The sequence below is a fragment of the Telopea speciosissima genome, chromosome 10, assembly GCF_018873765.1.
Source record: "Telopea speciosissima isolate NSW1024214 ecotype Mountain lineage chromosome 10, Tspe_v1, whole genome shotgun sequence".
Classification (NCBI taxonomy): Eukaryota; Viridiplantae; Streptophyta; class Magnoliopsida; order Proteales; family Proteaceae; genus Telopea; species Telopea speciosissima.
In genome coordinates this window covers 29,542,591-29,686,769 of record NC_057925.1, presented here as the reverse complement: position 1 = coordinate 29,686,769, position 144,179 = coordinate 29,542,591, and positions in this window count along the sequence as shown.

The following is a 144,179-nucleotide window of genomic DNA, read 5'->3' as shown; positions in this document are numbered from 1 at the left end:
AATTCTACATATGTTTTGTTTTGGTCTGAAGTAGACATGGAGGGTTGTTTGGGCATATTGTGGCACATTTTTGTACTTTTTCGGGTTAGGGCTTTCTATAAAGTGTCCTTATATCTTAGGAGACGTGTTTATGAGATGTTGAAGGTCCAGACCTTCGAATCGATATGTATTTTGACATATGTTCAGTTCCTGTCCGAACATGACCTAGTGGGTCGTTTGGGCTTTTTGGGGGGCATTTCTGCCTTTTTTGTGTTAAGATTTTTCTAAAAAGTGTCCTTATCTCTTATGAGACGTGTGGATGAGATGATGAAGGTCGAGACCTTCGTATTGATACGTATTTTGACTTATGTTCAGTTTCGGTCCAAACCAGACTTGGTGGGTCGTTTGGGCTTTTTAGGGGGCATTTCTATACTTTTTTGGGTTAGGGCTTTTCTATACAGTGTCCTTATCTCTTATGAGAAGTGTGGATGAGATGTAAGACTTTAAAATCGATACATATTTTGACATATATTCAGTTCCGGTCCGAACCAGACCAGGTGGGTCACTTGGGGTTATTGGGGGGCATTTCTGTACTTTTTTTGGGTTAGAGCTTTATAAAGGTCCTTATCTCTTATGAGACGTGTGGATGAGATGTTGAGGCTCAAGACCTTCGAATCGATACGTATTTTGACATACGTTCAGTTCTTATCCGAATAAAAAAAGGTGGGTTGTTTGGGCTTATTGGGGGGCATTTCTACACTTTTTTGGGTTACGGCTTTTCTATAAAGTGTCCTTATCTCTTATGAGAGGTGTGGTTGAGATGGGGAGGGTTGAGACCTTAGAATCGATATGTAATACAACATATGTTCTGTGCCGGTTGGAACCAGACCGGGTGGTTCGTTTGGGGATATTGGGGAGTATTTCTGAACTTTTTTGGGTTTGGGCTTTTCTATAAATTGTTCTTATCTCTTATGAGAGGTGTGGATGAGATGTGGAGGGTCGAGACCTTCGAATGGATACGTAATTCAACATATGTTCAGTTTTGGTCCGAACCAGACCGGATGGGTCTTTTGGGGATATTGGGGGTATTTCTGAACTTTTTTGGGTTTGGGCTTTTCTAAAAGGTGTCCTTATCTCTTATGAGACGTGTGGATGAGATGTTGAGGGTCAAGAACTTCAAATCGATACATATTTTGACAAATGTTCCGATCCGAACCAAACCGTGTGGGACGTTTGGGCTTTTTGGGGGGCATTTTTGTACTATTTTGGGTTAGGGCTTTTCCATATAGTATCCTTATCCCTTATGAGACATGTGGATGAGATATTTTGACATATGTTCTATTCTGGTCCGAACCAGATCGAATGGGTAGTTTAGCCTAATTGGGGGGCATTTCTGTACTTTTTTAGGTTAGGGCTTTTTTTATAAAGTGTCCTTTTCTCTTATGAGATGTGTGGATGAGATATCGAGGGTCGAGATCTTCAAATCGATACGTATTTTGACATATGTTCATTTTTTGTCCGATCCAGACTAGGTGGGTTGTTTAGGATCATTGGGAGCATTTCTATACTTTTTTGGGTTAGGGATTTTCTATAAAGTATCCTTACCTCTTATGAGATGAGTGGATGAGATGTTGAGGGTAGCAACCTTCGTATCGATACGTATTTCGACATATGTTTTGTTCTAGTCTGAGCTAGACAGGGTGGGTTGTTTGTGGTTATTCGAGGGACATTTTGAACCTTTTTTTGGGTTAGGGATTTTCTATAAAGTGTCCTTATCTCTTATGAGCGGCGTGGATGAGATGTTAAGGGTCGAGACCTTCGAATCGATACGTATTTCAACATATGTTCAGTTCTGATCCGAACAGACGGGTGAGCCGTTTGGGCATATTAGTGGGCATTTCTATACTTTGATTGGTTAGGGCTTTTCTATAAAGTGTCCATATCACTAATGAGAGGTGTGGATGAGATGTTGAGGGTCGAGACCTTAGAATCGTTACGTAATTCAACATATACTCAGTTCCAGTCTGAACCAGACCGAGTGGGTCGTTTGGGGTTGTTGGGGAGTATTTCTATACTTTTTTGGTTTTAGGCTTTTCTAAAAAGTGTCCTTATCTCTTGTGAGGGTGTGGATGAGATGTTGAGGATCGAGACCCTAGAATCGAAATGTATTTTGACAAATGTTCAGTTTCGGTCCGAACTAGACCGGATGGGTCATTTGGGGTTGTTGGGGGAGTATTTCTAAACTTTTTTTGGTTTGGGCTTTTTGAAAAAGTGTCCTTACCTCTTATGAGACGTGTGGGTGTGATGTTGACGATCGAGACCTTTGTATCGACACATATTTTGACATATGTTCAGTTTTTGTCAGAACCAGACCGGGTGGGTCGTTCGGGCAATTTGGGGGGCATTTCTATACTTTATTGGGTTAGGGCTTTTCTATAAATTGTCCTTACCTCTTATGAGAGGTGTGGATGAGTTGTTGAGGGGCAAGACCTTCGAATCAATACGTATTTCGACATACGTTCAGTTTCGATCCGAACTAGACTGGGTGGGTCATTTGGGGTTATTAGCGGGAATTTCTGTACTTTTTACGGGTTTGGGCTTTTCTATAAAGTGTCCTTATCTGTTATGAGATGTGTGGATGAGATGTTGAGGGCCAAGACCTTCAAATCATTACGAATTTTGACATATGTTCAGTTCTGATCCAAACCAAACAGGGTGGGTTGTTTGGCTTATTGGGGGGCATTTTTTACTTTTTTGGGTTACTGCTTTTCTATGAAGTGTGTTTACCTCTTATGACAGGTGTGGATGAGATGTTGAGGATCGAAACCTTTGAATTGATATGTATTTTGACATATGTTCAGCTTTGGTGATCGGGTGGGTCGTTTGGGGTTACTAGGGAGCATTTCTGTACTTTTTTGGCTTAGGGCTTTTCGATAAAGTGTCCTTATCTCTTATGAGACGTGTGGAGGAGATGTTCAGGCTCAAGACTTTCGAATTGATACGTATTTTAACATATGTTTAGTTCTGATCCGAACTAGACAGGGTGGGTTGTTTGGGCTTATTGGGGGGGCATTTCCGCACTTTTTTGGGTTAGGGCTTTTCTATAAAGTTTCCTTATCTCTTATGAGATGTGTGGATGAGATGTTGAGGCTCTAGACCTTCGAATCGATACTTATTTTTACATATGTTCAGTTCTGATCCGAACCAGATAGGGTGGTTTCTTTTGGCTTATTTGGGGCATTTCTGCACTTTTTTGGGTTAGGGCTTTTCGATAAAGTGTCCTTATGTCTTATGAGAGGTGTGGATAAGATATGTAGGGTCAAGACCTTCGAATCGATACGTAATTCAACGTAGGTTCAATTCCAATTTGTACCAGTCCGGATAGGTCGTTTGGGGTTATTGCGGAGTATTTCTGAACTTTTTTAGGCTTGCGCTTTTCTAAAGAGTGTCTTTATCTCTTATGAGAAGTGTGGATGAGATGTTGAGGGTGGAGACGTTTGAATCAATACGTACTTTGACATTTGTTCAATTTCGGTTTGAACCAAATCGGCTGGGTCGTTTAGGCTTTTTTGGGGGCATTTCTATACTTTTTTGGGTTAGGGCTTTTCTATAAAGTGTCCGTATCTCTAATGAGACGTGTGGATGTGATGTTGAGGGTTGAGACCTTTGAATCGATACTTATTTCAACATATGTTCATTTCTGGTCCGAACTAGACTAGGTGAGTCATTTAAGGTTATTTGGGGGGCATTTCTATAATTTTTAGGGTTAGGGCTTTTCTATAAAGTTCCATTACCTCTTATGAGACGTGTGGATGAGATGTTGAGGGTCAAGACCTTTGTATCGATACGTATTTCGACCTATGTTCAGTTCCGTTCTGAACCAGAGCGGGTGGGTCACTTGGGGATATTGGGGGGTATTTCTGTACTTTTCTTGGGTTAGGGATTTTCTATAAATTGTCATTATCTCTTATAAGACGTGTGGATGAGATGTTGAGGGTCGAGACGTTCGAATCGATACGTATTTCGACATATGTTCAGTTTTGATCTGAAACAAACAAGGTGGGTTTTCTGAGCATATTTGGGGGTATTTCTGTACTTTTTTTGGTTAGGGGTTTTTTATAAAGTGTCCTTATCCCTTTTGAGAGGTGTGGATGAGATGTGGAGGGTCGAGACCTTAGAATCGATATGTAATTCAACATATGTTCAGTTCCGGTCCGAACTAGGCCGAGTGGGTCATTTAGGGTTGTTGGGGAGTATTTCTAAACTTTTTTGGGTTTGAGCTTTTCTAAAAAGTGTCCTTATCTCTTATGAAATGTGTGGATGAGATGTTGATGGTCGAGACCTTCGAATCAATACGTATTTCGACATATGTTCAATTCCGATCTGAACCAGATCGGGTGGGTCGTGAAGGGTTATTGGGTGGCATTTCTTTTTTTTTATTTTAGGTTTGGGCTTTTCTATAAAGTATCCTTATCTCTTATGAGATGTGTGGATTAGATGTTGAGGGTCGAGACCTTTGAATTGTTGTGTATTTCGACATATGTTCAGTTCTGATCCAAACCAGACAGGGTGGGTTGTTTGGGCTTATTGGGGGGCATTTTTGTACTTCGTTGGGTTATGATTTTTCTATAAAGTATCTTTACCTCTTATGAGAGGTGTGGATGAGATGGTGAGGGTACACCTTCGAATTGTTACGTATTTTGACATATTTTTTGTTTCGGTCCGAACTAGATTGGGTGGGTCGTTTGGGGTTATTGGGGGGGGGCATTTCTTTACTTTTTTTGGGTTAGAGCTTTTCTATATAATATCTTTATCTCTTATAGAGACATGTGGATGAGATGTTGAGGGTCGAGACGTTTGAATCATTTCGTATTTCGACATATGTTCAGTTCTGATCCGAATGAGATAGGGTGGGTTCTTTGGGCTTATTGGGGGGCATTTCTGTACTTTTTGGGGTTACAGCTTTTTTATAAAGTGTCTTTACCTCTTATGAGAGGTGTGGGTGAGATGTTGAGGGTCGAGACCTTCGAATCGATACATATTTTAACATATATTCAATTTCGGTCTCAACCAGACCGGGTTGGTCATTTGCGGTTATTGGGGGCATTTCTGTACTTTTTTTGGTTAGGGCTTCTCTATAAAGTGTCCTTATCTCTTATGAGAGGTGTGGATGAGATGTTGAGGGTCGAGACCTTAGAATCGATATGTATTTCAACATATGTTCAGTTTCGGTCTGAACTAGATCGGGTAGGTCGTTTTGATATTTTTGGGGGCGTTTTCTGTACTTTTTTGGGTTAGGACTTTTCTATGTGGTGTCCTTACCTCTTATGAGAGGTGTGGATGAGATGTTGAGGATCGAGACCGTCGAGTCAATACGTATTTTGACATATGTTCAGTTCTGATCCGAACCAGACCAGGTGAGTCGTTTGGGGTTAGTAGGGAGCATTTCTATACTTTTTTTGGCTTTAGGCTTTTCTATAAAGTATCTTTATCTCTTATAGAGACGTGTGGATGAGATGTTGAGGGTCGAGACCTTTGAATCATTACGTATTTTGACATATGTTCTGTTCTGATCTGAACCAGATAGAGTGGGTTGTTTGGGCTTATTGGGGGGCATTTCTGTACTTTTTTGGATTAAAACTTTTTTATAAAGTGTCTTTACCTCTTATGAGAGGTGGGGATGAGATGTTGAGGGTTGAGACCTTCGAATAGATACATATTTTGACATATGTTCAGTTTCGGTCTCAACCAGACCGGGTTGGTCGTTTGAGGTTATTGGGGGCATTTCTGTACTTTTTTGGTTAAGGCTTTTCTATAAAGTGTCCTTAGCTCTTATGAGAGGTGTGGATGAGATGTTGAGGGTCGAGACCTTAGAATCGATATGTATTTCAACATATGTTCAGTTCCGGTCCGAACCAGGCCGGGTAGGTCGTTTTGATATTCTGAGAGTGCATTTTCTATACTTTTTTGGGTTATGGCTTTTCTATAAAGTGTCCTTACCTCTTACGAGAGCTGTGGATGAGATGTTGAGGCTTGAGACCTTCGCATCAATACATATTTCAACATATGTTCAGTTCCGGTCCTAACCATACCGGGTGGGTCATTTGGGGTTATTAGGGGGCATTTCTGTACTTTTATTGGGTTTGGGCTTTTCTATAAAGTGTCCTTATCTCTTATGAGATGTGTGGATGGGTTGTTGAGAGTCGAGGCCTTTGAATCGTTACATATTTCGACATATGTTCAGTTCTGATCCGAACCAAACAAGGTGGGTTGTTTGTGCTTATTTGGGGGCATTTCAGTACTTTTTTGGGTTACGGCTTTTCTATAAGGTTTGTTCACCTCTTATGAGAGGTGTGGCTGAGATGTTGAGGGTCGAGACCTTCGAATCGATACGTATTTCGGCATATGTTCAGTTTCAGTCCGAACTAGGCCAGGGGGTCGTTTGGGGTTATTGGGGAGCATTTTTGTACTTTTTTTGGGTTACAGCTTTTCTATAAAGTGTCTTTATCTCTTATGAGATGTTTGGATGAGATGTTGGGGCTCGAGACCTTCGAATGGATACGTATTTTGACTTATGTTTAGTTCTGATCTGAACTAGACAGGGTGGGTTGTTTGGGCTTATTGGGGGGCATTTCTACACTTTTTTGGGTTACGGATTTTCTATAAAGTGTCTTTATCTCTTTATGAGATGTGTGGATGAGATGTTGATGCTCGAGACCTTCGAATCGATACGTATTCTTACATATATTCAGTTCTGATCCGAACTAGACAAGGTGAGTTGTTTGGGCTTATTAGGGGGCATTTCTGCACTCTTTGGGTTAGGGCTTTTCTATAAAGTGTCCTTATCTCTTATGAGAGGTGTGGATAAGATGTGGAGGGTAGAGAACTTTGAATCGATACGTAATTGAACGCATGTTCTGTTGCGGTCCGAACTAGACCGGATGGGTCGTTTTGGGCTATTGGGGGGTATTTCTGAACTTTTTTGGGTTTGGGCTTTTCTATAAAGTGCCATTACCTCTTATGTGTGGATGAGATGTTGAGGGTCGAGCCCTTCGAATCGATATCTATTTCGACATATGTTCTATTCTGGTTCGAACCAGAAAGGGTGGGTAGTTTGGGCTTATTGGGGGGCATTTCTATACTTTGTTGGGTTAGGACTTTTCTATAAATTGTCCTTTTCTCTTATGAGACGTGTGGAAGAGATGTTGAGGGTCGAGACCTTCGAATTGATATGTATTTCGACATCTGTTCATTTCCAATCCGAACCATACCAGGTGGGTCATTTGGGGTTATTGGGGGCATTTCTGTACTTTTTTGGGTTAGGGCTTTTGTATAAAGTGTCCTTACCTCTTATGAGGTGTGGATGAGATGTTGAGGGTCGAGACCTTCGTATCGATATGTTTTTTTTTCTTTTGATAAGTAAGATGATTGCATTAGAAAAGGAACAAAAGAAACAAAGAAAGGCATCCTATAAGAACCCAAGTAGGGGAAGAGGACCCGAGGCAAGATTGGACAGGCCCCATCAAAACAACACCAATACAAGCTGGAGGTTACATTCTATTATAGGTGGTAAAGTCCGAATCCCATTTTAGGACGTCATTCAACTTAGTAGGGAAATCCTCAGGATCCCAAATCACACCATGAGAATCACAAGGGAAGCCATAAAATCTGCTGGTTGATTTTGTTCTCTCCAAATGTGGACGAACTCCTTAGTTCTCAGCCCATTAGCTAAGGCTAGGATCCTGCTTTTGGTAGTTTGAATTTTCCAAGGACCCACAATCCTTCCATAAATAATGTCAATCGCTAACTTGGAGTTAGATCTGATAGACACATTTAGAATCTCCCTCTCAATACAAATAGAAATGCCTCTAAGGATAGCACTTAGTTCCATGGATAGGACACAAGGCTCTACCCGATTTGAAAATGCAGCTATAGGGTTACCAAGATCATTGCGGATAAGCCCCCCAAAAGCAGCTCTACCATCGGATAGGGAACCCTCACAATGAAGGGACCACATGTTATTAGGAGGAAGAAACCAAGAACAGGCTCGAGGGATCCTAGCAGTCCAGTGCACTTCAAGGTTCCAGCACGAAGCATTGTGGGCGTTAAAGGGATTAAGATCTCCAATCAACGTAGCAGAATTTACTAAAGCCCCAACATCACCTCTTATAGCTTCCAAAATTTGGACTTTAGATCTAGATTTCTGTCTGAAAATTTTGTTGTTTCTCTCAAACCAAACATGCTTAATAGTGGCACAAAAAGCAAGTTTTAGCACGAAACCTAGTCCTCTAGCTCTCCCCGCCGCATACCGGGTCCAAACAGTAGCATCAACCACATTTATGGGCACTTGCCCATGGAGAGAACATAGGCCGAAAACTCTCCTCCAAATGTCAACAGTGAATATAGTTCGATTGATATTGCTACAAATCAACCGTTGAACAGATCAGGCTTACGTGTTGTAAGTTGGTAGTAGGATGTTTTTAGCCTTTAACATGATCTACTGTAACACTTGACATTTTAATATTTCTAACCCAACTAGCTTGCTGTATTGCATTCCTAGCCTTTCACTCGCTCCTCAACTACTGGATTAAGTGAGGGTTCCATCAAGGTAAGATGTCAAGTGCGAAGGGATCTCAGATATGAGCTTTTTGGCCTGCTCTTTGCGATGGCTCTGCTCTCTTCTTCTTCTTCGTTGTGCATTTTGTCTTCCTACCCTGTTTCCTTTTAGTCTGTGTGCTGCCATTGCTTGATGTATCCCCTCCTTTCATTGGGCGATACTTCTTGTTTGGTGTCCTTTTTCACTATTATCTTGACTTGATCACCTAGACTGGATCTTGATCTCTTTCATTTCCTTTTTGTTTCTTGGATCTATTTTGTTGGATTTATTTGCTACTGCCCTATCGCTTGCCCAAGCTTGGTTTCTAACTTCTGAAATGTTGTAAGAGTAAAATATCATGGGCAGCAAGTATAAGACTAGAAACAATAAATAAATAGCAAATACAAGACTTATCTGATTGGTATGACAAATAGTATCGCACCGCATCAACAATACACGTCCTCTTGTGTAACCCGAACAACAAATGGTAGAGTTGAGTCGCATCAAACGATGCTCTCCTTAAGGTTTTTAGGTGCCCCAATTCTGCAATCTGGGTTGACCATGCATCTATACCCCCAAGATAAAGCAACTCTCTAATCACATAGGTTGCAGTTCCAAATGTGATTACAAAGGGCGTCCAAAGGCTATATTCACTAATTCATCGACACTGACCGACTACGATGGGAAAGAAAAATGTATTTCAAAAATAATTATTAGAGAATGAACAAGACCTCCTCTCTTTATATAGGAGAGGAAGAGACACCCCTAAGGGATGTCTCCAAGAGATATGTCCCAACTCATGTTTGTTCCCATAAGGCTTGTTTGTTAGCCACTCAAACAAGTCTTCCAATAGGCACTTATTGGCTATTTAGGTGTCTCTTAGGAAAGCACTCAACCTTCCAACAAAATTGTATTTTGAATCTTTAATTTTAAAACATTTAAAAATCCAACAATCCCCCACAGATTCAAAATAGTGATAAAACAAAATACTGAATTAGTGAATATATTAAACATAGTAGGACACATCGTTGCAGGTGTCTTTCGGACTTGAACCTACACTAGGTCTGATGAACTTCGCTATAGAGTACGGGTAAAGTCAGACTTCTTGAACCTTTCATCATTGGCGTAGCCGGGAAGCTCACCATCCATATCCTACCAGTCGACCTTACGTGACTTAACCCGATCATGACAAAAATTGGACATTTTTTAAAAAAAACCGGCCTTGTCCCCTATCTCGGTTTCATGGATGTTTAAAGAGTCTGCCTTTAAAACTCTCATCGGTAGGCGGCCTCACCTCCTACATCCACTAAGGTCAGCCAGTGTGCACCACAGTTAAAACACCCCCATATTTCGTAGGATTTGGCTTGATTAAGAGTATCTAACTCATCCTCATTTCATTGTGGTGGTACTACTTTCCCATGTAACCAGAATGAGTAAATTTTAATAGTACTAGTCAGGTCATCCGGTGACTTCATTTGTACCCTTTGAACCTAATTCATGAGTCAAACCTCTTCACATAGGTTGGGTGTCCATCACATGACCTATAACATAGGCTTTAAACTCATTCCTTAAATGTATACCACAAGAATGGTCAGAGACTATATAATAGTATTAGTCATTTTCTGTCCTAACTATACTGAGCTGATAATGCTACCTTCCTTAGCCTCACCAGTTATATGTAATCAAGACATATTAGTCTTTATTTCTTTACTGACCATGCCTTTTGTATTTTGTGACACAATATGGCTTTGGTCATCACTATATATCTATCATTTATATTCATAGCCTTATGGCTCCAGATTTGATTTTCTTACAAAGCCATAAAAATAAAACCATGGTGGAACCTATAACTTAGGCTTATATTACCGATTCCATAAATCACAACTTAGGCTTATATTACTGATTCCATGAATCACTCCCACCAACACATGTTTTTACATGCTATCTTTGAACCAAGAAAACCTTCCAAATATTTACATATCCGAATCTGAACATATCTATGAGATTCAATATCCAAGTAGAGATTATCTTTCTATTTGGCTTTATATATCTTTTAAAAAAGACTCAACATGTAAATATACACATTCTCATAATAAACCCCACATTTTGGATTTATCACTTTCAGAGATATAAGCCAAATTAATATGAGAATGTCCTTGTGAGAGAACTGTGACCCCCACACTTCCATACTAATTCAACCATGCAACTTTACTTGCATATCAAATTATAGCTTATCAATAAACAGTCATGAAATCATGCACTTATATATATACATAATTACATGCACAAATACTTGATAGAACAAGCATTCGACCAACATGTATCATATATTGTCACTTGTCTTAATAGACAAACAATTAAGGTAGTCAATCTAGTACATGGCTTTATTAGCCAATACATACATAGACTTACCATAATCCAATCTAATAATAATATGCATAAACCTAGCCAGTATCAAATATAAGAACCAAGCCTTCAACTTAAACATGCAATTACTGACAACATATGATGCAACATACTGAAGTACTAAATAAATCAATTTCCGACATATAACGCGTCCATTAGGTCCATAAGTGAAAGTATCACGATCCCTCTCAATAAATAAAAAAATTGCATCTTGTAACACAATAAGAGAGCAATACCAATTGCGTGTTCACAATATTATATGCATACACATACTTGCAAATATCCATAAATGAGACTTACGATCAACGAACAGTTAAATAACTTAATTACCAATTGGCATGAAAAGCCAACAAACCAAACCAATAGACGAATCCACATGGTTTGAACCACCAAAGATCGGTTAAACAAAAATTGGTCAGGTCTTATGGAATTTCTATCCCATAGAATATGCCCATACAACCAAGAAGAAAAACTCAAAAATTCCATGAAACAGTTTATCAATAACCATAATGCAACACATTGGAATTAAAAACAATCCAATCATTTAGTAAGACAAGAGACTGTGAACTTAATCCATTCTAGGAGACAGAATAGGAGTGAAATTGAAAACCAAACCTTCAGTGATTGCAGTTCTCATATGTGATTACAAAGGGCGTCCAAAGGCTATATTCACTAATTCATCGACACTAACCGACTTCCACAATCTTCTGATTACAGCGCTGCCCACAGGTAAAGCATACATGAACTACCAATCAGAGCGTAATCAACGTCTTCCCATATGGCTGTCCACACGAATACTGTGCCAAACACAAATCAGTAGGAGGGTCTGGTCGCTTCCCACATAAGTAAAGATATCAATCTCCTTTGCCGTGAGCACTGCACAAACTGGCAGCCAGGATAGCGCCAATTCCCTCCTTGACTCCTTTCCACAGACAAGTCTACAGAAGTCCTCCTTCGAATTTGAAGGCGGCACAGCGTATCTTCGTTGAACGAAGCCTCCTCTATGCCGATTCTAAAGAGGGTCAGAACTGTAATTTAGAGTTTCCATCATTTCCGTTGAGATTGGAATTGAAGCTTGAACGTGGAAGAACATAAGCTGGCACGCCTTCAATAATTCTAGTATACATCTCAGTCGCCCACATATCTTTACCCATTCTCTCTTAGACAAGAAACAATCAAGCACCCTCTTTCTTTTGAAAAACCACCACAAACCATTGATTTCAACCGTTTCACACATAGGCTTTTGGGTCAATGCCATTGATAGCATTTCATGTCCAATGAGAATGATACATGTGAAAAATCAAACTTCACAAATACTTGTGTTGTTTGCCTAGTCGGTCAGTGTCGATGAATTAGTGAATATAGCATTTGGATGCCCTTTGTAATCACATTTGGAACTGCAACCTATGTGATTAGAGAGTTTCTTTATCTTGGGGGTATAGATGCATGGTCAACCCAGATTGCAGAATTGGGGCATCTAAAAACCTTAAGGAGAGCATCGTTTGATACGACTCAACTCTACCATTTATTGTTCGGGTTACACAAGAGGACGTGTATTGTTGATGCGGTGTGATACTATTTGTCATTCCAATCAGATAAGTCTTGTATTTACTATTGATTTATTGTTTCTAGTCTTATACTTGCTGCCCATGATATTTTACTCTTACAAACGCTGCCATGGCTTGACATCTTCCTTGCCCCCTGCCTTTTTCCTTTCTTCATTTCTGTGGCCGTGCTGTGTTTGTGTTTTCTCAGGCTGCAATGGCTTCTCGCGGTGCTCCTCATAGATCGGCTGGGGGTGGGGCTCGACGTCATCAGCGTGGTCATTGGAGTTCAGGAGCTTCAAGCTCTTGTTCTTTCCATGGTCAACCTGCTGGCTTTGGTACTTCTTACCATACGCTTGAAGGTTTCAATGAGATTCCGGTGACTTCGGATTTGGGGTTGAAGGACAGAAATCTCAAGTCCTATTACAACTGCCCTAACCCAGTGTTGTTTGGATTTTCGGTTGGTGCTCCTATACCTGCTGAAGACACTTTGTGCAATCTTTTCACTTCTCTGTGGAAACCAGTGGGGTTGCTCTCTTTCACTTGGTTAGACGATGGAATGTTTGTGATTGAGCTGAAGTCGTTGGCAGCCCGTGATAGGTCACTTTCTTTATGCTCGTGGTGGTGCGACAGTGCATTGATCCATTTAGTTCCCCATGCATTTGACAATGTGTTATTTGTTGCTGAGAGAGAGGGAGGCGGTGCCTTTGTGGGTTCAGGTCAGCCCTGTTCTGGTGGAGGCTTTCTCGTTTGACACAATTAAACAAGTCGTATCATGTATCAGGAAAGTTCTTGAAATATATCTTAAATCTGATTTGGGATTGCCTTCCAATATTGCAAGAGTTAAAGTTCACTTTAAATGGCGGCATCCCATTTGTTTGCAACCCAAAATTTGCAATAGGGGGGATTTTTGCCTATCAGTTTCAAATATGAGGCCTTCAGGATCTGCGGGAAGTGTGGTAGAATGTGTCACAACATCACCACGTGCCCTTCCCTTTCTGGTACTTATGGTAGTTTGGGCTCTCAAAATTTTCCAAGCCCATTCGGGCAAGCCTTGACTTGCCCTCTCCGCATTCACTGGCCTCTCGGATGTGCCATACACTTCTGGTACGGACTTTTTGGGTTCTGAAATGAATGAGAGCTTCTTCAACCCTAACCCACCGGAGCCAATTATTACAAACATCACAGAGGAACCGAACACTGATACTGCTGAGATTGGTGGTAATGACATTTCTATGGACTGGGAATTATCTAAACTAGAAGGCCTGGATACAGGTATTGGTCTAAACACTGGTTGTTTTGTGGGCCAGCTGGAATTTCCCCTATTGTTAACTTCTTCGGAAGGAACTTCTTCCAACCCTCCAAAGTCTACACTTTCGGCAGATTGCATTGCTGACCTCTTAATTGAGTCACAGTTTGGAAGATTTTCAGGGGTTGAGTTGGCTAGACACTCAACTGCTCTGCTTGGCGACACTTTTGGAAATGTTGGTGTTAGATTGTGCACCCTCTCTCCTCTTGATCTTGATCCATCTTTTGGGGTGGTTACTCCTTGTGCTGATGCTGCTTTTTCCAACCCTGCTCTGAGTCTGGCCACCACCTAAGCCGTTATCTATAGGGAGGATCTCACTAGAGGGCTTGTGTTGAAGAAAAGGAAAGCTGTTTCATCCCCTGTTCCCCCTACCACTGCTTTTGAGTTTTCTTCTTTTCGCCTTGTTCTGGAACAGTTGGTGTCTTCTTCCTCGGACGCCAGCTCTTTCCTTGATCTCGTCAAAAATTGGGTTGCTGAGCTCCAGCTTGATTCGATTGCTAGGCCTGCTGCTTCTGTCTTTCATTCTGAGATTACCTGGCACTGAGACACTGGAACTGCGATGGGACCCCAATCACTTGATCCGGTACTTCTCTCTCCTCATATTCGATTTCTTTATAAACTGTATTTTATTTTTTTTATTACACTGCTTTGCATATCTTTTCGCATTTGGATCCTTCAACGCACTCTTCAAAGAAAATTTATTCCTCGACGTTTCTTTCGCTTTTGTATGTATATTGTTGCTTCCTTCCTACCAGAATGTTAATTCTTGCTTGGAATACTCGTGGTTTTAACAACAAATTTACTCAAAATTGTCTTGCTTTCCATGTTTTTAAATACAAACCTGATATTATTTTTCTCTATGAAACCAAGTGTGTAGATCATGCATGTTTAAGGCTTAAACAACCTTTATCTTCATACAATTTTGTGAGCTTTGTGAATAGTTTGGGATTAAAAGGGCAAAAAAGGTGGATTGTGGTTGTTAGCTACTCAATCCATTTCAATCTTAAGGCAGGAAAAGACTACCAATATGATCGCTATGCTCATTAGTACGAATGATAACTTCAAATACTGGTTGATTTGTATTTATGCTCCTCCGCACCTGGCTGATAGGATCTCTTTTTGGAAGGATTTGTTGGACTTCTTTGCTTCCCTCAATGATCTTTTTTGCTTATTCAGGAATTTTAATGAAATAATTGACGGCTCTGAAAAGATTGGTGGGACCCAATTCCACCCCTCTCTTGGCACTCTGTTACTCCGAGAGATTATTTCCTCCTCTCTTGATGACGTGAGTTTTAATGGACCCAGATTCTCTTGGACCAATAAACAAAAACCCCCCAAGCTTATCAAGGAATGCCTTGACCAAGGTCTAGCTTAACCTTCTTGGTTTTCCATGTTCCTCGAGGCCTCAATTACCAAACTGTCTGCTCTCGGCTCTGACCATAACCCACTCCTCCTCTCAACCTCAGGGTCTAGACCTTGTTATAGAAAAATCTTTCACTTCCAAGATGCTTGGACTTTTCATCCTGAATTCAAAAATTTCTGCGATAACATGTGGAACTTTTCCCACCAGGACCAAATTACTACCAAACTTGCTTCCTTGGCTAATTCCCTAAGAATTTGGAACAAAAACACTTTTGGTCACATTTCTAACCTTAAACCTCAACTCTTTAATCAATTCCATGCAAGCTTTGAAAAGTGTAACCCTAATTTTGAACTACTTTGTAAGATCCAGAAGCAGGCCGGGTGGATTTTTTTACGTTGCAGAAGCATTTGGATTAAAAAATCACGGCATCTCTATATCAAGGACGGAGATCGAAACACTAAATTTTATCATGCTATGGCAAAGACAAACCGCAGAAAAAGAAGAATCAATTTTATTTTTGATTCCTTGGGAAATAAGGTGGAGGACCCTAAAGCCATTGCTCATTCTTTTGCTTCCCACCTGAAGGATATATTCACCACCTCTAACCCCCTGGATGCCGATTTTATTGAATGCTTATTCCCCCAGGCTACCCCCTTGGCTGATTCTGATAGTCTTGGCTCACTTCCTTTAGTGGAGGAGATTAAGAATGTCGTTTTCTCCTTGGGGCCTTTGAAAGCACCCGGAATTGATGGTTTTCAGGCTTTTTTTTTTTCAAAAATGTTGGGATCTTGTAAGCCCTGATCTATTGAGATTGGTTCTTTTCTTTTTTAATGATGGTTCCGTCCCTCCAGGACTCAACCATACTCTCATCTGTTTGATCCCCAAGAAGGATACCACAACACTTTGTAATGTTTCATAGAAAATAATTTCTAAATTGATGGCTAATAGACTCAAGGGCCACCTAAACTCGATTATTTCACCCTTCCAAGCTACTTTTGTGCCTGGTAGACAAACTATTTTGACAATGTTGTTGTGGCACAGAAAATCTTTCACTTTCTTAATCACACCAAAGGTAAGAAGAACTTGCTGCTATTAAAATTGGCATGTCAAAGGCATACGATTGTATCGAGTGGAGTTTGATAACTTCCTTGTTTGAATTTGGGTTTTTGGTGAGAAATGGGTTTACTTGATTAACAATCTGATTACATCAACCAGCTTTTCTATTAAGCTAGATGGGAGTCCTTTGGACAACTTCAGAGCCTTCATGTCCTCTTAGTCCCCATTTATTTATTATTTCTATGGAAGCTCTTTCTAGATTACTCACCACTTATTGAGATCTTAACTTGTTCCAAGGAATCAAGATATCCAGGTTAGCGCCTAAAATATCCCATTTATTTTTTGCTGATGATATCTTCTTCTTTTGTCTTGCTGAGCAGGAAGACCTCTTGACTATCAAAGCCATATTGGATCTCTTTTCCGATCTTTCTGGTCAAGAAATTAATTTGAAGAAGAGTGCAATTCACTTCAGTAAAAATGTTTCTACCTTTGAGAGGTGTTCTCTCTGTTCTTGTCTTGGTATTTTGGAGATGACCAAGGACTCTACGTACCTGGGAACTAACCTGTTTCATTGTAGATCCAAAGTGAAAGATCTTAATGGGATAGTCCTCCGAATGCAACACAAATTGCCAACTTGGAAATTTGACTGTCTGTCTTTTGCAGGACGTTCAGTATTGATACAATCGGCATTAGCTGCAACCCCAACTTACCTCATGAATTGTTTTTTATTTCCTCTTAAAGTGTGTCGACAAATTGATTCAATTTGTCTAAATTTCTAGTTAGGTAGTTCTGATGGTAAGAAAAAGAACTCTTGTCGCATCTCCTGGGATAAATTGTACCTTCCCAAAGCTATTGGGGACCTGGGTTTTAGAAAAGCCGAACACCATAATAAAGCTCTCATCATGAAACTGGGTTGGAGGTTAGTTACGGATACCTCGTCTGTCTGGTCCAAAATTCTCAAAGAGAAATATTTCTCAAAAAAATCCTTTTTTGATCCCACTACTAGGAAAAGAAAGGGATCATGGGTCTGGAATAGTATTGCCCACATCATTCCGGAACTTGAAAAATCTGTTATTAGGAAAGTAGGTAATGGTAAAAACACTTTCTTCTAGACCGATAGATGGCTTCTTTCTATTCCAGGAAACCTTTCGGGTCTCTCCTTAATTTCCTTGAATAAGGACATGTGCTCCCACCCTATTGCAAAGTATAGGTTGGATGATAGCTGGAATGTCGATTCCTTGGATCAAGTTTTACCCCCACAAATCATTTCTCAATTATCTTTACTCAATTTTTCTAATGTTGAGGATGGTTGGTGGTATACGCATTCCAAAAAGGGCCTCTTTAACACTAAATTGGCTGCCATTGAGCTCAGTTCTAATAAAAGAATAATAATCTGATTAGCAATGCTTGGTGAAATTTTTTTTGGAAACTAAAAATTCATCCAAAATTTAAAATTTTCTTCTGGCGTGTTCAGAATGCAGGACTCCCTATCAAGGCTGCTCTCTCAAAATGGCTTCCAATCGACCCTTCCTGTGCTTTTTGTGGAAATTGTGTCGAATCATACTGGCGCTTACTCATATCTTGTGATTGGGTTAAGCATCTTTGGGTGGCGGGACCTCTGGGCCTGAAAACTGAATTTATGGCCATGGCCTCTCCAAATCTCCAAGAATTATGCCTTTCTATATTTTTCAATACCAGTTTCGATAAACAATCTGTAATTTGGTTTTTTAATGTCTTTAGTATCACTTGCTACTTTATATGGAACTCCCGAAACACTGCAGTGTTTGATACAGAAAGACCTAATCCGACCTGGGTTATAAAGTTAATTAGGCATTATTTATCTGACTTGAAGCTGTCCCCTCCCCATATTTCGTCCTCCAATATAAATAATGATCATGATATATTCTTGCCAATGGCAAAATTCTGTGGCTTACCAAAACTAGACTTTTATGTCTTAATCTGTGCAGGCTACTATACACCCGGATTGAGTACTGCGGGATGGTCTTACACTTTTTTGACAGGAGGAAGATTTAGCTTTTTCGTTGCAGGATTCTGGTTTGCTTCTTCAGAACTGGAGCCGATTTATATAGTATTCGGTCTGGGCTGGATCATGCATCAGTTTTGGGGTTGAAGATTCAAGAAGTATGGTGCTCCTAATCTATGATCATCGATGTTCTTCCATCTCAAACAAAATCCGCCTGGCCTTGGCAGCATATTAAAGACTTGCTATATATTTTGGACTTATACAGTAACGTTAAGTTTCTAAATCAGGGGGAACCTTTTTGTATAGATTTAGCGTCTAACTTGGCTCGTCACGCACAGGCCAAGAATACTGTGTATACTTCCTTATATTAACTTCATTTTTCCTTTTTTATCACCAAAAAACAAAGTCAATAATGAAAGGACACTCAAAGAAGATAAGATTCCTACTTTCACTACCAGCCCAACAAAATTCACAACTATGATGTACAATGATGCCCCTGTGAATAAGATTATCCCTAGTGGGGAGGGCATCGACCAAGCATCTCCAAAAGATAAAAGAGTGGGATTTGATGCTGCCTTCAAACCAAATTGCCTCACTCCAATCCACTAGATTGGATCTATTACGAATGGCATTCCAAGCTGATTTGGTGGAGAAAATACCTGTCGGGTTGCTAGTCCAAACTATAAAATCCGGGCTGTCACCATGAAGCTTATCAATAGATGGACGAGCTCTCCAAACATCAATAGAAGGTCTAAGAAACCAGTCTCCATCCCGAATTATCTCCTTGACAAGGGCATGATGAGCTGCTAGAGAGTAAGAACCTGCATCGTAACAAATCCTGCTGCCAAATCTATTTAAGAGAGCTCCCTTCGGATGCCACTTATCCAACCAAAGCTTAGTAGACTTGCCATCCCCAATAATGGTTTTGACAAAAGGTAGAGCCTTGTCCCTATACTTCATCACTTTCCGCCAAACCCAAGAACAATTACGCAACTCTTTGACTGTCCAAATCGACCCCTGCTTGAGATACATATGTTGGACCCAATGCACCCATAGTCGGTTCTGCTTAGAAGCAATTCACCATATTTGCTTCATAATACTAGCGGAATTCATCTCCTTGATCCGCTTGAGCCCCAAGCCTCCCTCAGTATTAGGCTTACTGATCGCATCCCAAGAAATGAAATGCATTTTCCTTTCAAAGGAAGGATCTGACCAAAGGAAATTAGAGAACAAGGACTCAAACTGTGCAGTGAGATTACCCGGCAGTCCAAAAATACTAGCCCAATAAATGTAACACCCTTGAAGCACAGAGGAGATGAGTTGAAGTTGACCAGCATATGATAAGAACCTGGATTTCCACCTCTCCAATTTCTGCCACACTATGTCCAAGGTAGGGTTGCACTCTTTCAAGGACAATCTACTAGAGACAAGAGGAACACCAAGGTACTTAATAGGTAACTTGGTCTCCGAGAAGCCCGTCAATTCCAGAAGTTCCATGCTACTAGTTTTGGTAAGGCCCCCTAAAATAATAGAGGACTTAGATCTATTGAGTTGGAGCCCTGAAAGGCCCGCAAACTCATCAAGACCCCCCAAACTAGCTAAGACAGATTCACGGTTACCCTTCACAAAGATCATTAGGTCATCCGCAAATATGAGGTGCAATAAGTGGAGAGCTTTACACCAGGGCAACAACTTGATTTGACCATCCACTTCCAGCCTTCGCATAATTCCCGAGAACGCCTCCATAGCAATAGTGAAAAGATAAGGAGAAAGGGGATCTCCTTGCCTAATACCTCTTCCTCCCCTAAAGTAGCCAATGGGACTGCCATTAATGAGAATAGAGAACATTGGGGTAGTCACACAAGCTTTCACCCATCCAAGAAATTTCCCAATAAATCCCATCCTTTCCATCACTTCAAATAAAAACTTCCTGCTCAAGGAGTCATAGGCTTTATGTAGATCAACCTTCAACATTGTTGTGGGATTAGTAGTTTTTTTATCAATGCCTCTCACAATATCATGGCAAACCAGAATATTATCTACTATTGATCTCCCCTTAATAAAAGCCGATTGATTGAAGCTGACCACATCACCAATGACCTTCTAGATTCTATTATAGATGATCTTAGTGATGATCTTATAGAGTAGGTTGCAAAGAGCAATAGGTCTAAACCCCACAAAGGAAGAAACATCTCCCGATTTAGGAATCAAGGAGATAAAGGTAGCATTCACAGAGTAAGGCATAAAAGAATTCTCAAAGAACCACTTGATAGCTTGAGTAAGATCTTCCTCAATAATCTCCCAAGAGCTTTTATAGAAACTAGCCCCGAAACCATCAGACCCTGGGGCTTTAGAATCTTTCATCCCAAAGACCACACCATTAATCTCCTCACCACTAACTTCCTTATCAAGTTCCATTTTCTGAATTTCAGAAATAGTCCTAGATAAATGGATAGAATTCAGATAGGCCCCCACATCAGTAGTGTTACGCCCCTATCCCGATGTAAGATATTTTGCCACATAGGGGTATGATTAGGATAATTACACATCATCCCAGCAGCTACCAGGATCACAGATACAGTGTCCCGAGCCACAGTCCACCCTGTCATCACATTATGACGACAAAAATGAATGTACCATAAGGAATCAATCATTCCAATCACAGAGTTAGCGGAAGCAAAATTTAATTAAAATATGTAAAATTATAGAGCATCGGTTCTCTAATGATAACACATAGTACAATAACAGTGTTCGTAACCATTCAACCTCTCCTAATAAGTAAACATACAGTTTATACATGGTTATGGAAGAAATACAGAAATTAAATAATAAATAATTACCCCAGGGGCACAAGCCCTTAGGTGTACATCTACATCCAAGCCACGGTTAGCAATTCCACTTGATTCGCAACCGACGGTGCTTGTCAAGAGGCTATCTGCATATAAACTAAAAAGTGGTTGTACAATGGGGTTAGCTACACTAGCTAGTGAGGGAGCAAAGGGGAATGCGCACACATCACACAATCAATATCAAACAGAATGATGCATGCTAATGTTAGATTCATTTTTCACTTAGCACACAATTCTCTCGATCAAGTATATGCTACTGTGATAACTCGGGGAACACTGAGGGTCATTTATCCTATTGCCCCAGTGAAACCTCAGTTATCACATAGGGACCTGCGCTAGCAGAAGCCATTATGGCCACCCAGTGGCAAACCCCGATAATCATCACTACCCCTATCCTGGCCTCTCCCACCTCCACAGACCACATGTGCTTAGACTATCCAACACATAAACCTCTGTTGGCAAGGGTCGTAGGGGAACAAGCATCCTAGCCGCAGATATACTATATGCAGGTCCTACAGTCTCGAGAAGTATTCTGGGTGCATCAACATCCCATTCCATCTAGTACCCAGTACCAGCACGGCACGGCACATGCTGATCAAGATGACATATAGAAGTTTTCATAATTCAAAGAAATTGGGGTTCCGATACCAGTACACCAGGCACTGTAGCCCGATACATCGGTGAGCATACTATCACATTCTCAATAGTTCACAATTGAATAAAATGCAATGCGCACCATGCTTATAAATATATCATAACATGCTTAATATTAACAATTATATAATATTCAAACCCAACAAAGTTACCCAGAACCCACTCACCTAACACGGGTGTCGCCCGGCGTGATTGGCATGAATCTCACCGAACATCGGGTGGCATCTGGCATGGTTCACATGAATCTCACCAGTGCACCAACCTAGACATACAAAAGAAGTCATTAAAACACGTATAGAGGGGTCTCATGCTAGGCCCCCAAGGTTAAAATCAAGTTTCAACCAAGACAGCACGAGTGGGCTCACGGGCGATCTCAGCAGAGCTGAATCTGGCCCTAACTTTGTTCAGGGCAAAAGGAAAAATTAGAGCGATCGGACCCACGAGCGGAACTTCTCAGTTGAATTTGATCGTTGATCCGTTCGACACTTGAGGCAATCTAAAAGGGAGCAGATCGACGGACGGATGTGCTTCTTGGGTCCGCCCCTGCATCCGTTCAATTTCTTGAGACAGACCCGAGAGCTACATACCCCAGGTGAAGTCAAACAGAGTGAATCCATGCCTTTGTCCGCTGTTTGAGTTAAAATAATACCGCAAGCATACGGGTCAATCGTAGCTACGGGTCGAACATGAGGAGATATATGCCACCCTATTTTACTCACTTTAAAGTAATGCAAAGTGAACCAAATTAAAGTGTTAAATTAAACTAATAAACTAACGAATCCTAACTCACAAGCATCTAACAAATTAAATTGGCATCCTAATACATATCCATCTAACCTATCAAACTAACACAGATTGGAAGGGATAAATTGCAGCCAAATACCACAACCACATAAAAAAAATAAAAGAAGAAGAAGGAGAATGAGAAGAAGAAGAGAGAATGAGATAGAAGAGAGGGAGAATGAGTTTAAGAGTTTAGAGAGTAAAAACCTAGATGTGCTTGAACACTTGAACAAAAACATTGCATGGCCTTCTCTTCTAAATCTCCAAGTCTTGTCATCAACTTAGGAACTTAGACTAGAAAGCTTGAAACTAAACTAGAATTATTACAACCATATTGAAGACATAAAATTAAAGCATGAATCAAAAGCAATACAACCATGGAATTGAAAATATGAAATCAAACTAGAATTTAGAAAGTCAAAAACTAGAAGAAAAGAAGAAGAAATTTCATTAATTAATTGAACTAAAAAATTGAATTAAAACTAAGCTAAAACTAACTAAAAAACTGAACTAGAACTAACTTAAAAATTAACTTAAAAAAAAAAAAATAACTTACAACCCAAAGGGCAAGGGGTATTTATAGGGGGAAGGGAGAAGAGAGAAGAGGAAAGTGGTAGGAGAAATATTCCCTAAGAAAAAAGAATATTCTCTTCTCCTTCCTCCTTTACATTGCCTTGAATCCCAAGAAAAAATAAAAAAAAATAGAAAGAGGGAGAGAAAAGAATCCTAGATACATAAACCTTCTATTTATTAAAAAATAACTTTTTAATTCTAACTTGTGCTTCCTTTTCTTTGTAGATATCTTCTCCTAGCAATGAGATCAAAGCATCTTTGACTTTTCAACCTTCCATAGGTGAGAGAATATCTTTCAAAAGAAATCTATCCCAAGTAGAATTCCAAAAGTGCCCTTGGAAAGTTGGAGGAGAGAGAGAGAGCAAGGGTGATGATTAGGATTCCACTCACAATTAATGAAATATCAAATCTGTCCTTTAAAAAACGTAGAGCATGGGATGTTTATATGGGCCTCACTGTTGTATTCCTTACGAAAAATCACCCAAAATAGATCCAAATTTCATCCAATTTGGAGTTCGGGAGCCCAAGATATCTCAAGTTGAAGTTGGACTGCTCCAAAGCCTTCCAAATGGAATCTTTCGGCTGACAGAAAGATAACTTCTGATAATTGTGCTAAGGGCCCTAGAATCCGAACTTCTGCTTTACTTTGTCCCCGGCCGACTGTCAATAATTATAAATAAACCTCTGTCCACAAAAACGGCCATAACTTCTTCGTTTCAACTGGAAATCAAGTGCCGTTTGAACCGTTACGAAGCTGACTCGACGGGCTATGCATCCATACTATTAACACCTCAAAATTATGCTAAGGGGCCCACTATAATCACATTCAAATTTGACTGATTGGCATGATTCTTTCAGTGCTCAATCCAAACTTGATTTTCTCGACTCCTGGGCGCTTCCGGCTATTCTTAGCATCTTTTGCTCCATTTTCACAAGAATTCACCTAAAACCTAAAAAGCACAAGAAAGCACCAAAGTAACACTTTCCAATGGGGCAAAATGTATGCTTTATGCCCTAAGATTTCACACATAAATGTGCTCATCAACTGCTCAGGCTAAGGTGCAAGGTTTGTACTGGGCGGACTGACAGGAGGTACCATGATAGATGGATCTGGTCGTTCGTTCGCAAGGAGTCTCTTCCGAGATTCTAAAGAGTTTCAGCTCCAGCTTGAAGCTTGGAGCTCCTTAGCACCTCATGGTCATAGAGGGGGTGTCTAAGCCTTCCTAGGGTTACTAGATCATAGGCTCACCTCATAGATCCAAGATCCTACAAGGTTTGGTCTCAATTGGGGTCCAAGGGTTGGGTTTCAAGTTCAAACCAGGGATTCAATAGCCATGGCTACAAATGCAGCACCGAGGGGTTCAAACCAGTCCTAGGTCAGTTCCATTAGAGCTCCAACTAGGGACCAAACTCCACCTTGAGTCCCAATGGAACTCTAGGTCAGTCCAAGCTCAAGGAATTATCAAAATAAAAAGGGAAAATGGGGGAGAGCTAGGTTTGGGGAGCTTACCTTGGTGAGATCCTCCAATGGAGGGGTGGAATCCAAGGCTAGGTGAGCCCCCTTGGCCTCCTCCCTTCCTTTCCATCTCTTCTCCTTCACCTTCTTCCTCCTTCTTTGTCCGGTCAGCAAGAGAAGGAGATGTGGGGCAACCAGCCATTTTGGCATAGCTCCCATCTTCTTCCCTTCCCCTCTCATTCCTCTTCCACTTCGACTTCTTCCCTCTTTCTTCCTCCTCCTTCTTCTCTTGTCTCTTCTCCTCCACGGTTTTTGGGAGGGGGAGAGATAAGGGAATAAAGGGATTCTCTTAGCTTTAAGGGGGTAGAAGGGTCCTTAGGGTGTGTTTGGCTTAGGGGGTCTTAGAATGTAGTCCTTAGGCTTAAAATGGGTCTTGGGTTAGGCATTAGGCCATGTTTGGTCCAAGTCATGGCCCTTAGGTCCATATAGTTGGTTAGGGTCTGCTTGGGGTTCACCCTAACCCCATTGGACTCAATTGTCCACTAGGATCTGTTTGATTTTAGTTAAGTTATTAAAACTCATTATTTACCTAAGTTAGGCTTTGTGGGCCCACTTGACCAATAAATGGTAGGGATAGGGATTCGTCTCCTCTACTTCCAAAGCTGGTACTTCCATCTTCATTCCGTGTGATACTAGGGCACCATATGGACTGGCAATGATCTAATGGTCCTAAATTAAAATTTCAAATTAAAGTAGCAAACCAAGTGGATTGGGACTGAACCACCTTAACCAAAAACAAAACCTGCCTAGCCGGTTCAAAAATACAAAAGCAAACCCATTGTACTCTCACTAGGTATAGTGTTTCAAATCGATTTGAAATCCCAAAATTCCCAAATCCAACCCCTTTCTTCATCCATCGCTCCCTTCTCCTCTTCTTCCAATCAATCTGCCAGAATCACACCGGAAAGAGCAGCGATCCAATAGAGATTTGTGGTCTACTCAGTCAAAATGGCAGTAAGTTACCCTCGGTAGGGTCTTTGGGAATCTTCTTTTCCAAAAGCTTGTACATCCTTCTGTGGCCATGATATCCCGAAAAAATTTTTATGAAATGATGGACCTCTTCTGCAAGAAACTCAAACGATGAACTGTCGAAGCTAATAATCCACCAAATGTTAGTGGCCCGCAGCATAATTTACCCTCAGTTTTATTAAAGAGACTCCAACTTCCCACAACATGACCTTCCTACAGTTTAACTCGAGGGACATATAGATCACAAAAGACATAAAAACCACCATTAAGATATCCTTGATGTTCCTCGAAACCAAGCACTTCAAGGAGAAAGGAAATTTTTGCATTTTGTCACTTTTTTATCTGGGTTTCAAATCCAACCAAATGTAGATGTTAGGTGTCTATATTTGAACGAATCAACTATAAGGAAGTCTCATCATGTCAACCAAGCCTTTCCAAAAGTTGGGACTTATTGGGAGTTTTTAAATCTTGATGATTACTCATATATAGACACAGGTATGTATGGTATGAAACTAAATGAGATTTAGGTCTGAGAAAAGATCTAGTAGTCAAAAATCATCGTCGTCCGATTTTCACAACTCGAATCTCTGAATGTTAGCGACTAAGATTGACAGAGGTTTCAAATCTGGATCACAGATTTGGTTCCTGCTTGAAAACGATAGTTGCAGAGCTTGAAGGAATAGTTTTTTTTAGGGAGAAGGAAGGAGAACTAGTTGCAGAGCTTGAAGGAATAATTTCAAAGAAGGGGTCAGATTTGGGAATTTTCGCTGCTCTTTCCAGTGTGATTCCGACAGATTGGCTGGAAGAAGAGGAGAAGGGAGCGAAGGATGAAGAAGGGGTTGGATTTGGGAATTTTGGGATTTCAAATCGATTTGAAACCCTATCCCTCAGGGAGAGTGTAATGAGTTTGGTTCTAAATTTTTGAACCGGTCGTGCAGATTTTGTTTTGGTTTAAGGTGGTTCAGTTCCAATCCACTTGGTTTGCTACTTTAATTTGAAATTTTAATTCAAGACCATTAGATCATTGTCAGTCCACATGGCACCCTAGTATCGCACAGAAGTAAGATGGAAGTACCGATTTTGAAAGTAGAGGAGTCGAATCCATAGGGGTAGGGGTCCACATGGTCCAAAGGTTCAATTACAATGTCCGGGACACAGGTTTGTGGGTCCCATAGGAAAACTAGCCAAAAAGACTGATGATAGCACGGGCAGATCCTCGAGCGGATTCAGTAAGAGTGAGTTCGTTCATGACTTCGGCGTTGCTGTCAGGGCCCAAACTTCGAAGAAAGTAGCAGGGCTTTGACCCACACTTCTAGGTCTTTGAGGGGGTTTTTATTATAAAATTTTCAGTTCAAGGTCATCAGTGTTGACCATGGCCATAAGGCATTACCCGTTGGGTAAGGTTTGGATTGCCCCAAGGTATAAGGGGATATTTGGGGTGCGGATGTAACATCCCCCCAACCTTATTAAAAATTTCATCCTCGAAATTTAAGGCAACCCAGGTCTCAAGGCAAAGGCTTGTTGAACAATAATACCTCCAAATACCCACTACTTGAACTAAGTCAAGGTCGGGTCAAGGTAAGGTAGTATCTAGTTGACACAACAGGTCAGGTTCTACACTTCACTTCCTTATATGGTTACATTACCATAGGGGCGTGGTTCACAATAACCCAGGCTCAATTTTAACTTTTAGAGCTGGGGGTCATAATATACCAGTAGGCCAAAAGGGTATTACTAGATCTGGAGAATCTAGGGAACTTTCTGTTCCAGGTGGCCTAGTCTAGTGTGTAGGGCACCATTCTGACCTTCACAATTCTGGTCACACTTGGGTTACAGGACTCAACCTGCCCAGTCTCCACTATAGGGTTCACACCCTGAATGCTTTCACTTCTGGTTATCTCATTACCTCACCCAACTTTAGAAGGACTTGGAATATTGATGGAATCTCTTATTGTTCACTCCCAATATGGAGGGAACGCATTTGGTGACCCATTACTCCATTCATATCTGTCGTTGGAGAAGGTCTTGTTACATCCTTCAGTTCCAGCTTTTAAGGTCTTTAAACCCAATTTACAGTGACTCCACAGGGAAAAGTCCTTTATGGTTCTCCTTCATGAGCCAAACAACCTCCTATGGTAGGTTCAAGTCAACTCATGCTAATTAATTTACCTAGTCATTAATGAATTCATTAATTACTAACTAGTGGTCAATATGTCTAAGGGTCTAGGCTCAACTAAGTGATCACAGTAAGGCCATGGTAAGGTTATACTTATAGCACCATAGAGTCACTCAAATCACACGAGTCCAAGGTGCTGAGGGTACATATCTATATATACATACATATATACATATACCACACAAATTCATAGGCAAAATTCAAGAATTACATTCATATCCCTGTGGACATGTCTGTCATCTATGTCAACTCACAAGAACAAAAGCTCTTGAGTGCGGTCTGCTAAGTCTTTTTGGAAGTAGGACTCCCTCTATAAGTCTAAACATGGTTTGGAGGAACCAAGTATAGTACAAATAGAGTCGTCCCTAACTTAAGGTGTCATGAATGGCCTCTAGTTATACATGGCCTTTGTGGCTCAATTCAAATGAACCAGTCCAAGCCAGCCCATTATTTTCCTTACCTACTATCGACCCACAGGGTTAGGTTTCCTATCCATAAGCCCTGAGTCCATCAATTCACGGGGTCTAAGGGTCTTCATCCCCAAGAGTAACTCTCCTCCCTTTTAGGTAAGAGGGGAGTCACAACGCACACTGTTGCTTGTCATTCCTTATTGGCTGGTCTGGTCGATGTAGGCCCAAGGATGTAGACATCATGGTTTGCATCTAAGGCAAACAATTAATTATGCACGGGCCAAGAAAATGGGTGTCCAACCTAGGGTATAGGCATTGAATCATCACTCAAGGGGTGGTCAAAAGGTCTCAAAAGTCTAGAGGCTAAATTCTAAAAGAACAGCGAGTGGACTCACAAGCGGTATCAGTGCTCTGGTTCTGTTCGTGTTTCCCTCGCAAGACAGGGAGAGCGGACTAACGGATGGATGCGGAATGTGAATCTGTTTGTTCATCTATTCTCAGAAGATCAAAAGTCTAAGAGAATATGAATCGATCGGATCTATGGGTGGACTCATGGTGGTGGATCCGTTCATTGATCCGGCCAATTATAAAATCACAAATTTTCAAATTTTATGCGGGGAGGATTGATGAGCGGAGTCACGATAACTGATTTTGTTTGTTCGTTCGAGGAATTTTAACCAAAAGCAGAACCATGAGTTTCAAAACTCATTTGGCTCCAAGAAAACACAACCGCAGGGAGAGGGAGAAAGGCTCTACAGATTTCCTTGAGGGGATTCCTTGCAAGTTCAAGCCTCAAAGATCATTTCTTATTTGATCAAGGTAAAATTTCTCTCCTCCATTTTCCTTTCAATCATCTATTCTTCTTATTAAGAGATTTTGCTTGTGTCTCTTCATCTTCTCCTTCATTTCTCCTTGGATTTGTGATAATTCATTCTAAGTATGGTCATATCTTGACTTTGTTTGCATTCTTATGGCCATATATTCCATGTTCATGCCAAAATCGATTTAGACTAAGGCCTTTGGGTTTGACTCAAGCTCTAACTATCAATGCCACTATAGGGACGGCTTCTTACTTTTTTCATTATATCCTTCAAGCATTTTAGAGATTGCTTAACTTGTTTAGTTAGTTATCTTGGATTTGTCCTAGGCCTTGATTGGATAACTCTTCCATTCCTTCATGTTTGAGGACCCTTTCAAGATCATATTTAATCCATTACATGCACCTAGACTTTACCAAATCATTTCATTGATATACCATCAAGTACATTCCTTATACATTGTATAACAGTAGATAAAATCCTTGGAGTCTATCTTCTTTTCTCGATAGTTCATCCTCTTAATGTATTCCCAAATGCATTCTATATTCTTGAGATTACTTGCACAATCCTTGGTATTCATTTTCTTTCCTCAACAAATTGTTCTTGCCTCAAGTGGGAATATCCCATTCCATATCTTTTTGTTTGACATATAATGGGGTGTAAGATAATCAACATATGCTCATTGCTTACATCAGTCCTATCCTTCACATCCACACATAAGGGGTTACACGTGGAGATTTTGTTTGCATAATAACCATGTCTCTTCTCCTTTCTCTAAACACATCTCCAATGATTTTCCACATTCCCATTATATATATTATCATTTTATATCACCTTTATATGCACTCCTCCTTGGATTTCCCTCTCATGTATAGTCTTCCCTTCCAATCATCTCCACATCAATTGGGCATTTTACTTCTCTAAACTTATTCGCCAATCACATACATCATTACGCCAATTTGACTTACCTTCTTGTTATTCTACCTGGTGTTGCCTCATGTGTGTAGATGACCTCATGGCTCCAAAAAGAAAGAGAGACACTGCTATTGTGCCTACCATTCCTACCACCTATAGTGTGCCTCAGTTTACCACTGAAGGGGCCAAGGGACATTCCCGAGGATGTCTTTTTAGCAGGAGGATCCTCGTGGAAAGGGACGTAACAGTGGAGGAATTGTTGGCGTACCAGGTGGAGACTAGATTTGAGAGGTTGGAGTGGTCCAACATGCTAATTCTGCCTGAGTTTTACTACCCTGCTTTAATCAGAGAGTTCTACTCAAACTTACTGCTGTCCGAGGGGGACGATGGAGACCTCAAACTGACTACTCTGGTAAAGGGAGTCGCCATCAGCTTTACCACCGAGGAGTTGGGAATAATCCTTGATGTTTCAATAGAAGGGAAAAATGTTTACTATTCTTCAGACAGCCACCCAGACTCAAGCCTGCACTTGGAAGAGAGTAAAGAGTTGTTCCAAGTTCTAATAAACAACAAATACAAGAAGAATAAAGACCTCTCCAAATTTCCTCCTTCTCAGCGGGTCATGATTTTCATTGCCAAAACAAATCTGGTTCCCTCTAAGGCACGCAGCACACACCCTTCTCTGATGTCTGCGGTATTAGCTCACTCCCTATATACTGGCCAACCTGTTTGCCTTTCTTATATAATCATGAAGCACATGGCCCGCGCTATTATGGATTCCACTCAAAGGCACACATTGCCCTACGGTCGATTACTCACTTGGGTTTTCCTATGTTTCGAGGTTGATCTGGACCAGGAAACTAAAAAGTCAAGCACTCAGGGGCCTATCGGGTTTGATGCGCTGCGAGAGATGAACCTATACCCTAGTTATGACAGTGCAGGGGAACATATTCAACATGGTAAGGGGAAAGGGATCAAAGATGATGAGGAAAATGACAGTGATGCCGATTCTGAGCTCAGGGGTCCCAAACCATTTGCAGCAGGTACCTCAAGGGTCATAGGGGGAGGTGATAACTTATTAATGGCCATCAAGCGGCTGGGCATGTAAGTGACAGATGGCTTCAACAGGATCGACAAACAACTCAATGCCCAAGCTTAGCGTATGGCGGATATAGAGCGATGGATAGACGACATCAATTTCTTGCTCGATCGCGGTGGTGATGACAGTGCGGACGACTAGCTCCGCTCTTCCTCCAAAAATTCTCATAAGTTATCTTATCAATTCTCGTAGTCTCTTGCCCTCGATGGGTACTTTGTGGAACTATTTTTATTTTACTTTCCTTTAGCTTCTTGCATTTCTTTTCTCTCTCTTTTTTTATTTTTTGACCAAATAGTTTGAAAACTCTTGAAACCTTCAAAATTAATAGATGTATATAATGATCTTGCGTAGCCACTATCAGGTGTTTTTGGGTCAGACAGGTAAATCTGGTATTTTAAGTTAGAGAGGGCACAGGTATCCCCACACAGGAAATGATACATTCATGGTTGGATTCAAAAATTCTGGGTTAAACATAATAGAATCACAGGTGTCAAATGGTGAAGAACACTAGTTGCCTCTAGGAAAATTGAATTCTTTGGAATAGTTGCATTTAGCGTCATATATATATATATATATATATATATATATTTTAATTCCCTCTTTTAGGTCGTTGTGGATTATGGTGGTTGGTTAAGTTTAATCTGTTATTGATCATAAATTATAACATATATATCCATCTAGTATCTGCTTAAGACTCAACCAAGCAGCTGCATAATTATATCCAATAGCCTATGTTTCGAGTTCTAGGTTCTAGGTTGTCCATTATCATCTAGATTCTTGTTTTCACTTCAATCAGTCTTCTCCCTAAGTCTGCACACAGTTGTTTATGTTCTTGAGATTTTTAGTTTAGAACCTATTTGGAAAGAATAAATCAGAAGGTTACGCCGAACTGGGGTAGGTGCAGAGCATCATTGCTCTGATACCACTCTGTCACGCCCCTATCCCGATGTAAGATATTTTGCCACATAAGGGTATGACTGGAACAATTACACATCATCCCAACACCTACCAGGATCACAGATACAGTGTCCTGAGCCACAGTCTACCCTGTCATCACATTATGATGATAGAAAGGAGCATACCATAAGGAATCAATCGTTCCAATGACAGAGTTAGTGAAAGCAAAATTTAATTAAAATATGTGAAATTATATAACATCGATTCTCTAATGATAACACATAGTACAATAACAGTGTTCATAACCATTCAATCTCTCTTAATAAGTAAACATATAATTTATACATGGTTGTGGAAGAAATACAGAAATTAAATAATAAATAATTACCCCAGGGGCACAAGCCCTTGGGTGTACATCCACATCCAAGCCACGGTCAGCAATTCCACTTTATTCGCAACCGACGATGCTCGTCAAGAGGCTATCTGCATATAAACTAAAAAGTGGTTGTACAACTGGGTTAGCTACACTAGCTAGTGAGGGAGCAAAGAATGATGCATGCTAATGTTAGATTCATTTTTCACCGAGCACATAATTCTATCGGTCAAGTATATGCTACTGTGACAACTCGAGAGACATTGAGGGTCACTTATCCTATCGCCCAAGTGAAACCTCAATTATCACGAAGGGACCTGCGCCAGTAGATGCCATCATGACCACCCAGTGGCAAACCCCGATAGTTATCACTACCCCTGTCCTGGCCTCTCCCACCTCCACAGACCATAGGTGCTCAGACTATCCAACACATAAACCCCTGTTGGCAAAGGTCGTAGCATAAGGGAACAAGCATCCTAGCTGCAGATATACTATATGCAGGTCCTATCGCCCCGAGAGGTATTCCTGGTGCATCAACGTTCCATTCCATCTAGTACTCGGGTACCAACACGACACGACACTTACAGATCAGGATGACATATAGCAGTTTTCATAATTTAAATAAATTGGGATTCCGGTACCGGCACACCCGGCACTGTAGCCCGATACATTGGTGAGCATACTATCACATTCTCCACATTTCACAATTAAATAAAATACAATGCGCACCATGCTTATAAATATATCATAGCATGCTTAATATTAGCAATTATATAATATTCAAACCCAACAAAGTCACCCAGAACCCACTCACCTAACACGGGTGTCGCTCGCCTTGATTGGCATGAATCTCACCGAACATCGGGTGGCATCCGACGTGGTTCACATGAATCTCACCGGTGCACCAACCTAGACATACAAAAGAAGTCATTAAAACAGGTATAGAGGGGTCTCATGCTAGGCCCCCAAGGTTAAAATCAAGTTTTAGCCAAGACAGCATGAGCAGACTCATAGGCGGTCTCAGCAGAGGTGAATCCGCCCCTGACTCCATTCAGGCCAAAAGGAAAAATCAGAGCGAGCGGACCCACGAGCGAAACTTCTTAGTTGAATCCGATCGTTGATCCATTCGACACCTAAGGCAATCATAAAAGGGAGCGGATCCACGGGCGGATGTGCTTCTTGGGTCTGCCCCTGCATCCGTTCGATTTCTTGAGACAGACCCGAGAGAAATAGGCCCTGGGCAGAGGCAAACAAAGTGAATCCGTGCCTTTGTCCGCTTAGGCTAAGGTGCAAGGTTTGTACTGGGCAGACTGACAGGCGGTACCACGATAGATGAATCCGGTCATTTTTCTGCCAGTAGTCTCTTTCGAGATTCCAAGGAGTTTCAGCTCCAGCTTGAAGCTTGGAGCTCCTTAGCACTTCAGGGTCATAGAGGGGGTGTCTAAGCCTTCCTAGGGTGACTAGATCCTAGGCTCACCTCATGGATCCAAGATCCTACAAGGTTTGGTCTCAATTGGGGTTCAAGGGTTGGGTTTCAAGTTCAAACCAGGGATTCAATAGCCATGGCTGCAAATGCAGCACCAAGGGGTTCAAACCAGTCCTAGGCCAGCTCCATTAGAGCTCCAACTAGGGATCAAACTCCACCTTGAGTCCCAATGGAGCTCTAGGTCAGTCCAAGCTCAAAGAATTACCAAAATAAAAAGGGAAGATGGGGGAGAGCTAGGTTTGGGGAGCTTACCTTGGTGAGATCCTCCAATGGAGGGGTGGAATCCAAGGCTAGGTGAGCCCCCTTGGCCGCTTCCCTTCCTTTCCATCTCTTCTCCTTCACCTTCTTCCTCCTTCTTTGTCCGGTAAGCAAGCGAAGGAGATGTGGGGCAGCCAGCCATTTTGGCATAGCTCCCATATTCTTCCCTTCCCCTCTCATTCCTCTTCCACTTCTACTTCTTCCCTCTTTCTTCCTCCTCCTTCTTCTTCTCTTGTCTCTTCTCCTCCTCGGTTTTTGGGAGGGGGAGAGATAAGGGAATAAAGGGATTCTCTTAGCTTTAAGGGGGTAGAAGGGTCCCTAGGGTGTGTTTGGCTTGGGTGTCTTAGAATGTAGTTAGGTCCTTAGGCTTAAAATGGATCTTGGGTTAGTCATTAGGCCATGTTTGGTCCAAGTCATGGCCCTTAGGTCCATATAGTTGGTTAGGGTCTGTTTGGGGTTCACCCTAAGCCCATTGGACTCAATTGTCCACTAGGATCTATTTGGTTTTAGTTAAGTTATTAAAACCCATTATTTACCTAAGTTAGGCTTTGTGGGCCTACTTTACCAATAAATGGTGGCAGTAGGGATTCAACTCCTCTACTTCCAAAGCTGGTACTTCCATCTTACTTCCGTGTGATACTAGGGCGCCATGTGGACTGACAATTATCTAATGGTCCTACATTAAAATTTCAAATTAAAGTAGCAAACCAAGTGGATTGGGACTGAACCACCTTAACCAAAACCAAAACCTGCCCAGCCGGTTCAAAAATACAAAACCAAACCCATTATACTCTCACTAAGTATAGTGTTTCAAATCGATTTGAAATCCTAAAATTCCCAAATCCGACCCCTTTCTTCATCCATCGCTCCCTTCTCCTGTTCTTCCAATCAATCTGCCGGAATCACACCGGAAAGAGCAACAATCCAATAGAGATTTGTGGTCTGCTCAGTCAAAATGGCAATAAGTTACCCTCAGTAGGGTCTTTGGGAATTTTCTTTTCCAAAAGCTTGTACATCCTTCTGTGGCCATGATATCCGGTAAAAAATTTATGAAATGATGGACATCTTTTGCAAGCAACTCAAACGATGAACTGTTGGAGCTAATAATCCACCAAATGTTAGTGGCCCGCGGCACAATTTACCCTCAATTTTATTAAAGAGACTCCAACTTCCCACAACATGACCTTCCTAGAGTTTAACTTGAGGGACATATAGATCACAAAAGACATAAAAACCACCATTAAGATATCCTTGATGTTCCTCGAAACCAGGCGATGTTCCTCGAAACCAAGCACTTCAAGGAGAAAGGAAATTTTTGCATTTTGTCACTGTTTTATTTCGGTTTCAAATCCAACCAAATGTAGATGTTAGGTGTCTATATTTGAACGGATCAACTGTAAGGACGTCTCATCATGTCAACCAAGCCTTTCCAAAAGTTTGGACTTATTGGGAGTTTTTAAATCCAGATGATCACTCATATATAGACAGGTATGTATGGTATGAAATGAGATTTAGGTCCGAGAAAAGATCTAGTAATAAAAAATCATCGTCATCCGACTTTTACAACTCGAATCTCTGAATGTTAGCGACTAAGATTGACAGAGGTTTCAAATCTGGTTCACAGATTTGGTTCCTGCTTGAAAACGATAGTTGCAGAGGTTGAAGAAATAGTTTTTTTTTAGGGAGAAGGAAGGAGAACTAGTTGCAGAGCTTGAAAGAATAATTTCAAAGAAGGGGTTGGATTTGGGAATTTTTGCTGCTCTTTCCGGTGTTATTCCGACAGATTGGCTGGAAGAAGAGGAGAAGGGAGCGAAGGATGAAGAAGGGGTTGGATTTGGGAATTTTGGGATTTTAAATCAATTTGAAACCCTATCCCTCGGGGAGAGTGTAATGAGTTTTGTTCTAAATTTTTGAACCGGTCGTGCGGATTTTGTTTTGGTTTAAGGTGGTTCAGTTCCAATCCACTTGGTTTGTTACTTTAATTTGAGATTTTAATTCAAGGCCATTAGATCATTGTCAGTGCACATGGCACCCTAGTATCGCACAGAAGTAAGATGGAAGTACCGGTTTTGGAAGTAGAGGAGTCGAATCCGTAGGGGTAGGGGTCCACATGGTCCAAAGGTTCAATTGCAATGTCCAGGACACGGGTATGTGGGTCCCATAGTAGGAAAACTAGCAAAAAAGACTGATGACAACACGGGTGGATCCTTGAGCGGATTTAGTAAGAGTGAGTCCTTTCGTGACTCCGGCGCTGCTGTCAAGGCCCAAACTTCGAAGAAAGTGGTGGGGCTTTGGCCCACACTTCCAGGTCTTCGAGGGGGTTATTATAATATTTTCAGTTCAAGGTCATCAGTGTTGACCATGGCCATAAGGCATTACCCGTTGGTTAAGGGTTGGATTGCCCTGGGGTATAAGGGGATATTTGGGGTGTGGGTGTAACATCCCCCCAACCTTATTAAAATTTTTGTCCTCGAAATTTGAGACAACCAGGGTCTCAGGGCAAAGGCTTGTTGAACAACAATACCTCCAAATACCCGCTACTTGAACTAAGTCAAGGTCGGGTCAAGGTAAGGTAGTATCTAGTTGACACAACAGGTCAGGTTCTATACTTCACTTCCTTACATGGTCACATTACTACAGGGCGTGGTTCACAATAACCCAGGCTCAATTTTAACTTTTAGAGCTGGGAGTCATAATATACTAGTAGGTCAAAAGGGTATTACTAGTCTGAAAAATCTGGGGAACTTTCTATTCCAGGTGGCCTAGTCTAGTGTGTAGGGCACCATTTTGACCTTCACAATTCTGGTCACACTTGGGTTGCAGGACTCAACCTGCCCAGTCTCCACTATAGGGTTCACACCCTGAATGCTTTCACTTCTGGTTATCTCATTACCTCACCCAACTTTAGAATGACTTGGAATATTGATGGAATCTTCTATTATTCACTCCCAGTACAGAGAGAACACATTTGGTGACCAATTACTCCATTCATATCTGTCGTTAGAGAAGGTCTTGTTACATCCTTCAGTTCCAGCTTTCAAGGTCTTTAAACCCATCTTACAGTGACTCCACAGGGAAAAGTCCTTTATGGTTCTCCTTCGAAAGCCAAACAACCTCCTATAGTAGGTTCAAGTCAACTCATGCTAATTAATTTACCCAGTCATTAATGAATTCATTAATTACTACCCTGTGGTCAATATGTCTAAGGGTCCAGGCTCAACTAAGTGATCACAGTAAGGCCATGGTAAGGTTGTACTTGTAGCACCATAGAATCACTCAAATCACACAAGTCCAAGGTCCTGAGGGTACATATCCATATATACATACATATATACATCTTACACATATGTTAGTCCAAGAGAGGCTTTATTTGTTATCATCAAAACACAGTTTGAAGTATATGAGGAGGTTTCCTCAACAATATCCCCCTTTTTGATGATGACAAATAGTCCAAGTGAATAAAACAGTAATAGAGAAATTAAAATTCAAAATAAGTATAAAGAGTTCCAAATACACATCCATACACATGTTCCAAATTTCAAAACATTAAATATATTCATAAATCCATTCATTTCACACATGCAAACAGTACATCAAACATCCAAACAATTCATTAATCCAAACATTCTCCCCCTTTGTCATTGTCAAAAAGAGGGGTAAAAAAAATAGTACATCAAGGATTTTGATCAAAAGGTGGAATAGGTGGAATAGAGCTTGAGGCACCGGGAAAAGGTGGTCTCACTCCTTGAGGGGTAACCCCTTGAGGAGTAGCTCCAAGTGTGTCAAGAGTGAGATGACCAAGATTGAAAGCAAGGGAATGAATAGCATTGAGAATTTTATCTAGGCGGACATTGAGAGAGTCAAACCCGGTCTTCACATCGTTGCGAAGAGAAGTCACATCATCTTGAATTCTTTGTTGACCAAATTCAAGTTTCATTATCCGATTGTTTGCTTCGTCCATGTATTCATCTATGCTTGTCATCCATTCTTGTAAAGATGCTGGTATTCCTTCTTGTGCTTGACGAGGAGGAGGCACATTCTCTTCTAAAGCTTCTTCTTCTTCAACATACACATCAGAGGGAGGAGGAATAGCTATGGTATGAAAGCTATTACGAGTAATGTGTTGGAAAGACAAAGTGGATTCTTCCTCACGATCTAGATCAATGTCAAAGGCTCGGCAAATACGAGTGAGAAGCCGGCCATAAGGAAGATTGGTGTGCCTATGGGGTTGAGCACACGATTCCATATACCTTATGATGAAATATGGAAGATTAGTAGGGTTGTTGGTGTAGATGCAATAAGTGATGTAGGCCTATGGAGTAAGGCATTTGTTTCTATCACCACTCCTACGAATGATATTGTGTTGAACTATGTAGGAAATAACATGAGGGATGAGAAGAAGGCGACGGGTTACAATGGTCCCAGCATTTGGGTCGAATTGTTTGAGAATAGAGCACTTCTTCATGATTGATCAAATTGCCAAAATTGGTGTTCTTTGGGGTCCAAAAGATGTAAGGTCCATCATTTGGGTTTTCAAGGATGCGGGCAAGATCATCAAGAGAGAGTTCTATGTGAGTGCTTTTCACATAGGAATGAAGTTTCAAACCTTATTTCACGCTGCTGAAGTAGAGGTTGGGGTAGAAGTACTTGACAAGGTATGGATAACAAGGATCGAAAATGTTGAGAAATGGTTCCCAACTGATCTCCTAGAAAAGTTCTTCAAGACGGATGCTATTGAAGGAGAACACGTCCTTCTTCAATTTTTCTTACAAGGTAGAGATGTCAATTTGCACGGCATTCCCTAGATTGAGATAAATGATCTTCTCCTTCCACATACGGTTGTCTAGAACCGCTTCCTCTTCCTCCAGTTCTTCCACTTTTAGAAGGAGGATTCTCGGTCGTTGTTTCCTTACCTCTTCGGCTCATTGTTAAAGAGAGAGAGAGAGAAGAAGAGAGAAATGCTTAACAACAAGTAATCACAGTGTAAAAAAAAATTAGAGTGAATAGTGAGTGAGAAAAGACAAAAAAAAATTGTGATTTAAATAGGCAAATAAATCTGCCCAAGAGTAAAAAAAGGGTTAGAAATTCCAATCCGGTATACCGTTTTGGCCCCAACAGCTATAAAAAACAGCCAGAAATGCTGAACTAGCATACCGGTTGGCAATCCGATATGCCGTTTCAGTAGAAACAAAGGCAAAACAGCATATAAACAGTAAACATGTTATGCAAAAGGATCAATAATGCCTAATTCTCTTCTTAGGGTGCAGAATCTTTCTTCATTCAAGGGTTTTGTGAAGATATCCGCGAGTTGCTTTTTGGTCTCAATGAAATCAAATCGGATTTCACCTCGTTGAGCAATGTCACGTAGGAAATGGTGACGAATATCAATATGCTTAGCTCTTGAGTGTAAAATAGGATTCTTGCTAAGGTTAATTGCACTTGTGTTATCGCATTGGATAGAGGAAATGTCAAACTTAACTCTATAGTCTTGGAGAGTTTGCCTCATCCATAGCAGTTGTGCACAACACCGTCCGGCTGCAATGTATTCGGCCTCGGTGGTGGAAAGAGCAATAGAATTTTGCTTCTTACTAAACCACGAAACCAAATATGATCCTAAGAAGTGACAAGATCCACTTGTACTCTTACGATCAACATGACACCCGATAAAGTTGGCGTCGGAGAAGCTAACAAGGTCAAAGTCATTGTTCATAGGGTACCAAAGTCCAATGCTTACGGTTCCCTTCAAGTACTTAAAGATTCTCTTCACAGTACTCAAATGGGATTGCATAGGTTTGGCCTGAAACCTAGCACAAGCACAGACACTAAACATAATGTTAGGTCTACTAGCCGTTAGATAGAGCAAACTATCTATCATGCCTCTATATTTGGTTGGGTCAACCGGGGTTCCATCTTCATCCTTGGACAAAGTTACAGATGTATTCAATGGGGTACGAGATGACTTTTGTCCATTGATGTCAAACTTCTTTAATAATTCTTTCAGGTACTTTGTTTGATTAATGAAGATCCCATCAGGGGTCTGTTTTATTTGGAGTCCTAGAAAGAAGTTCAATTCTCCCATTAGGCTCATTTCAAATTCGCTACTCATACATTAACTAAATTCATGGCAAAGTGATTCATTTGTAGAACCGAAAATAATATCATCGACATAGATTTGAACTATAATTAAATCATTCTTATCATGCTTAACAAACAAAGTAGTATCTATCTTACCCATTCAGAATCCAGTATCAACTAGGAACTTACTAATTCTGTCGTACCAAGCTCTTGGGGCTTGTTTCAAGCCATATAGGGCCTTCTTCAGCTTGTAGACATGATCAGGGAATTTTGAATCTTCAAACCCAGGCGGTTGAATGACGTAAACTTCTTTATGTATATAGCCATTCAAGAATACACTTTTGACGTCCATTTGGTACAACCTGAAATTCTTATGACAGGCAAAAGTAAGCAACATTCTAATTGACTCAAGTCTAGCTACAAGTGCATATGATTCATCAAAGTCAATACCTTCCTGTTGGTTATAGCCTTGAGCAACCAGCCTAGCTTTGTTTCTTGTTATATTACCATCTTCATCAAGTTTATTCTTAAATACCCATCTAGTCCCAATAATCTTGGTATTAGAGTATTTTGGCACTAAGTCCCAAACTTGATTTCTTTCAAATTGATTAAGCTCTTCTTGCATAGCAATTATCCAATCACTATTCAACAGGGCTTCCTTTACATTCTTGGGTTCGATGGAAGATATAAAAGCTACATTGGAACAAACATTTTAGATTTTACTCCTAGTTTGTATGCCTTTATCAAGGTTTTCAATGACAAGGTCAAGTGGATGGTCTTTAATAGACTTAATCTCTTTTGGAAGTTGATGTACTTGATTGTTAGGTTCTTCTAGTGAGACATTCTCAACTTTTTTCCTAATCTCAAGTACTTCATCTTCATCATCTTCTTCTAGGTCTTTATATTTGTCATTGGCCATGGATTCTTCAAATTTCACGTTCATAGACTCTTCCATAACTAGAGTTCTTTTATTGAATACTCTATAAGCTCTACTATTTGTGGAGTAGTCTAGAAAGATACCATCATCGACCTTTTCTTCAAACTTTCTTAAGTTGTCTTTTGTGTCAAGAATAAAACATGCACAACCAAACACTTTAAAGTAATCAATTTTAGGAAGCTTATTATAGAAAAGTTCATAGGGGGTCTTTAACAAGATAGGTCTTATCAAAACCCGATTTAACACCTAACAAGCCGTGTGAATAGCTTCGGCCTAGAAATATTTTGGCAAAGAGTACTCATTGAGCATTGTCCATGTAGTTTCTTGGATCGTTCTGTTCTTTCTTTCAACCACACCATTTGATTGTGGTGTTCTAGGGGCCGAAAAGTTATGAGTTATACCTTATTTTCGACAAAACTCACCAAATTCTTCTATATTATAAAATTCACCACTATGCTCACTTTTTATAGATACGATCAGATAACCCTTTTGGTTTTGTATCTTCTTGCAAAGAGCTACAAACTCCTCAACTGCATCATTTTTATGTTTGAGGAATAGGGTCCAAGTGACATGGGAGTAGTCATCTACAATAACGAAAATGTATTTCTTTCCTCCCAGGCTAGTGGTTTGAATTGGTCCAAAAAGGTCAAGATGGAGTAATTGCAAGGGTCTAGAAGTAGCAACAGTTTTAATGGCTTTGTGAGCCACCTTTGTAAGTTTACTTCTTTGACATGCTCCATAGGTGTGTTACTTTTCAAATTTCAACTTAAGTAGATTTCTCACCAAATTCTTAAAAGAGAGGGATTTAATAATCTTAGGATTAATATGTCCCAATTTTCTATGCCATAAGGTTGCATCATCAAATTTAGAAAAGAGACATGCATTATGAAAATTTATACTAAATACACAAATATAAACATTATTCTTTCTACTTCCTTCAAGGATAATATTATTGATGAGCACATTTATGTGTGAAATTTTAGGGCATAAATTATACATTTTACCATATTGGATAGAGTTACTCGGTGCTTTCTTGTGCTTTTCAGGGTTTAGGTGAATTCTTGTGAAAATGAAGGAGATGATGCTAAGGAGATGTTTTTAAGCTTTTTAGAAGTGTAAATGGATGCATAGCCCATCGAGTCAGCTTCGCAATGGTTCAAACGACACTTAATTCCGAGTTGAAACGAAGAAGTTATGGCCGTTTCCGTAACGACGCGTGAAAATGGTCTACAGGGGTTTATTTATAATTATTGACAGTCGGATGGGGACAAAGTGAAACGGAAGTTCGGATTTTAGGGGCCTTAATGAAATTATCAGAAGTTACTTTACTGTACCCGAAAGATTCCATTTGGAAGGCTCTGGACAGTCCAACTTCAACTTGATATATCTTGGGCTCCCCAACTCCGAATTGGATGAAATTTGGGTCTATTTTGTGTGATTTTTCACAAGGAACACAATGGTGAGACCTATATAAGCACCCCATGCTCCAATTTTTCTGAAGGACAGAATGGGTATTTTATTTATTCTTGAAGGAATCCTAGTCATCACCCTTATTCTCTCTCTCCTCCAACTTCTCAAGGGCACTTCTGAAATTCTACTTGGGATAGATTTATATTTTCTCATCTATGGAAGGTTGAAAAATCAAAGATGCTTTGATTTTATTGCTTGGAGAAGATATCTACAAAGAAAATGAAGCACTTGTTAGAATTGGAAGTTTATTTTTTTAGAAATAGAAAGTCTATGTAAACAATCTTCTCTTCTTCTTCTTTTTTTTTTTCTTTTTCTTAGGATTCAAGGCATTGTAAAAGTGGAAAGAGAAGAGAATATTCTCTTTTCTTAGGGAATATTTCTCCTACACTTCCATCTTCTCTCTTCTCCTCTCTTCCACCTATAAATACCCCCTACCTCTCTTGTAAAAATTTGCTCATTCACTTAGTGAAATTTCTTCTCTTCTTCTCCTTCTAATTTGTGATTTTTGGCTTTTCTAAGTTCTAGTTTGCTTTTATAATTTTTAGTTAATGGTTATAATAGGTTTAGTTTATGCTTTAATTTCAATTTAAGTCTTCAATTGGGTTGTAATTTCTTAATTCTAGTTTAGGTTTTAAGCCTTCTAGTCTAAGTTCTTAAGTTGATGACAAGACTTGAAGATTTAGAAGAGGAGGCCATGGTAAGTTTATGCAAGTATTCAAGCTTTTCATTTACATTCATGCAAGCACATCCAGGTTTTACTATCTAAACTCTCAATCTCATTCTCCATCTCCTCAATCTCTCTCTATCTTCTTCTTCTTCCCCCTCTATTTCTTTTATTTTAATTTTATATGGTTGTGGTTTATGGATGCATTTTTATTCCCTTATTTCTTTTTATGTGGTTAGTATGTGTGGCTGTATTTTTATTCCTTTCAATTCGCTTTAGTTTGATAGGTTAGATGCTCATGTGTTAGGACGCCGATTTAATCCCTTAATTTTGTTAGATGCTTATGAGTTAGGATGCATTGATTTTCGTTAGTTTAATTAGTTTAATTTAACACTTTAATTTGGTTCATTTTGCATTACTTTTAAGTTAGTTAAATAGAGTGGCGTATATCTCCTCGTGTTCGACCCGTAGCTACGATTGACCCGTACGCTTGCGGTTTTATTTTAACTCAAACAAGTTTTTGGCGCCGTTGCCGAGGAGATTATTGTCCATTTTATTTATCTGATTTTTAAGTAGTTCGAAGTGTTTTAGTTTATTATTTTCTCTTCTTTTTTTTTTTTTTTTGAAAAAAAATAAATAAAAAAAAATCAGTTTTTGAAAACCTCTTCTTGTTTCTCTTCTGTTTCAAATAGTATGCGCCCAATCTAAAGTTCTTCATATGCTTCAACCCTCCATCTTTTGGTGTCCCTCATAGGATTAAGTTACCTATGACGCTACATCTTGACTTGGTTGGGTGGATTGACATGTGACTTATCTTTGGAGGTGACTACTTTTGATAACAGGAAAGTGACATAGTGAGAGTGTTGGAAACATAAACGTATAGTAGACCTCCATTCTACATCAGAATCCATATTGGAGTCGCACGTAGGTGGCTATAGAAGACTATACGGGTTCCCTTGCTGTCAACCTATATGGCATCCTTACAGCTTTTGAACCATTGTTTCTCTTTTTGAGGGATAGAGATGCACTATCTACCTTGGGGTCCCTCTTGTTTCTAGTTTTTTTTTTTTTTTTTTTTTAAGTGTTTTATTTTTCTTTAATTTTTCTAAAGGAGACCTCATATCTATTTAGGTGGCTAAGGTGTGGACTCGTGATTCAAGTAATCGTCTTATTAGAAGACCACCTTCTCTACCACCTTTGACCATGGGTGACCAACAACCCAAGACTCTTAAGGATAGGTTTTACCCCACCAGGGCTGCACCCTCATGCATTAGTCTCCGCCTATTGTTACAGGGAATAACTATGAACTCAAGACCAACTTCATCAAGATGCTACCCCATTTCCATGGGATGGCTAATGAGGATGCATATCTCTTCCTTAGGGAATTTGAGGAGGTCTGTGTTCTAATTAAGGTCCAGAATTTGACTGATGATGCAGTTAGGCTTAGGTTTATACCCTTTGCCCTGAAAGACCAGGCCAAGAAGTGGCTCTATGGACTGCCAACAAACTCCATTAATACATGGGATGAGTTTACCATTGTCTTTTTGAGAAAATTCTTCCCTCTTCACAAGACCAATAAGCTTAAAAGTGACATCCTCCAGTTCAGTAAAACCACATGAGTCTTTTTCTAAATTCATGGAAAGATTCAAGGACCTCCTCTTAGAATGCCCTCACCATGGTTTTGACTTGTGGCAGCTATGCCAAATTATTTATGAGGGTATTGATTATCAGACCAAGCAACTTGTAGAGTCTATGTGTCCAGCAGGCTTTACTTCTTTTTCTGAGAAGAATGATGCATGGACATTCTTAACCAACTTGGCTGATAAGACTAGGGAATGGGAATCTTCCCAAGAGGCTGAAAGGACCACTAAGGGGTATCTCATTGAGGGTATGCCAGCCAAGGAGGCCAAACTTGATAGCCTCATAAAATGGTTGGAGTCCATAGTTCTTAAAGAGTCTATACCAGCTTAATCCGATCAACCAGGTCAACCATGTGTCGGTATGCGCTTGGTGCCAAACCCCTGGACACCTTTTCGAGGAATGCCCCAACACCTTGGGGGCAATTCCAAGACGAGAATGTAAATGCTCTCTACCAAAATAACCCATATAGCAATACTTACAATCCAGGATGGAGAAATCACCCCAATTTCTCATGGAATCAAGGGAACCAAGCAAGCCCATCCAACTTTAACCATCAAGGCCAGGTTGGTGCCCAAAGGACCAACTATGCACCACAAAGCCAAGGAATGTCTCCTAACCCCTTTCCCCCTCGTCCTCATCCAGGACCTTCTATTAATTCTGCTAGGCCTCCTCTCCTTGCACCTTATCAGCAACCCCCAGGGTTTACCAATATAGGAGAGGCAACAAGACTGAATGAGATGGACAACAAGATAGCTCTTCTCATGACAAGCCACAATAACATGGAAAAACAACTCAATCAGCTTGTCACAATCCTGCATGAGAGGAAAACAGGGAAGTTACCTAGCCAGCCTGAGCCAAATCCTAGGTATCAGGTTCATATTCAGCAAGGTACCCAAGCTCCTCCAACCAATGTTGCACAAGGCCAACAGCACCAAGGGCCTTCCAGACAGGTAAATGTTGTTTATGCTTTAAGGAGTGGCCGTGAGTATCAACAGGCTAGTGTACCTCAGTCTTTATCATCTCATACTCCTGTTGACTCTCCCCCTTCTGAAGAGGCCATTGAAGTGCCTACTGTTTCAGGTTCGTCTGATGAACCTAAAGATATACCAGATGATTTGGTTGAGGAAACCAAAAAGGATTCTGTTGAGGAAGTTAAAAAGACCAACCTTGAAAGAATTTATACCCCACCTGCCCCTTTCCCAAATAGGTTGGTTAGCAAGAAGTCTCCTTCTGTGGAGAAGATATTGGATGTGTTCAAACAGGTTCAGGTGAATATCCCCTTGTTGGATGCTATTGCCCAGATCCCCGCTTATGCTAAAGTCCTCAAAGACTTATGCACCCAAAAGCGGACCACCAATGTGCCCAAAAAGGCATTCTTGGCTGCTATCATTAGTTCTCTAATCTCACAGCCTGTAGCAGCCAAGCATAAGGATCCGGGAAGCCCCACCATCTCTTGCACTATAGGCCATACTACTATTGATCATGCCTTATTGGACCTTGGTGCAAGTGTGAACCTCTTACCCTTTCATGTCTACCAACAACTGGGATTGGGAGAACTGAAACCGACCAAAATTACTCTTCAACTTGCAGATCGGTCGGTTAAAGTTCCTAAGGGAATGATTGAGGATGTCCTGTTAAAGGTTGGAGAATTTATTTTTTCTGTAGATTTTATTGTTTTAGATACCCAACCCACTGCCAACTTCAAGGACCAAATCCCAATCATATTGGGTAGACCATTCCTAGCTACCAGTAATGCTTTAATCAATTGCAGGAATGGTCTCATGAAATTATCTTTTGGCAATACTTCTGTTGACTTCAATGTGTTTAGGTTGGGCAAGCAGCCTGACATGGATGAAGAGGTGCATATGCTTCAAGGATTTCCCGATGATATTGATACGTTCTTTGAGATTGATTTTGATTCGGGATTTCAAGAATGTATGCAAGAATTGGAGGGTGTTGATGATACTCCCTTATCTGAGGTCTGGAGCATCCAACCACCTTTGGAGCCCCTTGGACCCCTATCCACTTCCATTCCCAAATCCTCTATTATTGAGCCCCCCACATTAGAGTTGAAGGCATTGCCCTCTAACCTCAAGTATGTCTTCTTAGGACATGATCATACTCTTCCTGTTATTATTGCTTCTGATTTGACTTCTATTCAGGAAGAAGAGTTGATTAAGCTTCTAAAGGATAATAAGGAAGCCATAGGTTGGACCATGTCTGACATCAAAGGTATTAGCCCCTCCATTGTTCAACATCATATACATCTGATGGAGAGTTCCAAACCTTCTAGGGAACCCCAAAGGAGGGCTAATCCTGTGATGAAAGAGGCAATCAAGAAAGAGATCCTAAAATGCTTGGATCATGGCATCATTTATCCTATTTCTGATAGCCAATGGGTGAGTCCTGTGCAGGTTGTGCCTAAGAAAGGAGGAGTCACTGTAGTTGAGAATGCTAATAATGAGTTGATTCCAACCCGTATCCAAACGGGATGGAGAGTGTGCATTGACTATAGGAAATTGAATGCGGCAACTGGGAAGGACCACTTCCCCTTACCTTTTATTGATCAGATGTTAGAGAGACTAGCTGGCCCTGAATATTATTGTTTTCTTGATGGTTATGCAGGCTATAACCAAATTCCTATTGCTCTAGAGGACCAACACAAGACCACTTTCACATGCCCTTATGGAACCTTTGCTTACCGGCGTATGCCTTTTGGGCTTTGCAATGCCCCTGCTACATTCCAAAGGTGCATGATGAGTATCTTTTCTGATATGGTAGAGCACTTCCTAGAGGTGTTTATGGATGATTTTTCTATTCATGGCTCTACTTTTTCTAATTGCTTGCATCATCTCTCTTTGGTTCTTAAAAGATGCATAGAAAAGAACTTGGTCCTGAATTGGGAGAAGTGCCACTTCATGGTAAAGCAAGGTATAGTTCTTGGTCACATTGTGTCCAAAGAAGGGATCAAGGTTGATAGATCTAAGGTGGACCTTATAGCCAATTTACCACCACCCAAGAGTGTGAAGGACATTCGATCTTTTCTTGGCCATGCAGGTTTTTATAGAAGATTCATCAAGGACTTTAGCCAGATAGCTAGACCTCTCACCTCTCTTTTGGCAAAGGACTGCCCATTTGATTTCTCTTCTGAGTGTCATGATAGTTTTGAGCAATTGAAAAGAGCGTTGACTTCAGCCCCCATTATTCAAGCTCCAATTTGGACAGTTTCATTTGAACTTATGTGTGATGCCTCTGATTTTGCTATAGGGGCTGTTCTTGGGCAAAGAATCAATAAATTACCCCATGTGATTTATTATGCAAGTAGGACTCTTAATGATGCACAGCTTAATTATACCACCACGAGAAAGAATTTTTAGTCATTGTGTTTGCTTTAGAGAAGTTTAGGCCCTACTTGGTTGGATCACATGTGATTGTTTATACTGACCATGCAGCTATCAAATATCTTGTGCAGAAGAAAGATGCCAAGGCTCGCCTCATTAGGTGGGTCCTTTTGTTACAAGAATTTGATCTTGAAATTAGGGATAAGAAAGGGTGTGAAAATTTGGTTGCAGACCATCTATCCCGGCTGCCTAATTCCTTGACTGTTGATTCTCCAGTCAACGAGAATTTTCCTGATGAGTATCTAATGGCAGTGTCTAGTGAACCTTGGTTTGCTGACATTGTTAATTATCTGGTTACGGGTGTGACACCTGCACATTGGTCCACCCAAGATAAGAATCGTTTCTTTTCACAAGTTAAGTATTTTTTTTGGGATGATCCTTATCTTTTTAAGACCTGCCCGGATCAAGTAATCCGGAGATGTGTCCCTAATCATGAGCAACAATCTGTCTTATCTTTTTGCCATGATCAGGCTTGTGGAGGCCATTTTGGGCCTAATAAGACTGCGGCCAAAGTTTTACAGTGTGGATTTTATTGGCCTAGTCTATTTAAAGACGCTTTTACTTATTGCAGGGCATGTTCTTCATGCCAATCCTTAGGGCGTCTTACTAAGAGAAATATGATGCCCCTCAACCCAATTCTGGTGGTTGATGTTTGATGTATGGGGTATTGATTTTATGGGGCCTTTCCCTAACTCTTTTGGTAACCTGTACATATTACTTGCTGTGGACTATGTGTCCAAATGGATTGAGGCAGTTGCTTGTAAGACCAATGACCACAAGGTGGTTGTGAAATTTCTGAAGGAGAACATCTTCTCCTGTTTTGGTACTCCCCGGGCTCTCATTAGTGATCGGGGCAAGCATTTTTGTAATCGGCCTTTTGAGGCCCTCATAAAAAAGTATGGTGTCGTCCATAAGTTGGCCACACCCTACCATCCCCAGACCAGTGGCCAGGTTGAGGTTTCAAATAGGCAGATCAAGCAAATTCTTGAGAAAACCATCAACCCGAACCGCAAGGATTGGTCTAACCGATTGGTAGATGAGTTGTGGGCCCATAGGACAGCCTTCAAGACCGATCTTGGTCAATCTCCGTACCGTCTGGTGTATGGAAAGGCATGTCACTTACCTGTAGAGATTGAGCACAAGGCCTTTTGGGCTATCAAGAAGCTTAACTTTGACCTACGCACTGCAGGTGCCCATAGGAAACTCCAACTATCTGAGTTGGAAGAGCTTAGGAATGAGGCATATGAGAATGCCCGAATTTACAAGGAAAAAACCAAGGCTTTCCATGATAGGCACATTTTGAGAAAATCTTTTGAGGTAGGCCAGAATGTTTTGTTGTACAATTCTCGTTTGCATATCTTTCCAGGTAAGCTGCGTTCTAGATGGGATGGGCCCTATATCGTTCAAAAAGTTTATCCTCATGGGGCTGTTGAAGTCCTCAATCCAAGTACAGGAGCTACTTTCAAGGTCAATGGCCAAAGATTGAAGTCGTACATAGAGATGCCTACTCCAGTTGACGAAGAGGTCATGAATCTCCATGAGCCTCTTTACCTTGACCCCTGATATCCTGGTATGTATCCCCTCCCTTGTCCTTATTCTTTCTTTTCTGCATGCATTGAGGACACTGCATGAATTAAGTGTGGGGGGGTGCGTTGGACTTTAATTGTGAATTTTGTGAATTTTAAATTTTGTGAATTGTGATTGTGGCGATAGTTTTTGGGTATGTGAATAAGTCTCTTCAAATTGCAAAGCAAGAGTGAGAGGGAATTAGGTGCCCTCCTAGCATGCGAAATATTAAAAAAATCCCTTTTCAAGGATGGTAGTTGGTTTGTATCCGGTGATGGGGATTGAGTTTGAAAATATGAGTGCTACTTCATGTGATGGTTAGATTCCTCTATGTGTTTATGGACCCCTTTGATCTTTTGGCTAGTAGTTGAGACCAATTTGTTTGTGGCAAGGCAAGGCATGAAAGTGGAAGTGAATGAAAAAAAAAAGAAAAAGAAAAAAAAGTGGAATTCCTTAGGACTAGACAGGGCACTGTGCCTCATGAAGCAGGGTGACTTGATCGAAATTCCTTGGAAGGAAACTCAAAAAAAAAAAAAAAAAAAACTCTTGCATCAATGTCTCAATGTCTTATGGATATATGCAAAAAGCGAAGCTACCAAGTATTTGGGTGTCTGGTGTATGCTCCACTATGTCATTCAGAGAATAGTAGTGGAGTAGAAATAGAGTTTGTGGTTGAGAAAGAAAAAAAAACTTTTGCCTTAATGCCTGAAAAAAAAAAAAGTATGGTCAACAATACTCAATGCCTAAGTCTTTGGTTCCATCGATGCTATGGGGGGTTTACTTAAAGATGAGTAGTGTTCAGAAAATATGAGGAGATCCCTTGAACTTGATGCATGCTTGTTACATGAATTGATGTGGGGTGATAAAATTCAAGTGTGGGGGAACCTTTGGCTCCTTGATCATTAGTTGAACACTTTTTGGGATTATGTGCACTGTCCTACTTATGCCATGATTAAAATTTGTAGCATTTATTTACAATTGAATTTTGGGTGTATATTCACTGCAAACACTCACGAGACACAACTCGTCCACTAGGGGTAACCTAGGGGTTTAAAGGCTTGTTGCACATGCTAAGTGCAACTGTGATTCCTACGAAAGTGAGTTAGGATTTTCTGCATTCTAGGTTAGTTTTTGTTTTACTTGAGGACAAGTAACGTTCAAGTGTGGGGGAATCTGATGAGCACATTTATGTGTGAAATTTTAGGGCATAAATTATACATTTTACCACATTGGATAGAGTTACTCGGTGCTTTCTTGTGCTTTTCAGGGTTTAGGTGAATTCTTGTGAAAATGAAGGAGATGATGCTAAGGAGATGTTTTTAAGCTTTTTAGAAGTGTAAATGGATGCATAGCCCATCGAGTCAGCTTCGCAATGGTTCAAACGACACTTAATTCCGAGTTGAAACGAAGAAGTTATGGCCGTTTCCGTAACGACGCGTGAAAATGGTCTATAGGGGTTTATTTATAATTATTGACAGTCGGATGGGGACAAAGTGAAACGAAAGTTCGGATTTTAGGGGCCTTAATGAAATTATCAGAAGTTACTTTACTGTACCCGAAAGATTCCATTTGGAAGGCTCTGGACAGTTCAACTTCAACTTGAGATATCTTGGGCTCCCCAACTCCGAATTGGATGAAATTTGGATCTATTTTGTGTGATTTTTCACAAGGAACACAATGGTGAGACCTATATAAGCACCCCATGCTCCACGTTTTCTGAAGGACAGAATGGGTATTTTATTTATTCTTGAAGGAATCCTAGTCATCACCCTTATTCTCTCTCTCCTCCAATTTCTCAAGGGCACTTCTGAAATTCTACTTGGGATAGATTTATATTTTCTCATCTATGGAAGGTTGAAAAATCAAAGATGCTTTGATTTTATTGCTTGGAGAAGATATCTACAAAGAAAATGAAGCACTTGTTAGAATTGGAAGTTTATTTTTTTAGAAATAGAAAGTCTATGTAAACAATCTTCTCTTCTTCTTCTTTCTATTTTTTTCTTTTTTCTTAGGATTCAAGGCATTGTAAAAGTGGAAAGAGAAGAGAATATTCTCTTTTCTTAGGGAATATTTCTCCTACACTTCCATCTTCTCTCTTCTCCTCTCTTCCACCTATAAATACCCCCTACCTCTCTTGTAAAAATTTGCTCATTCACTTAGTGAAATTTCTTCTCTTCTTCTCCTTCTAATTTGTGATTTTTGGCTTTTCTAAGTTCTAGTTTGCTTTTATAATTTTTAGTTAATGGTTATAATAGGTTTAGTTTATGCTTTAATTTCAATTTAAGTCTTCAATTGGGTTGTAATTTCTTAATTCTAGTTTAGGTTTTAAGCCTTCTAGCCTAAGTTCTTAAGTTGATGACAAGACTTGAAGATTTAGAAGAGGAGGCCATGGTAAGTTTATGCAAGTATTCAAGCTTTTCATTTACATTCATGCAAGCACATCCAGGTTTTACTATCTAAACTCTCAATCTCATTCTCCATCTCCTCAATCTCTCTCTATCTTCTTCTTCTTCCCCCTCTATTTCTTTTATTTTAATTTTATATGGTTGTGGTTTATGGATGCATTTTTATTCCCTTATTTCTTTTTATGTGGTTAGTATATGTGGCTGTATTTTTATTCCTTTCAATTCGCTTTAGTTTGATAGGTTAGATGCTCATGTGTTAGGACACCGATTTAATCCCTTAATTTTGTTAGATGCTTATGAGTTAGGATGCATTGATTTTCGTTAGTTTAATTAGTTTAATTTAACACTTTAATTTGGTTCATTTTGCATTACTTTTAAGTTAGTTAAATAGAGTGGCGTATATCTCCTCGTGTTCGACCCGTAGCTACGATTGACCCGTACGCTTGCGGTTTTATTTTAACTCAAACAATTATCGTTAGAGTCCTTAATCTCACATTTAGAGACATTAAAATTCATAACATATCCATTGTTACGTAGTTGACTCACACTAAGCAAATTATACTTAAGATTATCAACTAAACTAATATTGAAAATAATTGTACCTCTGAATTTTATAGATCCGTTTCCAATAATTCTTCCTTTGCTATTGTCTCCAAAAGATACCCATCCCCCTTTTTGCTTCTTGACCTCCGAAAATACTTTTGGATTGGATGTCATGTGATTTGAGGAACCACTATCGATGTACCATTCCAAGTTGCTCATGTCCTACAAAACAAAGGTACTTAATAAAACTTTGGTCCCCATTGTATGTTGGGTCCGTCATTGTTAGTATCATACCTTTCCCGTGGTCTCTAAACCATTTGGTTACCATTTGTCTTTTGGTTCCCATACCAATTTGGGTAAGATTGGGGGTTCCAAGGTCTTTGATTTTAGGGTACTCTATATGAACCTTGGTTCTTGGGTGGTCTTTGCACTTTAGGTGAATTTCTCTTGTTTTGACCATTGAAAGATCTAGGTTGACCATTGAAATGTCTTTTAGGAGGGCGAAAGGCTTGCTTCATATGATAGCATTCCCAAATAGTGTGTCCCTTCTTGTTGCAATTATTGCATACAACAATTTGAGGGATATATGGAGACTTCCCTTTGGGATTGGGTTTGCTAAATTTAGGGCTTTTCTTTCTTAAGTAGCACTCCTCAATAGAGTGACCTTTCTTCTTACAATAATTACAGAACTTTTTCTTTACTTTCTTAATTGCCATTTTACGTGTACTTGGCTCTTTTGATTGATTTGAACCTTTGTTCACATCATAGCCTACCCCTTCCTTGTTTAGAGGTGCTTTTGAGGCATTTCCAAGTAAGATGTCAAGAGTTCTTTTTTTATTGGCAAATGATTCTAAGGCTTTACACAACTTCTCTTTTTTTTCTTCTAAGATATTAACTTGAGAAGCTAGAATTGTGTTTTGGTCTTTAAGGATATTTATCTCTTTCAAGAGATTCTTTTTGGTAGTGGCTAACTCCATGCTACTTTGGTAGAGATCTTCAAAAGCTTCTTCCAATTCTAAAAAGTTCTTATCTTTATGAGAAGGGGAAGTGGGAGTTACCTTATTGTGAGTTTCTTCATCTTTAGTAGCCATGAGTGCCAAATTAGTTTGTTCTTCTTCCTCTTGAGATGCTTCATCCTCATCCTCTTCATCACTTGAGTTAAAGGTATGCTCAGCTTTGTGGGCTTTCTTATATTTCTTTATCTTTGGACAATCTCCTCTGTAGTGTCTTGGCTTCCTACATTCATAGCATATAATATCTTTTGAAGAGGAATCATTAGTTTCTTTGGAAGAGTTTTTACCTTTTTGATCCCTTGAAAATCTCTTCTTGTTGAAAGTGTCTTTTCCTTTGTTCTTCAAGAATTTAGAGAATTTCTTAGATAGATAACCAATCTCATCATCAAACAATTTTTCTTCATCATCGCTAATGTCATATGTGTTGAATGCTACAATCTTCTTCTTTGGTTCTTTAGAGTCATCCTCCTTAGTGTCTTGTTTGAGTTCCATCTCATGAGTTTGAGGTGATCCCAGCAACTCATCCAGACTTAGTTTGTCAATATCTTTGGATTCTTTGATTGCAGTAGTCTTGGGTCTCTATTCTTTTGAGAGAGATCTCAAAATCTTTTGCACATTTTCACCATTGGAGGAAACTTTTCCTAAACCTTTCAGCTTGTTCACAATATTAGTAAATCGAGTAAACATTGCTTATATGTTTTCATCATTTTTTATTTTAAAGAACTCATACTCATTTACTAACATATCAATCTTAGATTGTTTGACTTCAGAAGTACCTTCATAGGTTACTACAAGCTTGTCAAACATCTTCTTAGCGGAGTCACACATGCAAGTTCTATTGTACTCCTTTTCTCCTAGAACACATTGAATATAAATTATAGCAACAAAATTGAGTTGAATCTTAGCTTTTTCAGCTGGGATCCACTCTTCTTTGGCCTTGTCTATGGTATTTGGTCCATTTTCAATTACGTCTCATGCTTCAATGTTATTGGCACACACAAAGTTCTTCAATCGATTCTTCTAATAGGAGAATCCTTCTCCTTCAAAGAAGGGAGGTCGGGTAATATTGTATCCTCCAATCTTACGATTGGCAGAGCATCCCATGGTCTTAATACTCTTAATTGGATTATAAAAATCACGGTCTTGAGCTCCCACTCTGATACCAAATGTGAATTCACCTAGAGGGGGGGATAATAGGTGAAGGTTGGAAAATAAAAAAAAAAATGCAAAAATAACCAAGTAAAGACAAGCAATAAATAAGCAATAAGTAAAAGAGTAACACAAGAGATTTATAGTGGTTCGGCACATACTTGCCTATGTCTACTCCTCTCACCTTAGAGAGAATTTCACTATTCAAATCTTGAGTAAGAGCAAGATGACTCATACAACTCTTGAGAAATGACCAAGAGGACTCAACAACAACTACTCTTGATTCAATGAGCAAGTGGACTCAACCTACTCTTGATTCTGAGCAAGAGAACTCAATCTACTCATGAAAAGTAAAGATAATACTACGGGATTTTTGATTTACCTCAAAACCTTAGTAGAGATGTGCTAGCTTCCAAATTATGAAGTCTCAAATGCAAATATGAATGAAGGGAGCTAAGTGAGATTTGAATGACCTGGATTGGTGCTCGAATTCTGACTTGAGAGTGACTTGTTCTTGGAGGCTCTTGATTGTGATTAATAGTGATGATTAGAGCCTTAACCAAGTGGGTATTTATAGGCTAAGTGGCTTGAATTAATTAAGAATCTTAATTAAAATTAAATTTCAAAAGCCATATACAATCCGGTATGCCGGATCACCTAATTTCCATTTTAAACAGGGGAATAACGGTCAAAAGCTAACGTTATACACTAATCAGGTATGCTGGATGACTATCCTGTATATCGGATCAGGGCAAAACCAAGCCAAACAGGATCCGGTATGCTGGATGGGAATCCAGCGTACTCTAGAGGGCTACTGTAAGCTTTTTCTAAGATTCCCATTAATCCGGTATGCCGGATCAGGAACCGGTATGCTGAATTGGGCAATTTCAGTGGAAATTGGTCCAGTTCCACTAGGGTTTGGTTTAGGATTTCCAATACTTAAATGGTTACATGTCAAAGGGGTCAAATTACCTCCCAAGGACATTCTAAATGGATGTATGCGTGCGTGTGTGCATTACATCAATTTGTGACTTAAAAATACAAGATTACAAAATCTTCATTAAGTCTTCATTCTTCAATCTCCAAACTTCTGACTTGTTGACTTCCACATCTTAGGGGACATCTTGAGCCATATTCCTGTATGCATTTGTATACGCTCTTGTGCACGTTCCCCCCTACTTGGTGCTAAGCTCTCATCTAAACATCTTACACAAATGTTAGTCCAAGAGATGCTTTATTTATTATCATCAAAACACAGTTTGAAGTATATAAGGAGGTTTCCTCAACAATCTCCCCCTTTTTGATGATGACAAATAATCCAAGTGAATAAAACAGTAATAGAGCAATTAAAATTCAAAATAAGTAAAGAGAGTTCCAAATACACATCCAGACACATGTTCCAAATTTCAAAACATTAAATATATTCATAAATCCATTCATTTCAAACATCCAAATAGTACATCAAACATCCAAACAATACATTAATCCAATCATTCTCCCCCCTTGTCATTGTCAAAAAGAGGGGTTAAAAAAATAGTACATCAAAGATTTTGATCAAAAGGTGGAATAGAGCTTGAGGCATCGGGAAAAGGTGGTCTCACTCCCTGAGAGGTAACCCCTTGAGGAGTAGCTCCCGGTGTGTCAAGAGAGAGATGACCAAGATTGAAAGCAAGTGAATGAATAGCATTGAAAATTTTATCTTGGCGGACATTGAGAGAGTCAAACCCGGTCTTCACATCGTTGCAAAGAGAAGTCACATCATCTTGAATTCTTTGTTGACTGAATTCAAGTTCCATTATCCGATTGTTTGCTTTGTCCATGTATTCATCTATGCTTGTCACCCATTCTTATAAAGATGCCGGTATTCCTTCTTGAGCTTGATGAGGAGGAGGCAAATTCTCTTCTAAAGCTTCTACTTCTTCAACAAACACATCAGAGGGAGGAGGAATAGCTATGGTATGAAAGCTATTGCGAGTGATGTGTTGGAAAGACAAAGTGGATTCTTCCTCACAATCAAGATCAATGTCAAAGGCTCGGCAAATATGAGTGAGAAGCCGGCCATAAGGAAGATTTGTGTGCCTATGGGGTTGAGCACATGATTCCATATACCTCATGATGAAGTATAGAAGATTAGTAGGGTTGTTGGTGTAGATGCAATAAGTGATGTAGGCCTGTGGAGTAAGGTACTTGTTTCTATCACCACCCCTAGGAATGATATTGTGTTGAACTATGTAGGAAATAACATGAGGGATGAGAAGAAGGCGACCGGTTACAATGGTCCCTGCATTTGGGTCGAATTGTTTGAGAATAGAGGAATACACTTCTTCATGATTGATCAAATCGCCAACATTGGTGTTCTTTGGGGTCCAAAAGATGCAAGGTCCATCATTTGGGATTTCAAGGATGCGAGCAAGATCATCAAGAGAGAGTTCTATGTGAGTGCTTTTCACATAGGAATGAAGTTTCAAACCTTGTTCCATGCCACTGAAGTAGAGGTTGGCATAGAAGTACTTGATAAGGTATAGATAACAAGGATTGAAAATGTTGAGAAGAGGTTCCCAACCGATCTCCTCGAAAAGTTCTTCAAGACGGATGCTATTGAAGGAGAACACATCCTTCTTCAATTTTTCTTGCAAGGTAGAGATGCCAATTTGCACGGCATTCCCTAGATCGAAACAAACGATCTTCTCCTTCCGCATACAGTTATCTAGAACCGCTTCCTCTTCCTCCAGTTCTTCCTCTTTTAGAAGGAGGATTCTCGACCATTGTTTCCTTACCTCTTCGGCTCAATGTTAAAGAGAGAGAGAGAAGAGAGAAATGCTTAACAACAAGTAATCACAGTGTAAAAAAAAATTAGAGGGAATAGTGAGTGAGAAAAGATAAAAAAAATTATGATTTAAATAGGCAAATAAATCTGCATAACAATCAAAAAACGGTCAGAAATTCCAATCCGGTATACCGTTTTGGCTCCAACGGCTATAAAAAACAACTAAAAATGCTGAACCAGCATACCGGTTGGCAATCCGGTATGCTGTTTCGACAGAAACAAAAGCAAAACAGCATATAAACAGTAAACATGTCATGCAAAAGGATCAATAATGCCTAATTCTCTTCTTAGGGTGCAGAATTTTTCTTCACTCAAGGGTTTTGTGAAGATATTCGCGAGTTGCTTCTCGGTCTCAATGAACTCAAGTCGGATTTCACCTCGTTGAGCAGTGTCACGTAGGAAATGGTGACGAATATTAATATGCTTAGTTGTTGAGTGTAAAATTGGAGGAAGTGTCAAACTTAATTCCATAGTCTTGCAGAGTTTGCCTCATCCATAGCACTTGTGCACAACACCGTCTAGCTGCAATGTATTTGACCTCGGTGGTAGAAAGTGCAATAGAATTTTGCTTCTTACTAAACCACGAAACCAAACATGATCCTAAGAAGTGATAAGATCCACTTGTACTCTTACGATCAACATGACACCAGGCAAAGTCAGCATCGAAGAAGCTAACAAGGTCAAAGTCATTATTCATAGGGTACCAAAGTCCAATGCTTGGGGTTCCCTTCAAGTACTTAAAGATTCTCTTCATAGCACTCAAATGGGATTGCATAGATTTGGCCTAAAACCTAGCACAAGCACAGACACTAAACATAATGTCAGGTCTCTTAGCCGTTAGATAGAGTAAACTACCTATCATGTCTCTATATTTGGTTGGGTCAACTGGGGTTCCATCTTCATCCTTGGACAAAGTTAAAGATGTACTCATTGGGGTACCAGATGACTTTTGTCCATTGATGTCAAACTTCTTTAATAATTCTTTAAGGTACTTTGTTTGACTGATGAAGATCTCATCAGGGATCTGTTTTATTTGGAGTCCTAGAAAGAAGTTCAATTCTCCCATTAGGCTTATTTACTAAATTCATGGCCAAGTGATTCATTTGTGGAATCGAAAATAATATCATCGACATAGATTTGAACTATAATTAAATCATTCTTATCATGCTTAACAAACAAAATAGTATCTATCTTACCCATTGAGAATCCAGTATCAACTAGGAACTTACTAAGTCTGTCGTACCAAGCTCTAGGGGTTTATTTCAAGCCATATAGGGTCTTCTTCAGCTTGTAGACATGATTAGGAAACTTTGAATCTTCAAATTCAGGCGGTTGAATGACATAAACTTCTTTGTTTATATAGCCATTCAAGAATGCGCTTTTGACGTCCATTTGGTACAACTTGAAATTCTTATGACAGGCAAAAGCAAGCCACATTCTAATTGACTCAAGTCTAGCTACAGGTGCATATGATTCATCAAAGTCAATACCTTTCTGTTGATTATAGCCTTGTGCAACCAGCCTAGCTTTGTTTCTTGTTATGTTGCCATCTTCATCAAGTTTATTCATAAATACCCATCTAATCCCAATAATCTTGGTATTAGAGGGTTTTGGCACTAAGTCTCAAACCTGATTTCTTTCAAATTGATTAAGCTCTTCTTGCGTAGCAATTACCCAATCACTATCCAACAGGGCTTCCTTTACATTCTTGGGTTCGATGTAGATATAAAGGCTACATTGGAACAAACATTTTGGATTTTACTCCTAGTTTGTATGTCTTTATCAATGTTTCCAATGACAAGGTCAAGTAGATGGTCTTTAACAGTCTTAATCTCTTTAGGAAGTTGATGTACTTGATTGTTAGGTTCTTCTAGTGAGACATTCTCAACTCTTTTCCTAATCTCAAGTACTTCATCTTCATCATCTTCTTCTAAGTCTTTATATTTGTCCTTAGCCATGGATTCATCAAATTTCACATTCATATACTCTTCGATAACTAGAGTTCTTTTATTGAATACTCTATAAGCTCTACTATTTGTGGACTAGTCTAGAAAGATACCATCATCGGCCTTTTCTTCAAACTTTCTTAAGTTATCTTTAGTGTTAAGAATAAAACATGCACAACCAAACACTTTAAAGTAATCAACTTTAGGTAGCTTATTATGGAAAAGTTCATAGGGGGTCTTTAACAAGATAGGTCTTATCAAAACCCGGTTTAACACATAACAAGCCGTGTGAACAGCTTCGGCCCAAAAATATTTTGGCAAAGAGTACTCATTGAGCATTGTCCTTACAGTTTCTTCGATCATTTTGTTCTTTCTTTCAACCACATCATTTGATTGTGGTGTTCTAGGGGCCGAAAAGTTATGAGTTATACCTTGTTTTTGACAAAACTCACCAAATTATTCTATATTATCAAATTCAACACCATGGTCACTTTTTATAGATGTGATCAGATAACCCTTTTGGTTTTGTATCCTCTTGTAAAGAGCTACAAACTCCCCAAATGCATCATTTTTGTGTTTGAGGAATAGGGTCCAAGTGAAATGGGAGTAGTCATCTATAATAACGAATGTGTATTTCTTTCCTCCCAGGCTAGTGGTTTGAATTGGTCCAAAAAAGTCAAGATGGAGTAATTGCAAGGTCTAGAAGTAGCAACAGTTTTAATGGCTTTGTGAGCTGCCTTTGTAAGTTTACTTCTTTGACATGCTCCATAGGTGTGTTGCTTATCAAATTTCAATTTAGGTAGATTTCTGACCAAATTCTTAGAAGAGAGGGATTTAATAATCTTAGGATTAATATGTCCCAATTTCCAATGCCTTAAGGTCGCATCATCAAATTTAGAAAAGAGACATGCATTATGAGAATTTATAATAAATACACAAGTATAACCATTATTCTTTCTACTTTCTTCAAGGATAATATTATCGTTAGAGTCCTTGATCTCACATTTAGAGGTATTAAAATTCACAACAAATCCATTGTTACATAGTTGACTCACATTAAGCAAATTATACTTAAGATTATCAACTAAACTAACATTAATTGTACCTCCGAATTTTATAGATCCGTTTTCAATAATTCTTCCTTTACTATTGTCTCCAAAAGATACCAATCCCCATTTTTGCTTCTTGAGTTCCGAAAATACTTTTGGGTTGGATGTCTTGTGCTTTAAGCAACCACTATCGATGTACCATTCCAAGTTGCTCATGTCCTACAAAACAAAGGTACTTAATAAAACTTTGGTCTCCATTGTATATTGGGTCCGTCATTGGTAGTATCACACATTTCCCTTGGTCTCTAAACCATTTAGTTACCATTTACCTTTTAGTTTTCATATCAATTTGGGTATGATTGGGGGTTTTAAGGTCTTTGATTTTGGGGTACTCTATATGAACCTTGGTTCTTGGGTGGTCTTTGCACCTTAGGTGGATTTCTCATATTTTGACCATTGAAAGATCTAGGTTGACCATTGAAAGGTCTTCTAAGAGGGTGAAAAGCTTGCTTCATATGATAGCATTCCCAAATAGTGTGTTCTTCTTATTGCAATTATTACATACAACAGTTTGAGGGATATATGGAGTCTTCTCTTTGGGATTGGGTTTGCTAAATTGAGGGGTTTTTCTTTCTTAAGTAGCACTCCTCAATAGAGTGACCTTTCTTCTTACAATAATTATAAAACTTCTTCTTTACTTTCTTACTTGCCATTTTAATTGTACTTGGCTCTTTTGATTGATTTGAACCTTTGTTCATTTCATAGCCTACCCCTTCCTTGTTTAGAGGTGCTTTTGAGGCATTTCCAAGTAAGATGTCAAGGGTTCTTTTTCCATTGGTAAATGATTCTAAGGCTTCACATAACTTCTCTTTTTCTTCTTCTAAGATATTAACTTGAGAAGTAAGAACTGTGTTTTGGTCTTTAAGGATGTTTATCTCTTTCAAAAGATTCTTTTTGGTAGTGGCTAGCTCCATGCTACTTTGGTAGAGATCTTCATAAGCTTCTTCCAATTCTAAAAAGTCTTTATCTTTATGAGAAGGGAAAGTGGGAGTTACCTCATTTAAAGTTTCTTCATCTTCAGTAGCCATGAGTGCCAAATTAGTTTGTTCTTCTTCCTCTTGAGATGCTTCATCCTCATCCTCTTCATCACTTGAGTCAAAGGTATACTCAGCTTTGTAGGCTATCTTATATTTCTTTATCTTTGGACAATCTCCTCTGTAGTGTCTTGACTTTCTACATTCATAACACACAATATCTTTTGAAGAGGAATCATTAGTTTCTTTAGAAGAATTTTTACCTTTTTGATCCCTTGAAAATCTCTTCTTGTTGAAAGTGCCTCTTCCTTTGTTCTTCAAGAATTTAGAGAATTTCTTGGATAGATAAGCAATCTCGTCATCAGACAATTCTTCTTTATCATCACTAATGTCACATGTCTTGAATGCTACAACCGTCTTCTTTGATTCTTTAGAATCATCCTCCTTGGTGTCTTGTTTGAGTTCCATCTCATGAGTTTGAGGTGATCCCAACAACTCATCTAGACTTAGTTTGTCAATATCTTTGGATTCTTTGATTGCAGTAGTCTTGGGTCTCCATTCTTTTGAAAGAGAGCTCAAAATCTTTCGGACATTTTCACCATTAGAGTAAACGTTTTCTAAACCTTTCAGCTTATTCACAATATTAGTAAATCGAGTAAACATTGTATATATGTCTTCATTATTTTTCATTTTAAAGAGCTCATACTCATTTACTAACATATCAATCTTAGATTGCTTGACTTTAGAAGTACCTTCATAGGTCATTACAAGCTTATCAAATATCTCCTTAGCGGAGCCACTAATGCAAGTTCTATTGTATTCCTTTTCTCTTGGAGCACATTGAATATAACTTATAGCAACAAAATTGAATTGAATCTTAGCTTTTTCAGCTGGGGTCCACTCTTCTTTAGGCTTGTCTATGGTATTTGGTCCATTTTCAATTACTTCCCATGCGTCAATGTTATTGGCACACACGAAGTTCTTGAATCGATTCTTCCAATAGGAGAATCCTTCTCCTTCAAAGAAGGAAGGTCGGGTAATATTATATCCTTCAATCTTACGATTGGCAGGGGATCCCATGGTCTTAATACTTTTAATTGGATTATAAAAATCATGGTCTTGAGCTCCCTCTCTGATACCAAATGCGAATTCATCTAGAGGGGGGGATAATAGGTGAAGGTTGAGAAATTAAAAAAAAATATGCAAAAATAACCAAGTAAAGACAAGCAATAAATAAGCAATAAGTAAAAGAGTAACACAAGAGATTTATAGTGGTTCGACACATACTTGCCTACGTCCACTCCTCTCACCTTAGAGAGAATTTCACTGTGTCAAATCTTGAGTAAAAGCAAGAGGACTCAGAAAACTTTTGAGAAATGAACAAGAAGACTCAACAACAACTACTCTTGATTCAATGAGCAAGAGGACTCAACCTACTCTTAATTCTGAGCAAGAGAACTCAATCTACTTATAAAAAGTCAAGACAATACTAAGGGATTTTAGATTTACCTCAAAACCTTAGTAGAGATGTGCTACCTTTCAAACTATGAAGCTTTAAATGCAAATATGAATGAAGGGAGCTAAGTGAGATTTGAATGTCTTGGATTTGTGCTCGAATTCTGACTTGAGAGTGACTTGTTCTTGGAGGCTCTTGATTGTGATTAATAGTGATGATTAGAGCCTTAAACAAGTGGATATTTATCGGCTAGGTGGCTTGAATTAATTAGAAATCTTAATTAAGATAAGATCTCAAAAGCCATATATAATCCGGTATGCTAGATTCTAATCCGGTATACCGGATCACCTAATTTCCATTTTTAACAGGGGAGTAACGGTCAAAAGCTAACAGTTATACACTGATCCGGTATCTGGATGGCTATCCAGTATGCCGGATCAGGGCAAAACTAAGCCAAACAGGATCCAGTATGCTAGATGGGAATCCAGCATACTCCGGAGGGCTACTGTAAACCTTTTCCTGAGATTCCCATTAATCCGGTATGCCAGATCAAGAACCGGTATACCGGATTGGGAAATTTCAGTGGAAATTGGTCCAGTTCCATGAGGGTTTGGTTTGGGGTTTCCAATACTTAAATGGTCACATGTCAAAGGGGTCAAATTACCTCCTAAGGACATTCTAAATGGTTGTATGTGTGCGTGTGTGCATTGCATCAATTTGTGATTTAAAAATGCAAGATTACAAAATCTTCATGAAGTTTTCATTAAGTCTTCATTCTTCAATCTCCAAACTTCAAAGTTTGACTTGTTGACTTCCACATCTTAGGGGACATTTTGAGCCATATTCCTGTATGCATTTGTTTACGCTATTGTGTACGCTCCCCCCTACTTGGTGCTAAGCTCTCATCTAAACATCTTACACAAATGTTAGTCCAAGAGAGGCTTTATTTGTTATTATCAAAACACAATTTGAAGTATATGAGGGGGTTTCCTCAACAGACATTTCATCGAAAAGCTCTAACCCCAAAAACTACAGAAATGCCCCACAAAAACCCCAAATGACCTACCCGATTTTGTTTGGATCGAAGCTGAACATATATCAAAATATAGATCGATTTGAAGGTCTCGACCCTCAACATCTCAGTCATACCTCTAATAAGAGGTAGGGACACTTTATAGAAAAACCCAAACCCAAAAAAGTACAGAAATGCTCCCCAATAAGACCAAACTACCCTCGGGGTTCAGTTCGTACCAGAACTGAACATATGTTGAATTACATATTGATTCGAAGGTCTCGACCCTCCACATCTCATCCACACCTCTCATAAGTGATAAGGACACTTTATAGAAAAGCACTAACCCAAAAAAGTATAGAGATGCCCCGCAATAAGCCCAAACGACCCTCCTAGCCTGGTTCGGACCAGTATTGAACATATGTCAAAATATGTATCGATTCGAAGATCTCAACCCACAACATCTCATCCACATGTCTCATAAGAGATAAGGAAACTTTATAGAAAAACCCTAACCCAAAAAAGTACAGAAATGCTCCCAAATAACCCCAAATGACCCAATCGATCTGGTTCAATCCGAAAATGAAGATATGTCGAAATAGGTATGGATTCGAAGGTCACGACCCTAAACATCGTATCCACACATCGAATAAGATATAAGGATACTACATAGAAAAGCCCTAACCCAAAAAAGTATAGAAATGCCCCCCCCCCCAAAATCGCAAATGACCTACCCAGTTTGGTTTGGACCGGAACTAAACATATGTCGAAATACGTATCGATTCGAAGGTCTTGACCCTCAACATCTCATCCACACATCTAACAAGAGGTAAGGACACCTTATGGAAAAGCCCAAACAGAAAAAAGTATAGAAATGCCGTCAATAAGACTAAACTACCCTCATGGTTCGGTTCAGACCAGAACTTAACATATGTCGAGTGACGTATCAATTCGAAGGTCTCAACCCTCCACATCTCATCCTCACCTCTTATAAGTGATAAATACACCTTATAGATTAGCCTTAACCAAAAAAAGTATAGAAATGCCCCCCAATAAGCCCAAACTACCCAATCAGTCTGGTTGGACCAAAACAGAACATATGTCGAAATATGTATTGATTCGAAGGTCTCGACACACAACATCTCAACCAAACGTGTCACAAGAGATAAGTACACTTTATGAAACAGCCATAACCCAAAAAAGTATAGAAATGCCCCCCAAAAAGCCAACAACCCATACGATTTGGTTCAGACCAGAACTGAACATATGTCAAAATACATATCGATTCGAAGGTGTCAACCCTCAACATCTCATCCACATGCCTCATTAGAGATAAAGGCACTTTATAGAAAAAACCTAACCCAAAAAAGTACAGAAATGCCCCCCAATAAGTCCAAACGTCCCTCCTGGTCCGGTTCGGACCAGAACTGAACATATGTTGAAATATGTATCGATAAAAAGACCCCTCAAAATGCCCAAACGACCCACTCGGTCTGGTTAGAACCAAAACTGAACATATGTCAAAATTTGTATCAATAAAAAGGTCCCGTCCTTAACATCTCATCCACGCGTCTCATAAGAGATAAGGATAACTTTTAGAAAATCCCAAACCCAAAAAAGTTTAGAAATACCCATCAATAACCCCACACGATCCACCCGGTATGGATCGGACCGGAACTAAACATATGTCAAAATACATATCGATTCGAAGGTTTTGACCTTCCACTTCTCATCCACACTTCTCATAAGACATAATGATACTTTACAGAAAACCCTAGCCCAAAAAAGTACAGAAATGACCCCCAAAATGCCCAAACGATCCTCCCGATCTAGCTCAGACCAGAACTAAACATGTGTCAAAATATCTATCGATATGAAGGTCTCAACCCTCAACATCTCATCCACATGTCTCATAAGAGATAAGGACATTTTTAGAAAAGCCCAAACCCAAAAAAGTTCAGAAACACTCCCTAATAATCCCAAACGACCCACCCGGTGTGGTTTGGACCAAAACTAAACATATGTCGAAATATGTATTGATACGAAGGTCTCGACCCTCAACATCTCATCCACATTTCTCATAAGAGATAAGGAAACTCTATAGAAAAGCCCTATCCCAAAAAAGTATAGAAATGCCCCCCAATAACCTCAAATGACCCACCCGGTCTGGTTTGGAACTGAACTGAACATATGTTGAAATACGTGCCGATTCGATGCTCTTGACTCTCAACATCTCATCCACACCTCTCATAAGAGGTAAGGACACTTTACAGAAAATCCCTAACTCAAAAAAGTATAGAAATGCCCCCAAATAAGTCCAAACGACCCTCCTGGTTAGATTCAGACCAGAATTGAACATATGTCGAAATACGTATCGATTCGATGGTCTCGACCATCAAAATTTCAACCACACTTCTCTTAAGAGGTAAGAACACTTTATAGAAAATCCCTAACTCAAAAAAAGTATAGAAATGCCCTCGAATAACTCCAAACAAACCTCCTAGTTTGATTTGGACCAGAACTGAACATATGTGGAAATACGTATCGATTCGAAGGTCTAGACCCTCAATATCTCATCCACATGTCTCATAAGAGATAAAGAAACTTTATAGAAAAGCCCTAACCCAAAAAAGTATAGAAATGCCCCCCAATAACCCCAAACGACCCACCCGCTCTGGTTCGGATCGAAACTGAACATATGTTAAAATAAGTATCGATTCAAAGGTCTAGACCCTCAACATCACAACCTCACCTCTCATAAGAGGTAAGGACACTTTATAGAAAAGCCTTAACCCAAAAAAGTACAAAAATGCCCTCCAATAAGCCCAAATGACCCTCCTAGCTTGGTTTGGACTAGTACTGATCATATTTCGAAACATATATCAATTTGAGGGTCTTGACCCTCAACATCTCATCCACATATCTCATAAGAGATAAGGACACTTTATAGAAAAGCCCTACCCAAAAAAGTACAAAAATGCCCCAAATAACCCCAAACGACCCACCCGGTCTGGTTCAGACCAAAAATGAACATATATCAAAAAAGGTATCGATTCAAAGGTCTCGACCCTCAACATCTCATCCACACCTCTCATAAGAGATAAGGACACTTCATAGAAAAGCCCTAACCCAAAAAAATACAGAAATACCCCCCCAAAATCCCAAAAAACCCACCCGGCTTGGTTCGGACTGAAACTGAACATATGTCGAAATACGCATCGATTCAAAGGTCTCGACCCTCAACATCTCGATTCAAAGGTCTCGACCCTCAACATCTCATCCACACCTCTCATAAGAGGTAAGGACACTTTATAGAAAAGCACAAACGCAAAAAAGTATAGAAATGCCCCCAATCAGACCAAACGACCCTCGTGGATCGGTTCAGACCAGAACTGAACATATGTCGAATTACGTATCTATTCGAAGGTCTCTGATCGTGTCGTTAACCGGTCAAAAATAAAACCCTAAATTAATCTAGCAAGTAGCAAGTAAGGGGTCGATCTACGGGGAACTGGAAGGCTAAATTACTAAGATGATGAGATGAAAGTGATGAAAATTAAAATGCATAAAATCTGATTTTAAAACTACCAACAAAAGAAACAAATCTAAGCTAACAACGATATACAAATATGGGAGAAGACTATCTTTAGGGTTCGAATCCCCAATGGGTTGCCATTCAATTCGGTTGCATGCTACGGTTCATTATAACCACAGGCTTAATAATACCACAGAATGTAGGGTTCCTCCTAGGTATGGACTATCTTGACGAGTACAATCGTCCTTCGCTTATAGGGCTTGGCACGCTTAGTTCGTTCAGCTATAATCCATCATCGGTACAACCACATAAGAATAAAAAACCATTGCTTGAATGAAAAATAATGAATCACAGAAACAGAATTTTCCAACTAAATACATCTATTAAAATCATCCAAACAAGGATGGGGTCTCAACATCAAGCAATCAAGCATACATACCAGAATTTTAAAGAAAGTGGAAAACTAGAGAGAAGAAGAAGAGAAGAGGGCACGGCTGTTGCTATGAGAATGGAATCGGAATCGACCCCCCTAATCTGTCCGTGGGGTTTTTATAGTTATTGTTTTAAAAAGAAATTTAATAATAAAAAAAAAGGAAAAAGGAAAGCATGAGAGATAGAGAGAATGAGGGAGATGGGAATCCGTGAGGGATTTAGAGAGTTAGAGAGGAGTTAGGAGATTCTATCTTTGTGAAGAAATGGGAAGGAGATTAGTGGACAGCATGTGTGAGAGAGGGAAGAGGCAGTGAAGAGGAATTTGGAGATGGGAGAGATGGTAAGAGAGGTAGCATATCAATCTCCCTTCTCACTTCTCCTTTGTACTCTCGGCGGTTTCATATCTGAAATTCTAAACTCCTCTTTGAATCCATCCGGTTCCCTTAATAGAAAGAGGTCATATGGGTTTTAAAAATAAAACAACTTAAAATGATAGAATAGGTTTTGGTTTAGGAAACTAGAAAGAGAGAGAGAAAGATACGTGAGAGATGGGGATACTAATGGGATGGCTTAGAAAAAGATAAAAAGGAAGATAGAATAGGTTTTGGATTTTGAAACTAAAAGGGAGAGAGAGAGGTTTCCATGAGAGAAATTAGAAATTAGATTTTCTTTCTTCTCTTTCCAACTTTGCCATAATCCATTTTTTGGCCATAATCCCTCCTTGACTCGAATTGACTCGACCCAAGAATTAATTTTACTGATGCAATGAATCCAATATCGACTTTTCTTGAGAAATCTCCTCTTTGCCAAATTATGATAATGCCCTTGGGTCTTCAGTGAAACTTCTAATATAAGAGGTCTTCATTGGGCCGAGCTTGTGTAGCATAGAACTCCTCCAACTTGGTTTTCTCAATTTAGGCTCCGAAAATACACTTTTTCTCCATTTCTTTCAATATACCAAAAATACCCCTATACCCTGAAAAAGGCAAAAAATACCCGAATAGCTCCATTCTAAGCAGATAAAATGCAGAATTAAATGGAATAATTTCACACATAAATGTGCTCATCAAATACCCCCACACTTAGATTTTGCTAGTCCTCGAGCAAAAAGAAAATAGAGAAAACAAAAAAAAAAACCTAACTCACTTTCGTAGGAATCACGGTTGCACTTAGCATGTGCAACAAGCCTTTAAACCCCTAGGTTACCCCTAGTGGTCGGTGTTTTGTCTCGTGAGTGTTTGCAGAGAATATACACACAAAATTCATGATTGCAAGTTTAAATTTTGACAATGGGTATGAGGCACACACCAAACCCGAAACTAAGATGCCCTACTTAAGATCAAGAAGACAAAGGTACCCCCACACTTGAGCTCTTATTACCCAGTATTGATTCTAGCAACAGGTACACATCCTAATTAGGGAATCTCCCCATATCTTCCAAACACCACCTTACTTAAGGTGAGACCACTCATGACATCGAGGGCACCAAGGACTTTAGGCTTCGGAGCATTTTCGACCATACAATTGTACTAAGGCAATGACATTTCTTCTTTTTTTGTTTTTTTTTTCAAAACAATGAACTCCACTAGAGTTCTTTTTCAGAGGTTTCACCCCAAGGAGTGTTGATCAAGTTACCTCGCTTCCTGAGGCGGAGTGCCCTGCCTAGCTCCAAGGAATTCAACTCTTACATGTATTTATTTCTTTTTTTTGAAAATTACGTGATTCTCAGATCTGTGCAATGTTCTGTCCTTTTAAGCTTTCTAGAAGGCTCATGTAACGAGCTTTAAGCCAACCACTCCCAAGCCAGATGGCTTTAGGGGATTGAGTGTGAAACACTCCTCGGGCTTACTCACTCGAACCAAAAAGGCTACAAGCCCGAACTGGATTCAAGAATACTAGTACTAATAACCTAACTGGTCACTCCAACCATTTTATGCGAGACTTTAGGCTTGTGGCCTAGATCCCCCGGTTACTAAGTTGAAGCAACAGGACTAAACTCTCATGATTTTTTATTTTTTTTTATGTCACGCCAAAACTAAACTTGGTCTCAGCTCCTAACCAAAAGCTCAAAGAAACACAAGACAGCCAAGTGGTCTGTCCCTTCGATAAGATGGGGCTCTTATTGTTTGAGTCAAAACCCACCTTAGGATACATACTAGCTACTGTCCTCTCAATCAAAGTAACAGAGAGACATGTAAAACTTACCAAAAGCCAAAAAATAAAAATCTGCCAATCGGTCTCACCCCCCCCCCACACTTAAAGTATGCAGTGTCCTCAATGCATGCAGAAGAATAAAAACAAGGATAAAGGAAGGAATGTACCAGAAATTAGCAATATACGGTAGAACAGTGCATCCAGCAATCAGTAGAAGCTACCTAAAAAAAACAAAAACAAACAAACACAAAAATAAAAGTACTAAAAAAAGAGAAAAAGAATAGTGGGTTGCCTCCCACAGAGTGCTAAGTTTAGAGTCTTCAGCCAGACTCTGACTGACTCATGGAGGGTCAAGGATGAATTCATACCAAGGAGCCGGTTTAGAAGAAGGTTGGGGAGATGTAACCAAAGGGGGGAGTGGCTCAAACCTAATTGTCCAAGGTGGTCGTTCTGAAGAGGGTGAGGAATCTAGTAAAGTATGCACCTCTTCAATGTATTCCTCAGATTCATCTCCAAGCATCACAGAGTGCTGCAAAGGATCATCAATAAGCACATGAGAAGTGTGATCAACCACAACTTCATCTAATAAATCCAATGCAAAGCACTCTTCTTCTCTAAAGGACCCTAAGGATGCATTGAAGATGTTGTGCCTAAGCTTCTTATTCCCAAAAGAGATGTCCATTGCACCTGATCTATAATTTATGCAAGCATTCGCAGTAGCTAAGAAGGGGTGCCCTAAAATGATAGGGGGGAAGCTTGGCTGTGGTGGTTGTATCCATAACCAGGATAAGGACGTCCACAGGAAAGTACAATTCTTCCACCTTCACTAAAACATCTTCTAACAACCCATGAGGTGTTTTGATTGAACGATCAGCCAATTGAAGGATGACCTCATTGGGTTTCAAATCTCCTAAACCAAATCTATCATAGACTGAACTAGGCAAAATATTCACACTAGCCCCTAAATCAAGTAGTGCCCTACTAATGGAGAGATCTCCAATGATGCAAGAAATAAGAGGTGCACCTGGGTCCTTAAGCTTAGGGGGTAGGTGGCTGGAAATTACTGAACTAAGCTGTTCAATCAAATAGACGGTCTTAAGGATTTGAGTTCTCAACTTATGCTTTTGAGTGCAGAGGTCTTTCAAAAACTTAGCGTAAGCAGGAACTTGCTTGATAGCATCCAAAAGGGGGAGATTGATGCGAACTTGTTGGAACAAGTTGATCATCTCTTGCATCTTTTCACCCTGTTTACCCTGAAGGGGGTAAGATGGTGTCTGAAGGACTTGGGGAAAAGGGACCTTTGGAATATAAGAATTAGGTGATGGTCCCTCCACAATAGGAATGTGCAGCCCCTTCCTTGGGAATTGATGAGTGATTCCCACAGGTGGTGTTTCAGTAATGTAATCATGTGTGTCTACATCACCATCGGATTTCTCTCAGGTTGACTCAGCCTATCCCTGACCTTGAGAGCTAGTGGACAACATCCCATTAGTGGCTAAGGGTGTATCAGGTTTTTCTATCCTTTTGCCGCTCCTCAGGACTATGACCGACTGGACTTGCTCTTTCCCTAAACCAATTTGATTGTTTGGGTTACCTATTGGCTGACTTGGCAATTGACCAGCCTCCCTCCTACTTATAGCATCAGCTAGTTGACCTAATTGATTCTCTAGCTTATGAATAGACTGAGTATGTGAGTGTAGCAGCTGTGTGTTTTGCTCGAGTCCACTCAATGCTTTTAGTACCTTTTCCTCAAAGGATTGATTCTGTTGGGGTTGAGGATATAGTGGCTATCCACCCATATAGGCATTGGTTTGAACATTAAATGGTGGCCTATATGGTGGGTTTGGAGGGTTATTAGGTACTGAGTTTCTCCATGAAAAGTTTGGGTGGTTTCACCATCCCGGGTTATAAGTATTGGGAAAGGGATCATTACTCGGTGTAGGAAAACTTTGAGTCATTTGCACCTGTTCCTGAACAAACTCAGGGTCTTGTGTAGCCCAAGGGCAGTTTGTCACATAGTGACTAGGGCTAACACATAAGGCACAGGCTTCAGTCTGATTAGGGAAACTCATTGGGATAGGGGACATAGAATGTTATCCTACAGACATCAGATAGTCCAATTTCTTGGATAGCATGTCAACCGTAGCAATCATCTCTATAGTTGGGTTGATCTCATAGAGACCACGCTTCTTTGGTTGCCCTGTGTGTGGAATCTCAGTCCGAGAGACTGAAGCATGATGTTGGGAATTCTCACTAAGGGTTTCAAAAAGATCCCATGCTTCCATCTCATTCTTGTGCATAAATGTTCCACCACAAGAGGAGTCCACCATCTGCCTATATCAGTCATGGAGTCCATCATAAAAACATTGGGCTAACTGCCATTTTGGGACAGTGTGGTGGGGGCACTTCCGAAGTAATTCCTTAAGTCTTTCCCACGCTTCATGAAATTGTTCGCCCTCTAATTGGGAGAAACTAATAATGGCTCGCCCAAGGCTATTAGTCCGGCCAATGGGGAAGAATTTTTTCAAAAATTCCTGCTGCATTCCCGCCCATGTAGAAATCCTAACCGAATATAGGGAATGAAGCCAGTGTTTGGCTTTGTCCTTTAAGGAGAATGGGAATAGGAGTAACTTTAGAGCATCTTCAGAGAGGTTTTGGATTTTGACTGTTGAACATACCTCTAAGAACTCATCAAGATGCTTGTACGGCTCCTCATTAGCAAGTCCATAATAGGATGGTAATATCTATATGATGCTGGACTTGATCTCATATTGAGCAGCCTGAATGGCAGGCAGCTGAATACAAGATGCAGGGGTATAGGCAGTTGGAGTGAAGTGCTCACTCAGCGGCCTTCTTGGCTGGTTTTCGTCACCCATGTTATTATTATTATCCTTATCCTTATCCTTATCTTTAGGTATAGATCGCTCTATTTCTAGGTCAAGGGAAGTTAGGTTGGGGTGCAAAGAACGCCGACCATGCATGAAACACAACACAAGTTGAACTTGCTAATTAAACAGAAATTAAAACGTAATAACTAAATAAAAAAACTCAATAAAAATCAGAACTAAAAATTAAAAAAATTGACTAATTTAAGACTAATGAAAATACTTACCTGGTGTTGGCGGTTGCGCAATTCCACGTGCTGCCCCTAATGAACGGTTACACATATGATCTTAAGGGGCTGAGGGAATTAAAGTTAAACCTAAACACCCAATCTAATGCTGGAATAAAAAAAATTACATAAAATAACCCTAATTACATAAAGTCTAGGAATTAAAAACTAATCAAAACAGACAGCTTGTCCTACTCGTTCTACTCGGCTTCCTGCACAAACAAAGAGAATGTTAGGTATACTAAAATTAACCTAATAAAGTACTTAAAAATAAAAATAAAAATAAAAATTCTGGAATTATGAAATTAAAGCTAAAACAAAGTAACACAAAACAACTCAATCAATCTTAGCAACCGTGCTTCGGTCCCCCGGCAACGGCGCCAAAATTTGATCGTGTCGTTAATCGGTCAAAAATAAAACCCTAAATTAATCTAGCAAGTAGCAAGTAGCAAGTAAGGGGTCGATCTACGGGGAACTGGAAAGCTAAATTACTAAGATGATGAGATGAATGTGATGAAAATTAAAATGCATAAAATCTGATTTTAAAACTACCAACAAAAGAAACAAATCTAAGCTAACAACGATATACAAGTACGGGAGAAGACTATCTTTAGGGTTCGAATCCCCAATGGGTTATCATTCAATTCGGTTGCATGCGTCGGTTTATTATAACCACAGGCCTAATAATACCACAGAATATAGGGTTCCTCCTAGGTATGGACTATCTTGATGAGTACTATCGTCCTTCGCTTATAGGGCTTGGCACGCTTAGTTCGTTCAGCTATAATCCATCATCGGTACAACCACATAAGAACAAAATACCATTGCTTGAATGAAAAATAATGAGTCACAGAAATAGAATTTTCCAACTAAATACATCTATTAAAATCATACAAACAGGGATGGGGTCTCAACATCAAGCAATCAAGCATACAAACCAGAATTTTAAATAGAAAACACCATTAGTTCATCTACACCTAAAGACAGAGGGAACTTAGCCAATCATTATGCCAAGAGACAAAGGACAGCAATGGTGATGATGATCCATGGTAATGAAGCTGCTGGAATGGTGATCCTCCTCCACTTGCCGAACCAAAATCCAAAAACAAAAATAACAAAAGAAGAAAGTGGAAAACTAGAGAGAAGAAGAAGAGAAGAGTTGCTGGCTGCTGCTATGAGGATGGAATCGGAATTGACCCCCCTAATCTGTCTGTGGGGTTTTTATAGTTATTGTTTTAAAAAGAAATTTAATAATAAAAAAAAAGAAAAAGAAAAAGGAAAGCATGAGAGAGATGGGAATTCGTGAGGGATTTAGAGAGTTAGAGAGGAGTTAGGAGATTCTATCCTTGTGAAGAAATGGGAAGGAGATTAGTAGACAGCATGTGTGAGAGAGGGAAGAGGTAGTGGAGACGAATTAGGAGATGGGAGAGATGGGAAGAGAGGTAGCATATCAATCTCCCTTCTCACTTCTCCTTTGTACTCTCGGCGGTTTCATATCTGAAATTCTAAACTCCTCTTTGAATCCATCCGTTTCCCTTAGTAGGAAGAGGTCATATGGGTTTTAAAAATAAAACAACTTAAAAAGATAGAATAGGTTTTGGTTTAGGAAACTAGAAAGAGAGAGAGAGAGATACGTGAGAGATGGGGATATCTAATGGGATGGCTTAGAAAAAGATGAAAAGGAAGATAGAATAGGTTTTGGATTTTGAAACTAAAAGGGAGAGAGAGAGGTTTCCGTGAGAGAAATTAGAAATTAGATTTTCTTTCTTCTCTTTCCTACTTTGCCATAATCCATTTTTTGGCCATAATCCCTCCTTCCTTGACTCGAATTGACTCGACCCAAGTATTAAACATTTAATTCTACTAATGCAATGAGTCCAATATCAACTTTTCTTGAGAAATCTCCTCTTTGCCAAATTATAATAATGCCCTTGGGTCTTCAGTGAAACTTCTAATACAAGAGGTCTTCATTGGGCTGAGCTTGTGTAGCATTGAACTCCTCCAACTTGGTTTTCTCAATTTAGGCTCCGAATATACACTTTTTCTCCATTTCTTCCAATATGCTGAAAATACCCCTATACCCTGAAAAAGACAGAAAATAACCGAATAGCTCCATTCTAAGCAGATAAAATGCAGAATTAAATGGAATAATTTCACACATAAATGTGCTCATCAGTCTCGACCCTCCACATCTCATCCACACCTCTCATATGTGATAAGGACACTTTATAGAAAATCCCTAACCAAGAAAAGTACAGAAATGCCCCCAATAAGCCTGTTGCGTCAGAAATCCTCTCAGAGTGAGTCCTACCTGCAAGACAAGGATTAGCAGGGAGTACCGGGCATCACCGGTGATCTCACTCCGATGCTTAAGTCAAATCTCTGAGAAATAGTCAGAATAATGAGAATTCAGATGGCTTAGACGTGTTTTACCTCCCTTATTTAAGGTGATAGAGAGTTCGAGTTGTGCCTGAATTGGAAAGCTGGAATCCCGGAGTGGAGTGAGACCGTTGGAGAGTGTAATTCGGAGATAATGTTTATCCGTTGCTTCCCACGAGCCTGATTAGGCATGACGTGGGCGGAAGTCTAGGACCATGTCAATCCATAATAGAATTGGAGTGGTTTACGTAAGCCGTGAAGGTTGTCCTCTTATTTGCCTCGTTGCCACGTAGGACAACAGGCTATGTACTATGGGTAAGAGGCTGGGTTCACGCACCAGTTATGACCGAGCTCACGATGGGAACCTATATCACGACCTTGTTAACTCGCTCTCCGCGACCTCGATCCTGTGTCCCAACATGAGCCCCCCACTTCCCTGGACGCGTGCGTCCTGGGGGGTTAGGTTCATTTCGCTTTATGACAATCCTTTTGGTGCATGGGCCCTGACAAGTTGGAGGCTGAGCATGATTTGTCGATCCAGTCGCCATCTGCCACTTGGCTGAAAACCCTAAAGGTGTCCCTACTTGAGGCGACGCTTGACGTTCCTCCTATGTACGGACGCGTGTCCATTGGCATTATGATCTCTGGGCTATGCCTACCATTGGTTGATCCTCGTTACACTAAGCCCCCCACTACGGTCCTACCACATGGTCTAAGCTTTAATTACCTCGAGCCATCCCAAATGTTGGTTGTTCGTAGCCGTCCAATGAGTCGCGTCCCTTGGCCATTGGATTTGGTAGGGTTTCTTTCCCCTTATAACCGGGGTCTTCACTTTTACAGCAATCTTTTACTGTCTTCCATCCATTTGGGTTATTTTTCTACTCTCTGGATTTCCTGTTGCTGCCGCTATGTTTGCTCCTACGAACACCGTGTTCAGGGATTCTCGAGCCATTTTGGACTAGTGTTTTTCTATCGAACCTTTGTTGCGTGCTCTGATCCTATTGCATCTTCAGCCCTTGACCTCTGCTACTTTTTACCAGTAAGTTTCTCTAAACATGTCTTCTTCCTCACATTAGGCGGAGTCGGATAGGGATTCCGGTGATACTGCCGAGCAGAGTGGGGGTTCCGACCCCGAAGTGAGTTCTGAGGGGACCCAAGAGGAGCGATTTGCACTCTTTGGGTCAAAGAGTTTTGCTGCCCGGGCTCAACGCCTGACCCGGGGATCTGTCGCTCGATCCAGTGGTGGGTCGGTGTCCGATGAGATTTTTGCAGAGCGTGCTACCGACGGCGGTGGTGCCTCTAGTGTTGATGAAGAGGAGGAGGCCCTGGTGAGACCAGCCAGTGTGGAAGCCTTCGAGAGTACCATGACTGCGAAGTCCCTGGCTGCTCTTCGCACCCAGTATAGCTTTCCCTCGGGGGTGGAGACATGGGTTCCTACAAGAGCCGAGAGGGCGAACACCCCACGACCGAACACCGTATGCCTGAATGAGGTCCCCTTTTAGTGTGGCTTGCATTTTCCCATCCACCGCTTTATTATGGAAGTGCTAGACCGCTTTCAGATTTCTCTAAGCTAGTTAGTGGTAAATGCTTGGAAGCACCTCCTTGGCTTTTACTTGTATTTTTCCCAGCTTGGCTGTGAGGCCTCCTGGGCGCTTTTTCTTTACTACTACCACCTGAAGCCAACTGGTGAGTGGTTCTACTTGGCCCTGCATAGTACAACGGGGTCATATAGACCTAAGGCTTTTGTTTCCCACATGCCTGAATCTGCGAAGAAGTGGAAGGATCATTTTTTCTTTGCCCGCATCGAGGGCCATCCCTTCAGAGTGGGGTAGGGATCTGTGCAACTACGATTAGTGAACCAGGTCCCCATGTTGAGCTCATACAATCAGCTATCTCTCAAGCTTGTAGTATGGGGCACACCCTTCGACGTGCGCAGTCATGCAAATGAGGGTCTGCTGATTGAACGTGGGCTGAAACCCAGCACGGGGTGAGTCCCTACCATACAAAACTTGTTTTCTTAACGGCCACAAGCTGTTTCTGACCCAATTTTCTTCTTTCTTTCAGTGGACTATGAGCTTGACGCCAACGAGCTTCGTAGAGACGCCGCATCGGCCAGGTAAAAAGCCTTGGAGAGACAGTCCAGGCGTTCATCTCGCCCTTCGCTTCCCGATATTTCAATAAGGGCTTTGGCCCTCTCCATTGGCGGCCAAAAAAAGCAAGAGGTCTCCTCCAAAGGGAAGGAGATGGCTGAGAAAGTAGGTGCTGCTCTTCCACCCAAGGTCCCCGAGAAGAGGGCACATGAAAATGTGCCGAGCTTCAACCCTCCCCCCAAAAAAGTTGCACGAGTTGTGGGGTCTCCAGAGAAGATTGTCCAGGTTCCGAAGGCCTCAAAGACAGCCCCCCCAAGACCTTGCCAAGGGGAAATCTGGTAAGGGTGAGACGGGCGTTCTACCTCCTCCTAAGGGGAAGAAGCACCTCCAATTCTAGTGGGAGGTCTATGAAGGTGACTCCTCTCTCCACTCTCCTCGGGTTACTGGGGAGCTGATGGATCATGGGCCTTCTGCGGACGTCGATGAGTTTTGTGCTCGGCCGGATGACAAACTTCTCAATTTGTTCATGCTAGATTTTGCTAGGGTAAGCCTCGAGCTGGATTGATTCTTTCTCGGGCTTTGCTCAGGGCATTTCTGATATCGTCCTACTCTCTGTAGGTTACTCGGGGAGCAAGCGAGCTGCGGTGGCATGTGACGAGCCAGTTTGCCTCCTATGAGGAGGAGAAAAAGATGAGGGTGGTCACGGAGGAGCAGTTGGTAGCCGCTAGGACCATTATCTCCAAATTGACTGAGGTGGCTAGAGGCCACGAGGATGCAGTCGAATCTTTCACTAAGCGCATCGAGGAGTTGGAGACACTGTTGAATCTGGCCAAGAACGAGACCGAACTGGAGAGGCGGAAGACCGCTACCATTCAGGGGGATTTCATTGCATTTCAAAATTGACAGCCCCGGGTGATCGAAGATGCCATTAGTGTGGCCCTGGAAGCCTTTAAGTGTTCTGATGAGATGAAAGATCGCATGAAGGAGGTGAGTCAGAAAGGCTACAGGACTGGAGTCGATGACATCGTGAAGCATGTTCTTGAGAGGACCCCTGGCTATGATTTCTCCGATTTTGATTATTACGTTCCTCCTGTTCCGACGACCCCGAACGTGCCGAAGGCGGTTGAGGATCATACGATCCTGGACGACCTCCCCGCTGCGATGTCTCGTCCTACTGTCGTCTCGCCCTCCGTGGATGAGCTCGTTCACCTCATTCCTCCTCCAATGGACACGACCATGGCTCCCGTGGACCCTACCTCAGATCCTCCTCCAACTGAACTATCTGCAGCGAGTGCAGCTGCTGCTTCTAATCCTTCAACTTTTGATCCTCTGACCAGCAATTGAGAACTCCAGTGCTTCTTTTCTTCTTCTTCTTTTTTTCTTTCTTTTTTTTCTCTGACCTGTACCTCTTCCATAGGAGCTAGTTAACTGCTTAGGTCGCTTCGCCTATCACTTTCTCGGGCTAGGTTTTCATGTCTAGCCCCTTGAAATTGATCTCCTTATGCCATTTCATCTCTTCTCATGATGTAAGCGTTATCATGATGTTGAATCTTTCCTAGATATTCTTTGCAGATTTCCCAAGTAAGCATTTATTGCTTTCCCTTTTCGACTGACCTTTGATTTCTCTTGCCATTTATGAGAGCCGACTTTTAAACTGCCTTCTTGATAATGATGCTCTTCGAGTTTCTTGGAGGGATCTTAAGCCAATGGGGCTTGGGCATGTGCCTTGGCAAATATGGGAACTGAATCATTATCCCTGTATCGGTGCCGCTCTCAACTTCTTGGACAGGCGCAAGGCCAGTAGAATCTAGCCACGTGGCCCACGACGTGATTCATCCCTTAAGTGGCTCTAGACTTTGAACCGTCGTTCTTCTACACCCGTACCTTTCCCACATCTATAGGAAGTGTGTGCCACTGGGACCAGACCATGTGGCTCACGGCTTTATTCACATCTCAATTAGTTTGGGCTACCGAACAGTCGCTCTTCCTCTTTAAATAGAGGCTGAATCTTTTGGTCATAGCATCGTCCACAGAACTATGGCTTCTTCTGCTACTTTGTTTCTTTTGGACTTCCTTTGGGGTTTGCTTGTCTTTCTCCATCTATGGCTCCGCTATTTCTTTAGATACAGAGGCTTCAAATTTTGGAAGCTTGCTTCTTTTGCTGGCGTTGCTTTTCGGCTTTAATCTTCCATCGACATTGGCCTTCACGGCTTCAATCCTCGATTGACATGTCTTGTCCCTCGGGTGATTGGTCGTGGGGCATCCCCTTTGTGTTTCCTTCCATACTAGTCTCATGGGAGTGGTAAGGTTACATCAAAGGGGTGGAGAATCTTGAGGAGATCTCTCCCTGCCTTTTTCCACTGTTAACGTATTTGGCAGGTTGGGATGTGGAAGCATCAGACGTGCTCAGGATTCCAGGTTGTGGCCTTCTCATGTTCTTCTAGCTCTTCGTGCTTGGCAGTGATGATTGAGCTTCTTGGGGCCCAGAGCATTTGTATGGTGATTCTCATCTGTCAGAGGTGTCTACTCTTGATTCTTGGGGTCGCTTAGTGACAGAAGCTTTTGATGAGCTCACCATCGATCTATCCGATGTGGTTGTTGTGCTACTTCTGTCTCACACTTTGCGACCCTCGAGACTTGTACTTCATAAGCCTTCTTCTACTCAAGGCCTTCTCGAACTCAAGTTGCTGATGGGCTTTAGTTTGCCACGTTTTCTCCTTACAGGTTGTTGTGCTTGTACCGTGAAGCGATCCCTATAACTTGTCTATGTACATTGTAATCTTTCCATGTACCTGTACTTTACAAAAACATCAATAAAAGATTCTTTTATTTTATACTTGCCTTTTCCTCTACTTTTGCATGGCTACACTTTGGTGTTTGTGTAATCGCCTATGCAGACCTTTAGACTTTTTGTGTTGGCTCATGAGGCTAGTCAACGGGCTAGACTTTTGTGCTACCCTATGTGGGCAGTCTTTCTTGCTAACTCTGCGAGCTAGACTTTTGTGCTACCCTAGGAGGGCAGTCTTTCTTGCTAACTCCGCGAGCTAGACTTGCTGTAAAAATTTGCACAGGGTCTGGAGCACCAACTGCCATTTTATTAATTAAAGACAATTGTTGTTTACAATGACCACTTACTGGTAAAAATTTTTTAGATTCTCTGAATTCCATGGTGGTGGTATTTTGTTGCCCCCGGGGTCTTTAAGCGATAGGTTCTTGGCCTGATTTGCTTGGAGATCACATATGGTCCTTCCCAATTTGGGTCCAATTTGCCTTGGTGCCGAGGTTGGGAGGCGCTTACTTTTCGTAACACTAAGTCTCCAGCTCTGAACGTTCTTTCTTTGACCCTAGAATTGTAATAATGGGCGGTTCTCTGTTTGTATGTCACCTTTCTCATCAACGCATCCTCTCTGACTTCATCTAGGAAATCCAAGTTTTCCCTCAGCCCGTCCTGGTATGTTCTTTCGTTGAAGTTCAAACTTCTGAGCGATCCTGCTACCACTTTGACTGGGGCCAGTGCTTCAGTTCCATAGGTAAGTCAAAATGGGCTCTCCCCCATGGGCGTTCGAACTGTAGTTCGATAAGACCATAAAACGCTAGGGAGCTCATCAACCCACCTTCCTTTTGCTTCAGTTTATCTCTTTTTTACTCCCTCAAGTAGGGTGTGGTTGATGACTTCTGCTTGGCCATTTGCTTGTGGATACGCGACTGAGGTTGTCCGGTGTTCTACTCCATATTGGGCACAGAATTCTCAAAACTACGGGTTGTCAAACTATTTCCCATTATCAGTCACCAGTATCTTTGGCAAGCCAAACCTGTAGATGATCTTATCTCTAAAGATTTTCTCCATTTGTTGTCGCAAAATCTTTGCTAGCGGTTCAGCTTCCACCCATTTGGTAAAGTAGTCTACAGCAACCACGAGGTATTTTCTTCCCCCTGAGGCTGGGGTGAAGTTGCCCAGTATGTCCATTCCCCACATGGCAAAGGGAATTGGACTAACTATAGGGGCCAGCTCTGTGGCGAGCTGGCATGGTATTTCTACAAACTTTTGGCATGGCTCGCATCTTCACACGTATTGAATCCCCTCCTTTTGCATGTTGGGCCAGTAGAGTCCTGCCCTCAGTACTTTGTAAGCCAAATGCCTTCCCCCCATGTGACTGCCACATATGCCTTGTTGTACTTCTATTAGGGCGTTCAGAGCTTGTGTGGGAGTCAAACATTTTAGGAGTGGACCTAAAACCGATCTTTTATAGAGGTCTCCTTCTATTAGGGCGTATCGGGCAGCGCAACCTCGAACTTTTTGTGCTTCGGCCTTATCTTGGGGTAGGATGTCATCTTTTAGGTAAGCAACGATCGGATCCATCCAGCTGGGCTCGATCTCGGCTTACGTGACCTCTCAAACTATGTGTGCGGGCGCATTGAGCTGCTCAATATATACTGAGCCATCGAGCTGGGCTAACTCTTCCTTGGATAGTCGTGAGAGTGCGTCTGCTTTCTCGTTCTTGTTTCGTGGCACCCTACTTATCTCGATCGTCTCGAATGAGCTCACCATCTTCTTGGCTTCTTTTAAGTACGCTGCCATCCGATCGTCCTTGGCTTCATAATCCCCGTTGACCTAATTCACGATCAGTTGTGAGTTAGCCCGTACAGCTAGCCTTCTGACCTGTATGGCCCTGGTAGTCCTCAATCCTGCAATCAATGCTTCGTACTCTGCTTTGTTGTTTATGGCCGGGAAGTTCAGTCGTAGCGCGAACTGTATCTTGAAGCCCTCAGGACTTGTTAAGATGAAGTCAGCTCCCCTAGCCTCCGCGTTACTCGACCCATCTACGAACATGGTCTAGGGCGACTCCGGGCTGGGCTCTACTTCTGTCACGTCTTCCCACTCTTGCTCATTTTTATTCTACGTGCATTCCACCACGAAGTCTGCTAGGGCTTGCCCCTTGATAGCTATTATGGGCTTGTACTCAATCTTATACTCGCTCAGCTCTATCGCCCATGCTATCAGCCTTCCCGATACGTCAGGTTTATGAAGCACCCTTTTCAAGGGCTGATCAGTCATGACTGCTATCGGATAGGCCTGGAAATATGGCCTTAGCCTTCGAGCGACTTTAACTAGCGTGAATGCGAGCTTCTCGATCTTAGGGTAGCGAGTCTTTGCGTCCAATAAGACGTGGCTAACAACATAATAGACGGGTTTCTGAATCCCTCCATCCTCGCTTACCAGGGTTGCACTTACTGTGACTGGTGACACGGCCAGATACAGGAGTAATACTTCCCCGGCACTGGGCGTGTCAATAGGGGTGGATTGGCTAGGTAAACTTTCAAAAGGCCTTCTGACACTCCCCGGTCCACGTGAAGCCTCTGGCATCCCTCAAGTTTTTTAAAGTTTTGAAAAAGGGTAAGCATTTATCTCCCGAACGAGATACGAAATGATCGAGGGCTGCTACTCTTCCATTTAACCTCTGAACCTCACGAACGATTCTTGGTGGGCTCATGTCCTGAATGGCTTTTATTTTGGCTGGGTTGGCTTCGATTCCTCTTTGGGACACCATATAGCCCAGAAACTTGCCTGAGCTGACACCAAAGACACCCTTGCCAGGGTTTAGCTTCATTTGGTGAGCCCGTAATACTTGGAATGCTTCATCCATATTGGTTAAGTGATCCTGGGGTTTGATGCTCTTTACTAGCATATGGTCCACGTACACCTCCGTATTTCTACCTATTTGGGCTTTGAACATGCCGTTCACCATTCTTTGGTAGCTTGCCCCAGCGTTTTTTAGCCCAAATGGCATCACCAAGTAGCAGAAGTTTTCTTGGTCCGAACGGAACACGGTGTACACTTCATCTCCCTCCTTCATTAGGATCTAATTGTACCCGGAGTAAGCATCCATGAAGCTTAACTTTTCATGCCTGGCTGTTGCGTCTATCAACAGGTCGATCCTGGGCAACTGATATTCATCCTTAGGACCTGCCTTATTGAGGTCGGTGTAGTCCACACACATCCTCCACTTTCCATTGGGTTTGGGAACCATCACCACGTTTGCAAGCCAACTAGGGAATCGTTCTTCTCTGATGAAACTGGATGTTTTCAATTTCTTAATTTCTTCTTTCATTGCGGCCTGTCGTTCTAGCGCGAACGTCCTTCTTTTCTGCTGTACTAGTTTTCTGTTGGGATCCACGTGCAGGGCGTGCTCGGCTATGTGGTGGGGTATGCCCGACATGTCGGCTGCTGACCAGGCAAATATGTCCGTATTCTTCTGAAGGAACAAGGTGACCTCCCTTGCTTCTTCCTGGCTTAATGAAGACCCAATCCTTACGGTTTTCATGGGGTTCTACTGATCCACCGGGATCTCTACGAGCTCCTCCACTAGACCGCCCCACTGATAGCGCTTGTCCTCCTCGTGGTTGTCCACGACCTCCACCTGATAGGCCATTCCTCTCCAGTTGCCCTTGATACCTTTCAAGAACGCAGCATGGCATTCTCGGGCCTTCTTCTGTTTCGTTTGGCACTCTCCCACGCCGCTGGGTGTGGAAAACTTAACTTTTAGATGCTTGGTAGAAACTATTGCACCCAGCTCGTTCAAGCTGGGTTTGTCCAAGATAGCATTGTAGGCAGTTGCTACCCGAACGACCATGAAGTTGACCTTTATGGTCTTCTGGCACGGTGTTGTTCCCACCGTCATCAAGAGTTCTATTGACCCCTCGATAGGGGCAGGTGCGCCTGACTCGAACCCGAACTGTAGATATACATCGTAGGATAGCATGTCTACCGATGCCCCCGTATCCACCAGTATTCTGTGGACTGGTCTATTGGCGATAACTGCCTGAACCATAACAGCGTCGTCGTGTGGCCAGCTCAGCCCCTCTATATCCTTGTCCGAGAATGTGATCACAGGCTCAGTGCACGCTTTCTTCTCAGGAACTTCAGCCACCGCCACAAACCTTGCCTTTGCTTTTGCCTTTCGAGCTGACTCTTGTCCTAGTCCCCCCAAGATGGTAAGAATGGCGGGGGCCGTGGATGTATTGGCCTCGTCTCAATTTCTGCGGACCTCTCGTTGTTCATCCCGTCGATCATCTTGGCGACCTTGATCATCTCCTCCACGAGCCCTGGCGTCTCTTCCCCAGTCGTTTCTTGCAACCTCACGACCTCAGGAATTATCCTTTGCATCCTCTTTGACATAACGTCTTAAGTGACCCTTTTGGATCACATCTTCTATCTCTCTCTTTAGCTGCCTGCAGTCCTCGGTGTCGTGGCCCACGTCCTTGTGGAACTCACATCACTCATTCAGGTTCCTGTCTTTCGGCCTAGAGAACATTGGACTAGGCCGCTGCAGCAGCCCCCTACCAGACACTTCCATTAGGATTTTGGTCCTGGTAGTGTTGAGTGGGGTATAGTAGAGACTCTGGTCTCTTTCTGACCTCGCCATCTTGGTATCTCTCTTCCTCTCGTCCTTCTCATTTGCCCTCTTTTTCTCAGGGGCTTTTCCATCCACTGCTTTCCTCGCCTTCATGATATCGAACATGTTGGCGTATTAGTAACAATGATCTAGTAGTTGTGCCATGGTCGTCACCGGATCCAGCGCAAGCGACTTCACTAGGTCATGGTTGGTGACCCCATTACATAAGGCGTTGAAAGCCATTGCATCGTCCAAGTCCTTGATCTCCAGGCTTTTCGCGTTAAAGCGGGTGATATAATCTCTGATGGACTCGTCAGAGCACTGCTTAATAGCCAGTAAGTTGGTTACAATTTTCTTTTGCCTCACACTACTCTAGAAGCGGCTAACGAAGCCCTTGGCCAACTCTGTGAAGCTTCGGATCGAGTTAGGCTTCAACTTGGCGAACCACAATGCCGCGGGCCCCTTGAGAGAGGTGGGGAAAGATCGGCAGGATACTACATTGGACCCACCATAGACCGTCATCATGGCGTTGAAGTAACTGATGTGGTCGTTGGGATCGCCCTTCCCATCATAAGCCTCGAACGTAGGGGGTTTAAAACCCTTGGGCAGCTCTGCCCTCATGAGCTCCCTTGTAAAGAGATGTTGGCCTGGCCTGAAGCTTTCTTCTGGGGCTGTTCCCCTCTCCAGGGCCGCAATCTTTATGTTCATCTCTCTGAGCTTACGGTCAAGCTCGCTTTCCAAGACCAGGTTGTTGATAATGCCTATGTGTGCTCGACGTGCAATCAACTCATCCCTGAGATCTGGACGGGGTAGTCTTGGCAAGTCTACCCGATCGATGCACATGTCTAAGACCCTGGAATGAGTCCTTTCGAACTGACTATGAGTTCTTCGGCCGGTGGATATTGATTGTTCCTCCATGCGTGAGGGCCTACTCTCAGTAGGCAGGTTTCCCATACGCACCACTCCTAGGGGAGGTAGCTCTCACTTGAAGGGGTGCAATGATCCCGTTTTGCTTTCTAATACTCGCACGTCGTCTCTTGCTATCCTCGGATTCTCCTGGGCAGTTCCTGGGAGAACCAGGGGTAGCAACGGTGCAGGAGGTGGTATTGGGGCTGATGGCAAACCTGCGGCTATTGCAGCCACCGCAGTGGCCATCCTCAACGCTTGCACCTCACGAGCTATATCCCTCAAGATCCCACTCTGGTTGAGAACTTGCAATTGTAGGTCCTGGATTTGGCCGACGTTGGCAGGTGCACCGGGATCTGTTTTGGGGACAAATCCCTGGGGGAGCGGTGGCAGAGGTGGCAAAGCCAGAATGTCGGCTGAATTGGCCCTGATTCTATGTCGCCACTTGATCAGTCTCCAATGCGGAAGAGGGTTGGATTCTCGCCCCTTCCCCCGCAGTCGATAATTGGGGGTCGACGGATGCAGTGGCCGTCCGCCGCTATTGGGTTTTCTTCCCTTCATTCCCGTCGCCACGAGTGTTCTTCATCTTCTGACGAGTCACTGGATTTTCCATGGCTGGTGGGGCTTGAGAATTGGATGGAGCGACATTGGGTTCTCCGACCATGATCTTAGGTTTAGTCAGGTAGAGAGTCTAAGGCTTTGAGGATTGTATCGTTCCCATAGACAGTGCCAAACTGTTGCGTCAGAAATCCTCCCGGAGCGAGTCCTACCTGCAAGACAAGGATTAGCAGGGAGTACCGGGCGTCCTCGGTGATCTCACTCCGATGCTTAAGTCAGATCTCTAAGCAATAGTCAGAATAATGAGAATTCAGATGGCTTAGACATGTTTTACCTCCCTTATTTAAGGTGGTGGAGAGTTCAAGTTGTGCCTGAATTGGAAAGCTGGAATCCCGGAGTGGAGTGAGACCATTGGAGAGTGTAATTCGGAGATAATGTTTATCCGTTGCTTCCCACGCGCCTGATTAGGCGTGACGTGGGCGGAAGTCTAGGACCATGTCAATCCATGATAGACTTGGAGTGGCTTACGTAAGCCGTGAAGGTTATCCTCTTATGTCCTCTTATTCGCCTCATTGCCACGTAGGACAACGGGCTATGTATTGTGGGTAAGAGGCTGGGTTCATGCACCAGTTATGACTGAGCTAGCGACGGGAACCTGTATCACGACCTCGTTAACACGCTCTCCGCGACCTCAATCCTGTGTCCCAACAAAGCCCAAACTACCCAATTAGTTTGGTTGGACCAGAACAGGACAAATGTCAAAATATGTATCGATTCGATGGACTCGACACTCAACATCTTAACCAAATGACTCAGAAGCGATAAGGACACTTTATAGAACAGCCTTAACTCAAAAAGGTACAGAAATGCTCCCCATAAAGCCCATACAACCCACTCGGTTTGGTTAAGGCCAAAACTGTACATATGTCGAAATACGTATCAATTCAAAGGTCTCGACCCTTAACTTCTCATCCACATGACTCATTAGAGATAAAGACACTTTGTAGAAAAACCATAACCCAAAAGAGTATAGAAATACCCCCCAATAACCCCAAATGACCAAGTCAGGTTCGGACCGAAACTGAACATATGTCAAAATACGTATCGATTCTAAGATCTCAACCCTCAACATCTCATCCACAGCTCACATAAGAGGTAGGGACCCTTTATAGAAAAGCCCTAACCCAAAAAAGTATAGAAATGCCCCCCAATAAGTCTAAATGTCCCTCCTGGTCTGATTCGGACCAGAACTAAATATATGTCGAATTACATATCGATTTGAGGTCTCGACCCTCCACATCTCATCCACACATCTCAAAAGACATAAGGATACTTTATAGAAAACCCTAACCCAAAAGAGTACAGAAATGCCCCCTAAAGTGCCCAAACGACCCACCCGGTCTGGTTCAAATCGAAACTGAACATATGTCAAATATGAAAGTCTCGACCCTCAACGTCTCATCTACAGGCCTCATAAGAGATAAGGACACATTTTAGAAAGGCCCAAACCCAAAAAAGTTCAGAAATAATAACCCCAACTGACCACCCAGTCTGTTTCGGACCCAAACAGAAAATATGTCAAAATACGTATCGATACGAAGGTCTTGACCCTCAACATCTCATCCACACGTCTCATAAGAGATAAGGACACTCTATAGAAAAGCCCTATCCCTAGAAATGCCACCCAATAACCCCAAATGACCCACTCGGTCTGGTTCGGAACTCAACTTAACATATGTCGAAATATGTATCGATTTGATGGTCTCGACCCTCAACATCTCATCCACACCTCTCATAAGGGGTAAGGATATTTTATAGAAAAGCCCTAACTCAAATAAGTATAGAAATGCCCCCATTTAAGTCCAAACAACCCTCTTGGTCAGATTCGGACTAGAATTGAACATATGTCGAAATACGTATCGATTCGATGGTCTCGACCATCAAAATTTCATCCACACTTCTATTAAGAGGTAAGAACACTTCATAGAAAAGCCCTAACCCAAAAAAGTACAAAAATGCCCCCCGAATTAAGTCCAAACGAACCTCCTAGTTTGATTTGGACCAGAACTAAACATATGTGGAAATACATATCGATTCGAAGGTCTAGACCCTCAACATCTCATCCACATGACTCATAAGAGATAAAGACACATTATAGAAAAGCCCTAACCCAAAAAAGTACACAAATACCCCCCAATAACCCCAAACAACCCACCCAGTCTTGTTCAGATCGAAACTGAACATATGGCGAACTAAGTATCGATTCAAAGGTCTAGACCCTCCACATCACATCCACACCTCTCATAAGAGATAAAGACACTCCATAGAAAAGCCCTAACCCAAAAAAGTACAGAAACCCCCCCCCCCCCCCCAAAAACCCGAAATAACTCACCCAGTTTGGTTCGGACCAGAACTGAACATATATCGAATTACATATTGATTTGAGGCCTCGATCCCCCACATCTCATCCACACTTCATACAAAAGCCCAAACCCAAAAAAAGATCAGAAATAATTACCCCAACTGACCACCCGGTCTGATTTGGACCCGAACAGACATATGTCAAAATACGTATCGATACGAAGGTCTCAACCATCAATATCTCATCCACACGTCTCATAAGAGATAAGGACACTCTATAGAAAAGCCCTAACCCAAAAAAGTACAAAAATGCCGCCAATAACCCCAAACGACCCACCGGTCTGGTTCGGACCGAAACTGAACATATGTCGAAATACGTATCAATTCGATGGTCTCGACCCTCTACATCTCATCTACACCTCTCATAAGAGGTAAGGACACTTTATAGAAAAGCCCTAACCAAAAAAGTACAAAATGCTCCTGAATAAGTCCAAACGATCCTTCAGGTCTGATTTGGACTAAAAATGAACATATGTCGAATTACGTATCAATTCGAAGGTCTCGGCCCTCCACATCTCATCCACACATCTCATAATATATAAGGACACTTTTTAGTAAAACCCAAACCCAAAAAAGTTCAGAAATACCCCCCCAATAACCCAAAATGACCCACCCCGTCGGCATAGGATCGAAACTAAACATATGTAGAAATATGTATCGATTCGAAGGTCTCGACCCTCAACATCTCATGCACATGTCTCATAAGAGATAAGGACACTATATAGAAAAGCACTAACTTGAAAAGGTATTGAAATGCCCCCAAATAACCTTAAATGACACACCCAATCTGGTTCAAATCGAAAATGAACATATGTCGAAATAGGAATCGATTCGAAGGTCACGACTCTGAACACCGCATCCCCACATCTAATAAGAAATAAGTACATTTCATAGAAAAGCCCTACCCAATAAAAGTACAGAAATGCCCCCCAAAATCCTAAATGTCCTACCCAGTTTGGTTTGGACAAGAACTGAACATATATCGAAATACGTATCTCTTCAAAGGTCTTGATGCTAAAAATCTCATTCACACCTCTCATAAGAGGTAAGGACACTTTATAGAAAAGCCCAAATCTAAAAAAGTATAGAAATGCTCCCAATAAGTCAAACTACCCTCGTGGTTCGGTTCGGACCAGAACCGAACATATGTCGAATTACATATTGATTTGAAGGTCTCGACCCTCAACATCTCATCCACACCTCTCATAAGTGATAAGGACACTTTATAGAAAAACTCTAACCAAAAAAATTACTAAAATGCCCCCCAATAAGCCCAAACATCCCTCCTGGTCTGATTCGGAACAGAACTGAACATATGTCAAATTATGTATTAATTTGAAGGTCTCGACCCCCCAGATCTCATCCACACCACTCATAAGACATAAGGATACTTTATAGAAAAGCCCTAACCAAAAAAGTATAAAAATGCCCCCCCAAAATGCCCAAACGACCAACCCGATCTGGTTCAGACCGGAGCTGTACATATGTTGAAATACGTATCTATACGAAGGTCACGTCCCTCAACATCACATCCATGCGTCTAATAAGAGATAAGAACACTTCATAGAAAATCCCGACCCCAAAAAAGTACAGAAATACCCCCCCAAAAACTCCAAATGACTTACCAGGTTTGGTTCGGACCGAAACTTAACATATGTCGAAATACGTATCGATTCGAAGGTCTCGACCCTCAACATCTCACCCACACCTCTTATAAATGGTAAGGACACTTTATAGAAAAGCCCAAACCCAAAAAATTAATGAAATGCCCCCGATAAGACCAAACTACCTTCGTGGTTTGGTTCGGACTAGAACTAAACATATGTTGAATTATGTATCGATTCAAAGGTCTCGACCCCCCACATATCATCCACACCACTCATAAGTGATAAGGACACTTTAGAAAAGCCCTAACCAAGAAAGTACAAAAATGCCCCCCCAATAAGCCCAAACTACCTAATTGGTCTGCTTGGACCAGAATAGAACATATGTTGAAATACGCATCGATTCAAAGGTCTTAACATTTTACATCTCAACCAAACATCTCATAAGAGATAAGGAGACTTTATAGAACAGCTCTAACCCAAAAAAGTACAAAAATGCCCCCCAAAAGGCCAAACAACGCACCCGGTTTGGTTTAGACGAAACTGAACATATGTCGAATTATGAACCGATTCGAAGGTCTCGACCCTCAACATCTCATCCACATGTCTCATTAGAGATAAATGTACTTTATAGAAAAGCCCTAACCCAAAAGAGTACAAAAATGCCCCTCAATAAAGCCAAATGACCCACCGAGTCAGGTTCGGACCGGAACTAAACACATGTCAAAATATGTATCGATTCGAAGATCTCAACCCTCAACATCTCATCCACACGTCTCATAAGAGATAAGCACACTTTATAGAAAAGCCCTAACCCAAAAAAGTACAAAAATGCCCCCCAATAACTCCAAACGTCCCTCTTGGTCTGATTCGGACCAGAACTGAACATATGTCGAATTACATATTGATACGAAGGTCTCGACCCTCCACATATCATCCACATGTCTCATAAGACATAAGGATACTTTATTCAAAAGCCCTAACCCAAAAAAGTACAGAAATCCCCCTCAAAATGCCCAAACGACCCACCCGGTCTAGTTCGGACCAGAACTGAACATATGTCGAAATACGTATCGATACGAAGGTCTCGACCCTCAACATCTCATCCACATGTCTCATTAGAGATAAAGACACTTTATTAAAAAGCCCTGACCCAATAGAATACAAAATTGCCCCCCAATAGGTCCAAACGACCCTCCTGGTCAGATTCAGACCAGAACTGAACATATGTCAAAGTACATATCGATTCGAAGGTCTCGACCCTCCTCAACTTATCTACACTTCTCATAAGACATAAGGATACTTTATATAAAAGCCCTAGCCCAAAAAAGTATAGAAATGCCCCCCAAAATGCCAAAACGATCCACCCAGTCTGGTTCGGACCGAAACTCAACATATGTTGAAATATGTATGGATACGAAGGTCTCGACCCTCAACATCTCATCCACATGTCTCATAAGAGATAAGGACACTCTATAGAAGAGCCCTATCACAAAAAAGTATTGAAACGCCCCCCTATAACCCCAAATAACCCACTCGATCTAGTTCAGACCTGACCTAAACATATGTTGAAATCCGTATCGATACGATAGTTTTGACCCTCAACATCTCATCCACACCTCTCATAAGAGGTAAGGACACTTTATAGAAAAGCTTTGACTCAAAAAAGTAAAGAAATGCCCCCGAATAAGCCCAAACGACCCTCTTGGTCAGATTCGGACCAGAACTGAACATATGTCGAAATACATATCAGTTCGATGGTCTCGACCCTCAACATCTCATCCACACTTCTCATAAGAAGTAAGCACACTCTATAGAAAATTCCTAACCCAAAATAGTACAGAAATGCCCCCGAATAAGTCCAAATGAACCTCCTTGTCTGGTTCAGACCAGAACTGAACATATGTCGAAATACGTATCGATTCGAAGGTCTCGACCCTCAACATCTCATCCACATGTCTTATAAGAGATAAAGACACTTTATAGAAAAGCCCAAACCCAAAAAAGTACAGAAATGCCCCCCAATAGCCCCAAACGACCCACCCGGACTTGTTCGGATCGAGACTAAACATATGTCAAAATAAGTATCGATTCGAAGGTCGAGACCCTCAACATCACATCCACAGCTCTTATATGAAGTAAGGACACTTTATACAAAATCCTGAACCTAAAAAAGTACAGAAAATGCCCCCCAATAAGCCCAAACCACCCTCCTGTTCTGGTTCGGACCAATATTGAACATATGTCGAAATATATATCTATTCGAAGGTCTCAACCCTCAACATCCCATCCACATGTCTCATAAGAGAGGACACTTTATAGAAAAGCCCTAACCCAAAAGAGTATAGAAATGGCCCCTAATAACCCCAAACGACCAACCCGGTCTGGTACGGACCTGAACTGAACATATGTCAAAATACGTATCGATACGATGGTCTCGAACCTCAACATCTCATCCACACCTCTCATAAGAGGTAAGGACACTTTATAGAAAAGCCCTAACACAAAAAAGTACATAAATGCCCCCGAATAAGTCCAAACGACCCTCATGGTCTGGTTCGGACCAGTACTGAACATATGTTATATCGATCCGAAGGTCTCGACACTCAACATCTCAACCAAATGTCTCACGAGAGATAAGGACACTTATAGAACAGCCCTAACCCAAAAAAGTAAAGAAATGCCCCCAAATAACCCCAAATGACCCAACCGGTCTGGTTCGGTCTAAAAATGAACATACGTCAAAATTGGCATGGATTCGAAGGTCACGACCCTCAACATTGCATCCACATGTCTAATAAGACATAAGGACACTTCATAAAAAATTTCTAACCTAAAAAAGTACAGAAATGCCTCCTACAAACCCCAAATGACCTACCCAATTTGGTTAAGACCGGAACTGAACATATGTCAAAATATGTATTAATTCAAAGGTCTTGACCCTCAACATCTCATCCACACCTCTCACAAGAGGTAAGGACACTTTATGGAAAAGCCCAAACCAAAAAAAGTATAGTAATGCCCCCAAAAAGACCCAACCACCCTCGTGGTTCTGTTCGGACCAAAACTGAACATATGTTGAATTTCATATCGCTTAGAAGGTCTCTACCCTCCACATCTCATCCACACCTCTTATAAGTGATAAGCACACTTTATAGAAAAGCCCTAACCAATAAAACTACAAAAATGCCCCCCAATAAGCCCAAACTGTCGAATCGATCTGGTTGGACTACAACAGAATATATGTTGCAATTTGTATCGATTCGATGGTATTGACACTCAACATCTCAATCACACATCTCATAGGACATAAGGACACTTTATAGAACAGCTCTAACCCAAAAAGATGCATAAATGCCACCCAAAAATCCCAAACGACTCACCCGGTTTGGTTCAGATCAGAACTGAACATATGTCAACATACGATTTGATTCGAAAGTCTCGACCCTCAACATCTCATCCACATGTCTCTTTAGAAATAAAGAAACTTTATAGAAAAGCCCTAACCCAAAAGAGTATCGAAATGCCCCTCAATAACCCCAAATGACCCACCGGGTCAGGTATGGACCGAAAATGAACATATGTAGAAATAAGTATCGATTCGAAGGTCTCTACCCTAAACATCTCATCTACACCTCTCATAAGAGGTAAAGACACTTTATGGAAAAGCCCTAAGCCAAAAAAGTACAAAAATGCCCCCCAATAAGTCTGAAAGTCTCTCTGGTCTGATTTGGACCAGAACTGAACATATGTCGAATTATATATCGATTCGAAGGTCTCGACCCTCCACAAGTCATCCACACGTCTCATAAGACATAAGGATACTTAATAGAAAATCCCTAACCCAAAAAAGTACAGAAATGCCCACCAAAATGCCCAAATGACTCACCCGATCTGGTTCAGACCGGAACTGTACATATGTCAAAATACACATCTATATGAAGGTCATGACCATCAACATCGCATCCGCACATCTAATAAGAGATAAGGACACTTCATAGAAAAGCCCTAACCCAAAAAAGTACAGAAATGCCCCCCAAAACCCGAAATGACCTACCCGATTTGGTTCAGATCGAAACTGAACATATGTCAAAATACGTATCGATTCGAAGGTCTCGACCCTCAACATCTCATCCAAACTTCTCATAAGAGGTAAGGACACTTAATAGAAAAGCCCAAACCCAAAATAGTACAGAAATGCTCCCCAATAAGATAAAACTACCCTCGTGGTTCGGTTCGAACCAGAACTGAACATATGTCGAGTTACGTATCGATTCGAAGGTCTTGACCCTCCAAATGTCATCCACAACTCTCATAAGTGATAAGGACACTTTATAGTAAAGCCATAACAAAAAAATGTACAAAAATGCCCTCCAATAAGCCCAAACTACCCAATCGGTCTGTTTGGACTAGAACTGAACATATGTCGAAATACGTATTGATTCGAAGGTCTCGACACTCAAAATCTCAACCAAATGTCTCATAAGAGATAAGTACACTTTATGGAACAGCCGTAAACCAAAAAAGTTCAAAAACTGCCCCCCAAAAAGCCAACATCCCACCCGATTTGTTTCAGACCAGAACTGAACATATGTCAAAATACATTTCATTTCGAAGGTCTCGACCCTCAACATCTCATCCACATGCCTCATTAGTGATAAAGGCACATTATAGAAAAGCCCAAACCCAAAAGAGTACAGAATTGCCCTCCAATAACCCCAAATGACCCACAGAATCAGGTTCGGACCGGAATTGAACATATGCCAAAATACGTATCGATTCGAAGATCTCAACCCTCAACATCTCATCCACATGTCTCATAAGAGATAAGTACACTCTATAGAAAAGCCCTATCCCAAAAAATTATAGAAATGCCCCCCAATAACACCATTTGACCCACCCGATCTGGTTCGAACCTGAACTGAACATATGTCAAAATTCATATCGATTCGATGGTGTCGACCCTCAACATCTCATCCACACCTCTCATAAGAGGTAAGGACAATTTATTGAAAAGCCCTAACACAAAAAAGTATGGAAATGCCCCCTAATAGGCCCAAAAGACCCTCCTGGTCTGGTTCGGATGATGCTGGACATATGTCAAAATATATATCGATTCAAAGGTCTCGACACTCAACATCTCAGTCAAACGTCTCACAAAAGATAAGGACACTTTATAGAACAGCCCTAACTCAAAAAATTATAGAAATGCCCCTAAATAACCCCAAACTATCCAACCGGTCTGGTACAGTTTGAAAATGAACATACGTCGAAAGAGGTATGGATTAGAAGGCCACGACCCTCAACATTGCATCCACACGTCTAATAAGACATAAGGAGACTTTATAGAAAAGTCCTAACCAAAAAAAATACAAAAATGCCCCCAAAATACCCCAAATGACCTACCCAGTTTGGTACGCACCAAAACTGAATATATGTCGAAATACATATCGATTCGAAGGTCTCGACCCTCAACATCTCATCCACACCTGTCATAAAAGGTAAGGACACTTTATAAAAAAAGGCCAAACCCAAAAAATTATAGAAATGCCCCCCAACAAGACCAAACTTCCCTCGTCTTTTGGTTCAGACTAGAACTGAACATATGTCGAATTACGTATTGATTCGAAGGACACGACCCTCCACATCTCATCCACACCTCTCATAAGTGATAAGGACACTTTATAGAAAAGCCCTATCCAAAAAAAGTACAAAAATGCCCCCCAATAAGCCCAAACTACGTAATCGATCTGGTCAGACCAGAACAGAATATATGTCGCAATACGTATCGATTCGATGGTATCGACACTCAACATCTCAACCACACGTCTCATAGGACATAAGCACACTTGATAGAACAGCCCTAACCCAAAAAAGTACAGAAATGCCCCCCAAAATGCCCAAACGACTCACCCTGTTTGGTTTAGACTGGAACTGAACATATGTCAACATGCGTATTGATTCGAAAGTCTCGACCCTGAACATATCATCCACATGTCTCTTTAGATATAAACACGGTTTATAGAAAAGCACTAACCCAAAAGAGTACAGAAATGCCCCTCAATAACCCCAAATAACCCACCGGGTCAGGTTCGGACCGAAAATGAACTTATGTCAAAATACGTATCGATTCGAACATCTCTACCCTGAACATCTCATCTACACCTCTCATAAGAGGCAAGGACACTTTATGGAAAAGCCCTAACCCAAAAAAGTACAAAAATATCCCCCAATAAGTCCGAAGGTCTCTCTAGTCTGATTCGGACCAGAAATGAAAATATGTTAAATTATATATCGATTCGAAGGTCTCGACCCTCCTCAAGGCATCCACAAATCACATAAGACATAAGGAAACTTTATAGAAAAGCCCTAACCCAAAAAAGTATAGAAATGCCCCCCCCCAAATGCTTAAACAACCCACTTGGTCTGGTTCAGACCGAAACTGTACATATGTCGAAATACATATCTATATGAAGGTCACGACCATCAACATCGCATCCACACGTCTAATAAGAGATAGAAACACTACATAGAAAAGCCCTAACCCAAAAATGTACAAAAATGCTCCCAAAAACCAGAAATGACCTACCCGATTTGGTTTGGACCGGAACTGAACATATGTCGAAATACGTATCCATTCGAAGGTCTCAACCCTCAACATCTCATCCAAACCTCTCATAAGAGGTAAGGACACTTAATAGAAAAGCCCAAACCCAAAATAGTACAGAAATGCTCCCTAATAAGATAAAACTACCCTCGTCGTACGGTTCGGACCAGAACTGAACATATGTCGAGTTACGTATCGATTCGAAGGTCTTGACCCTCCAAATGTCATCCACAACTCTCATAAGTGATAAGGACACTTTATAGTAAAGCCATAACCAAAAAAAGTACAAAAATGCCCTCCAATAAGCCCAAACTACCCAATCGGTCTGGTTGGACTAGAACTGAACATATGTCAAAATACGTATCGATTCGAAGGTCTCGACACTCAAAATCTCAACCAAACATCTCACAAGAGATAAGAAAACTTTATGGAACAGCCGCAAACCAAAAAAGTACAAAAATGCCCCCCAAAAAGCCAACATCCCACCCGATTTGTTTCAGGCCAGAACTGAACATATGTCGAAATACATTTCATTTCGAAGGTCTCGACCCTCAACATCTCATCCACATGCCTCATTAGTGATAAAGGCACATTATAGAAAAGCCCAAACCCAAAAGAGTACAGAATTGCCCTCCAATAACCCCAAATGACCCACAAAATCAGGTTCGGACCGGAATTGAACATATGTCAAAATACATATCGATTCGAAAATCTCAACCGTCAACATCTCATCCACATGTCTCATAAGAGATAAGTACACTCTATAGAAAAGTCCTATCCCAAAAATGTATAGAAATGCCCCCCAATAACACCAAATGACCCACCCGATCTGGCTCGAACCTGAACTGAACATATGTCAAAATTCATATTGATTCGATGGTGTCGACCCTCAACATCTCATCCACACCTCTCATAAGAGGTAAGGATAATTTATTGAAAAGCCCTAACACAAAAAAGTATGGAAATGCCCCCTAATAGGCCCAAAAGACCCTCCTGGTCTGGTTCGGACGATACTGAACATATGTCAAAATATATATCGATTCAAATGTCTCGACACTCAACATCTCAGCCAAATGTCTCACAAAAGATAAGGACACTTTATAGAACAGCCCTAACTCAAAAAATTATAGAAATGCCCCTAAATAACCCTAAAGTACTCAACCGGTCTGGTTCGGTTTGAAAATGAACATACGTCGAAAGAGGGATGGATTCGAAGGTCACGACCCTCAACATCGCATCCACACGTCTAATAAGACATAAGGAGACTTTATAGAAAAGTCCTAACCAAAAAAGTACAAAAATGCCCCCAAAATACCCCAAATGACCTACCCAGTTTGGTACGCACCGAAACTGAATATATGTCGAAATACATATCGATTCGAAGGTCTCGACCCTCAACATCTCATCCACACCTCTCATAAAAGGTAAGGACACTTTATAAAAAAAGGCCAAACCCAAAAAATTATAGAAATGCCCCCCAACAAGACCAAACTTCCCTCGTCTTTCGGTTCAGACTAGAACTGAACATATGTCGAATTACGTATTGATTCGAAGGACTCGACCCTCCACATCTCATCCACACCTCTCATAAGTGATAAGGACACTTTATAGAAAAGCCCTATCCAAAAAAAGTATAGAAATGCCCCCCAATAAGCCCAAACTACGTAATCGATCTGGTTAGACCAGAACAGAATATATGTCGCAATACGTATCGATTTGATGGTATCGACACTCAACATCTCAACCACATGTCTCATAGGACATAAGCACACTTGATAGAACAGCCCTAACCCAAACAAGTACAGAAATGCCCCCCAAAATGCCCAAACGACTCACCCTATTTTGTTTAGACTGGAACTGAACATATGTCAACATATGTATTGATTCGAAGGTCTCGGCCCTGAACATTTCATCCACATGTCTCTTTAGATATAAACATGCTTTATAGAAAAGCACTAACCCAAAAGAGTACAGAAATGCCCCTCAATAACCCCAAATGACCCACCAGGTCAGGTTCAGACCGAAAATGAACTTATGTCAAAATACGTATCGATTCGAACATCTCTACCCTGAACATCTCATCTTCACCTCTCATAAGAGGTAAGGACACTTTATGGAAAAGCCCTAACCCAAAAAAGTACAAAAATATCCCCCAATAAGTCCGAAGGTCTCTCTAGTCTGATTCGGACCAGAAATGAAAATATGTTAAATTATATATCGATTCGAAGGTCTCGACCCTCCTCAAGGCATCCACAAATCACATAAGACATAAGGAAACTTTATAGAAAAGCCCTAACCCAAAAAAGTATAGAAATGCGCCCCCCCCAAAATGCTTAAACAACCCACTAGGTCTGGTTCAGACCGAAACTGTACATATGTCAAAATACATATCTATATGAAGGTCATGACCATCAACATCGCATCCACACGTCTAATAAGAGATAGAAACACTACATAGAAAAGCCCTAAACCAAAAATGTACAGAAATGCTCCCAAAAACCAGAAATGACCTACCCGATTTGGTTCGGACCGGAACTGAACATATGTCGAAATACGTATCGATTCGAAGGTCTTGACCCTCAACATCTCATCCAAACCTCTCATAAGAGGTAAGGACACTTAATAGAAAAGCCCAAACCCAAAAAAGTACAAAAATGCTCCCCAATAAGATAAAACTACCCTCGTGGTTCAGTTCGGACCAGAACTGAGCATATGTCGAATTACGTATCGATTCGAAGGTCTCGACCCTCCAAATGTCATCCACAATTCTCATAAGTGATAAGGACACTTTATAGAAAAGCCCTAACAAAAAAAAAGGACAAAAATGCCCTCCTATAAGCCCAAACTACCCAATCGGTCTTGTTGGACCAGAAAAGAACATATGTCGAAATACATATCGATTCGAAAGTCTTGACACTCAACATCTCAACCACATCTCATAAGAGATAAGTAGACTTTATGGGACAGCCCTAAACCAAAAAAGTACAGAAATGCCCCTCAAAGTATTGAACATATGTCAAAATATATATCGATTCAAAGGTCCCGACACTCAAAATCTCAACAAAATGTCTCACAAGAGATAAGGACACTTTATTGAATAGCCCTAACCCAAAAAAGTACAGAAATGCCCCCAAATAACCCCAAACGACCTAACCGGTCAGGTTCGATGTGAAAATGAGCATACGTTAAAATAGGTATGGATTCAAAAGTTACGACCCTCAACATCGCATCCACACGTCTAATAAGACATAAGGACACTTTACAGAAAAGCCCTAACCCAAAAAAGTATAGAAATGCCCCCCAAAACCCCAAATGACCTACCCAGTTTGGTTCGGACCGGAACTGAACATATGTCAAAATACGCATCAATTCGAAGGTCTCGACCCTCAACATCTCATCCACACCCCTCATAAAAGGTAAGGACACTTTATAGAAAAGCCCAAACACAAAAAATTACAGAAATGACCCCCAATGAGACCAAACAACCCTCGTGGTTCGAGTCAGACTAGAACTGAACATATGTCGAATTACGTATCTATTTGAAGGTCTCGACCCTCCACATCTCATCCACACCTCTCATAAGTGATAAGGACACTTTATAGAAAAGCCCTATCCAAAAAAGTACGGAAATGCCCCCCAATAAGCCCAAACAACCCAATCGATCTGGTTGGACCAGAACAGAATATATGTCGCAATACGTATCGATTCAATGGTATCGACACTCAACATCTCAACCACACGTCTCATAGGACATAAGCACACTTTATAGAACAGCCCTAATCCAAAAAAGTGTAGAAATGCCACCCAAAATGCCCAAACGACTCACCCTGTTTGGTTTAGACCGGAACTGAACATATGTCAACATACGTATTGATTCGAAGGTCTTGACCCTCAACATCTCATCCACATGTCTCTTTAGATATAAACACACTTTATGAAAAAGCCCTAACCCAAAAGCGTACAGAAATGCCCCTCAATAACCCTAAATAACTCACCGGGTCAGGTTTGGATCGGAACTGAACATATGTCAAAATACGTATCGATTCGAAGGTCTCGACCCTCCAAATGTCATCCACAACTCTCATAAGTGATAAGGACACTTTATAGAAATGCCCTAACCAAAAAAAGTACAGAAATGTCCCCCAATAAACCCAAACTACCAAATCGGTCTTGTTGGACCAGAACAGAACATATGTCAAAATACGTATCGATTCGAAGGTCTCGATACTCAACATCTCATCCAAATGTCTCATAAGAGATAAGTACACTTTATCGAGCAGCCCTAACCCAAAAAAGTACAAAAATGCCACCCAAAAAGACAACAACGCACCCGATTTGGTTCAGACTAGAACTGAACATATGTCGAAATACGTATCGATACGAAGGTCTCGACCCTCAACATCTCATCCACACCTCCCATAAGAGGTAAGTACACATTACAGAAAAGCAATAACCCAAAATAGTACAAAAATGCCCCCAATAAGACCAAACTACTCTCGTGGTTCGATTCGATCCAGAACTGAACATATGTCGAATTGTGTATTGATTCAAAGGTCTAGACCCTACGCATCTCCACATCTCTCATAAGTGATAAGGACACTTTATAGAAAAACCCTAACCAAAAAAAAGTACAAAAATGCCCCCAGATAAGCCTAAACTACCCAATTGGTCTGGTTGGACCAGAACAGAACATATATCAAAATACGTATCGATTCGAAGGTCTCGACACTCAACATCTCAACCAAACATCTCATAAGAGATAAGGACACTTTATAGGACAACCCTAACCCAAAAAAGTACAGAAATGCCCCCAAATAATCCCAAACGACCAAACCGGTTTGGTTCGGTCCAAAAAAGATTATATGTCAAAATAGGTATGGATTCGAAGGTCTCGACCCTCAACATCTCATCCACACCTCTCATAAAAGGTAAGGACACTTTATAGAAAAGCCCAAACCCAAAAAATTATAGAAATACCCCCTAATAAGGCCAAACTACCCTCATGGTTTGGTTTAGACCATAACTAAACATATGTCAAATTACGTATCGATTCGAAGGTCTCGACACTCAACATCTCAACCAAATGTCTCATAAGAGATAAGTACACTTTGTGGAACAGTGCTAACCCAAAAAAGCATAGAAATGCCCCCCAAAAATCCAACAACCCACCCGATTTGGTTCAGGCCGGATCTAAACATATGTCGAAATACGTATCAATACGAAGGTCTCGACCCTCAACATCTCATCCACACCTCTCATAAGAGATAAGGACACTTTATAGAAAAGACGAAACCCAAAAAAGTATAAAAATGCCCCCAATAAGACCAACCTATCCTCGTGGTTCGGTTCAGACAAGAACAGAACATATGTTGAATTGTGTATCTATTCGAAGGTCTTGACCCTCTGCATCTCATCCACACCTCTCATAAGTGATAATGACACTTTAAAGAAAAGCCCTAACCAAAAAAGGTACAGAAATGCCACCCAATAAGCCTAAACTACCAAATCGGTCTAGTTGGGCCAGAACAGAACATATGTCGAAATACGTATCGATTCAAAAGTCTCGACACTCCACATCTCAACCAAATGTCTCATAAAGATAAGGACACTTTATAGAACAGCCCTAACCCAAAAAAGTACGGAAATGCCCCCAAATAACACCAAACGACCCAATCGGTTTGGTTCGGTCCAAAAATGAACATATGTCAAAATAGGTATGGATTCGAAGGTATCGACCCTCAACATCTCATCCACACCTCTCATAAAAGGTAAGGACACTTTATAGCAAAGCACAAACCTAAAAAATTATAGTAATATCCCCCAATAAGACCAAACTACCCTCGTGGTTCGGTTCAAACCAGAACTAAACATATGTCGAATTACGTATCGATTCAAAGGTCTTGACCCTCTACATCTCATCCACACCTCTCATAAGTGATAAGGACACTTTATAGAAAAGCCCTAACCAGAAAAAGTACAGAAATGCCTCCCCATAAGCCCAAACTACCCAATCGATCTGGTTGGACTAGAACAGAATATGTCGCAATACGTATTGATTCAATGCTATCGACACTCAACATCTCAACCACATGTCTCATAGGACATAAGGACACTTTATAGAACAGCCCTAACCCAAAAAAGTGGAGAAATGCCCCCCAAAAAGCCCAAACGACTCTCCCGATTTGGTTCAGATCAGAACTGAACATATGTCAATATATGTATTGATTCGAAGCTCTCAACCCTCAACATCTGACCCACATGTCTCTTTAGAGATAAAAACACTTTATAGAAAACCCTAACCCAAAAGAGTACAGAAATGTCCCTCAATAACCCCAAATAACCCATCGGGTCAGGTTTGGGCCAGAACTGAACATATGTCAAAATACATATCAATTCGAAGGTCTCGACCCTCCAAATGTCATCCACAACTCTCATAAGTTATAAGGATACTTTATAGAAATGCCTAACCAAAAAAAGTTCAGAAATGCCCCCCAATAAGCCCAAACTACCCAATCGGTCTGGTTGGACCAGAACAGAACATATGTCAAAATACATATCGATTCGAAGGTCTCGACACTCAACATCTCAACCAAACGTCTCATAAGAGATAAGTACACTTTATGGAACTGCCCTACCCCAAAAAAGTATAGAAATGCCCCCCAAAAATCCAACAACCCACCCGATTTGGTTCAGGCCGGATCTAAACATATGTCGAAATAAGTATCAATACGAAGGTCTCGACCCTCAACATCTCATCCACACCTCTCATAAGAGGTAAGGACACTTTAAAGAAACGCCAAAATGCAAAAAAGTACAAAAATGCCCCCAATAAGACCAAACTACCCTCATGGTTCGGTTCGGACCAGAACTGAACATATGTCGAATTACGTAACGATTCAAAGGTCTCGACCCTCCACATCTCATCCACACCTCTCATGAGTGATAAGGACACTTTGTAGAAAAGCCCTAACCAATAAAAATACAAAAATGCCCCCAATAAGCCTAAACTACCCAATCGGTCTGGTTGGACCAGAATAGAACATATGTCAAAATACGTATCGATTCGAAGGTCTCGACACTCAACATCTCAACCAAACTTCTCATAAGAGATAAGGACACATTATAGAACAGCCCTAACCCAAAAAAGTACAGAAATGCCCCTACATCATCCCAAACAACCCAACCGGTCCCGTTCGGTCCAAAATTGAACATATGTCAAAATAGGTATGGATTCGAAGGTCTCGACCCTCAACATCTCATCCACACCTCTCATAAAAGGTAAGGACAATTTATAGAAAAGCCTGAACCCAAAAAATTATAGAAATGCCCCCCAATAAGACCAAGCTACCCTCGTGGCTCGGTTCAGACCAGAACTAAACATATGTCGAATTATGTATTGATTCAAAGGTCTCGCATTCCACATCTCATCCGCACCTCTCATAAGTGATGACACTTTATTGAAATGCCCTAACCAAAAAAAGTACAGAAATGCCCCCCAATAAGCCCAAACTACCCAATCGGTCTGGTTGGACCAGAATAGAATATATGTCAAAATATGTATGGATTTGAAGGTCTCGACACTTAGCATCTCAACCAAACGTCTCATAAGAGATAAGTACACTTTATGGAACCTCCCTAACCCAAAAAAGTATATAAATGCCCCCGAAAAAAGCCAACAATCCACCTGATTTGTTTCAAACCGGGACTGAACATATGTCAAAATACGTATCGATTCGAAGGTTTCAACACTCAACATCTCAAACAAATGTCACATAAGAGATAAGTACACATTATGGAACAGCCCTAAGCCAAAAAAATATAGAAATGCCCCCCCAAAAAGCCAACAACCCACCCGAATTGGTTCATACCAAAACTGAACATTTGTAGAAATACGTATCGATACGAAGGTCTCCACTCTCAACATCTCATCCACACCTCTCATAAGGGGTAAGGACACTTTATAGCAAAGCCGAAACCCGAAAAACTACAAAAATGCCCCCAATAAGACCAAACTACCCTCGTGGTTCAGTTCGGACCAGAGCTAAACATATGTCGAATTGCGTATCGATTCGAAGGTCTCGACCCTCCGCATCACATCCACACCTCTCATAAGTGATAAGGACACTTTATAGAAAAGCCCTAACCAGAAAATGTACAGAAATGCCCCCCATTAAGCCAAAACTACCCAATTGGTCTGGTCAGAATAGAACATCTATCAAAATACGTATCGATTCGAAAATCTCGACACTCAACATCTCAACCAAACGTCTCATAAGAGATAAGTACACTTTTTCAAGCAGCCCTAACCCAAAAAAGTATAAAAATGCCACCCAAAAAGACAACAACGCACCCGATTTGGTTCAGACCAGAACTGAACATATGTCGAAATGCGTATCTATACGAAGGTCTCGATCCTCAACATCTCATCCACACCTCCCATAAGCGGTAAGTACACATTACAGAAAAGCAATAACCCAAAACAGTACAAAAATGCCCCCAATAAGACAAAACTACCCTCGTGGTTCGGTTTGATCCAGAACTAAACATATGTCGAATTGCGTATTGATTCGAAGGTCTAGACCCTACGCATCTCCACACCTATCATAAGTGATAAGGACACTTTATAGAAAAGCCCTAACCAAAAAAAGTACAGAAATGCCCCCGGATAAGCCTAAACTACCCAATCGATCTAGTTGGACCAGAACAGAACATATATCAAAATACGTATCGATTCGAAGGTCTCGACACTCAACATCTCAACCAAACATCTCATAAGAGATACGGACACTTTATAGGACAACCCTAACCTAAAAAAGTACAGAAATGCCCCCAAATAATCCCAAACTACCAAACCGGTTTGGTTCGGTCCGAAAAAGATTATATGTCAAAATAGGTATGGATTCGAAGGTCTCGACCCTCAACATCTCATCCACACCTCTCATAAAAGGTAAGGACACTTTATAGAAAAGCCCAAACCCAAAAAATTATAGAAATACCCCCCAATAAGATAAAACTACCCTCATGGTTCGGTTTAGACCAGAACTGAACATATGTCAAATTACGTATCGATTCGAAGGTCTCGACCCTCCACATCTCATCCACACCTCTTATAAGCGATAAGGACACTTTATAGAAAAGCCATAACCAAGAAAAGTATAGAAATACCCCCCAATAAGCCCAAACTACCCAATAGATCTAGTTGGACCAGAACAGAACATATATCAAAATACGTATCGATTCGAAGGTCTCGACAATCAACATCTCAACCAAACATCTCATAAGCGATAAGGACACTTTATAGAACAGCCCTAACCCAAAAAAGTATAGAAATGCCCCCAAATAATCCCAAACGACCAAACCGGTTTGGTTCGGTCCGAAAAAGATTATATGTCAAAATAGGTATGGATTTGAAGGTCTCGACCCTCAACATCTCATCCACACCTCTCATAAAAGGTAAGGACACTTTATAGAAAAGCCCAAACCCAAAAAATTATAGAAATACCCTCCAATAAGGCCAAACTACCCTCATGGTTCGGGTTAGACCAGAACTAAACATATGTCGAATTACATATCGATTCGAAGGTCTCGACCCTCCACATCTCATCCACACCTCTCATAAGTGATAAGGACACTTTATAGAAAAGTCCTAACCAAGAAAATTATAGAAATGCCCCCCAATAAGCCCAAACTACCCAATCGATCTAGTTGGACCAGAATAGAATACATGTCGCAATACGTATCGATTCGATCGTATCGACACTCAACATCTCAACCACACGTCTTATTGGACATAAGGACACTTTATAGAGCAGCACTAACCCAAAAGAGTGGAGAAATGCCCCCAAAAAGCCCAAATAACTCTCCCAGTTTGGTTCTGACCGGAACTGAACATATGTCAACATATGTATTGATTCGAAGGTCTCGACCCTCAACATCTCATCTACATGTCTCTTTAGAGATAAAGACAATTTAAAGAAAAGCCCTAACCCTAATGAGTACAGAAATGCCCCTCAACAACCCCAAATAACCCACCAGTACAGGTTTTGACCGAAACTGAACATATGTCGAAATACGTATCGATTCAAAGGTCTCAACCCTCCAAATGTCATCCACAACTCTCATAAGTGATAAGGACAATTTATAGAAATGCCCTAAACAAAAAAGTATAGAAATGCCCCCCAATAAGCCCAAACTACCCAATCGGTTTGGTTGACCAGAACAAAACATATGTCAAAATACATATCGATCCGAAGGTCACGACACTCAACATCTCAACCAAATGTTTCATAACAGATAAGTACACTTTGTGGAACAGCGCTAACCCAAAAAAGTATAGAAATGCCCCCCAAAAAGCCAACAACCCACCCGATTTGATTCAGACTAAAACTGAACATATATCGAAATACGTATCTATACGAAGGTCTCAACCCTCAACATCTCATCCACACCTCTCATAAGAGGTAAGGACACTTTATAGAAAAAACGAAACCCAAAAAAGTACAAAAATGCCCCCAATAAGACCAACCTATCCTCGTGGTTCAGTTCAGACCAGAATAGAACATATTTTGAATTGCATATCGATTCGAAGGTCTTGACCCTCTGCATCTCATCCACACCTCTCATAAGTGATAAGGACACTTTAAAGAAAAGCCCTAACCAAAAAAGGTACAGAAATGCCCCCCAATAAGCCTAAACTACCCAATCGGTCTGGTTGGGCCAGAACAGAACATATGTCAAAATACGTATCGATTCAAAAGTCTCGACACTCAACATCTCAACCAAATGTCTCATAAAGATAAGGACACTTTATAGAACAGCCCTAACCCAAAAAAGTATGGAAATGCCCCCAAATAACACCAAACGACCCAACCGGTTTGGTTCGGTCCGAAAATGAACATATGTCAAAATAGGTATGGATTCGAAGGTATCGACCCTCAACATCTCATCCACACCTCTCATAATAAGTAAGGACACTTTATAGAAAAGCACAAACCTACAAAATTATAAAAATATCCCCCAATAAGACCAAACTACCCTCGTGGTTCGGTTCAGACCAGAACTGAACATATGTCAAATTACGTATCGATTCGAAGGTCTTGACCCTCTACATCTCATCCACACCTCTCATAAGTGATAAGGACACTTTATAGAAAAGCCCTAACCAGAAAAAGTACAGAAATGCCTCCCCATAAGCCCAAACTACCCAATCGATCTGGTTGGACTAGAACAGAATATGTCGCAATACGTATTGATTCAATGCTATCGACACTCAACATCTCAACCACATGTCTCATAGGACATAAGGACACTTTATAGAACAGCCCTAACCCAAAAAAGTGGAGAAATGCCCCCCAAAAATCCCAAACGACTCTCCCTGTTTAGTTCAGATCAGAACTGAACATATGTCAATATATGTATTGATTCGAAGCTCTCAACCCTCAACATCTGATCCACATGTCTCTTTAGAGATAAAGACACTTTATAGAAAAACCCTAACCCAAAAGAGTACAGAAATGTCCCAAAATAACCCCAAATAACCCATCGGGTCAAATTTGGACCAGAACTGAACATATGTCGAAATACATATCGATTTGAAGGTCTCGACCCTCCAAATGTCATCCACAACTCTCATAAGTTATAAGGACACTTTATTGAAATGCCCTAACCAAAAAAAGTTCAGAAATGCCCCCCAATAAGCCCAAACTACCCAATCGGTCTGGTTGGACTAGAACAGAACATAAGTCAAAATACGTATCGATTCGAAGGTCTCGACACTCAACATCTCAACCAAACGTCTCATAAGAGATAAGTACACTTTATGGAACTGCCCTAACCCAAAAAAGTATAGAAATGCCGCCCAAAAATCCAACAACCCACCCGATTTGGTTCAGGCCGAATCTAAACATATGTCAAAATACGTGTCAATACGAAGGTCTCGACCCTCAACATCTCATCCACACCTCTTATAAGAGGTAAGGACACTTTAAAGAAATGCCGAAATGCAAAAAAGTACAAAAATGCCCTCAATAAGATAAAACTACCCTCATGGTTTGGTTCAAACCAGAACTGAACATATGTCGAATTGCGTATCGATTCAAAGGTCTCGACCCTCCGCATCTAATCCACACCTCTCATAAGTCATAAGGACAGTTTCTAGAAAAGCCCTAACCAATAAAAGTACAAAAATGCCCCCAATAAGCCTAAACTACCCAATCGGTCTGGTTCTACCAGAACAGAACATATGTCGAAATACGTATCGATTCGCAGGTCTCGACACTCAACATCTCAACCAAACTTCTCATAAGAGATAAGGACATTTTATAGAACAGCCCTAACCCAAAAAAGTACAAAAATGCCCCTAAATAATCCCAAAGGACCCAACCGGTCTGGTTCGGTCCGAAATTGAACATATGTCGAAATAGGTATGGATTCGAAGGTCTCGACCCTCAACATCTCATCCACACCTCTCATAAAAGGTAGGACACTTTATAGAAAAACCCTAAACAAAAAAGGTACAGAAATGCCCCCCAATAAGCCCAAACTACCCAATCGGTCTGGTTGGACCAGAATAGAATATATGTCAAAATATGTATCGATTCGAAGGTCTCGACACTTAGCATCTCAACCAAATGTCTCATAAGAGATAAGTATATAAATGCCTCCAGAAAAAGCCAACAACCCACCCGATTTGTTTCAGACCCGAACTGAACATATGTCAAAATACGTATCGATTCGAAGGTCTTGACACTCAACATCTCATCCACACCTCTCATAAGGGGTAAGGACACTTTATAGCAAATCCGAAACCCGAAAAACTACAAAAATGCCCCCAATAAGACCAAACTACCCTCGTGGTTTGGTTCGGACCAGAGCTGAACATATGTCAAATTGCATATCGATTCGAAGGTCTCGACCCTCCGCATCACATCCACATCTCTCATAAGTGATAAGGACACTTTATAGAAAAGCCCTAACCAAAAAATGTACAGAAATGCCCCCCAATAAGCCAAAACTACCCAATCGGTCTGGTTGGACCAGAACAGAACATATGTCGAAATACGTATCGATTCGAAGGTCTCGACACTCAACATCTCAACCAAACGTCTCATAAGAGATAAGTACACTTTATGGAGCAGCCCTAACCCAAAAAAGTAGAGAAATGCCCCTAAATAAATCCAAATGACCCAACCGGTCTGGTTCGGTCCAAAATTGAACATATGTCAAAATACGTATCGATTCGAAGGTCTCGACACTGAACATCTCAACCAAATGTCTCATAAGAGATAAGTACACTTTATGGAACAGCCCTAACCCAAAAAATATAGAAATGCCACCCAAAAAGCTAAAAACCCACCCGAATTGGTTCAAATCGAAACTGAACATTTATAGAAATACGTATCGATACAATGGTCTCGACCCTCAACATCTCATCCACACCTCTCATAAGGGGTAAGGACACTGTGTAGCCAAGCTGAAACCCAAAAAAACTACAAAAATGCCCCCAATAAGACCAAACTACCCTCGTGGTTCGGTTCGGACCAGAGCTGAACATATGTCGAATTGCGTATCGATTCGAAGGTCTCGATTCTCCGCATCACATCCACACCTCTCATAAGTGATAAGGAGACTTTATCTAAAAGCCCTAACTAGAAAATGTACAGAAATGCCCCCCAATAAGCCAAAACTACCCAATCGGTCTGGTTGGACCAGAACAGAACATATGTCAAAATACGTATCGATTCGAAGGTCTCGACACTCAACATCTCAACCAAACATCTCATAAGAGATAAGGACACTTTATAGAACAACCCTAACCCAAAAAAGTACATAAATGCTCCCAAATAACCCCAAACGACCCGACCAGTCTGGTTCGGTCCAAAAATGAATATATGTCGAAATAGGTATGGATACGAAGGTCTCGACCCTCAACATCTCATCCACAACTCTCATAAAAGGTAAGGACACTTTATAGAAAAGCCTAAACCTAAAAAATTATAGAAATGCCCCTCAATAAGACCAAACTACCCTCGTGGTTCGGTTCAGACCAGAACTGAACATATGTCGAATTACGTACCGATTCGAAGGTCTCAACCCTCCACATCTCATCCACACCTCTCATAAGTGATAAGGACACTTTATAGAAAAGCCCTAACCAAAAAAAGTATAGAAAGGCCCCCCAATAAGGCCAAACTACCCAATCGATCTAGGTGGACCAGAACAGAACATAAGTCACAATACATATCGATTCGAAGGTATCGACAATCAACATCTCAACCACACATCTCGTAAGAGATAAGGACACTTCACTGAATAACCCTCACCCAAAAAAGTACAAGAATTCCCCCCAAAAAGCCCAAACGACTGACCCGGTTTGGTTCGGCTCAAAACTGAACTTACGTAAAAATACGTATTGATTCGAAGGTCTCGACCCTCAACATCTCATCCACATGTCTCATTACAGATAAAGGCACTTTATAGAAAAGCCCTAACCCAAAAGAGTGCAGAAATGCCCCCCAATAGGCCCAAATGACCCACTGAGTCTGGTTCGGACCGGAATTGAACATATGTCTAAATAAGTATCGATTCGAAGATCTCAACCCTCAACATCTCATCCACACATCTAATATGACATAAGGATACTTTATCGAAAAGCCCTAACCCAAAAAAGTACATAAATACCCCCCAATAAGTCCAAACTTCCCTCCTGGTCTAATTCGGACCAGAACTGAACATAAATAGAATTACATATCGATTCAACAGTCTCAAACCTCTACATCTCATCTACATGTCTCATAAGTCATAAGGATACTTTATTGAAAAGCCCAAACCCAAAAAAGTACAAAAATACCCCCCCAAAATGCCCAAACATCCCACCCGGTCTGGTTCGAACCAGAACTAAACATATTTTGAAATATGTATTGATACGAAGGTCTCGACCCTCAACATCTCATCCACATGTCTCATTAGAGATAAGGACACTTTATAGAAAAGCCCAACCCCAAAAAAGTATAGAAATGCCACCAAATAACCCCAAACGACCCACCCGGTTTGGTTCGGATAGCAAATGAACATATGTCGAAATAGGTATCAATTCGAAGGTCATGACTCATGTTTGAGTTGAAAATAATACTGCAAGCGTACGGGTCAATCGTAGCTATGGGTCAAACACGAGCTCAACCTTGAATAAATTTTCACTTTTAATTAAGGCAAAGTGTACAACTTACCAAATATGAAAACAACCTATATATGGAAACTATCAATTATGGAAACTAGCAAATATAGAAACAACTACATTACCAAAGATAACAAATTAGAAATAGAAACTAGGGCAACCGCTAAGGGAATGGATGAATTAAAAGTAAGAAAGTCACTTGGGAATGGGTTCCACCATGAGAATTAGGGCAGATCAATGACTAGAATATTATGGCAAAGCATGCATATAGCCTAGGTCTATAAGTTATGCGGTACAGCTCATATACGGCTAACATATCCTGTGAAAATAGTGCTAATAAAACATACAATGTAAACAAAAAAAATATATGAACATGATGGTGTCACAATAGATACGGCTAACGAACATGTATATAGTTCCTCTTGGAATGACATACAAGCTGTGGACGGTCATCCATTGTAAGTCCAATATTGATCATGTTCATTAATCGCATAAACAATGCTAGGCATCAATTCTTCGTTCTCTCATGTTTTCTCCCACTCCCAAGAGGAGAGGTTTAGCTAGCCATGAAAGCAATGAAGAGGGAAGGAAGGATTGATGGAGAAAAAGACATAGAAATTACTAAAACTAAAATTTATAAGAACAAAAACTTAGCTGATTAAGGAGGTTGCACAATCCAATGAAGATGACTCCGTCACTCTAGCTCATCGCTTGAATTTGCCGCACCCTGATAACGAAGAACAAATTACAAAAGTGCTTAAATAAAATTACACATATGATCTTAGGGGAAGGGAGATAAAATTCTGTTTTAACAATAAGAAGAACAAAATAATAGAATGGAAAAAATATTGCAGAACTTGAAGAAAATAGAATAGCTTTGACTTGAATCTTCTAATCTTCAATAACTCCACAAACTTGAATGACGATTACAGCCACACTCAGAAATCAGAATTGCTTAATAGACAAAGAGACTAGAAAATAAAAGAATAAAACCCAAACAACTAAAGAAGTAGAAAAACTAGACGGGAAAGAAAAAGCTTGAGTCCGTTTCTCCTCTCTCCCCATTTATATCTTATTCCTAAGATAAAAGGGAAAGAAGGAAAATATAAAAAAAACTAAGAACCACCCAAATCGTGGTTGAATCTCACCCTAAATACAACTCTCCCCTTTGTTCTAAAATTGAAAGATAAACTAAAATTCCTAGAACTCAGAAACCTAACCGATTTAGAAGACTAAAGATAAAGGAATAGGAGTCTTCAATCTTGAAAAACCAGTGTCGCACAAAAAATGTCGCCCACAGCCATAGCCGAGTGTTATCACATGAGAGAGAGAGTGAGAGTTTTTTTCTTTTTTTTATTTTTTATTTTCTATTACTTCATCATAAATATCAACTTCACTGAAAATCATTATTGGGCTATATCTTTCTATCCTGAGCCCAGATGGAACCAACCCGAGGATTAAAGTTGTACCATTTTAAATTTTAGACGATATGAGCCCAACATCCAATATTTTCTTAAAGATCTCCAATTTTCCAAAATTACCCTTATGCCCCTATGCTTGATTTTTCTCTCTTCTTCTTCTTCTAAACATGAATTGGCTTTAATCAAGTGACTTCCAATATTACGCATTGGAAAGCTATTCCGGCTGAATTCTTCAACCTTGTTACTTGGCGTTTGGCGGTCCAATTAGACATGTATTCTCCATTTTGACCAAAATATCCCTAAACCTGAAAAATGACAAAAAGTACCCGAGTAGCACTATTCAATGTGGTAAAATGAATGCTTTATACCCTAAGATTTCATACATAAATGTGCTCATCAACTCTCAACATCGCATCCACACATCTAATAAGAGATAAGGACTTTGGTGGCATTGCGCCTTGGTGGTCTTTGAACTTTGGTGGCATTGTGCCTTGGTGGTCTACGGACCTTTGTGGCATTGTATCTTGGTGGTCGACGGACCTTGGTGGCATTGCGCCTTAGCGGTCTACGAACTTTGGTGGCATTGTGCCTTGGTGGTCTACGGACCTTGGTGGCATTGTGTCTTGGTGGTCGACGGACCTTGGTGGCATTGCCCCTTGGTGGTCTACAGACCTTGGTGGCATTGTGCCTTGGTGGTCTACGAACCTTGGTGGCATTGTGTCTTGGTGGTCGACGGACCTTGGTGGCATTGCCCCTTGGTGGTCTACAGACCTTGGTGGCATTGCGCCTTGGTGGTCTACAGACCTTGGTGGCATTGTGCATTGGTGGTCTACGGACCTTGGTGGCATTGTACCTTGGTGGTCTAAAAACCTTGGTGGCAGTGCACCTTGGTGGTCTACGGACCTTGGTGACATTGTGCCTTGGTGGTCTACGAACCTTGGTGGCATTGGCCTTGATGGTCTACGGACCTTAGTGTCATTGTGCCTTGGTGGTCTACGAACCTTGGTGGCATTGCGCCTTGGTGGTCTACGGACCTTGGTGGCATTACGCCTTGGTGGTCTACAGACCTTGGTGGCATTGCGCCTTGGTAGTCTATGGACCTTGGTGGCATTGCGCCTTGGTGCTCTACGGACCTTGGTGGCATTGCGCTTTGGTGCTCTACGGACCTTGGTGGCATTGTGCCTTGGTGCTCTACGGACCTTGGTGGCATTGCGCTTTGGTGGTCTACGGACCTTGGTGGCATTATCCCTTGGTGGTCTACAAACCTTGGTAGCATTGCGCTTTGGTGGTCTACGAACCTTGGTGGCATTATGCCTTGGTGGTCTACTGACCTTGGTGGTCTACGGACCTTGGTGCTTAAAAGTGCTAAGGTAGACGGATGTAGCCCCGAACAGACTATTTAATTCAAATCATCTCAAATAAAATTTCAAATTATCCTTAAAAATTGGAATTCTACTGTGTGCCATGGCTGACTGCCGACAATGCTACTGCTACTACTATTGCTACTACTACTCTTACTGGCCTTAGTGCTGCTACCCTTACTAGTAGTACTTCTTCAGATGCTCTGAGTTTCAGGCACGGTCTACCTTCTTGCCCCCCCAGAATTTTCAAGTGGTAAGTCGCTGGGCATATCTGCTTGGAAATTATGTAGGGTCCTTCCTAGTAGGTCTTCAGCTTGCCCTCCTTCCTTGGCTGTGATGCTCTAGCCCTCCTTCACTCTTTCTAGCAGTGTTCTGTTTGTCACCTCCACCTGACCATTGGCCTGTGGGTAGGCTACTGATACAGGCCGATAGTCAATGTTGTGGAGTTAGCAAAATGCCTTGAACTTTGGATGTCAATTTGGTGGTGGGTAGATGGGGTACTGGGGTGAACAATTGACATTGCTCGCAAGTCTTGGCATACTGTATGGCTTCTTCTTGCATCCATGGCTAGTTGAACCCCTGGCGGAGGACTTTGTAGGCTAGCACTCGCCCTCCCATGTGGCTTCTCCTGGATCTCTGCCAGGGCGTACTTGGCTCCCTTGGGTCCTAGGCACCTGAGTAGTGGTGCAGTGACTCCCCTCTTGTATAGTACCCCGACCACGACCGTGTACCTTGCCGCTCTCATCCTTATCTTCCTTGCCTTGACCTTGGCCCCTTGTAGGACGTCGTTCGGTAGGTAGTTGAGTATAAGGTCCATCCAGCTTGGCCCTTCCTTAATCTCGACCCTGGTTACTCGATCCTTGGTATTCAAACCTTGGTATTTGAACCATCTCGAACTCCATGAACTTTTTGGACTCTACCTCTAAACCTCAAACTCGCGACAAGTTTGACGTCTCATAGTTCCCATTTTTTTTTATTGACTTGAATTGGTCTTTGGCCATAGTCACATCTTCGCTCGAACCTTGACCTCGAACCCTCGTAAACTTTGACTTCGGACCTTGGACTTTGAACCTCGAACCTCGTCTATGGCATGTCGCCTACAGTCCTTGGCTGTGGCAATTTTTTTTTTGTTTACCTGATTTAATTTTTGGCCACAAACACATCTTTGCTCGAACCTTGACCTCGAACCTCAATCCTCGACCTCGGACCTCGTCTTCAGACCTCGAACCTCATCCATGCCTGTGGTCTCGATCCATGCCTGTAGGCCTCGATTCGTGATCCTCAACCTCGGACCTCGAACCACGTCCATGCCCATGGCCTCGATCCACGCCCTTAGGCCTCGATCAGTGCCTGATTGGCACACGGTCGATCTATGCCTACGTTCGATTTGCGTTGGACGCTCATTCGACTCGATTTGTGCCTGGTATACTCATTTGATTTAGTTCACGCCTGTGATGCTCGTTCGATTCGATCTAGGCCTGTGACACTTGTTGGATTCGATCCGCGCCCTCGACGATCAACGCCCCCTCGATCTGCACCCATTCGATCAGTGCCCCTTCGATCAACGTTCCCTCGATCTAGGCCCATTCGATCAGCGCTTGGGTGTCGTCCACTGATCTGCAGTCATTGACGCTCATTCTATCCGTGGTCATTGAACCTCATTCAGTCCGCAATCATTGATGCTCATTCGATCCGCGGTCATTGACGCCCATTCTATCCGCGGTCATTGATGCTCATTCTGTCTGCGGTCATTGACCCTCATTGGGTCCGCGATCATTGATGCTCATTTGATCCGTGTCATTGATGCCTAATCGATCCGTGGTCATTAACGCTCATTTGATCAACGCCCCTTCAATCTGTGACCATTCGATTAGTGCCTGGGCGACGTCCACCTGTCCGTGGTCTGTGCCTGGTGTGGAATCGATCTCTTCTCTTTTTCCTCTTTCTTACTTTTTCATTTCTCACTTTGGCTTTTTGCTTTTTCACTTTTCCTTCTTGAGGTCTTTTTCCCTCCTTGCTTTGGATAGTTGCTTTTTGGTGCCCCTCAAGCGTTTGATTTTGGGTCACAAGGAACAGTAAGGGTTGGTTGCTTGGCTTGGCTTGGCCTTTGGTCTTGGGTTTGGTGGCCCATCTCTGGTGCTTGCTGTCGTGCCTTTCACACGCGTTGCTGGTGCTTTGGTTCGGCTTCTGGCCCCTGTCATGGCTAGCCCCTTGCGAGGACAGCGCTCATGAACGCGATCTGCGTTGGGTGTCACCGTTTATTCGATCGACGCTCACAGCGATTCACGCATTCGGTGATGATGCCCTTCGATTGGCGGTCTTGGTCTTCCCTTCGATGATCAGCGTCAGTAGTCCCCCACTGTTCGGCGATCTGCCCCCGCAACCAGTAGTTAGACGATCATTGTTGGTCGTTCGTCGTTCAACGATCGGTGCCCGCTGGTGGTTTGATGATCGTCCAGTCCATCGTTCGACGATCGGTGCTCGCCCATCCTTCGTTCACCATCAGTGCCCTTGACCGGTGGTTCGACGATCGTCCGCGTCTGTCTTTCGATGATCAGTGCATGTGACCAGTGATCAGCGTTTCCATCCAGTATTCGACGATCAATGCCCATGGCCGGTGGTTCGAAGATCGTCCGGTCCATCATTCGACAATTGGCGCCCGCCCATCCTTTGTTCTCGATTAACGCTCGCGACCGATGGTTCAACGATCGATGCCTACCATTTTTCCTTCGATCAAACACCTCTCGTTTGATGATCCATGCCCGTGGCTTCTACTTCGATCGATGATTATCGCACTTGACTGGTATGGACTCGTTCTCTTTTCTCTCTCTCTCTCTCTCTCTCTCTTTTTGTCGAATTGGTCTTCGGCCATAGATGCGTCCTTACTCGAACCTTGACCTCGACCCCTCGTGAGCTTCGACCTCTGACCTTGAACCTCGAACCCTCATGAACTCTGACTTCAAACTTTGGACCTTGAACCACATCCTTAGACCTCGACCTCGATCCTCAAACCTCATCTATGTCCATGGCTTGTCGCCTATGGCCCTGCTCTTCTTTTTTTGTTTTTTATTTTACTGACCCAATTCGGCCACAGACACATCCTTATTCGATCCTTGAGCTTGGACCTCGGACCTCAACCTCTTGATTTCTTTACGGTCATCCGGTGCCGACCTCTTGTTATCCTGTGGCTTGGCTTCGATTACCTTCTTCCGAGCTTATACTATCTCGACCATGTTGGCGAACTCGTTACATCGCTCCCAGAGCTCCTTCATGATCTTGGTTTCATGACGTGCCAGGTCCTTGATCAAGTCAAGGTCCCTGATACCCCCAGCCAAGGCTGCATGCTGGGTCTGATTATTTAAGTCTCCCCAGGGTTCTGTATCACATTCAATAGATTGATCGTGGTTTTCTTCTGTTTGACACTGCTCTGAAAACGAGTGACAAATTGCTCGTATAATTCTATGAATGACCCAATCGACCTTGATTATAGTCTAGAGAACTATGAAGTGGCTGCACCTTTGAGGGATGCAGGGAATGCTCCGCAGGACACCATGTCCGATTCCCCATATAGGGTCATCATCCCATTAAAGTAGTTGATATGGTCGTTGGGGTTTGTGGTACCATTGTATAGTTCAAAGGTAGGTAACCTGAACCTGGATGGGAGTGAGGCTGACATGATCTCTTTTGAGAATGGATGTTGTCCAGGAATCGAATGTGTCTCGCCCTTGGTCTGCTTCTTTAGTCCTTCCAACTTCTTGTCCAAATCTCAGAGTCTCTTGTCTAGCTCCTCATCCCGTGACAGTCCTTCATGCCTGGCCGACCGTTCATCGCACCCCCGCTTTCCTCCTTGTCATGAAGCTTCCTCCCGCCTTATGTGTTGGCGGGATGGTGAATGATCACATCGCGACAAGCCCTGGTCTGAGTGTGATGAACTTTCTTCTCTGTAGGACTGGCTCCGCCCTGGTGTGTAACTCCCCCTTAGTCGACCTTGGAACACTGATCTTCTAACTGAGCCTTCTGGACTGGGCACCACGGAGCGTTCTTCCACGGTTCGATCGAATTGGGAGATCCACTGTTCTCCTTGGATGCTGGGAGGGATCTCCCTGCTGCCTGATGTGCCTCTCAGACCTATCACCCTTGGGAGGTGATCTCCTTGGGCTCCAGTCCTGCCTATGGTGGTGGGACATTACACACTGCCTCAGGTATTCACGGAAGAGTTGTTGGTCACGGAGGATCTGGAGCTACAAGTCGTTGGTCTGACCTACAGTTGCTGGCACGTTGGGATCAGGTGCTGGCTCCCCCGACAGCTTCAATGGCTGCTTCAGGGTTGAGGTTGACTGCCTTAGCATGTTGGTTCTCTCGGACTTCCTCCTCTAGAGTGGCACGGTCATTGGCCCTACGATGCGAGCTCTCTGAGGGAGGTGATCCGTTCCCCTCCCTCGGGGCATTGTTGGTGGACGGAGCGGCCTTCTTGCCTCGCGGTGCCATGGTTGAGCAGATATGAAAACAAGTTAGTAGAGGTGGTGGCTAGTGTCGTTCCCACAAATGACGCCAATCTGTTGCGTCAGGAAATCGTTCAGCGGTCCTTCGAGTGTCGTAACCTGCAAAAGGACCAAGGGTGACAAAGGAGAACTGGTGTGGTTCCGGCCTAGGACTCTCCGATGCCTAAATTAGATCTCTCTGAGCAAACAGATGAGTGATTAGAATTCAAGCCCCCTGATGGAGTAACATACCTTCCTTTTTATAATGGAGTATGGCGGTGCGAAGAGTCCTGGTTGATGGCGAATCATCCCTGTAGCAGATAGAGTTCAGGAGTATCAGGGGTCTTCCATGGTTGGTTGCTTCTCTACGGGGAGATAGTGTCCTGATAGGAATGGTGTTTCCAATGGATAAATGTTAAGTGTTTGTATCCATCTTGGATTGTGTAATTGGTAGAGGATGGCGTAGAGTCCGGAAGATGGTATAAGTCTTGTCTACGATGGTGGTACAGAGTCCAGGTGACGGTGTACCTCTTATTGGAAACTATGGTAATATCCTAGTCCAGGTCCCTAGAGGGTGGTTGTTTGGTCCGGGCTCATAGCGGGCCGTGTGGGGCGAACCCGCGGTCAGTCCGTTATTAGCTCGGTTTTGGTCTACCCCCTTACACTAGGGGCACGTGGCGACCTCCGATTGGTGGGTGTGGATTTGGGTTTATCACATCCACACATCTCAGAAGAGATAAAGACACTCAATAGAAATGCCTTAACCCAAAAAAGTACAGAAATGCCCCCCAATTACCCCAAACGACCCACCCAGCCTAGTTTGGACCAGAACAGAACATATATCAAAATAGGTATTGATTCGAAGGTCATGACCCTCAACATCGCATTCACACGTCTTAGAACAGATAAGGACACTCCATAGAAAAGCCCTAACATAAAAAAGTACAAAACTGCCCCCCCCCAATAACCCCAAATGACCCATCCAGTCTGGTTCGAAACAGAACTGTACATATGTCGAAATAGGTATCGATTCGAAAGTCACGACCCTCAACAACGGATCCACTCGTCTAATAAGAGATAAGGACACTTTTTAGAAAATCCCAAACCCTAAAAAGTAAATAAATTCCCCCAAATAACCCCAAACAGCCCACCCGGTCTGGTTCAGACCGAAAATGAACATATGTCGAAATAGGTATCGATTCGAAGGTCATGACCCTCAACATCACATCCACACGTTTAATAAGAGATAAGGCCACTTTTTAGAAAATCCCAAACCCAAAAAAGTTAAGAAATTCCCTCCAGTAAACCTAAAGAATCCACCCGGTCTAGATCGAACTGGAACTGAACATATGTCAAAATACGTATCGATTCGAAGGTCTCGACCCTCAACATCTCATCCACACATCTCATCAGAGATATGGACACTCTATAGAAAAGCCCTAACCCAAAAAAAGTACAGAAATGCCCCAAAATAACCCCAAACAACACACCTAGTCTGGTTCGGACCATAACTGAACATATGTCAAAATAGGTAGCGATTCGAAGCCTACGACCCTCAACATCGCCTCCACTCGAGATAAAGACACTTTTTAGAAAATCCCAAACCCAAAAAAGTACAGAAATGCCCCCAAATAAACTAAAACAACCTACCCGGTCTGTTCAGACTGAAAATGAACATATGTCGAAATAGGTATCGATTCGAAGGTCACGACTCTCAACATCGCATCCACACATCTAATAAGAGATAAGGACACTTTTTAAAATATTCCAAACCCAAAATATTTTAGAAATTCCCCCCCATAACCCCAAACGATCCACACGGTTTAGATCGGACCGGAACTAAACATATGTCAAAATACATATCGATACGAAGGTCTCACCCCTCAACATCTCATCCACACGTCTCATAAGAGATAAGGACACTATAGAAAAACCCTAACCCAAAAAAGTACAAAAATGCCCCCCAATAACCCCAAACAACCCACTCAGTCTGATTCGGACTGGAACAGAACATGGTCGAAATACGTATCGATTCGATGGTCTCGACCCTCAACATCTCATCCACACATCTCATAAGAGATAAAGACACTCTTTAGAAAAGAACTAACCCAAAAAAGTTCAAAAATGCCCCCCAATAACCCCAAACGACCCACCCGGTCGGGTTTGGACCAAAACTGAACATTTGTCAAAATAGGTATCGATTCGAAGGTCACGAACCTGAACATCACATCCACTCGTCTAATAAGAGTTAAGGACACTTTTTAGAAAATCCCAAATCCTAAAAAATATAGAAATGCCCCCAAGTAACTCCAAACGACCCACCCGGTCTGGTTCGGACAAAAAATGATCGTATGTCAAAATAGGTATCGATTCGAAGGTCACGACCCTCAACATCCTATCCACACGTCTTATAAGAGATAAGAACCCTTTTTAAAAAATACCAAACCCAAAAAAGTACAAAAATGCCCCCCAATAACCCCAAATGACCCACCCAGTCTGGTTCGGACCAGAACAGAACATATGTCGAAATTGGTATCTATTCGAAGGTCACGACCCTCAACATCGCATCCACTCGTCTAATAAGAGTTAATGACACTTTTTAGAAAATCCCAAACCTAAAAAAGGAACAGAAATGCCCCAAATAACCCCAAACGATCCACCCGATCTGGTTCGAGCCAAAAATGAACATATGTCAAAATAGGTATCGATTCGAAGGTCACGACCAGCAACACCAGATCCACACGTCTAATAAGAGATAAGGACACTTTTAAGAAAATCCCAAACCCAAAAAATTACAGAAATGCCCCCAGATAACCCCAACCGACCCACCCGATCTGGTTCGGACCAAAAATGAACATACATCGAAAAAGGTATCGATCCGAAGGTTGCGACCCCCAACATCGCATCCACACGTCTAAAAAGAGATTAGGACACTTTTTAGAAAATCCCAAACCCAAAAAAGTATAAAAATGCCCCCAAATATCCCCAAGCGACCCACCTGGTCTAGTTCGGACCGAAAATGAACATATGTCCAAATAGGTATCGATTCAAAGGTCACGACCCTCAATATTGCATCCACATGTCTAATAAGAGATAATGACACTTTTTAGAAAATCCCAAACCCATAAAAGTACGAAAATGACCCCAAATACCCCAAATGACCCACCCGGTTTGGTTCGGATCGAAAATGAACATATGTTAAAATTGGTATCAATTCGAAGGTCACGACCCTCAACATCGCATCCACACATCAAATAAGAGATAAGGACAATCCCAAAACAAAAAAGTAAAGAAATGCCCCCAAATAACCGTAAACTACCCTCCCGGTCTGGTTCGAACTGAAAATGAACATATGTAGAAATAGGTATCGATTCGAAGGCCACGACCCTCAACATCGCATTCACATGTCTAATAAGAGATAAGGACACTTTTTAGAAAATCCCAAACCCAAAAAAATATAAAAATTCCTCCCAATAACCCCAACCGATCCACCCGACCTAGATCGGATCGGAACTGAACAAATACTAAAATACGTATCGCTACAAAGGTCTCAACCCTCAATATCTCATCCACACGTCTCATAAGAGATAATGACAATCTACAGAAAAGCCCTAACCCAAGAAAGTACCAAAATGCCACTCAATAACCCTAAACGACCCACCCAGTCTAGTTCAGACTGAAACAGAACAAATGTCAAAATACCGATTCGATGGTCTCGACCCACAACATCTCATCCACACGTCTCATAAGTGACATGGTCACTCCGTAGAAAAGGCCTAACCCAAAAAAGTACAGAAATGCCCCCAATAACCCATACGACTCACCCAGTCTAGTTCGGACTGGAATTGAACATATGTCGAAATAGGTAGCGATTCGAAGGTCACGACCCTCAACATCACCTCCACTCGTCTAATAAGAGATAAAGACACTTCTTTGAAAATCCCAAACCCAAATCACTCCAAACGACCCACCCGGTCTGGTTCAAACCAAAAAATGAACATATGTCAAAATAGGTATCTATTCGAAGTTCACGACCCTCAACATCGCTTCCACACGTCTAATTAGAGATAAGGACACTTTTTAGAAAATCTGAAACCCAAAAAAGTTTAGAAATTCCCCCCAATAACCCCAAATGATCCACCCAGTCTAGATTAGATCAGAACTAAACATATGTCAAAATACGTATCGATAGGAAGGTCCCGACCCTCAACATCTCATCCACATGTCTCATAAGAGATAAGGACACTCTACAGAAAAGCCCTAACCCAAAAAAGTATTGAAATGACCCCCAATAACCCCAAACGACCCACCCAGTCTGGTTTAGACCAGAACAGAACATATGTCAAAATACTTATCGATTCGATGATCTCGACCCTCAACATCTCATCTAGACATCTCATAGGAGATAAGGACACTCTATAGAAAATCCCTAACCTAAAAAAGTACAGAAATGCCCCCCAATAACCCCAAATGACCCACCCAAAATGTTCTGGACCGGAACAGAACATAGTCGAAATACGTATTGATTCGATGGTATCGACCGTCAACATCTCATCCACATATCTCATAAAAGATTAGGACACCCTATAGAAAAGCCCTAACCAAAACAAGTATAGAAATGCCCCCCCAATAACCCCAAACGACACACCCTGTCTGGTTCGGACCAGAACTGAACATATGCCCAAATAGGTATCGATTCGAAGGTCAAGAACCTCAACATCGCATCCACTCATCTAATAAGAGTTAAGGACACTTTTTAGAAAATCCCAAACCCTAAAAAGTATAGAAATGCCCCCAAATTATCCCAAACGACCAACCCGGTCTAGTACGAACAGAAAATGAATGTATGAGGAAATAGGTATCAATTCGAAGGTCACGACCCTCAACATCGCAGCCACACATCTAATAAGAGAAAAGGACACTTTTCAGAAAATCCCAAACCCAAAAAAGTACACAAATGCCCCGAAATATCCCCAAACGACCCACCCTATCTGGTTCGGACCGAAAATGAACATATGTCCAAATGGGTATCGATTTGAAGGTCACGACCCTCAATATCGCATCCACACATCTAATAAGAGATAAGGACACTTTGAAGAAAATCCAAAACCCAAAAAAGTACTCAAATGCCCCCTAACAACCCCACACAGTCCACCAGGTCTGGTTCGGACCGAAAATGAACATATGTCAAAATCGGTATCGATTTAAAGGTCACGACCCACAACATCGCATCCACACGTCCAATAAGAGATAAGGACACCTTTTAGAAAATCCAAAATCCAAAAAAGTACAAAAATGCCCCCAAACAACCCCAAACGACCCACTCGGTCTGGTTGGGACCGAAAATGAACATATGCCGAAATAGGTCTCGATTCGAAGGTGATGACGCTCAACATCGCATCCACACGTCTAATAGAGATATGGACACTTTTTAGGAAATCCCAAACCCAAAAAAGTATAGACATTCCAGAGATATGGACACTTTTTAGAAAATGCCAAACCCAAAAAAGTATAGACATTCCCCACATAACCCCAGACGACCCACTAGGTCTGGTTCGGACCGAAATTGAATAAATCTCAAAATAGGTATCGATTCGAACCTCATGACCCTCAACATTGCATCCACACGTCTAATAAGCAATACAGACACTTTTTAGAAAATCCCAAACCCAAAAAGGTACAAAATGCCCCAAATAACCCCAAACGACCCACCTGGTCTGGTTCGGACCGAAAATGAACATATGTCAAAATAGGTATCGATTCGAAGGTCACAACCCTCAACATCACATTCACACGTCTAATAAGTGATAAGGACACTTTTTAGAAAATCCCAAACCCAAAAAAGTATAGAAATCCCCTAAATAACCCCAAACGACCCACCAGGTCTGGTTCGGACAGAAAATGAACATATCTCGAAATAGGTATCGATTCGAAGGTCACGACCCTCAACATCGCATCCACACGTCTAATAAGAGATAAGGAACTTTTTAAAAAATCCCAAACCCAAAAAAGTACAAAAGGTCCCCGAAATAACCGAAAATGACCCACCAGGTCTGGTTCGGACCGAAAATGAACATATGTCAAAATAGGTATCGATTCGAAGGTCAGGACACGCAACATCGCATCCACAAGTCTAATAAGAGGTAAGAACACTTTTTAGAAAATCCCAAACCCAAAAAAGTACAGAAATGCCCCCAAATAACCCCAAACGACCCACATGGTCTGGTTCGGACCGAAAATGAACATAAGTCAAAATTGGTCTCGATTCAAAGATCACGACCCACAACATCGCATCCACACATCTAATAAGATATATGGACACTTTTTAGAAAATCCCAAACCCAAAAAAGTACAGAAATCCCCCACATAACCCCAAACGACCCACCAGGTCTGGTTCGGACCGAAAATGAACATATCTCAAAATAGGTATCGATTCGAAGCTCAAGACCCTCAACATCACATCCACACGTCTAATAAGAGATACAGAGACTTTTTAAAAAATCCCAAGCCCAAAAAGGTACAAAAATGACCCCAAATAACCCCAAACGACCCACCCGGTCTGGTTCGGACCAAAAATGAACATATGTCAAAATAGGTATCGATTCGAAGGTCATGACCCTCAACATCGAATTCACACTTCTAAAAAGAGATAAGGACACTTTTTAGAAAATACCAGACCCAAAAAAGTATAGAAATGCCCCCAAATAACCCAAAATGACCCACTAGGTCTGGTTCAGACCGAAAAATGAACATATGTCGAAATAGGTATCAATTCGAAGGTCACGACCCCCAACACCGCATCCACACGTCTAATAAGAGATACGAACACTTTTAGGAACATCCCAAACCCAAAAACGTACAGAAATGATCCAAAATAACCCCAACGACCCACCCGATCTGGTTCGGACTGAATATGAACATATGTCAAAATACGCATCAATTCGAAGGTCACGACCCTCAACATCGCATCCAAATGTCTAATAAGTGATAAGGACACTTTTTAGAAAATCCCAAACCCAAAGAAGTATAAAAATGACCCCAAATAACAACAAACGACCACACGGTCTAGTCAAACCGTAAATGAACACATGTCGAAATAGGTATCAGTTCGAAGGTCAGGACCCTCAACATTGCATCCACACGCCTAATAAGAGATAAGGACACTTCTAATAAGAGATAAGGACACTTTTCAAAAAATTTCAAACCCAAAGAAGTGCAAAAATGACCCCAAATAACCACAAACGACCACACGGTCTGGTTCAAATCGTAAATGAACATATGTCAAAATAGGTATCAATTCGAAGGTCAGGACCCTCAACATCGCATCCACACAACTAATAAGAGATAAGGACACTTTTCAGAAAATCTTAAACCCAAAAAAGTATAGAAATGCCCCCAAATAACCCCAAATGACCCACCCGGTCTGGTTTAACCCAAAAATTATCATATGTCAAAATCGGTACCGATTCGAAGGTCAAAACCCTCAACAGCGCATCCACACGTCTAATAAGAGAGGAGGACACTTTTTAAAAAATCTCAAACCCAAAAAAGTACAGAAATGCTCCCAAATAACCACAAACGACCCACCCAGTCTGGTTTAAATTGAAAATGAACTTATGTTGAAATAGGTATCGATTCGAAGGTCTCAACCCTCAACATTACATCCACACGTCTAATAAGAGATAAGGACACGTTTTAGAAAATCCCAAACCCAAAAAAGTACAAAAATGACCCCAAATAACCCCAAGCGAACCACCCGGTCTGGTTCGGACTGAAAATGAAGATATGTTGAAATAGCTATCAATTCGAAGGTCATGACCCTCAACATCGCATCCACACGTCTAATAAGAGATAGAGATGTTTTTTATAAAATCCCAAACCCAAAAAAGTACATAAATGCCCCAGAATAATCCCAAACGACCCACCTGGTCTAGTTCCATTCGAAAATGAACATCTGTCGAAATAGGTATCGATTAGAAAGTCACGTCCCTCAACATCGCATCCACACATCTAATAAGAGATAAGCACACTTTTTAGAAAATCCAAAACCCAAAAAAGTACAAAAATGCTCCCAAACAGCCCCAAACGACCCACCAGGTCTGGTACGGACCAAAAATGAACTTCTGCCGTAATAGTTATCAATTCGAAGGTCACGACACTCAACATCACATCCACACGTCTAATAATAGATAAGAAATTTTTTTAGAAAATTCCAAACCCAAAAAGGTACAAAAATGCCCCCAAATAACCCCAAACGACCCACACGGTCTGATTCAAACCGAAAATAAGCATATGTCAAAATAGGTATAGATTTGAAGGTCATGACCCTCAACATCGTATCCACACATCTAACAAGAGATAAGCACACTTTATAGAAGATCCCAAACCCAAAAAAATACAAAAAATGCCCCCAAATAACCCCAAACGACCCACACGGTCTGATTCAAACCGAAAATGAACCTATGTCGAAATAGGTATCAATTCGAAGGACACGACCCTCAACATCGCATCCACATGTCTAACAAGAGATAAGGACACTTTTTAGAAGATCCTGAACCCAAAAAAGTACAGAAATGCCCCCAAATAACTCCAAATGACCCACCCGGTCTGGTTTGGACAAAAAATGAACATATGCCGTAATAGGTATTGATTCGAAGGTCACGATGCTCAACATTGCATCCACAGGTCTAATAAGAGATAAGGAAACTTTTAAGAAATCCCAAACCCAAAAAAGTACAAAATGCCCCCTATAAACCGCAAATGACCCACATGGTCAGGTTCAAACTGAAAATGAACAAATGTTGAAATAGGCATCAATTCAAAGGTCACAACCCTCAACATCGCATCCACACATCTAATAAGAGATAGGGACACCTTTTAGAAAATCCCAAACCCAAAACAGTACTGAAATGCCCCCAAATAACCCCAAATGACCCACCCAGTCTAGTTTAAATAAAAAATGAACGTATGTCGAAATAGGTATCGATTCGAATGTCACGACCCTCAATATCGCATCCACACGTCTAATAAGAGATAAGACACTTTTTAGAAAATCCCAATCCCAAAACAGCACCCAAATGCCCCAAAATAACCCCAAACAACCCATCAGGTCTGGTCTAATCTAAAAATGAACATATGTCGAAATAGATATCGATTCGAAGGTCACGACCCTCAATATCGCATCCACTCATCTAATAAGAGATAAGGACACTTTTTAAAAAATCCTAAACCCAAAAATGTACAGAAATGAACACAAGTAAACCCAAACGACCCACTTGGTCTGGTTTAAACAGAAAATGAACAAATGCCAAAATAGGGATCGATTCGAAGGGGACGACCCACAACATCGCATCCACAAGTCTAATAAGAGACAAGAAAACTTTTTAGAAAATCCCAAACCCAAAAAAGTATAAAAATGCCCCCTAATAACCCCAAACGACCCACATGGTCTGGTTCAAACCAAAAATGAACATATGTCAAAATAGGTGTCGATTCGAAGGTCACAACCCTCAACATCGCATCCACGTGTCTAAAAAGAGATAAGGACACTTTTTAGTTATCCCAAACACAAAAAAGTACATAAATGCACCCAAATATCCCCAAATGACCCTCCCGGTTTGGTTCAAACCGAAAATGAACTTATGCTAAAATAGGCATCGATTCAAATGTCACGACCCTCCACATCGCATTCACACATCTAATAAGAGATAAGGACACCTTTTAGAAAATTCCTAGCCCAAAAAAATATAAAAATGCCCCTAAATAACCCCAAACAACCCACCCGGTCTAGTTTAACCCAAAAATGAACATATGTCAAAATAGGTATCGATTCGAAGGTCACGACCCTAAACATCGCATCCACACGTCTAATAATAGATAAGGAAACTTTTTAGAAAATCCCATAGATAGAAAAGTTTAGAAATACCCCCAAATAACCCCAAACGACCCACCCGGTCTTGTTCGGACCAAAAAAGAACATATGTCAAAATAGGCATCGATTCGAAGGTCACGACCCTCAACAACGCATCCACACGTCTAATAAGAGATAAGGACACTTTCTGGAAAACCCCAAACCCAAAAAAGTACAGAAATGCCCCCAAATAACCTCAAACGACCCACCCGGTCTGGTTTAAATAGAAAATGAACATATGTCGAAATATGTTTCGATTTGAAGGTCACAACCCTCAACGTCGCATCCACACGTCTAATATGGGATGAGGACACTTTTTACAACATCCCAAACCCAAAAAAGTATAGAAATACCCCCAAATAACCCCAAACGACCCACCTGGTCTGGTTCGGGCCAAAAATGGACATATGTCGAAATACGTATGGGATCGAAGGTCACGTCCCTCAACAGCGCATCCACACATCTAATAAGAGATAAGGAAACTTTTTAGAAAATCCCAAACCAAAAAAGTACAGAAATGCCCCCAAATAACCCCAAACGACCCACCCTGTCTGGTATAAACCGAAAATGAACATATGTCAAAATAGGTATCAATTCGAAGGTCACGACCAACAACATCGCATCCACACGTCTAATAAGAGATAAGGACACTTTTTAGAAAATCCCAAACCAAAAAAAATACAAAAATGCCCCTAATAATCCCAAACGACACACCCGATCTGCTTTAAATAAAAAATGAACATATGTCAAAATAGGTATCAATTCGAAGGTCACGACCCTCTACATCGCATCCACACGTCTAATAAGAGATAAGGACACTTTTTAGAAAATCCCAAACCCAAAAAAATACAAAAATGATCCCAAATAACCCCATACGACCCACCCGATCTGGTTTAAACCGAAAATGAACATATGTCGAAATAGGTATCGATTTGAAGGTCACAAACCTCAACATCACATCCACATGTCTAATAAGTGATAAGGACACTTTTTAGAAAATCCCAAACATAAAAAAGTACAAAAATGCCCCTAAATAAGCCCAAACGACCCACCCGATCTGGTTCAGACCAAAAATGAACGTATGTCAAAATACGTATCGATTCGAAGGTCACGAACCTCAACATCGCATCCACACGTCTAATAAGAGATAAGGACACTTTTTAGAAAATCCCAACCCCAAAAAAGTACAGAAATGCCCCCAAATAACCCCAAACGCCCCACCCAGTCTGGTTTAAACCGAAAATGAACATATGTCGAAATAGGGATTGATTCAAAGGTCACGACCCACAACATCCCATGCACACGTCTAATAAAAGACAAGGAAACTTTATCGAAAATCCCAAACCCAAAAAAGTACAAAATGCCCAGTAATAACCCCAAACGACCCACATGCTCTGGTTCAAACCAAAAATGAACAAATGTCGAAATAGGTAATGGGTCGAAGGTCTCGACCCTCAACATTGCATCCACACGTCTAATAAGAGACAAGGACACTTTTTAGGAAATCCAAAACACAAAAAAGTATAGAAATGCACCCAAATATCCCCAAACGACCCACTCGGTCTGGTTCGGACAAAAAATGAACATATGCCAAAATAGGCATCGATTCGAACGTCACGACCCTCCACATCGCATCCACACATCTAATAAGAGATAAGGACACCTTTTAGAAAATCCCAAACCCAAAAAAGTACCAAAATGCCCCCGAATAACCCCAAACGACCCACCCGGTATGGTTTAACCAAAAAATGAACATATGTCGAAATAGGTATCGATTTGAAGGTCACGACCTTAAACTTTGCATCCACATGTCTAATAAGAGATAAGGAAACTTTGTAGAAAAACCCATACCCAAAAAAGTATAGAAATGCCCCAAATAACCCCAAACTATCCACCCAGTCTTGTTAAGACAAAAAAAAGAACATATGTCGAAATAGGTATCGATTCGAAGGTCATGCGCTCAACAACATACCAACACGTCTAATAAGAGATAAGGACACTTTCTAGAAAATACCAACCCCAAAAAAGTATAGAAATGCCCCCAAATAACCCCAAACGACCCATCCCGATCTGGTTTAAATAAAAAATAAACATATGTCAAAATATGTTTCGATTTGAAGGTCACAACCCTCAACATCGCATCCACAAGTCTAATAAGAGATTAGGAAACTTTTTAGAAAATCCCAAACCCAAAGAAGTATAGAAATGCCCCCAAAAAACCCCCCAAATAACCCATCCTGTCTGGTTTATACCGAAAATTAACACATGTCGAAATAGGTACCTATTCGAAGGTCACGACCCATAACATCACATCCACACGTCTACTAAGAGATGAGGACACTTTTTAGAAAATCTCAAACCCAAAAAAGTACAGAAATGCCCCTGAATAACCCCAAACAACCCACCCGGTCTGGTTTAAACCGAAAATGAACATATGTCGAAATACATATCGATTCGAAGGTCAAGACCCTCAACATCACTTCCACACGTCTAATAATAGATAAGGACACTATTTAGAAAATCCCAAACCCAAAAAAGTACAAAAATGCCCCCAAATAACCCCAAACAACCCACCCGGTAAGGTTTAAATTGAAAATGAACATATGTCGAAATAGGGATCGATTCGAAGGTCACGACCCTCAACATCGCATCCACACGTCTAATAAGAGATAAGGACACTTTTTAGTTTTTCCCGACACAAAGAAGTACAGAAATGCACCCAAATATCCCCAAACGACCCACCAGGTCTGGTTCGGACCAAAAATGAACATATGCCAAAATAGACATCGATTCAAACGTCATGACCCTCCACATCGCATCCACACATCTAATAAGAGATAAGGACACCTTTTAGAAAATCCCAAACCCAAAAAAGTACAAAAATTCCCCCAAATAACCCCAAACGACCCACCCGGTCTGGTTTAACCCAAAATTGAACATAAGTCGAAATAGGTATCGATTCGAAGGTCACGACCCTCAACTTCGCATCCACACGTCTAATAAGAGATAAGGAAACTTTTTAAAAAATCCCATATCCAAAAAAGTACAAAAATGCCCCAAAATAACCCCAAACGACCCACCCGGTCTTATTCAGATCGAAAAAGAACATAAGTCGAAATAGGTATCGATTTGAAGGTCACGACCCTCAACAACGTATCCACCCGTATAATAAGAGATAAGGACACTATGTAGAAAATCCCAGACCAAAAAAGTATAGAAATGCCTCCAAATAACCCCAAACGACCCACCCGATCAGTTTAAACTGAAAATGAACATATGTCGAAATATGTTTTGATTTGAAGGTCACAACCTTCAACATCGCATCCACATGTCTAATAAGCAATCAGGACACTTTTTTGAAAATCCTAAACCCAAAAAAGTATAGAAATGCCCCCCAAATAACCCCAAACGACCCACACAGTTTGGTTCGGGCCGAAAATGGACATATGTTAAAATACGTATCGATTCGAAGCTTACGACCCTCAACATCGCATCCATACTTCTATAAAGAGATAAGGACACTTTTTAGAAAATCCCACACCCAAAAAGTACCGAAATGCCCCCACATAACCCCAAACAACCCACCCTATTTGGTTTAAATTGAAAATGAACATATATCAAATTAGGCATCGATTCGAAGGTCACGACCCTCAACATCGCATCCACACGTCTAATAGGAGATTAGGACACTTATTAGAAAATCCCAAACCCAAAAAAGTACAAAATAGCCCCCAAATAATCCCAAACGACCCACCCGATCTGGTTTAAACCGAAAATAAACATATGTCAAAATAGGTACCGATTCGAAGGTCACAACCCTCAACATCGCATCCACATGTCTAATTAGAGATAAGGACACTTTTTAGAAAACCCCAAATCCAAAAAAATACAAAATTGCCCCCAAATAACCCCAAACGACCCAATTGGTTTGGTTTTACCCGAAAATGAACATATGTCGCAATAGGTATCGATTCGAAGGTGACGACCCTCAACTTTGTATTCCACACATCTAATAAGAGATAAGGAAACTTTTTAGAAAATCCCATACCTAAAAAAGTATAGAAATGCCCCCAAATAACCCCAACTGACCCACTCGATCTTGTTCAGACCGAAAAAGAACATATGTCAAAATAGGTATCGATTCGAAGTTCACGACCCTCAACACTGCATCCACACATCTAATAAGAGATAAGGACACTTTTTAGAAAATCCTAAACCCAAAAAAGTACAGAAGTGTCCCTAAATAACCCCAAACAACCCACCCGATCTGGTTTAAACCAAAAATGAACATCTATCGAAATATGCTTCGATTTGAAGGTCACAACCCTCAACATCGCATCCACACGTCCAATAAGAGATGATGACACTTTTTAGAAAATCCCAAACCCAAAAAAGTACAGAAATGCCCCCAAAATAAGCCCAAACAGCCCAGCCGGTTAGGTTCAGACCGAAAATGGACATATGTCAAAATATGTATCGATTCGAAGGTCACGACCCTCAACATCGCTTCCACATGTCTGATAAGAGATAAGGACACTTTTTAGAAAATCCCAAACCCAAAAAAATACAGAAATGCCCCCAAATAACCCTAACAACCCACCCTGTTGGCTTTAAACCAAAAATGAACACATGTCGAAATACGTGTCGATATGAAAGTCACGACCCTCAACATCGCATCCACACGTCTGATAAGAGATAAGGACACTTTTTAGAAAATCCCAAACCTAAAAAAGTACAGAAATGCACCCAAATATCCCCAAAAGACGCACCCGATCTGGTTCGGACCGAAAATGAACATATGTCAAAATTGGTATCGATTCAGAGGCTACTTTTTTCCCTCCGGGTCTCTCTGACCACTCTCTAGTAGTGCTGGCTGTGTTAGATGAGGCTAATTTCGGACCTAAACCTTTTAGGTTTTTTTAGGCTTGGATTGGCAAGGATGGCTATGATGATATGGTTTGGAAGGGCTGGGAGCAGCTGGTTAGTATGGCTCTCAATCCTATCTTGAGGTTTGCTGCCTGGTTAAGGAATGTTAAAAAGGAACTGAAAAAATGGAACAAAGAGTGTATTGGTGATGTTTTCAGTGCGGTGAAGGTTGCAGAGGCTGATTTGTTCCAAATTCAATGCAATCTTGGTGATCAACCTGATAACCCGAATCTGGTTCTGTTGGAGTCTCAAGCTAAGGTGAAGTTATGGGAAGCTTTGGTCATTGAAGAAAATTTTTTGAAGGAGAAATCTAGGGTGAAGCATATTCAGCTGGGGGATGGGAATAATAGCTTCTTTCACAAGTCCATGATCTGCAGGCAGAATAGGAAGCATATTATGGAAATTCAAGGGGAAGGAGGTGACATTGTTAAGGATTCCAACCAGATTAAAGATGAAGCTGTCTCTTTCTATAAGAAATTGTTTGGGACTGATTCGATGGATGGTGGTTTTTTTCCTAGCACGGTTCCCTTGCATTATGGCTTATCCCATGCCCAACAAGAAGGTCTTATTGGGAGGGTGTCCAATAAGGAGATTATGGAGGTTGTGTTTGCAATGAAAAATTCCAAAGCTCCAGAACCGGATGGGTTTGGGGCTGCTTTCTTCAAGCATTCTTGGGAAGTAGTTGGTGAGGATTTGACTTTGGCAATGAAATGGTTCTTTTAGAAGTCTTGCCTTCCCAGTTCGATTAATGCTACTTTTATTAGCTTGATTCCTAAGATGGGAGATGTCTCTTCTTTTGCTGGTTATAGGCCCATAGCTCTTTGCAATCTTTTTTATAAGATCATTACAAAAATCTTATCTAATAGATTACAAGGAGTAGTTGGGCAGGTGGTAAGTGATTCCCAGTCGGCTTTTATTAAGGGGAGGTCTATTGTGGACAACATCCTTGTCTGTCATGATGTGATTCGAGAGCAGAAAGGTTCTAGCCCAATAGCAGTGCTGAAGATTGACCTTCATAAAGCATATGACTCCCTTAGTAGGAAGTTCTTGTTTGATATAATGGAAAGAATGGGTTTCCCACAGAAGTTTATTGGTTGGGTGAAGGCTTGTGTTGATACTCCTTGCTTCTCCATCTTATTGAATGGAAGTCCTACTGGTTTTTTCAAAGGGGGGAGGGGAATTCGGCAGGGGGACCCGATTTCTCCCTATTTGTTCACTATTGCCATGGAGGGTTTTCAAGCCTTGATGAGGAAGTTGGAGGTGGAGGGCAGAATTAGCCTCCTTCCCTGGTGTAAGAGTTCCCACCTTTCGCACCTTATCTTTGCAGACGACTTGATGATCTTTGTGAAGGCCACCACGGATTCTGTTTCGGCCGGCCTAGGGGCCTTGGATGATTTTCATACCTACTCTAGGTTGAAACTCAACAGGGCTAAGTCCTCTATTATTTTAGGGGGCCTCGCCCACATGGCCAAGCTACAACTTTTGGAATTAACGAACTTTGTGGATACTAAGTTACCTATCCGGTATCTAGGTGTTCCTCTCATTTCTCGAAAGCTGGCTTTAGCAGATTGCTCTTCTATTTTGGATCGAGTATGGAGTAGGCTTGATGGTTGGAAAGCACGGCTCTTGTCTTTTGTAGGGCGGCTTCAACTTTTAAGCTCTGTTCTTTAAGGCTGCTACATTTATTGGTCAGGGACTTTTGGTCTGCCTGGAGCTCTAAAGAAAAAGCTGGAATCCATCTTCTCCAACTTCCTTTGGTCTGGCCTGTCTCTTGATCGTAAGGTACATTACATTTCTTGGGATAAGATTTGCAAACCTAAAGCTGAAGGGGGCCTTGGCATTAGGAGAATTTTTTATATGAATATTGCGGGGATTTTTAAACAAATTTGGTGGATTGCCTCTAAGAAGGACAGTTTTTGGGTTAGGTGGATCAATCCCCGCTACCTAAAGAATGATTCTATTTGGACTACAAAGATCCCCCAGAATTGCTCTTGGGTTTGGTGGAAAGTTCTCAAATTTAGAGATCAGGTTGAGCCACATATCCATCATATTATTGGGAATGGCCAAGCTACTAGACTTTGGTTGGATAATTGGCATCCCAAAGGGGTTTTGATTAAAAAATATGGGGATCGGATCCATTATAATGCTGGTTCTCACCGGCTTGCTATGGTTTCAGACTTTATTAGGGATGGTCATTGGCATCTGCCCCCTTAGGGCTCTTTTGATCTGTTTACTATTTTGAGGGATCTCCCTAGTATTCCTATTGTGAGTAGTGGGGAGGATCTTATTGTGTGGAAGGTAATACCTAATGGTCTCTTTACTACCAAGTCAGCTTGGGATCTTATTAGAAGTAGTGCAACCAAGGTGGATTGGCATAAGCTTGTTTGGTTTCCTGGTTTTTTTCCTAGGCACTCTTGTACTACCTGGAGGTGCCTTATGGGAGGGTTGCCAACTAAAGACCAACTCATTAGAAGGAATATTGCTGTAGGTCAGAATTGCGTCCTGTGTTGGGGAGGTTTGGAGAGCCATGCCCATCTCTTCTTTGCCTATCCCTTTTCCAATACCATATAGGATAGGGTTAGCTCTATGTGTTCTCTCAATGGCAAAGGACCTGCTACCTTGACTGATGTGGTCAATTGGCTTTATCATGTGGTTTGTGCTAAAGATAAGATGGATTTTATTCCCAAGCTTGCTTTTTGTGCTACAATTTGTCATGTTTGGTGGGAGAGGGATCAACGGCTCTTCAGTAATCAATTAAGGTCTTATGATAAGATCCTTCAAGACATCAAATTTGATGTTTTCACTAAAGGTTCTCAGTGTCTGATTTTGGCTGGCCATACTCCTAGGAATCAATTTTTGGTTGACAAGTGGGGGGTCCAAGTGCAGTGGGCCAATTCGGCTCCCAAAATCTGTTTCTGGCCGAAGCCCCCTGCTCATTTGATTTCCCTCCATTGTGATGGGTCCTTGAATGGAGATAAAGCTGCTTATGGGGTTCTCATTCGAGATTCCTTAGGAGATCCGATTTTGGCCTATGTTGGTAAAGGGTTGGAAGCTTCGGTTCTTAGCATGGAATTGATAACTATTCACAGAGGAGTGGTTTTGTGCTTAGAGAGAAACCTCTGTCATGTTTCTACCAGAGCTGACTCAAAGTTGGCCATGAAGATTGTTACAGATGTGATTAGCCTCCCCTGGAATGTTTATGCTTTGAAGTACCAGATCATCTCTAGCTTGGATCAGTTGGCTCGGTATGAAGTGAGGCATGTTTGGAGAGAACTGAACCAACCGGCAGACTTTATTGCTTCCATAAATAGTGGGGATGGGGAAACTATTATGTATCCTCTAGAGTTTCATGAGGACCTGATGCGGCTGATTCATGATGGGGGGGGGGGGGGGGGGGGGGGGGGGGGGGGGGGGGGGGGGGGGGGGTGGGGTTGTTGGGGGGGGGGGGGGGGGGGGGGGGGGGGGGGGGGGTTTTTGGGGGTTGGGGGGGGGGGGGGGGGGGGGGGGGGGTTTTTTTTTTTTTTTTTTTTTTTTTTCATCCACACGTCTAATAAGAGATAAAGATAGTTTTTAGAGAAACCCAAACTCAAAAAAGTACAGAAATGCCCCAAAATAACCCCAAATGACCCACCGGTCTGGTTTAACACGAAAATGAACATATGTCGAAAATAGGTATCGATTCGAAGGTCACGACCCTAAACTTGCATCCACACATCTAATAAGAGATAAGGAAACTTTTTGAAAATCCTATACCAAAAAAGTACAAACGCACCCAAATAACCCCAAAGACCCACCCGATCTTGTTTAATCGAAAAAAACATATGTTGAAATATCAATTCAGGTAATAACCTCAACAACGCATCCACACGTCTAACAAGAGATAAGGACACTTTCTAGAAAATCCCAACCCAAAAAAGTACAAATGCCCCAAATAACCCCAAATGATCCACTCGTCTGGTTTAAACCAAAAATGAACATATGTCAAAATATGTTTCGATTTGAAGGTCACAACCTCAACATCCCATCCACACATCTAATAAAAGATGAGGACACTTTTAAGAGAATCCCAAACCCAGAAAAGTATAGAAATGCCCCCAAATAACCCCAAACGACCCACCAGGGCTGGTTTAAACCGAAAATGAACATATGTCAAAATAGGTATCAATTCGAAGGTCACGACCCTCAATATCGCATCCACACGTCCTATAGGAGATAAGGACACTTTTTAGTAAATCCCAAACCCAAAAAAGTATAGAAATGCCCCCAAATAACCCCAAACGACTCACCTGGACTGGTTTAAATCGAAAATGAACATATGTCGAAATAGTATCAATTTGAAAAGTCACGACCCTCAACATCGCATCCACACGTCTAATAAGAGATAAGGACACTTTTTATAGAATCCCAAACCCAAAAATACTGGAATGCCCCAAATATCCCAAACAACCCACCGGTCTAGTTTAAATAAAAATGAACATATGCCAAAATAGGTATCGATTCAAAGGTCACGACCCTCAACATCGCATACACACGTCTAATAAGAGATAAGGACACTTTTTAGAAAATCCCAAACCCAAAAAAGTACAGAAATGCCCCCAAATAACCCCAAACGACCCACCGGTCTGGTTTAAACCAAAAATGAACATACGTTGAAATAGGCATCGATTCGAAGGTCACGACCCTCAACATCGCATCCACATGTCTAATAAGATATAAGGACACATTTTAGAAAATCCCAAACCAAAAAAAGTATAGAAATGCCCCCAAATAACTCCAAACGATCCACCCGGTCTGGTTCGGACCGAAAATGAACATATGTCAAAATACGTATCGATTCGAAGGTCACGACCCTCAACATCGCATCCACACGTCTAATAAGAGATAAGGACACTTTTTAGAAAATCCCAAACCCAAAAAAGTACAGAAATGCCCCCAAATAACCCTAAACGACCCACCCGGTCTGGTTTAAATCGAAAATGAACATATGTCGAAATATGTATCGATTCGATGGTCACGACCCTCAACATCGCATCCACACATCTAATAAGAGATAAGGACACTTTTTGAGAATCCCAAACCCTAAAAATATAAAATGCCCCCAAATAACCCCAAACGACCCACCCGATCTCGGTTTAAATCCAAAAATCAACATATGCCGAAATAGGTATCGATTCGAAGGTCACGACCCTCAACATCGCATCCACACGTCTAATAAGAGATAAGGACACCTTTTAGAAAATACCAAACCCAAAAAAGTACAGAAATACCCCCAAATAACCCCAAACGACCCACCCGATCTGGTTTAAACCGAAAATGAACATATGCCGAAATATGTATCGATTCGAAGGTCACGACCCTCAACATCACATCCACATGTCTAATAAGAGATAAGGACACTTTTTATAGAATCCCAAACCCAAAAAAGTACTGAAATGCCCCCAAATAACCCCAAACAACCCACCCGATCTGGTTTAAACCAAAAATGAAATATGCCAAAATAGGTATCGATTCGAAGGTCGTGACCCTCAACATCGCATACACACGTCTAATAAGAGAAAAGGACACTTTTTAGAAAATACCAAACCCAAAAAAGTTCAAAAATGCCCCCAAATAACCCCAAACGACCCACTGGTCTGGTTTAAATCGAAAATGATCATATGCAGAAATAAGTTTCGATTCGAAGGTCACGACCCTCAACATCGTATCCACATGTCTAATAAGATATAAGGACACTTTTTAGAAAATCCCAAACCCAAAGAACTACAGAAATGCCCCCAAATAACTCCAAACGACGCACCCGATCATGTTCGGACCAGAAATGAACATATATTGAAATACGTATCAATTCCAAGGTCACGACCCTCAACATCGCATCCACACGTCAAATTAGATATAAGGACACTTTTTAGAAAATCCCAAACCCAAAAAAGTACAGAAATGCCCCCATGTAACCCCAAACGACCCACCCAGTCTGGTTTAAACCGAAAATGAACATATGTCGAAATATGTATCGATTTGAAGGTCATGACCCTCAACATAGCATCCACATGTCTAATAAGAGATAAGGACATTTTTTGCAGAACCCCAAACCCAGAAAAGTACTGAAATGCCCCCAAATAACCCCAAACGACCCACTTGATCTCGTTTAAAACAAAAATGAAAATATGCCGAAATAGGTATCGATTCGAAGGTCACAACCCTCAACATCGCATCCACACGTCGAATAAGAGATATGGATACTTTTTAGAAAATACCAAACAAAGAGAAGTACAAAATACCCCCAAATAACTCCAAACGACCCACCCGATCTGGTTTAAACAAAAATGAACATATGCCAAAATAGGTATCGATGAAGGTCACGACACTCAACATCACATCCACACGTCTAATAAGAGATAAGGACACTTTTTAGAAAATACCAACCCTAAAAAGTGCAGAAATGCCCCCAAATAACCCCAAACGACCCTCCCAGTTTGGTTTAAACCAAAAATGAATATATGTCAAAATAGGTATCGATTCGAAGGTCACGACCCTCAGGATCGCATCCACACATCTAATAAGAGATAAGGACACTTTTTAGAGAATCCCAAACCCAAAAAAGTATAGAAATGCCCCAAAATAACCCCAAATGACCCACCCAGTCTGGTTTAAATCGAAAATGAGCAAATGCCAAAATAGGTGTCGATTCGATGGTCACGACCCTCAACATTGCATCCACACGTCTAATAAGAGATAAGGACACAAAATCCCAAACCCAAAAAAGTACAAAAATGCCCCCAAATAACCCCAAACGACCCACCCGGTCTGGTTTAAACCGAAAATGAACATATGTCGAAATAGGTATTGATTTAATGGTCACGACCCTCAACATCACATCCACACGTCTAATAAGAGATAAGGACACCGTTTAGAATATACTAAACCCAAAAATGTATAGAAATGCCCCAAAAACAACCCAACCGACAGACCCGACCTGGTTTAAATAAAAAATGAATATATGCCGAAATAGGTATCGATTCAAAGATCACGACCCTCAACATCGTATCCACACATCAAACAAGAGATAAGGACACTTTGTAGAAAATACCAAACCCAAAAAAGTACAAAAATGACTCCAAATAACCCCAAACAACCCACCCAATCTGGTTTAAACCGAAAATGAACATATGTCAAAATAGGTGTCGATTCGAAGGTCACGACCCACAATATCACATCCACATGTCTAATAAGTAATAAGGATACTTTTTGGAAAATACCAAACCCAAAAAAGTATAGAAATGCCCCCAAATAACCCCGAACGACCCACCCAGTCTTGTTTAAACCAAAAATGAACATATGCCGAAATAGCTATCGATCCGAAAGTCACGACCCTCAACATCGCATCCACACGTCTAATAAGAGATAAAGATAGTTTTTAAAAAATACAAAACCCAAAAAAGTACAGAAATGCCCCCACATAACCCCAAACGACCCACCCGGTCTGGTTTAAACCAAAAATGAATATACGCCGAAATAGGTATCGATTCGAAGGTCACGACCCTCAACATCGCATCCACATGTCTAATAAGTGATAAGGACACCTTTTAGAATATACCAAACCCAAAAAAGTAGAGAAATGCCCCCAAAAAACCCCAAACAACACACCCGGTCTAGTTTAAATCGAAAATATACATATGCCAAAATAGGTAGCAATTCGTAGGTCACGAACCTCAACATCACGTCCACACGTCTAAAAAAAATGACACTTTTTAGAAAGTACCAAACTCAAAAATGTCCAGAAATACCCCTAAATAACCCCGAACGATCCACCCGGCCTGGTATAAACTGAAAATGAACATATGCCGAAATAGGTACTGATACGAAAGTCACGACCCTCAACATCACATCCACACATCTAATAAGAGATAATGACACTTTTTAGAAAACACCAAACCCTAAAAAGTGCAGAAATGCCCCAAAATAACACCAAACGACCCACCTGGTCTAATTTAAACCGAAAATGAATATATGTCGAAATAGGTATCGATTCGAAGGTCACGACCCTCAGCATCGCATCCACACGTCTAATAAGAGATAAAGATAGTTTTTAGAGAAACCCAAACTCAAAAAAGTACAGAAATGCCCCCAAATAACCCAAAACGACCCAACCGGTCTGGTTTAAACCAAAAATGAGCAAATGCCAAAATAGGTAGCGATTCGATGGTCACGACCAGCAACATTGCATCCACACCTCTAATAAGAGATAAGGACACTTTTTTGTAAATCCCGAACTAAAAAAGGTACAGAAATGCCCCCAAATAACACCAAAGGATCCACCCGGTTTGGTTTATACCAAAATTGAGCATACGTCGAAATACGTATCGATTCAAAGGTCACGACCCTCAACATCGCATCCACATGTCTAATAAGAGACCCACCCGGTCTGGTTTAAACCGAAAATGAATATATGTCGAAATAGGTATCGATTCAAAGGTCACGAGCCTCAACAATGCATCCACACGTGTAATAAGAGATAAGGACACTTTTTAAAAAATACCAAACCCAAAAAAGTACAGAAATGCCCCCAAATAATCCCAAACGACCCACCAGGGCTGGTTTAAACCGAAAATGAACATATTTTGAAATAGGTATCAATTCGAAGGTCACGACCCTCAATATCGTATCCACATGTCTAAGTAGAGATAAGGACACTTTTTAGAAAATCCCAAACCCAAAAAAGTATAGAAATGCCCCCATATAACCCCAAACGACCCACCCAGTCTGGTTTAAACCAAAAATGAACATATGTCGAAATAGGAATCGATTTGAAGGTCACGACCCTCAACATCGCATCCACACGTCTAATAAGAGATAAGGACACTTTTTATAGAATCCCAAACCCAAAAAAGTACTGGAATGCCCCCAAATAACTCCAAACAACCCACCCGATCTGATTTAAATAAAAAATGAAAATATGCCAAAATAGGTATCGATTCAAAGGTCACGACCCTCAACATCGCATACACACGTCTAATAAGAGAAAAGGACACTTTTTAGAAAGTACCAAACCCAGAAAAGTACAGAAATGCCCCCAAATAACCCCAAACGACCCACCGGTCTGGTTTAAACCAAAAATGAACATATGTTGAAATAGGCATCGATTCAAAGGTCACGACCCTCAACATCGTATCCACATGTCTAATAAGATATTAGGACACATTTTAGAAAATCCCAAACCAAAAAAAGTATAGAAATGCCCCCAAATAACTCCAAACGATGCACCCGATCATGTTCGGACCAGAAATGAACATATGTCAAAATACGTATCGATTCGAAGGTCACGAGCCTCAACATCGTATCCACACGTCAAATTAGAGATAAGGACACATTTTAGAAAATCCCAAACCCAAAAATGTAGAGAAATGGCCCCATGTAACCCTAAACGACCCACCCAGTCTGGTTTAAATCGAAAATCAACATATGTTGAAATATGTATCGATTTGATGGTCACGACCCTCAACATCGCATCCACACGT